Raw genomic sequence first — 130,057 nt, 5'->3', positions numbered from 1 at the left:
TCATATACAAATTAAAAAACTGATTTTTCATAACAATAAATGTAAAATTCTAACTAAAGTTCACTTTTTTAAACTTCAGCAATAATCTGCCAAGTGTATAAAAAATAGACCAAAATGAAGCCCTAGGCTACTCCAAAGCATCCAAGATTTATGACAGTTTAAGTTAGAAAATTCATTTTCAGGTCTATGCTCAAAAACTGAAAAAATGGATTATAACTACTGCATAAATATAATTCAGTACGATAAAATCCCCTAAAAATGCAAAATATTAAAATAAAAAGCAAACTAAAATATAGTAGGCCTAGGCTACATACATTTATTTGAAATAAAAAAAACTGTAATTTTTGACCGTCACGCGAGGAGCACCAAAAGTATTTGAAACATAAACCTACTAATGCAATTAAACTTTTGAGTCTCTATAGTTGCTGACAACAAACCCCATCTTCCCTATTACTCAATTTAGCCAATTCCCTTCTTACTGCTATCAGCGGACTCTTTTATTTCGATTCATCATTCTTTACTCCTTTGAGAGAGACAGAAAAGCTCAGAGGAGAGAAGTTCCATTGTTTATCCGCTGATCTCCATGTGCCTCTTTGTGAGAATGCTGTCTGTACAAATTAATCTATATGTCAGTACTTTTGAAACCACCAGATGGCGATATATAATTGATATCAGTGTACACCTACCTTGCCAATTTATCACTTTTGATAGATTAAATATCAAATATTAAAACTGTTTTCTGCACACATCTTTAAGCAGACACATCCTATACACAGATAAAATATTCCGTTGAAAGCAAAGCACTGTAGGCCTCTATAAAAGTGTAATGAATGCTGACATAACATATGGTGTCAGCCCCTTAGAGCCCAAACACCCCCACTCTTTTCCCTCTACACACTCAACCTCAAAACAGCAGCTCCTCAACATGATGGCATACATCCAGTTCTTCTGTTCTAGTCTTAGCCCAACCTTCATCAACAGAGCAGGTTGCCAAACACATCCCCGCTTTCCGTTCAGAGACACCTGACTTCTGAGATTGTACCTGGTTCAGTGACCACGACAGGGCGCATATCTGCATCCGTAATGTTTGGGGAAGGAGGTGTGGAGCTAATAGCACTAAAATATCCCAATTAAAAGAGGGAACAGGGGACTATGCGTTTTCGTTGGCTCGTACTCGCGGTGTCGGCAGCTGCCAGGGAAACGGAAGGTCTGGCGTCTCCACAATATGTTTTTCCGAGTGATCCGTTTTTAGAGATGAGAAGGGAGTCATTGAAAATGGCTGCATACCATATGCACGCAAAAAAAAGTTCACACTTACACTTTTTTTCATCATGCTCAGATATGTACCAGGTTAATTGGTGAGACGCAACCAACTTTATCGTAATTACATCTTTTGGATTTTTTATGCTGGTTCTTTGGGGGGGTTGTGGGTCGTGGTGGACACCTCGCGTGCTTTGTTCACTGAGATGAACTTCACAGAGTCAGCCAGAGAGTGTTAAACTGCTTTGACTGGAGATAGATAGAACTGGGGATGAAAGCAACGCTAGTAAACAATAGCTCTGTTCCAATGCCTAGTGAGTTAGCTATCTAGACAGTATTTTTAGGCCTGTTCTCCACATGAAGGCTGTTTGAAACAGTAGGCAGAATACTAATTATTACATCTAAGAGATTCTAGTCAGATTTAAGGCAGAATTGCATGTGTCCTTCATGGTTAATGCTGTCCCACAACACAGCAAAGAACATTTTTCTTATATTTTCAATATTTTCTTCATTTTTCTAAGTATTTTAATCATTTTCGGTAACACTATATGGTAACACTTTATTTTACAGTGTCCTTGTTACATATGTTACATGTACTTACCATAGTAATAACACTAAATTATGCATAATTACATGCAAGTAACCCTCAACTAAATCCTAATCCTACCCTAACCCTATAGTAAGTACATGTTGTTAATTAATATTACTCAGTACTTCAATTACACTGTAACAACGACACCTTAAAATAAAGTATAACCCACTATATTTTGCAGTGTCTTTGTTGCACACGTTACATTACATACTAAAGTAATTATAGGGGTGTAACAATATAGCATGTCATGATATATCGTAACACAAAAATGCAACAATATGCATCGTGGATAGTGACAATATGTATTGTGTATAGTTCACCCAAAATAAAAATTACTGCGTGAGAAAAAATTCTCGTTTTCAGAGTTTTAGTGTCAGTACTACATTAAACTGCTATATATAATGTTGAATATAATGTATAATAATGCAGTGGGGGAATATTTGTGGGTCCTGATAATGCCAGATGTCTTATGTTACCAGTAAAAAGTGGCCTACATTATTTAGTGAGATCAAGCATGTTTGTCTAAAATAATTCTGTATTTTCAGCTTCAGAATCATGAATATTTTTATTCTGGTGTCACCATTGTCCTGTGCATTGAGTTACCAGCACCAAGTCCAAGGCTAATCATTTACACCCACAATGTAATATCAAATTTAGCATTTTAATCAACTACATTTTTTGTTAACCTTTTATCATATGTCTTGGAGTATCGCAATAATAAGGCATCGCATCGTGAGTTCAGTATCGTGATATGTATCGAATTGTGACATGAGGGTATAGTTACACCCCAGTAATTACTAAAAAATTGTGCTTAATTACATGCAACTAACCTAAACCACACCCTAATCCTATAATCCTATAGTAAGTACATGTAGTATTACTCAGTACTTAAATGTATAACTACACTATAACAAGGACACCTTAAAATAAAGTGTACCCTCATTTTCTCATATTTTATTCATTACAACAAATCAAAAATGTCCATTTCAGTCAGTTTTTGTTTATGCTATGTATTTAATGTTCTTATATACGTTATGCGCCAGAGAAACAAGTGCGCAGCCATCTTTAGAATTCTGCGTTTGAACTTTCGTTTTTGGTGGTAGCTCTGTATATTTCTATGGCATCGCTGTCGAAGATTAGCCTAATTAGCTGGTGAAGTGGATTTACTTATTGTAGAGTTAGTGAAAGTTCATGAGCATTTGAAGTGGATGTCATAACAGATGTCAACAGACCGGGAAGATTTTAAAACAAGCAGTTCATTCATAAACCCGTAGGATCTTACCTTCATGCTGTTGAAATACAAACCGGAAGAGAGCGCGGGGCTGAAAAGGGGGCGGGGCTGAAAAGAGGCGGGGCTACATAAGATCTATAGAGGGCTGATGATGGATTTTTGTAGGTTTGCACACTCTCAGTGTAAGTCAAAATAAGGTACAAAAGTTGTCTCTGGGGCCGTACCCTTTCAAAAGGTACACCTTTGTGCCAAAAGAGTGCATAAGTACCTCAAAGGTACATATTGGTACCAAAAGTATACATATTAGTACCTACATGGTACATATTAAAACCTTTTTAAAGGGTACAGTCCCAATGACAGCATTTGTACCTTTTTTTCTGAGAGTGCATCATTTCTCGACAAAAACCCAATAAGACTTTCTATCTTTTTGATTGTCGCAGAAAATAAGCTCTTTGTCCAAAAAATCCATGATTCTTACATGTTTTGTTCCTCATGATCTTCACAAATCAACACAACTTTTATGTATTTTGAAGCCTAAATACAACAGTCAGATATTAAAAGGTAAATAGGCCATGAACAAACTAGGGCATACACCAGGATCACTAAGCTTCCAACAGCTTTCAATCTTTATTAAAACATTTCCCCTGAAAGTTTGAGTCAGAAATGTTTGCATGAGCTCAATTATAAACACTCTGCAAACTAAAACAAAGGAAATCATTATTTACTCACCTTCATGTCGTTCCAAATGTGTATGCCCTTCTGTTTTCTGCTGAACACAAAAGGAGATGCAGTTCTTCATGCAGATCTTTTCCACACAAAGGTCATAGTGGCTATGTCTGTCAAACACAAAAAAGGACAAAAAGGCACATAAAAAAATAGCACGTATAACTATATTCCAAGTCAGTATAAAACGATACAATAGTTTTGTGTGAGAAACACATTTAGGATCTGATTGTACGCAGCAAGAACCTCACTAGGGTTTGGAACAGAACTAATAGCTATTTGTCAAAAAAAAAAACAAGTGTATGTTAAACCAAATTTAACTAAGATCTGTGTATCAGTTTTTATGTTATGCAACGAGTATCTGTGAACTCATAAGCTTTCACAATCTGTGCATCTTCGACATGCTCCATACATGAGGAATGTGCATGTGTCTCTGTGTTTTTGGCCAGTTGCTGCGGTACGTGTCGGGCCGGTCTGTTGCAGTTTTGAGGCAGGAGAAGATGACGACCCCCTACAGAGAAGCCTAGCTGCTCGCTGCATTTCTGAGACATTTACAGTGATTTACAGCCTCCTGTCGCACACAGAAAGACAACTTGACAGATACACACACACACACAGTCAGACAGGCACGTAACATGCAGACAGACACACAGACAGACAGGACTGAAGACATCCACCTGCTCTGGAGAGAAGACAAACGTGCTTTTTGTTGGAATTCTTTCGGAATAGAACTTCAATATCAGCCATGTTAGAAAAGGATTTGTTGTTCTGTTTCATATAAGAAAACATTTTGTCCTTGTATAAAGATAACATTGCACTTTTAATCTAGCCATTTGTTTTTTAGCATTGAATAGTTACCTTAAAATGCTACACCAACACTTAAACTCTAAAAAATGATCTATATCCATCTCATTAAAATAGATTTGATCTAAAGATATTTGTTCATTGCTTGTGCAGCTTGCGTGATGTACTGTGTTAGTAGGGTGAACTTCTTAAACTGAGAAAACTCCTGAATTGTGGAAATAACATGGCATGTGAATTTTCATCAAGGGTTTCTAAAAAATATAATCCCTATTCATTATCGTCATATGCATTGAAAACAAAATCTTCAGTAAAGATTATAAAAATTTCTAACCCTCCCAAATCAAAAATTTCAAGTGACCGATAACATCTTAATTTTTCAATTGGCTCAAGTGAAAATCTGTAAATTTAATTTTAGAATTTACAGAATTTCACTTGGGCCAATTGAAAAATTTAAATGTTATCGGTCACTTGAAATTTTTGATTTGGGAGGGTTAGAATTTTTTTACAGTGTATAATAAATAATCAAATATAATATATAATACATTTCCAAGATTTAAATCAACCCAATCACTTGTAAGATGAACATTCCAACGTTTAATTTAAAATAAAAAGAAGTAGGCTACTTGTATCTTGTACTGGATGAATCCAAAAAGTTTGGGGTTATGAAAAGATTCTCCGGTTCAAAATGTTTACACAAAGCATTTTCCTCTGAAATGAGTAACACTTACACATAATGAGTAGAGGGGACGGGACAGCAAAATGGGCGTGGTTAAGGTGGAGTCATTATTGTTTGACAGGATTTTTATCTGCCAAAAAGATTTGTAAAGGATTTTCCATTGTTCAGAAAAGAAGCCAATTGGCTTCATAAAAGTACTGCATTTATATCGCTTCATTTTCATAATTATGGCTTTGATCTCCCTATTTTTATCTGGAAAGGGTGGCAAAAACGTAACCATCCATCCAAAAATGTAATCCATCACACTCGAAGAAAAGCCAGTAAAAAATATTGATTTTTCACAGGTGTTTTACCTGTTTTTTTGTGCGTGTTTTTAATTACACATTTTATTGTGTTGTGTTTTAGGGTTAAAGGAAATTTCTGTAAACTTTACAGATGAAAAGTTGTGCATAAAAAAATCACTGGTATCTTTCCCATTTTCAGATCTGAGCAAAACTCACTTGTGTTTTCATGCAAATTCACTGATGAAGACATTTCCTCCATAGAGGCAGAACACAGGCTACTGTAAATATCCTAATTGACTAAACAAACATTTGTCTCATCAAACAGCCTTAATGTAAATACATAATCCCACTTCCTCTAGATTCTAATGAGCCGCACTCATTTCAAATAGCAATTGTATTAAAACTTAAAATATCATTAAGCAAATGTAATGAATGCATTTTGTTTTGTTCGGCTTCTGAATGTATCATTTCACCATGAGCGTTTCAAAAACGTAATTAAAAATCATAATATTCAAGTGTTTTGTCAAATTAAAATTTAATTTCTCAAACTTCAAATGTCTCAATATATTGATGAATAAACATAAAATGTCTTATGTCTCTAAAATTCAAAGATTTTGATTTGTTTTGACATCTCAAAAGACAGGATATAATATACAAAATCCTTTTCCTTTGTCTTATTTTAATCTTCCATTCTCATTCCAACACTGTCAAACTTTTAAAAAGTGGACCAAAGTGCTTTTAAATAGCATGGAGCATGACTAATGAGAGAAACATGTTAAAATCATCGCAAAAAAAAGTCCTTGGAAGACAAATGAATTTTCAGCAGAATAATTAACTTAATTAACAAATTTGCATGCATATTCATCAAGCTATTGAAGTCTCTCCAGCCCGGCTTGATGAACGTTGCCGTAATAACCATCTCATTTACATTCTACCATCTACAGCTATTTAGAGATGAAAATGAAGAATAAAAGAAATGGCAGATTTCTGAATGCATGCGCACGCGGGATCGTCTGGTATATGGTTTTGCAGAACCGCAGCCCACGTTTGCGTTGAGATATCGCTGTAATGAGCTCCAGAGGAAGGCTGTGTGTGTGTGTGTGTGTGTGTGTGTGTGTGTCTCCTGCCCTCGGCCCCTTCCTCTCTCTCTCCTGGGCATTGTGTTGGCAGGCGTCCCTGACTCGCAGTTCTCTGGGGCTGGCAGACTGTGCTACCCGCTGTCTCTGCAGGGCAATCTTAACAGGCAGCAAGGTGTAACAGCACAGACTGCCACACAAGGCCCGAGGACACCATCACAACCCATCCCGTCCAAGCAGCCATCAGTACTTTAATTCTAGCTGCATATTTCTGCATTATCCAAGCATCTTATTTTTTCTTTCGCCACTTTTATTTACAGTATTGTAATAATGAATTTACATTGCATTTCGCAGACATTTTCTCCAAAGCGATTTACATTATATTCAAAGTACGCATTATCAGTTCACGCATTCTCTGGGAATCGAACCCATGACTTTCGCATAGTTAGCGCTGTGCTCTACTGTTTGAGCTACAGGAATGAATATTAAGGGTTGCACAGTTTCTGATTTCTCCTAGTCAGTTACTTGTGAAAACAATACCCGAGTTAATCGCATACTCATGGTTTATGTTACCATTTCTAATAAAATATTAAAATAATAGTTTGTGTCAACAAGTGTTTATTTATTGACAGCCCAATGTTTGCACATCTCTTACATGTATTGTAAAAACACAGGTTTCATTTTGTATTTAACAGGTTGTAAATTCACACACACATCCGACGAACAATAGGGTTAATTTAAGTTGATTGGAAAGTGTCAAAAAAGAGTTCCAATCAATCTGAATTCACCCTTATGTGAATACTTATATTAATAAAATTCATTTTAACAGTTAGCTAGGGTTTTTTATACAACATTAGCCTCCTTATATAACATTTCCCAGGTCTTCAACCGTAAAAACAATAACGGATCAGTACTCACATCACTTAGATCTTTACTCAACCAGTTCAAAATAGTTTATAATAGAATTAGACAAAATTCATGTAGTCTATTTGCTGGCATCGTCCTCCTGCCACATACTCTTTTTGATAAAGACCATAGACCAGGGTTCCTTAAATCCAGTCCTGGAGGGCCCTGAGCTCAAACCCTGATCAAACTCACACACCTGTGATTTTCTAGTGATACTGAAGATCTTGATTAGCTTGCTCAGGTGTGTTTGATTAAACTCTGCTGGGCAAGATTTGAGGAACCCTGCCAGACTGTAAAAAAAGATGGACGACGTGTCTCCACTTTCTTCCACTATAGAAAAATTAAGTCAAAATATCCCAGAAATAACAGCTGACATCTTGCACCGATTATGTCATTTGGAGGCCGAGTCTTACCGAGATGAGGTATCACTCTTCAGCAGACTCAATCGCTAGCACAGCTGTCAATCATGACGTTACGCCCCGTTTTTATAGCATCGAATAACTAACTAAAACCAAACTCATTGAGGAAAAAAAAAAACTAACACTTGAACATACATCAGAATGATAAGAACTACTGATCTTTGGGAAAAGATAATTGGCAGTTTAATTGGATTTCTAGGTTTCGTGTCCCATTCGATTACATGGAGAGGGTGGGGTTTATGACCTATTCTGCAGCCAGAATAAATGCTTTGACTTTACTTTTCAGGACACAGCACACTTGAGCTGTGTTCGAAATCACCCCCTATACACTCATTCACTATTCCCTACATTACTCCACCAATATATTTTAGAAAATGGATGGATGGATGATTCAGCTCATTTGGCGCACGACTCTCACAGTGCATTATGGGTATTCTCTAGCCGTTGAGCATACAATGGTTGTGCACTCATTATTGTGGTGCTTTGTTTGATTGAATGAGAGCACTCAATAATGTCCACTATGGTTTCGGACACCACTATAAATAGCTGTCCCCTCAAATAGTGCACTATTTAATAGGGGGTGATTTCGGACACAGCATTGGTCATCCGGTTTGCATTAAGAAAAACACGCACACTGACATGTGAAGTTACGGATATCGAGCTCAATGGCTTCGACAGGTTGAAGTAGTCGATTACTCGACTAGTCTATGCACGAGCTAATGAAGGCAAATAGGAAAAAATGAAGGGAAAATTGGGAACAGATTTTCAGCAACAGAAAATGTTGCAAGTCAGATTCAAAGTTAGTGTCAGAACACATACACTAACCACAAGGCCAAGGCTCCATTTGGAATACTTAATTAATAAAAGGAGAAAACAGTAACATTATATTCAAGCTATTTTTTTTTACAATTCATTCCCTAGGAATTAAACCCATGACCTTGGCATTGTTAGCACCATGCTTGATCTGCTTTTTGTCTGTGGAAACATAAAAAGAGTTAAAAATAGATGCACTGAAATATGTCTACACAAGTCATATTTAAGTTATATGTATTATTTTTTGCTTTTATTTTTTCGTGATTTTCAGAGCTGCATCTTGTTTGTGTATCCACAGAAGAAATAACAGCATATGGATACAATGCAACATGAGGGTGATACAATTATGACAGAATTTTCTTTTCTTTTTTGGAAACTATTCCTTTAAGTGTGCATGTGTTGAGCATCTTGACTTATGAATTTATGGCTGTTGACAGTTTTTATATAAAATTGCTGTAAAATGCTTCAAACAAATGTTATGATTGGAGAAAAATTAAGATGGGGAAGTTTTATTGGTTTATTTCATTATCTTTTTGTCATTTGAAATTTAAGAGAGTGTGTTTCTTTGCATATGGAACAATTAGGAAGTGACAGCAATTCACAGACATGTTTGAGAGGTTCATTAGAATCGTTCTGAAATAGAGAAATCACCCAAAGGCCTAACCTGATCACCAATCTTATGATGGTTTCAACTCAACGTAACATATGCTCAACATATTCTAGAGAGCTATGTTTCAAACAGCAGCATCTCCCAAAAGATTCATTCATCAGATTTATAGAGTAGCGGATTGAAAGCAGGGAGACGAGTCTGTATCGTGTTAATGCTGTCTGTGACATTTTTATTAAGTTTCACGGAAAGTGAGGAGATAGTTTGTAATTGTGAATAGTTTGCAGACTAGAGATTTTAAAATCCTCTATAGCTGGTTTGTGCAAAAACTCTCCATATACAACATTTTGAATGAACAGTTGCAAAGGGATTTTTGCTACAGACATCAGCTATTTGTTCAGCTTTTGTAAAAGATGAAAGGCTAAAACTTTGAATAGAGGTTTCTGCTTATGCTGTTTCTAAACATTGTTGTTTGAACAGTTTTGATGATAGATCTGTCTCGAGGGTGTCTCTCAAAGTTGATATTTATATCTGTGCTTTTGCATGTTTTGGGGGGATATTCAGACATAAGTTGTGCTTAAGGTGTTTTACCCTCATTATCATGTCTGTGACTTGTCAAAAAGGTTGACACCTGAAGGCAATGACGGAACGAACATTTCGGGCAAAATTGTCTCTCAGAACTTGACACCATGCTGATTCCTCCCTCCACTAGAGCCGCACAGCTCAGGAAGTGTTTGATGGTGATATAGATGGAGAAAGTTCTGAAGAAAGTCCCAGATTCACAGAGGGATTTGATTACCTCTATCCATTATCCACACAGTGAGTGATGGAGTCGCTAACCATCTGTCATCTGATTCATTTGCATCATCAACACCTGCCTGCCTGTTTATGGCTCGCCATCTTTTTTTATAATCCTCTCAGTATTTTTTTTTTACCACTTTGATGGAATCTGCAAATGTTTTGTTAAAATAGAAATGAAAGCACCCTTGCTTAAAGCCATGCTTCACTTCATTACGCTGAGGCGAAGCTGTTTTCATTTCACTGGCTCGAAATGGCACAATAAGGCAAAGAGAAATGTGCACTTGATTCATGATGCTTTGGCAGTGGAACTCACGGAAACGTGTTAAAATCACTCATGCTTAAAAAAACGTGATTCTATTGTAACGACGCTACATCATATTTTCAGTAAAAACTCTTGTTTAGCTGATCAAAGTGTCCTTTTGTATCAGTCATGCTGACTGAAGTACAGCTGTGAGCAACCAAAATGTTAAATATTTGTCATATAACATGAGAAAATGGAGCTAACAGAACTGACAAAAAATTCTGATATCTGTATCTGACATTCAAGCCTAAATTCAATCTGTTCATCAGATATAGCGATACTAAACCGCTCAATTCACATGGATTCCTTTTACGATCTCTTTATGAACTTTTTGGAGCGTAAAAGTGGACAAATACGTTATGATTTACTCAAAAAGCCTTTGACCATTCTAGAACTTTCATGAAATATTTACAAAATTCTATTGTATAAATGAAATCATGTGGGCTTTAATTTGATCAGAATAGAAGTGGGACTGCACAGTTGCCTTTGTTGAAAGAGAAAGGGAGAGATTTTCGCCTGAAATCTTCTTCACCATTAACTGCAGTGATAATTTATGGCACTGAATCTGGTGCCAAGAGACCATTTGGTCCTTGTGTCTGAGTCATTTTACAAAGACACACACAGTCACACATACAGTACACGCACAGACATGCATGCATTCTTTCTACAAAATCACTTATATGTTGTTATTTTTTACATTTAATAAAGAACATTTCAAGGATAAAGGATTTTTTTTATATCTCACAATGTTGTAAATGGGCAAAAATGCAGTTCAGTGCAAAAAAATCTGTATTAATCATCACATTTAATGCGATACAACAGTTGGTTTACGAACTAATAGTTTTAATAGCGTCTGTTTTCAGCCTTCAAGATCAACAGCTTCTTTGTTGTTGACACTGATCTAACATTGTCTTATCATTCTCTGTATAAAGTAACAAAATTTGGACAGATTCATAAGAGTTACACAAGTCTGTGAAATAAACATCAGCTGAAATGGAGGTGTTCAACCTGTAGGAACTTTAGGAACGACTAAAGCATACCGATCCATATAAAATGAGGTTCTTAATTGATTTTCATGCTAAAATGTGCGCTGAACATCCAGGCAAAGACATTTATCAGAAATAGTCATTAACTTTCCTTTAGTCTACATTTAACACAGAATACAAATGACTTTACTGTCCAACATTCGATTTTAATGGCTGCTAAATGTGCCTGTGATTAGCCAACATCTACTTCAGACAAACTTCATGTAATTTGTCCAAATGGGAATAGTTCATACATTTTTAATATTAGGTTTTGAAATTCACATTAATGACCTACTAGATTGATGAGCTCTAGGGCCTCTTGATGTCACGCTCTCTGCCAACTAGCTGAAAATCAGCTTTAAATGGAATTGATGGTCAGGTTGAACGTAAAAGAGAATCGTATAGGCTATACCTGAGAAGTCCCGGCACAAAGCGAGTGAGAAAAAGCCCAATCCAGACCTGCGAGTGTCTATTAGTTTAAGTTAAGCTTGTGGGTCAAATGTAAGGGCCGAATAATAACAGAGAGATCAAGTACCCCGGAAACCTCATACTGAAAACACATTTGCGCTCCGTGCCAGGATACGCACACTCCATTCCAAGTCTAGAAATAGGGGCGTTCATCTCAGCCAGGACGGGTGCCAAACTGACACCAATCTAATATGCAAATGAGTTGCTGGCTGATGATGTGGTTGCTTCTGTGGGGAGGATCACCTGCACCTCCTCTCACAGGACATGGTTTTCAAAGGGGTTTATCTCCTTAAACCCTCTAATTAAAATGAGAAATCCCTAAGCCACCAGAACTCATGCAAAAAAAGAAAGAAAGAAAGAAAGATTATTAGGAAAATTCTGTGTCCCACACCATCTGCGACCCAGGACTTGTGGAGTTTTTTTGGGAACGAGACGGAGAGAGCGAGCAGGAGTGGGACTAACGTATGACAACACCCTTTCTCCACTCGTTAGAGGGGCTTCACACAGATAAATCAACATCGCACCAGCTCTACATTGTTCATTCCTAATTACCATTATTATTAACAAGCAATTCATTCCAGAAACTGTCTCTGAGGCTCTCAGGTGTGAGTTACCGAGAGCTACCGAGTGAACCTTCATTAACAACTATAATCAAACAACCTCCCTCTGAAGCACGCCGGCAGAGATCTCGACATCTGTATTGCATGTTTAGCATGATCTCAGAAATGTGGGTCGCGTCCAAATTCCTGCACTTTAATGGTATGTATTCAATTATGTGGGTTTTATAAATACATTTACAGACATACCAAGAACATCTATACCTGGACAAATAGCCTATGTTATGCATTCCCATTCATCTTAACAGCATGCAGCCCTGGAAGTAGCCTACACAAATTGAAATCTACCATCTTTGCCTTCAATCATGACAAAGCTGATTGGGTGACGGCACCAAAAGAATATGCATGAGCTCTTTGTTAACTATTATAAGTCCAATGCATGTTTTAATATCGCTACAATAATTATTTAAAAGTTATTTATTTATATTATATTTGTATAAAAAAAATGATGTAGTCAGAATGAACAGATATTAAATGGCTGTCAAAAGAGGAAGATGTTTCTTGCAGCCAGATGGTGTGGTTAGAAAATTGACCACCAGGGGCTAAAGGGCCAAGTCCAATGACATAGACTGCATCCAAATAGGCCTATGCATTACTTTCCTTCATAGTAGGCGAAAACCGAATGTATTCATAAAACATGGCCACAAAGTAGCCTACTAATTCAAAGCATTTTTAAATACTTGTTTATTGCCTATGTTGTTCTTCATTAACCATGAAAACAATTTATTCGGGTTTCGTGTAAAGGCATAGGCTACAAGGCCTACATTTATTACATTTTTGTTCGAAAAAAAACGAGAGAAAAAAACCCCGTGTTTTTTAAAAAGTCAAAACAACAGCGGCATAAGACTCTGCTTACCTGTTCATTATACATATTTTTCGGACATCCAACTTTCTTTCGTTATCGGAGGAATATTTATGTCGCTAGTGACATTCCAACGCTATCTCACGACCAATTCGTACGAGTGAGTAAAATGTGACTGATTCGAATGAATTCGTTGCTTACTCGTTGCGCTGAATAGGGGAGCCGATGCACAACTCACGTAATTACAAAACAATGTTCCTCCGCCGCTCCGCGTGTAGTTAGGCTTCAACCGCTATGGCCAAAAGTTACACCATGTATCGATTTGAAAAGTAGGCCCACATTTACGAAAAGAAACCATTTGTTGGTCCTTATAGCACTTACATTTAAAAACAAATCCATTAAAAATATATGTTAAAATATAAAAAATATGGTAGGCCTATATAAAAATATGGTGCCCTAGTTCCCATGGCCTGGGATAGCAAAATGTCTAGAATTGCAGCATCAGGTAGGCCTATTTTTTGCCCAACATAAAACACCTTAACAAGAATTTAGACATCAGTTCATTTTGCATATACTATATAGCCTGGCAGGACACATTAATCGTGTGGGCCATTCAAACTAACTGACCGCATACAGCTTTACCATTCTGGACAGATTGTTTTTGGTCATCATATATGGTGATTCTTCTTCCAATGATAGCATTTGAACAGAAGTGTTGACATCAGAACACAGAATGAAGCATCACACGTGGACAAGGGCTATGATGAGTGATCGTGAACATGGTAATAGTAATTTACCTCCAACCATCCGCACACAAATACACGCCCACAAACTCTTATACTCCCACATACATCTGTACCATATGCCACACAATCAACACAAGGAATTTCTTTAAACTATTTAAATTATAGTGTGTGTGTGTGTGTGTGTGTGTGTGTGTGTGTGTGTGTGTGTGTGTGTGTTTGTATCTATGTATGTGTGTGTATGTGAGTGTGTGTGTCTGTGTGTCACCACACCCAGACTGTAGTAAGTCCCGTACAAAAACTCGTACTGTGACCTACCAGAGAAAGACTTGATCTGATCCGGGATGAAGTTCCTAGTGTTCAGCTGCAGACATCCGGCCACTAAGTTGGTGGGTTGCGAGAGCCCTTTACACAGGGTCTGAATGAAGGTCAAGAGGTCAGGCCTCTTCCCAGTGCTCAGGATCTCGGAAAACGCCCAGATGTAGTTCTTGGCCAGCCGCAGGGTTTATACAACATAGATACATAAATACATGCCTCTTAATTCAAAGTCGCCTTACTATAACTTTTTTTCATTATCATAATTGCATATTTTAATAGGCAATTGGTTGGGAAAAGTTGTTGATAGTGCAAATTATATAAAAAAATGTCATTTGTTAAACCTATATAGTGTTAAATACAGTAGGCTATCTGTTTCCATGCTTTGATGTTTCACAAATGGTTTTGTTTTATAATTTTAATATTGGAATTCCACTTTTTTCCACGTTTTTTTTTTTTTTACTTTAAATGGTATTTTAAACTTAATTCTTATGAAATCGGTTTCACAGATGTCATTTGGATAAATTACCGTGAATGTCCCACTTTGTTAAATGGAGAAAGAACTATCCAAAGTGTCAACTAATAACTGAAAAAAAAAATTGAAAGAAAAAGTTTTGATTAGGAATAAAACATATTTATTGAAGTCTAATAATAAAAGGACTGTTGGAATAAGACATAGGCCTACATGCGAGACACTGTCAGTGATCACACATTACATTTTGAACTAAAAATAAACCCCGATCTAAAAGAAAGCAAGCCTTGTGGTGAGAACTTTCCACCGGCCTTATAGAGGCACATCGAGAAGTGTTGCTGCTCATTTTTCAGCTGTTCGATCCTGACAGCTTTGTCTCTGGGGCAGCATATGTTCTGCCTCCCTGAAATATCGCCACTGTGGGCTTTTTCTGACACCTCGACATCCCCACAGCACATCAACAATCTCATCGCACACAATCGGGGAATGTGCAGGTTGAATTTTTGCACCTGTCAAAAGCATAATTGTTTTAAGATAACGTGATGGCTAATTAAATATTAACGCAGATTACTGTCTATTTCTCGTTGAAAGCGTGGAAAAGAATCAATTAGCCCACTACCAGAAAAAAGTCTTGTGAGATCTATCTAGGCCTACTAATAGGCTATAAAGCGAACTTAAATTGCATAGAAAGATTGATGACTGACTGTTATGCATTTGGCTCGGCATTTTATCCGAAAGCGGTTCACATTGCATTCACTTGCATTAGTCGGGAATCGAACTCACTACCCACTTTTGACTATGGGGTGAAATTATGACAATGCACATTCGCGGGGGAATCGCTGATTTCGGGATCCTGATCCGCAGTCTGTCGCTGTTTGGCCCGCGTCCAGCTCTCTGTTGAGAGATCCAACCCAGACAACCTTTACTCTCCTAAACCCAGTGCTGAATAACATCTCAAGAACATCTCATTTTACAGTTAACATTGACTAATGCTTCGCAAAGGCATAAACTAATGCACGAGAAGGATTGCGTGGTTTTGGCAGGTAGGCCTAATCATAAATTAAATTCCTTTGTCCTCTGCTTTTTACAGACATTTTATGACCTCCTAGGCCTATTTGTAGGCTACTTTAAATTTGTAGCACTCAAATAACACAATGGTCTACCTATATTATCTTTGTACATTTTTAAAGCGTTGTTTATTTTTGTTCTTTGTGGTTTATAATTGCTAAAACGAAATGCGGCATTGTATAATGTTGTCTTCGTTTTTTTCTTATATAGCCTAGTCCTTTTTTTCTTGCGACACAGCGAGGTTTAGATAGGCTATCTATTCGATTTTTAAAAATTTAGATATGCCTATGCATTTAATATTTTATTATTTGCATTTGATTTCAGATAGCCATACTATAGTCTATTTATTCAACAGTGTTTTCAACAGAGAACTATATTTAATTAAACTTTATTTTACTGTACAAAACAGCTTGACAGTGTACAAAGACCAGTTTCAGTTCATTCAGTCATTTTCACACGAATAATTCAAATAAAAAATCCCGTTTGGTGAGAAAAGTCCAAAATGCACGAATCCACCACGGTAGACGTCCATGACATTGCATGATGCGTGACAAATATATTAAGGCAGGTTTTCCTGTGACATGAGTTCACTAGAAAGCACACAGACATTTCCATTAGAGATTTTACATGCTTCAAATGCATTTGCTTACAGTGATTGTTCCGAGATTGTAGGCTACGCAATATCACCAATTTATCGACGACTCTGCATTACAGAAAAGACAGAATTGCCAAACAATCTGTTGCATAATTACATCGTGTATTGTGATTGATTTTCCTTTATCATCCTTCTGAAAATTATGCGTAGACAAATGCGATTTATTTGGAAATGATGCTCAAAAATCAATTGCCCACATTATAAAGTTAAATTACACAAATTGAAATCAGTGAAACAAACAAATTAATAACATACAATAATTATTTCGTTTTTCAGAATTACATCCATATATATTTTTAAATATATCGTCATCTTCAAAGTAAATTGATTCAATAATTGCCTCTTCCTGGTGATCTTAGCGTAGGCTATACATAATAATAATAGGCAATGGTTGATTCAATTTATTTATCGACATATTAACATGTTCCCTGTGTAAAACATCACGAAATTTTCTAAAGTAATAACGAAAGTTTTATTATAAATAAAATGCATGTTGTTAGTTTTTCATGTTACTTTTCATAAACGAATGAACACATGTATGCATTACAAAATGATGAGATATTTAGTCTTGTTAACACTATAATATTTTGAACTTCGTGTGAAAACTGTTTAGTCAAATTTATGTGTATAAATAAAGAGCCAAATCGAGAATTATATATTGCATAGCAGCACCCTTAGCAATTATTGCTCTCATATTTTACTGAATGTTCATCGCAAATATTTGAATGAACTTATAATTAAATGATGCCTTTCGGGGCAAGAGACCTTAGTAGGCTAACAGATTTTTAGATCTATTAATACTCATACAGGCCGTTAAATTAAAATGCACACAAACGTGACACTTGAATATCATCAGCGTAAATCACATTATTGTTAGAGGATTGTTTTCCCATCAGACCACACATTTTGTAGAACAGTTAAAAAACAACAATTCATTTAGGAACACTGTAAGCACATCTTTCATTTAATCAAAAATGATAAACAATAAAACATCCGATTGTCCCAAATCAGAGAAGGACTTTATAAATAATACATGTGCGATTGAAAGTCCAGCATTTTCGGTCCTTTTCACTTACATTGGACTTTCTGTCATTAATTATGAAAAGTGTTTAATTCGTCTTGCACGGGGTAAAACTGGCCGCGGAGATGAACGTCATAGGGGAAATGCAGATCTGACGCGCCTCTCGCGCTCTGGCTGATGGAGGAGCGCGGCGGGACCGCGCAATAGCGCGTGCCGTAGTGGCAGCTCTTGCCGTATTCGAACGGCTCTTCTTGCTTGAGGGAAAAGATCCCGTTAAAGTTAATAGGAGGGCTTATAGGACCGTCGAACTGAGGGCTTCCGCATTCCGGCGAGACGCTTTCGTAGAAAGTCTCATAGGAGCTGCAGTAGTTGAACGGCCTGAAGGGTTTGACAGGATCTACGGAGGCTCCAGAGGGTGTCACCACACCCGGACTGTGGTAGGTCCCGTACACAGACTCGTACTGTGACCTACCGGAGAAAGACGGCTCGCTGCTGATCTGATCCGGGATGAAGTTCCTGGCGTTCAGCTGCAGACATCCGGCCACTAAGTTGGTGGTGGGTTGCGAGAGCCCTTTGCACAAGGTCTGGACGAAGGTCAAGAGGTCAGGCCTCTTCCCAGTGCTCAGGATCTCGGAAAGCGCCCAGATGTAGTTCTTGGCCAGCCGCAGGGTTTCGATTTTCGACAGTTTCTGGGTTTTGGAGTAGCAGGGCACCACCTTGCGCAGGCTGTCCAGGGCGTTGTTCAGGCCGTGCATTCGGTTCCTCTCCCTAGTGTTGGCCTCCGCGCGCCTCAACTTGACCCGGTCCACCCTAGCTTTGGTCATTTTCTTTTTCCGAGGCCCTCTCCTCCGAGGCAGACCGTTCTCGTCCTGTCCGTCCTCCCTTTCGTCCTCGTCTTTCTCCGAATCCTCGTCCTCCATAGCGTGGGAGAGCGTCTCCTCCTTTTTAAACGGCTCTTGTTTATTGACCTTCATTTCACCCACGCAGTCCCGTGGAAAGTTTGCCCCGAATTGGGTGTCCATTATGACAGGATCCTCAAACGGAAGAGTCAGCATTGTGCTCTTACTGGGGATGATGAGAAGATAATAGATCTTCTGAGTCAATCAGCAGCGATTTAAAAACAACAGCCTAAACATTACCAGGTGCTCAATAAATACAATGGTGCACTAACATAATAAATAATTGACAGAATTCCATATGAGTGATCCTGATCCTCTAATCAAATCAATGTACATTGACATAAACACAGCTGCAACAAACAATGCAACAGGAATAAAATATATACACTTGTATTCATGTGTGAGATTCGTGCATTTACGGATACAAGTCATTAAAATCTGGTTAAAATGGAAGACCTAGTCGTACGGCACGGATGTCAATCCTTACCCTCGAACTGTCGTGCTTACCTGGAATATGATGGTGTTAGATGTCAGTTTTCATATTTCCTATTTTGAACTTTTTTTCCGCGTGGCGTTTTAGCAGGTGAACAGCTCGTGCGTTTTTCTCACCTCCCCACTGTTCTCCTTGTCTCGCGCTAAGAGAAATGACACTGATGCCAACTGCCAGAGCTGGTACCCATGCCATCTGCCGCTGACGTCACGTGGCACGGGTTGGTCACGTGACTGGCTCCCGGGGGACCTGTATTCCTCCCCTGATCATCTGGCGTGTGCCTCGAGCTGCGTACCACTGCAAAGCCACAAAGCAGCCTCAAACAAGGAGCGACCACCAGCATCCACCATTAGAATTTGATGCCATGGATAAATAGGAATGCTGCGATACGGTCAGGGAGTGAGATTTCTTAGTCTTTGCTGTTATAGATTTTCACGCAAACACACCTATAAGTGGTCTAAATCTAAATAGAGACAAAAATAGTTTGTGATTTATATCAGGTATATTCTGTAAACATGGAAAAGGAATGCTGGGGAATGACAGCAGGAACTGGATGATTGATGGCTCTTGTTTGCTTGGTCAGTCTCTTCAAGGGCGTTTGCTAAATTACTGATCCTACTGTCTGTCATCATCTTACAGGCCGTCCTGCAGTGACGTTCACTTGAATAAAGTGAAAACATCATGCTTTGACCAAGTAAATCAAATAATTAAGTCGAGATCAATTAAATTCACTGTCTGACAGTGAATAAATATAGCCAGTCAACAGGGATTCTGAGATTTTAAGAAGCTTTTTTCGTTCTTATTTCTTCTACATGTGAGCGTAAATCTTGTTTTTTTTTGTTTACACTCTCTCTCTTTCACACGCATACACACTCACACCATCCCTCCCACCTCCCTCACACACAAACACAGACATCCACATTCACACCACTCAGTATGCGAGTGAATTTAACGAAAACAGGTTTCACTCCATGAAGTTATACTGTGCATAAAGAAAATGTTGCTTATTTTAGGTAGCATTATTTCGTTATTATTATTCGGATTGTGACATTGTGATGCTTCCCTCAAATTATGCAGTGTACATGCACTACATGTAATATTTGTATTTAAATTAGTAAGTGCCATACAACAAATACAACCATAATTTATACATATGTTACATAATATTGCATTCACTATTGTGCATATGTCTCTTATGCATTCAATGCTCAAATACAGTAATATTTTGAAATATTATTACAATTTAAAATAAATTTTTTGAATATATTTTAAAATGTAATTTATTCCTGTGATCAAAGCTGAATTTTCAGCATCATTCCTCCAGTCTTCAGTGTCACATGATCCTTCAGAAGTCATTTTAAGATGAGGATTTGAATGTTGAGAACAGTTGTGCTGCTTAATATTTTTGTGGAAAATGAATTTTTTTCAGAATTCTTTGATGAATATAAAGTTCGAAAGAGCTGCATTTATTTGAAATGATAAATATTTTGTAACATTATAAATATATGCACACCATACATATAAATATACATTAAATATAAGTTTAATAATAATTTTCTATAGTTATTTTCGGTAATGAGAATGATTTTTTGCATCATATGATAACTGAAAGAAAAATATGCTTAACTGTCATGAAAATAATGCATAATCATTTCATAATGGATGAATAATAATTTCCATCCTTAAAAATATATTTTCTTATTTTTATGTTTTGATTCATCATGTGACCTAAACATGTTCTTGACAAGTTTATTGCCAGATTCAGCCATACACATTCACACACAGACTTTGGGTCTGGCCATCTCTGGCATCTGGCTGTTTCTTGCAGCATTTATTGTCCAGAGCTTTGGCTCCTCCCACATTAAGTCCTGACACTCATGCGTTCCATTATCAGTGAAAGCTCCTGCTGCTATTGAACCCGTGCCTGGCCTACTCGCGCTCTCCCTCGCTCATTCACATGCACACACACATTTATAATTCAAATCAGAAGCTCTTTAAAAGCCCCCCATGAGCATTTATCCCTCTCAGATGGACAACACAAAAAGCATAGCACCTCACGAATTCTGCTCCTGTGTAAGATTAATTGGCTCTTTAAACCCTTTAACCAGAATTTGACAGATTTCACTGGTCCTGTTAACAGCAAGCCACCTATCAGACACAATCCCTGATGCATTGTTAGTCATGAGGGATCTTGGTGAAATAGAGGCTGCTGTGTTTTTCGTTGGGACGGCCAGGTTGATCTGCACTTATCAGCATAACAAAAACATAATGAACACAGCATACAGATGCAGTTTGCTGACAGTGATGGCTCAGTCACGCATGATTGGCGGGTACCCTTGGATGTTGCTGTTTAGAAACACACACACACACACACTCACACAGTCCCTTCTGTCCCCCTCCAAAAATGCCTCAGCTGGTGACGAGCTTTCCGGTTCAACACACACACCAACATCTGATGAGTCAAACTTCCCCATTTCAGACTAATCACTTGACTGCACTAATTGCAAATGCAAATATGCAAATTCATATTAATTAATTACTCTGTTAATTAGTTCTCTGGTCTTTTTGGGCAATAAATCATTGTGCTGCAGAAAGAAAAGGGGACAGGCCCATCCCGCATAAAAAATTTAGCATGCACACTCTGAGAAGGACTGGGCGAAAGGACCTGTAACATTATAAAAGAGCAAAGAGCAAACAACAACAACACAAAGCAATGGCTGGGCCAGACACACACTCCCCTGACAGACCTGCTTTATACCCTGCAGACACAGTGGAGGACTGGAACATTCGGCTCACAAGAGCTGTCTGCCAGTGATTTCATTAACACATTATCAGCTTTTAAGGACAGTGTGATATCAGGAACAGGCAGCAAATGAAGGCATGGATGTTCACACGTCAAGTGGCATACACACACACACACACACACACACACACAGTATTAAGATCAGTAGCTCTGCTAAAGATGGTCTTTTGAGAGTTCTAAACGTCTGCTGATGGGCATACTCGAAGCTAATCTCCAGTACAAGGATTTGATATGAAAAGTATTACGACCATCAACAAAAAAAATATTTCTAATCTAAAATAATCCCTCTGTTTAAATTGAGTTTTTAAAGTAATTGAATAAGATAAAATAGTTTTCAAATAATCAAACAGAGTTGACACACAAAGATACCCGTGTGTATGACAGCCACAGTGTTTATGATTTGACAGGCATATGCATAATTCATAATAGATTTTAAAAATGAATAACATCAATTTTTTAGAGGAGAAGGACAGCTGCATGCAGAAGGAACTCTTGCTTAAAATTGCCTATTTTTGTGAATTATGCACAAATATTTCTATCAATTTCTAAAGAGCTAGATAGGCTACATGTTATAAAACTGCCTACACTAACTTACTTAAACAAATAATATCATATCGTAACATATAGCCTATTTCAAATGTTTAATAAATAAAATATAATATAGGCCTACATAAAAGTCCATATTCCAAACCGTGTTTTTGGCTTACCTTCCTTGTAGGCTGTTCATGATATTTTGAAGCTCTCGGGACGGAATTTGCGGGAAGTGAACACGTGTTTCCGTCATGTCCGTAAATAAAGAAAAGACGTTCCGGCTACTATAGCGCGTGTCAGATGCGGTGGAAGGTGTGCGGACATCGTATTTTGCAGGAGAAATCACCTGAAGCCATGTGTACACGCCTCAAACTGTGGCTGCATCCGAAATCACATACTTCCCTAGTAGGCGAAAAACAAAGAAGTTCTTCTTTGTGACAAAGAAGTAGGCCTATGTCCAAGTAGGCAAAAAGTACCCGGATACTTCTTCCGAGGAGATTCTGAAGTGTGCATACGATGGATATTTTACTATCCCATGAGGCCACGGGAGAGGATTTGTGAATGGCAGTGAAGCGACGTAACTGACGCTGGTAGGACACATGATAATGACAACTACACACATTCATAGGCCTAGGGGAGAGCGGGGCACAAAGTAACGCTTTTTGACTTTCTCAATTTGTGTAAATCCACTTATGGTTCAGAGTATTTATTTTTTCCCACATTAATTTCCCACATGTCTAGTACAATTATGTGTTTTTTTTTATTGATGCAGTATATACTTTTTTCTCGATATACCCCGAAAGAATGGAAGAAATGTGACAACATGCCCCATAGGTGGGGTACATTGTAACAAGACATATGACAGCTTAAAATGTTATCTGATCTAAAAAAAATATATACAAGATAAACTAAAATATTTTCTAAATAAAATACAATCAAAAAACTTTTTCATATAAAATAATGGCAATTTTTAATAATTAAATATAAACTCATTTTTGAGTTTTGACTACGAACACATGAAAACACAGCTATACAACATAGTTCAAAACAAATAAATAATTAGTAATTTCTGAACATTGACTCTCAGTCTTTATTCACCTTTTTCTCATGTTTTCTCAATAAAATTAATAAAACTATAGAATATAATAGCATATTTCTAATAGGGGCACATTGTAACGCAGTGTTACAACAAGCCCCCGCCTGCACAACTGGGATTTAAACCCTGCTAGTATCTTCTGCTAGTTAGCGAAGCATTAAAGAACTATCTCAACTGTTAAATAACATATTGGAGATTAAAATAATATCAGATTTGTCGAATTTTAAATAAACACAAAAAATAGAGATGAAAAATTAACTTCAGTAAGAAATTTACTTTCGCTATGGTTTAATAAATGTCTATGGATATCTTCCAAATTTTTTTTTATTTTGGCGCAATTTTTTCTCTATATAGTGTTGATATGGCAACTAGTAAATACACCAAGTTTCATCATCCTAGCATGTGTGGAAGTATTTAAAACAAGTGTGTTACAACTAGCCCCGTGCTCCCCTACTATATACGTAGCATACTTTTTTTAAGTGTTCGTGAAGTAATTACTTATTCAAAATAAGTAGCCTACCTATGCGATTTCAGCAGATTCTTCAGCGCAGAACAGCGGAGCCGAAGCACATCTAACGTTATTACCAAAAAATATTCCTCCGCGTAAGCAACTTGCAGTTTTATGTTTCCTTTGAAAATTACACAGTGCAGCTTAAAAAGATTTATCTCAAGATCTTGTACAGAATTTCTTTATCATCAAATATCCATTCTCCAAACCTCTGTAGGTTCACGGGTCTAATCTAATCTACTATCATTTATATTTATTGAAATAAATTCATATCAAAAATTTTCACAGAAGAACTTCACCGGGGCATCAATAGTTCTAAAGTTCTCTTTTCTCATTAGAATTGCTGTAACATGCAACGGCATACAAGCCAAAACAAAATATGCCTTTGATGTAAAATATGAACTTGTGCCATGCTTGAAAACAAAGACTTGATGATCTGCTCAGTGCCGCTGATCCACACTGTTAAGTGATTTTAATTTCACTCTTGTACCAAGCCAATGCTATAGTCCAGGGACTAGTGGGAGGGGATGGGGGAAGTGTGTGTGTGTCAGTGGTGAGGATGCATCGTGCCAGAAATGTTGATGTGACTGTGATTTATGTCGGAATCGTGCCAAGTGTGTCCATCAGGGTGAACCCTCTCCGAGCCTCACCCTGTCCACATCTCTGACTCAGTCTCAACACGATTGCTTAAATCGGATCTGGTAAGAAGGTAGATGTGGTATAAAGTGATTTGGCACGGGTGAAGTCTTTGGCATGGGTTAAATGGGTCGTACCCTCTCTTTTGGTCCTGTGGAGGCACACATTGGACCGCCGTTGTCCTTTACAGTCTCCTGCAGTCCCTTGCTGTTGTTGCCCAGTCCAGATTAGGTTCTTCTGGCACATCTCACGCTGGGCTTCTTCCCAAAACCGCCTGGCATCTTCTTGCGAAGCAACCCTGAATGTTGCGATGTAAGGGCCATATTTGGCTCCTCATGAGACCAGAATGTGTTTTTGTCCACATTTAAATGAAAGAAAAGATCAACTTTTGTGATCCGGTTGATGTAGAAAATAAAAATAGAATCTGGAAAGAGTGCGTGTTTTTATAAATGTCCATTTTTACTTAGAAATGAGCACCAAATATTTGCTCGGTGACAAACTGGACACAGCCTAGATGTTTACTGGACTTTCTGCATGCACTCTATAGTTATTGTTACTTGAACGTTGCTGGAATGTTATGGAAATGTTATGCATTAGCATGGCCCCAGCTGCTTTTTTGCATGTCATTTCATCATTTGCCATCAGTGGTCTCTTCAGGCTCGTCTGATCATCTGCCCCGATGCAATGAGAAGCACTATAACAAATATTGGTTTGAAAATCTGCCTGTTTTGTCTTCACTCTTACCCAGAGAGAAAGCATCTCAGAACTTCATCTTTCATCTGCTTCCTGAATTCGTACATGCTTTCATTAGTTTTTGAGTCTTTAGCAGCTAATAAGACTAACTGTATTAGAGATGTTAATGATCCATGGCATCAAGAGAAAGATGACAGAAACGGCTAAAAACGTTTCTTTTAGAACAGAGATTTCTTTTTTTACTCCGCAAATCAGAAACAGACTGCGCGCTCATTAAAACACGCATTGGTCTCTGCAAAAGACACACCAACACTTAGAAGTGTGATTCCACACAAACACACACAATTTGATTCAGATTTGTCCCATTTAGCGCAACCCGTATATTGTTCCTCTAGTGCTAAAACCCATCTGGCTCTGGTTGTTTTTATTATGATGTACCCAATTTAACCCCAGTTGGTACCAGTGCAAGAATCCTCATGCTGGAGCCATTTTGGACCGCGTACTGGACGGTTCACCCTCAGGAACGGACCTAAATGTCCTTGGTTTCAGCAGGCAGCTGTCCCCACTTAGACCCTAATTTAATCTCCACTCTCCGACCCTCTGAGGCTCCTGTGAATGTTCTGGAAAACAGACCCTGGCAACACGGACTCTCTCGCTCATTCAAACACACTCGCTCTCTGAAGGGATCCAGTGCTGATGTTTATTAGGAAGATATCTGGTATTTATGATATCACACACACACCTCTCTCTAATGTTATGATATGTATATCTTTCGTTTGTAATATCTACATTTTCCATAAACACTCATAAAACGACCCGGCCAGTGTTACGTAACAACGCCATTGTCATAGCTCTGCGTCTGTCGTTGCCTCCTCTGAAATGTTGTCCTGCTCTTGTTTTTAGGCTTTCTGAAGGCCCCATCTGGTCAGCCTGGTGGGGTTTGGATTAGTCATGGTCTGGACCCTGTGACCAACCGACAGCCTCTCGAGGGTCTGCGTAACCCACCCACAGACAGCCTGTAACAAACTCCGTCCAAAACCAGCCCAAGCACACAATGTCACATTCAGCCACCATCACCACCACCACCAATCACCATTCTGCAGAGATCAACACGTGACGGATGGAGTTCACACATAAAAGTTATTGTTAAGAATATGAAATTTTCATCCAACAATGTTGAATATTCCCTCTGAAGATTCAATACTCTACAAAAAAATGCATTCTGTAGGGTATTTCAATTAAGTCACTATCCGAAAGCTACTGTCGTTTTACATAACATCCCATCTTTAGACACCTTTTTAAAAGCAGCATAAATGTATCCTTCACTGACTATGATATCCCACAATCCTGTGTGCGGTCAAAAACAATTGATTATTAATCATGATATACATATTATTGATTATTAATAATATGTGTTTGGTTATTTCTAAAGCCCACTTGAATTTGTATTAAATCATTAGAAATTACATTGTCTTTTTGAAAGCATGTGTGAAACTTTCCTTGCTAAAACACTGTACAGTCTCTTTGAATATATATAAAATATTCTTTGTTCTAAAGCTTTCTTCTAACAATAACACTCCACATTCATGTCTTGATGTGGAAGCCAGAGTAATTGTAACAGATGTTGAATGATTAAATTAGCAGTTGCAGGCTGCTCAAATATTCATGTTGCGTTGCGAACGTGTACCATCACGAAGAAAACCCATCGAATACTACTTGATTATTCTAGGCTTTTGTTTTCTTCGCATACGGCACAAATCTCTTAAAGATATATTCTAGGTGAATATGTCTTGTTTTCTGCGAGGGCACTTGTGTGGGAGAAGGAGATGCGCCAATACAGCCATTTAAACCTCAGCATTTTATTCAGCTCTGAGATTCATGAAAGTTTAAGACACAGACTCTAAGTGATGTCATGGGAAGCCTCACACTATGAAGCGAAAGAGGGGAACTGCTCTTGTGCCCTGGAGCGGGACACTTCACACTCGCCTGCTCCAGATGTGCTCAGCGCCTGCTCCTGTCAGGATGTGTCAAATCCCACTCAGAATGTGCAAAGTCTGCATGGAAAGTCACTCAAGGACTTGAAATTCCTAAACATAAAGTAAGACAAATAAAAATAAGAGTATGAGACTTGATGTTTTTATGAGCAATATTAAGAACTTGTTTAACAGATCAGATACAGTGAACCCAGAAACTATTTAGACACCTAAGGCACATGCTAAAATTAAGGAATGTTATTGCATCAGATATAAAATATAAATACACACACACACTTTGTGTTTTCATGTTTTATAGGGACTTTCCATAGACATAATGATTTTTATACTGTACAAACTGTATATTCTATCCTTACACTAACTACCCCTAAACCAGGGTTTCTCAAACTCGGTCCTAGAGGACCACTGTCCTGCACAGTTTAGCTTCAACACTGATCAAACACACCTGAGCAAGCTAATCAATGTCTTCAGGATCACTAGAAACTCACAAACTGTGAAACTCACAAACTAAACTGTGCAGGACAGTGACCCTCCAGGACCGAGTTTGAGAAACCCTGCCCTAGACCCATCACAGAGAAAGAAAGAAAGAAAAAAAAAAAAAAAAAAAAAAAAATCAATATTATTTATAAGCTGTTTTCCTCATGGGGACCAAAAATGTCCCCACAAGGAAAAGGATTTCAAATACTGCCATCTTTGTGGGGACATTTTGTCCCCATAATGTAGGATTTAACAGGACACACACACACACACACACCAAAATAAAGACAGAAAGTCTTGTGACATTGTATGTGACACTTTAACCAACGTTATTGGACCACGTTCATATTTAATGTGATGAACTACACATGGTTACTCTGCTAGGACACCCGTGCAAACTTGAAGAGAACAGACTTCATACATCTGCTAAAAAGCACCAAAAAAGTCACTGAGCCTGTGTGGAGTGTTTGTTAGTAGATTTCTTCTTTTTTTTTTTTTTTTTACAAAATATGTTCTGATAACATTAAATAGGTGAAACAGTAAACAATACTTGTTTATGTGAAACTTTTAGACGTTATAATTTATATTATAACGTCTAAAAGTGATTGGGTTTCTTTGACAAAACATTCAAATAAACAGTGTTCTGCCACATCATAATGCAGCCCAATCTGTGCCAGTCACCTACCTAGTTGTTTATGAATAGTTTACTGGTCCATAGTGTGCACAGAATATTAATTCACACAGAGAAATGATCTAGTTTCCACCTTTTATCCTGGGGAAAAAAACTGCCGCACATTTTTATAGCTTAATTATGAGTGGTGGCATTCATTATTGAGAATGGAGGAATGGTTTTCCTATTTCTGACCTTTAGTGACATCTAGTGATTCATATACAGAACTGCAGTCAAGTCAAGTTGATATAACATTATATAGCCAACATTTAATAAAAGGGAAGTCTAAAGGGGACAGTTAAATAATAGGCTACACAACGCTAATAAATACATAGAAATACAATATACAATAACAATAATAATACATATCATAGGCTATAGTGAAATTCGCGCATTTTAAGTGTCTACATTTAAAAGTCTAAATTTGTACGCACACAACATAGACTACGAAGAACAATAAACAGAACGCACAATATATAGCCTAAATTTGCACTTTAAATTCTAGCCTAACCTTTAAAATTCATAAATAATCTCTCTTATAGCCTATGTGGATTGTTTGGTATGCAAACTCCTCCTCACACATTTACAGGTAAGAGGTTTCCTGTATTTATCAGTTCTGTGAAATTGCACAAACTTCCTATTAACGAACAGGTTAGGCAACAAATATCATGTTTCTGCATGCAGCAGCGCTCAAAAGCTGAAGCTCGATTCCTCTTTCAGTCTTCCATTTGTGAATATTCATCTGGATTAAAGCAGAGCTCGACGACCGCGCGTTCACACGTCGGCTTTGTGCTTCAGGTTGTTTTCCTTGCACTTTATTTGCATGCGCGTTCTGCTTTTTCCTCTTGATGTGGACCAAATAAGAACCGTGTTTCTGTTTTTAGCTCGGGTTGATATAGTGATAAGACACATTAAAGCAGGCGTGCTGTGGCAGCTGCTCAGTTTGGGTCTCCTCCGTTGAAGCGCAGGTGAGTGTGTGTGTGTGTGTGTGTGTGTGTACGTCTTTATATTTTGCTAACTTAATAGTCTTTGCTGATCATGATTGTTTAAAAATCGATATAAGTTCCAACATTTTCACACGTTTCGTGGTTTGTGCCTTATTTATTAGAATTTGTCTTACATTTTTGTTATGAACAATATGGATTGCGCTGTTTTCATTATACGTTATGTAAAAAGCAAGGTTGGTAGCAGTGGCGGATTTAGCAAATTGGGGGCCCAAGGCGAAGGTATATATGGGGCCCCCCATTCGATCTTTAAAATAGAACGAAAAAAATATTGTACCGACTGAATGGTAGGTAAAGCTAATCTACGGGGAAGTAAAGGTTGGAGAGGTGAAAAAAAACCTTCCCCTTTAAACCCTGCATACACTTATTTATACCAAAATGAAGATGGAAAGCAGAGAACACACAGACAGTAGCACTACACAAACTAATAGTTACGATGGAACCCAACAGAGAATAAGGTTTCAGATATCACCTGAAAAATCTTGCATCACAATAAGTTTTGTGATTGTCAAAACATTTTAGTAACTAAACAGAAACATGTTACAATGTTCACATGGTACAATTTCTGCTAAGCTAAATTTTTTTATTATTATTGCTTGACACAAATTTCACGATTTCAATTCAATTCTTGTGATTTGATTCAATATTGACTCATTTGGATAAATATTAGGTACACAAGATAGGCGTTAATTTCTCTCAAGAAAAAAAAACTCACATAATGCTGTAAACATACAGAGAGCCCTATCAGCTGGTAGTATTATTATTTAAGGTTAAAAATATCTCAAATTAAACATATCATTAAAGTTTTTATTGTAATAAAAATGCATTATAAGTAAAAATATATTAAATATGTATAGTACACATATTTAGCAAAATACTCTATATAGCTCTTTTTTTCTAGCCAACAAACCTGCTATAGCCTATATTATGGTCATTAATTGGCTTTCCTGAGGTAAATGTTATGTGACAATTGTTCTCCAGCTGTTTTATTGACCCCTTTCCGCTGTTGAAAAACACTGATTGATCAATATTATGTATAAGGAATTTCGCTAAGTTGAACTGTATCTTTCAACATTGTTCATTCGTTTTTATTTACTATTAGCTAGTTGAGATGATCGGGTCACGTCACATTTACAAGCGCCAAAACAGTATTTATAGTAACTTAAGTGAGTGAGAGGGGGTAAGAGGGACGAACTGGGGAGAAGTGCACTGCATTTGGATCTAAGCAAATCCACGTATATCCATGTGAGTGTGTTAACGTTATCCTCACCTAGAGCCACTTCACAGCTAGCAGCATGTTCATCGCTTTGGACATTGTTCTTCCTGTCTGTATCCCCAACAGTAGCCGTAAAAAAGTTTGTAATCTTTAGGCAGCGTTGCCAAATACTTATCAGTGTCTTTTCGCTTTTTTTTTTATTTGAGCCGCTTGGGAAACTTTTCATTTTCACGTTTAGACCTATGGTTTAGACTCATCTTGCTTCGTCTCTGTTTTTGTACTTCCCAGTCCTCCTGTCACACTGCGTGTTTATCTTTCGCGCCGCGCACAATTACGGGCTAGTCCATTTCATTGTGAAAGTAGGGGGTGTATGTGTAGGTACAGATGACCATTAACTGGAAATTTTAACAACTACTTCAACGTTTCAACGTATTTCTTAAGAATATTAATAAAATGTACCATGCTTTTGAAGCGTTCATGATGATAAGGGGCTTTTTCTTTTCTTTTTTTCTTTTCTTTTTTTGAGGTTGGTTGGGGGCCCCCCTACTACGACCGCTGGTAGGGGGCCCCAAGCAGCCGCCTACCTATGCCTCTATGTTAAGACCGCCACTGGTTGGTAGACATGTTTTGTGTGGGAAGAATTTGTTCAACGGTTTGTTTGACAGCATATTTATGACTATAATTATTGGGGTGCCCAGTCCTGTTCCTCGAGATCAACCTTCCATTAAATTTCATCTCCAGCCTATCAAACACACCTGAACCAGCTAAATGCGATCTTCAGGAACAGTATTGGGCATTATATCAATGTATTGAAAGGGAAAGTATTACATTTAAATATAATATACATATTAATATTAATATATACCTAAATAACCTGTCTATCAAGCTTTTTTTTAACCATCATTATACAAAGTTTGGGTAAAACAATTAAGTGTTTATTATGTCACCATTTAATATTAAATAAGACTCTTGTATTATTTAGATTTTACCCCTGGTTTTACATACAAGGCTTAAGCCTATCCTGGACTAAAATGTATGATTGAGCTGTTTTAACTGAAATAACTTTCACTGACATATCTTAAAATATATCAGTGCCATTGTTTTGTCTCAAGAATCAATATGCACACCAGTAATATTTAGTTTCTAAGGCATGTTTAGAAAAGCTACTTAAATGTCCTAATTGAACTAAGGCCTAATCCTGGATTAATTTAAACCCTGTCTGTGAAACCCGGCCTTAGTGTTTTAGTGCACATTTTGCAATGTTAATCCCGGCACGTAAGGCCCTACAACAAGGAAGCTTTAAATGACAGATACTGAATAACTGATCATTTATTCACCTCAAACAAAACTGAATCATAGTCACAAGTCTTCAAATATATGTGATGGTTTCAGGGATTCTCATTAGCTACATAAACCTGCAACCTTGTTAGATCAAATTACATCAAACTTGATATGTTTTGATTGCGCAATGGCCTTGTGGATTAGGAATGGTTTGCAGTGCACAGAAACGAACAGGTGTTTAGGAAAGTCCTATATATATAGGTAATTTAAATAATGTAGCATAATTGAATAATATGAATATAAATATGAAACCAAACACCTTTTTTCCCCTGACTCTCATCTTGGGAGTTAAATGTATTTGTTTCTTTTAGTGTTTGCCCATGAAGATGAGGTGTCTGCTCACTACCATGGCTGTTTTTTGAATGGAGTGGACCTCATGACCGCAGCGATGTCTACCAGTAAATCTGCAGCCAGAAGAGCTATTCTACAGACCTCGCGGGTTAGATGGAAGACGGATCAATGCGAGATCGTTCCGATTATCAATTCTGACACAAGTAAGTGCCAGAGATGTTTGCTTGTTAGATGTTAGTTTTTGTCAGTGTTGTTAAAATCGCATTTCCATGGATCACTCATGCATCTTCACAGAAAATGCAAAGCAGTGCAGTGAACACCCATGTAACCCTGGAGCTCTGTGATTCAGTGGATCATCCAGAACTCAGAGATACTTTTCTTTTTTTTTCTGTTTCTGGTGCAAGGTGAATGTTTCTCCTCTTTGTTTTGAACAGGGAAGTGTGATGAAGACAGTGTAGAGCGCTGGCTCACAACAATCTCAGAGTAAGAATCTCACAAGTGTTTATTTCTCCTTCATTGTGGCTTTATTTTGGGATAAATCCTCTCTCAAAGGGTTTCAGCTGTGCCATTGTGCGATCTGTTGATGTCATTTGAATTTCTTCCCACATTATATTCTTTAAAGCGTTTCCTCCTAGTGATGTGGTTACTAATACAGCTCGACTTCCTTGTTTAAGGGACGCTACGAGACCAGAGGTTGTCCTGGAGACGGAAGGTATGATTTTTGATACTCATTTGCAAGTATTGATAGTGTACGGGAGTTCCTTGTTTTTTTATTTATTTTTGACCTACCCTTTTGGTCTTTTTTCCCACGCACCTATCACCTGCAGGTGTGCGATGGTGATTGCCAATTGATTATTAATATTATAAAAATGTCATATCACTGAGTGATAATTCAAATAATAATTAATGTGTTGATTATGTTGAGAAAAGAATTGAGTAAATCCAGTTGGGTCTCACAAAAGTAACTGATTAAGTAGTGATCTGTAGTCTGATAGTTGCTGTCTATTCCAATTTAGTAGACTGTTTGATAAATGTGTCAAATGCTCAAAGTATAGAATGATCTTGTGAAAGCCCGTTTAACCCTGGAGCTCTAAATGTTCTGTTATGCTGGATATATCATTAATATACTGATATGATTCACAATGATTCAATTAGTCATTTATCTGTGATGGCTGACAGTGTGCTGGATTATACCATTATAATAGGTTTAGCAGGTGACTTATTTTTTCATTTTTGTAAGCTCTGTAAATACTTTATCGTAAAACACATTGCTTTGCTTTCAGTGAAGGCTATAAGGAGAAATGCAAGTGGAGAAGATGATCTGGCACTGGGAGTTGAAGGTAAGCATTCCCTGTTTTGTGTTGCTCGGATCGGTTAAACTAAATACGCGGCTGAAATGAGACATATACGCGATATGAATGAGTGACACTGTCTGGCGTCAAGGTTTGAGTTATTCTTCATAAAAATGTGGAGCATACAATGGCAGATGTGCGTCTGTTTCTTTGAATACATTGAACTATTCAGAAGGCCTGTGCTAACCCTGGATTTTAAACATGGCAAACCTTTCCATACTTTCAAACACAAACACTGGCAAAGAGTGAGACAATCCAGTGCCTGCTGTCTTCTGCTTCAGGAAACTTCATCTGCTACTGTATTGTTTCCAGTTACACAGAAAAGATAAGGAGTAGATAAAGCAGAGAAAGACGTGCTCTTTACTTTAACATGATTTACGCAAGTACGACATGTTCGTGGATCAACCTCCATATAGGTCTGTGAAGAAAACCGCCCTATCAGATCAACGAATCCTATCAGATGTTAGAGTTAGCTTTTGGGGGCCTAAAACATTTTCTTATCAAGTTCCCTTGATTTTCAAAGTTGGTTATGGTTATAGACACGCTGCAAATACGATTCTTAGATCAAGATAGTAATGCAGGAAAGATAACCCAAGATGTTGTGTTTTTGTTAACTTGCTATTCTGATACTATACTATACTTTCACAAATTCAAGTAATTCATCTTGGTGCAGCTTTCCTATATTTTTATTTTTAAGAGACGATAAATACATCAGGTGAGTTAGATGTATGCAGTTTTTAGTTTAAATAAGCCTACATGAAAATTGTATTTCGTAATTCAGTCCTAGTCACCCAGCATGCACTGGGGCATGAATAGTCACGGTTGCATTGTTTGACTGTTTGCTATTTTCATTTATGCAGTTTGTTAATTTTGTTACATTTAGCAACTTGATGTCGCGTGACAATCATGACTTGTTTGTTCCTGTACCTATAATGATCAGTTAGTTGATTTTTACCAAGTCTTGAGTTCTGCAGGCATTGAAACATTTTAAGAGTGTTCATGTGATGGGTATTCACATCTCAATAGTTTAAGACCACAGTCACTTTGCTCTTAATGACATGCACATAGAGAAAACAAGATACATACATGATAAAAAAATAAAAAAATGGATTATTTTGAACTTGAAAGTTAAAACAACTTAACTGTTACGTAATCTACATATTAATTATAATAATTGTTACATATTACATTACAGCAACTTGACATTAAGTTTAGTCAAGACATTTAGATTAAAGCTGCAGTCCGTAACTTTTTTGGGTTAAAGATTATCCAAAATAATTTTTTGAGCAAGTACATAACCAGCCAGTGTTCAAAACTATCTGCTGCAATTGCAGATTTCTAACAGAGATGGCAACAAAGAGGAAAAACTACGGACTGCAGCTTTAAGTAGATTAATTGCCTTTACTTTATAAGCGCTATACAAACACTGATGTTAATGCAAGTACATGTCCTACTATACACTAAGCCTTCCCATTCATGTTCCTCGTGTCTCTATAGGCACACACGAGGTGTTAGGAAAATTTGAAGAGGTTAACCTTGAGCTGACCTTTCACTTTAGACACCAGAGACGGTTACAGAAATCTCTTTTATGAAGTTAAGCTCTAGCATCTTCTGATGTTCTGTCATGTTCTAAGATTCTAGAGGTATTTTTCCCTAGAAATACTTTTCCAAAGATAAGATTAGAATCTTTGTCCACTCACATGGAAATGTATCTTTGGCTAAAATAGAACAAAATCTATTCAGACATTTACATTCTTGCTTGACTTCCTCATGCAGCAATTTAAGAATAAATGCAGAATACTATAAATAGTCAAATACAGTAGGATACAGTGACTGAAAATATAAGATACTGTACATTAGCATGCAATAAATTGCAATCCCAAATGCATTTGTTTGCTTGCTTGCCAGACATTCCTCATATCTGTTAACATTTCTGAATGTTCATATTCTCGTCGACCACCTATAGTTGTTTTCTTTCCACTCAGTGTGCTGTCTCTCTTCAGGGTTCTGTCTTTCTTCTTAGAGTTATGTTTTCTGTCCTGGGTTCTGTCTTCCTTTTCATAGTCACTTTGTAGGGAGTGTCTTGACTCTTGTCTGTTGTTGTTTGTCTCTCTTTTTTTTCTAAGAAAAGTTGGTTGCCTCCTATGAATTATATGAATTTCTTGTTCATGTTTAGTTGCGCTGTCAGACACTCCCTTTCTAGGGACTGAGGTGCTTTAGTTTCATAACACAGTTTCAATGAAAGGTACAGGACGGAATGGACTCTTTCTCTTCGGAATCAGCAGGGATTAAACAAAGATTCTGGTTTAGGAAAATAAGTTGGGCACTTTGGATCCGGGTCCTCTTTTAAGAAGACATTGGTGTGACCCTGACAACATGCTGAAGTCTTCTGTACAGTTGTTTATGAGAAGACAGGAACATCAAAACAACAATGAAGAATATTGACCTAATATAGTTACTGAACAGCGGTCTGGAGGGGTTTAATTGAAAACGCAGATGTTTTCCATCTTTAAATGAACTCTGTTTCTGTGTTTGATGCAGCATCTTTATATGGCAAACGCTCTCTCAAGAATGTTCAAGATATTTTGAGGTAAGAAGACATTTAATATTCACTGTGTTATTGAGCACTTTCCACTTGTAACTTGAATAACTTTGACTTGACAAAACTTGGATCTGAAAATCTTATACTATTTTGTTTAAATAAAAACTATCAAAACTAAATACAATTGTTTTCACACAATTCTATGGATATTCATTTTGGGATTTGCTAAAGATTATATTTAACAGTATTATTAAATTATTCATGTTTCAAACATTAACTTTAAGTGAGTGTTAGATAACAGCAAAGGTAATAAATCTAAACATAAAAATAGAATAAATGCACAATTTTAAATATCTATTATGGTACTGATATAATGTGTATTCCTAGTTATAAGTTTTGTCTTATTAATTTCAGAACATTTTTATTAAATTTAATAAAGAATTTAGAACTCTTTCTATTTTGTAACAGCACTGTCACCTATTCACTGTTCATTATATAGATATATACATTGTATATCAGTGTTACACCAATGTGTGGGAAATTGCCTGAAGTGGTACATTTGCTATATGAACATGTACTATGTACATGTGTTTATATATACTATAAATCAGACAAAGTACTTTTTTAAGTGTGTATATGTGCGTGATGTAGGCTTGTTCAGGCACCTGCCAGAAACCTAAGTCATATTTCCCATGCAAATGCTGATTTGTTGACATGCCACCACATGGGTTGCTGGGCTGGTTTGCATGAGGTGGAATGTCACTGATGGGGCAATGAGGCAGGAGAAAAACGATTCCAACCGGAAATGGGTGAGACGGAGAAAAGCATGAAGAAGGATTTGGATGTTTAGGAAGGGCTGGTCAGCAGTGTTTGGTTTCATTACTTGATGTTTGCTGATGTCATCCACTCACAGGTCATCTCTAGATTCACCTGGTCTGTCCAGGTGGAACAGTTTTGCATCGACTGTCTCGATACCATCCGATGTCAGGTCAGAATTTCTCAACCTCCTTCCCCACCTGTCATTCACTTTAAGACTTTGGTTTATTGATATTCATACTAATGTTGTTGTTGTTTTTTTTGTAGTGTAATGGACGTGTTGAACGTACTAAAAGATGACCCTGAAGAATTGTTGCTAGATTTGGGTTTTGGCACTGAGGAGCCCGACATCACTGGGAGAATCCCAGCCCGATTCCTCAATTACGAGTCCAGCGCTCGTGGCATTAGCTATCAGCTCTTTCTGGAAGCTCAACAGAACCGAATGGATGTTGAAAATCCGGATGTCAGGAGTAAGCAAGTTTCCTCAAGTTCACACAAAAATGGAATAATCAGTTATTTACTCAACCTCATATTGTTCCCAACCCGTTTGACTTTCTTTCTGCCGTGGAATTCTGAATAGGAATTTCCATGTCATTTCTGAATAATATCCAGGCCATTTGAAAATGAATGAAGATTGAGATTGAAAAAAGGGAGGGGGCGGGGGGAGCATCACAAAAGTAGCTACAGTATATGACTTGTTTTCGCTAGTCTTCTGAAGTCATTAGTTTTGTTTGAGAAACAAGCCTTAAAAGACTTGGAATATAGTGCACAAGCTAGACCACTTTTTAGATTATGCTTTTAAGGTGCTTTTTCATACTTTTTGAAGCTTCTAATTAATTGTAAAATCTTGGCCAAAATGTCAATTAAAATGTCTCTTTTTGTGTTCCATAGAAGAAATCTAGAAAGTCTTACATGGAGTGAATTAACCTTTTAAATATCCATTCTTCATATTCACACTCTCAAAAATAAAGGTCGAAGAAGAACCTTTAACATCCATGGAATCTTTTCAATGCACAAATGGTTCTTTTTTACTGTAAAAGGGTTTTTAGTATTATGAAATGTTCTACAAAGAAAACAAATGGTTATTTTAAGAACGGTTCACTGAAAGGTTCTTTGGGAAACCAAAATGGTTCTTCTTTGGCCTCACTGCAAAACGCCCCTTTGAAACCTTTATTTTTAAGAATTCATAGGTATTTAGGAGGTTGAAAGTGGTTTAAATATAATTTGTGAAACGGCAAAACTAAAAGTGACAGTCATTTCCTGTGAGGCTGCAATATGCTGAAAGTCTGATAAGGAGAGTTTTATGCAAGTCAAGAATCTTGAAGCTCTTTATCTCTCTTCCTTCCGGCGTTCAGATAGGTTCAGACAGCTCGAGGTTCTTCAACAGGTCACGACAACGTTCTCCTCTCTGGTTGCTGCTCAGGATGCAGACACATCTACAACTTCCCAGATGTCTGCAGAGGCCCGGGAGAGGAGAAAACGCATGGCCATGATTCTGCGTAGAGCCTCCAAAAAGAGCCTCAGACAAGCCCAAACGTCACAGAACCAGCACACCATCCCTACCGTGACCTCCTCAGCCCCATCCGGCCCAGAATCCACTGGCACACCAAAAGCAGATAAAAGGAACCCTTCAAAACGCACAAAGATGTCAGACAATAATCTCTTCCCTCTAAAAGAGGAGCAGAGTGTTCATTCGGATGCAGCTGAGCCGGTTCTGAACAGCCCGACAGCAAGAGGAACATCAGATCTTCAGAAACTCGACTTTGTCCCTTCAACTGAGGGAAGTCTGCAACGACCTATTGAATCTTTTGAGCTGGAAGAGGTATTAAGTCTGCAGTGATATCCTCTGTATGTACTTACACATTGCTCCTTTTCTAATGTTGATGGCTGTTTTCCAGATCCAGAGTTTTGATGAAGGAAGCATTCCTGGGAGCTGCAATGGCCCAGTGGATCCTGGAGGTGCATGTCTCTTTTTGTTTTAAAACCCTAAACCTGCATAGTAACATGCTCACAACCACTTAGAACACCTTAGCAACCACATAGCGACCCCCCTGAAATTGTAGTGGCGAGTTTTGTACAGGCTAACACCTGTACTACTTGCATACACAAACAAAGTTTCATTTGAGATGTTCCTTTTACTTCTTGAAAAGCGAACGTTTTTAAAGCCACTGTGGGTTCAAATAATTTACATGGAACCATTTCCATTTTTGATATTAGGCAAATGACTCATGAGATTGCTCAGTCATTTTCATGTGTGTAGTAGGTTACGTGCTGGACAGTTGATGTAATGTTCACCTCAGTTCTGTGGAAAAATTATCTTGTTTGTTTAGTCTGATCAAGAGGCTTTAGTGTCCTTCTGAACGCTTGTGATACGCGGCACATGCTAATGGCTCTTGGTTCCGTGTAGGTGAACGAATCGGGTCTTACGTGATGAGAACAAACAGCTGTCAGTCTGACAGCAGTGGCTTCCTAGAGGAGCCCTTCATACCTGCGCTGTCCCAGCAGAACAACCCTGGACCAGAGCTCATGAAGGTAAGACATGTTTCAGCTCGCTCTTTCTTTACATACTACTGAGGGTTCAAGCATCTGTATTAATGGTGGTGCCATCGAGTAGTTTTTATCTGCCATTGTGTTGCCCTCCACCAAGGACAGCAAGCCAATATGTTTATTTACTACTCCGTTCAAAGATTACATATGAACGTTACTGTATTTTTAGTCAAATAAATTCAGCCTTGGCAAGAGTATAAAAGACTACTTTTAAAACCATTTACTCCATTTAGTATTGCAAGTGGTGCATAAATTATTTGCAGAAGCTTTACCCAGTAAAGGTAGATGTAACCAATGTGTGGAAGTCATTTTTATTGGTCACATTGATCTATAAATGCAATATGATACTATTGTTTGAGGTACCTTGGTAAATTAATATGATAATCACTCCTAAGTACTTTACTTTTTTATAAGGGATGACATCCATACCAACCTACCAATATTGGCTGAAACCGTGCTGAGTTTTCTGACAACAGAGCGTTTATGAAACCTGTTTGGAAACAATATCTGTAGCTGTTGTATTCATTATTAGCAGGAATCACGAATTGGCCCTTTAAGGATATTTACCACATGCTTGGGTGTGTTCATGAATATTTGTTTGATTTCCTGTGATCTTTCTGCTTTTTTGCAGATGCTGAATGCAATATCACAAGATAGCACAGAAGGACAACAGAAGAGATCAGAAAAGCGAGAGGCGGAGGATCCCTCCACATATGAACAGAACTCTGAAATGCAGTCGAACCAAAAACACTCCCCTTCGACACACTCTGGAAAAACTGCAGACTCTGGAAATATATTTGACTCCGAGTCGGGAGAATTGAAGACAATAATGACTGAAAAAGAATACTCTTTGTCATCAGATATTGGTAAAGTTAGCAATAATGATGTTTACACTCTAGCATACTTTGTTCAAATGGATCCTGTTGGTTATCAGACTGAAATTCGTAACGGACCGCAAGGATCAGAAAGTCCAGGCCGAAGCGTTTATAGGGAAGGCATTTCCCTGTTTGAGGAACTGAAATCTGCTGAGACAAACTCACGCTTGTGTCCTACTGATCTGAGGACAGATGTTATGGAAAATGAGGTGGACAGCTTTACAAATCTCGAAGTGATGCAGGATTATCCGACCTCTACCCAGAGCAAAACCGTGACCTCTGATGATACTTCTGAACACAATTCCCCCACTGCGCTTAAACTTAGGAGAGAATCTTTCTCCAGGAGGTCCCGGTCTGACGTGGTCACGGATAATGACTCGGGAACAGCACAGACACCCACGCCGTTCACATCTGTGGACACATCTACTCCTCACTTGTGGAACTCTGTGGAATATTCTGGCGATCTTGGAGGTTTGCGCACGCGGTCGATATCTCTGGACACGGGACTGTCGTATGAGGAGGAGGATCACAAACTGCAGGGAGCATTGTGGGCAGGGACACAGCGATGTTTCCATTGCGGGTCTCAAATCAACTATGACACCAGCTGGGCAAAACCTCAACCTGAGCTGTCCTCCAGTCTGCCTGTAAGTAGAAGTTGTCTACAAATAATCATTATCCTACACTATGACAGACAGGTTTGAGGAAAATTCCCATTATGCTGTATATTGTACATTTTAAATAATTAGGAATGCTCAATATAGGTAACAAATTGATTATTGGTTAATATTACTTTTTAAAATTTTTATTATCATATCAATATTGGTAAGTATTGAATATTTAATTTTATAAAACGGATAGTTCCAGTCCTTGATTCTGACTGGTTGAGCCGCATTCGAAGCCGTTGTAAACAAACATACACCTGTGACCGCATAACATTAGTATTACTGCGCAACTGCCGTTTGTGATTCTTTGTTGCTGCATGTGTTGCTTAGCAACCACTTTGGAACTACATTGCTTGGCGGAGGAATAAATGTGTTTATGACGTTATATTTTTTGTTGCTGGTGTTTATTTTATGAATAAAATAAATATTAAAATTAATATTTTTATGGAGTAACCGTTTTATAAAAGCAGTAAGCCCCGCGAAGCCGTGTTTTACAGTGGATTTAGAACAGCTAAGGGGCGTTGTTAGATACGACGCGGAGTGTTATTATATTTATAATAACACTGTTAAATTGATTCTTTAGAAACAAGAATGTCCAGTTTTCATACTGTACATTAAAAGATGTGATGCCTAAATTTAATTGTAACATTTATAACTGTTTAATTTATTTACACTAAATTTTATGAATAGTTTACATTTTAATACCATTCATTTATTGATTATCAGCCTTAACGTACTGTAAATCATTATTGTCTTTTCGTTAACGGCTAGAATTATGTTCTTGGGTGTGTTCTTATGCATCAATGGTCTCATTCATGAAAATAATTCTTTGTTCATTAGAGATTGACTGATATTGTTTTTTTTTATAACCGATACTGATTCCAATTATGTGCATGTTTATGTGCCCGATAACCGATATGCTTTAATGAGTTTAACAAACAGGTAAGCTAAATGAAGCACAAAAATAATTCTAATAATTTAAACCATTTTAACATATAATGTTGCGTTCACAATACGTAGACAGTTTACAAATATAGTTCTGCGTAACCATTTTTGTAATATGTTGTTACACATAAATTTGTAGTGCTGTTTCATGAATGAGGCCCATTGTCTTTAAATGTGGTTTCACCAAGCTCATCCTGATTGATGTTGGAGGAGCTCCTCATTTATTTATTTATTTATTTCATTCTTTACCACTCTGAGTTTCCTCTGATTTTAAGAACAAATTAAGATTAAACATTTCTATTTTGGGAAAAACTCTTCTACCCCTTAAACATCTGAGATTAAAAGCTTTGTGCTCTGCTCATGTTTAATGAGGTTCATTTGAATTTGTATAGTTCATTTGCATGTGTAATGGAAAACAGTAGCGAACACTGACCACTTCAGAATCTTCACAGCATTTAAGTAGACACACACACAAAAACGTTTTGTGCACATCCTCGCTTACACTAATTTAAAAAATATATATTTTCCTTTCTCATTTTAAGTTAAATATTTTAAAGTTTTAGTAATTTTGTGTGTGTGTGTGTGTGTGTGTGTGTGTGTGTGTGTGTGTTTTTGTCCATATCATTTTTTATTAATTTATTTTTTTCTTGGTTTTAACTTTAATAACCCTGGTTGACCAGTTGGCTACCAGCTTATGGTACTAATGTCAACATGGTAGACCACCATGATCACATTTAACACTGGTGGATCGCTTTGGTTAAGATGTGCTGAACATGTTCTAACCCGCTTTCAGCAATAAACCAGCTGTTATGCTTCCTTTAAAGACCACATTTTTCCTGGTTATGGAATGTATCTCTCCCACCAACAATATCCTTCTCTTTCACTTTCCAGTACTCTCTGGATGAGCTTGAAGACATGGTGAAATGTTTGAGGAAGTTCCGAACAGTTCTGACAGACATTGAAACAAGACTAGAAGAGGAACAAGCATCCGTGCTCGGATCTCTGTCAGACTCCCACAGGTGAACTTTACTGTCATTATGGATATCTCACTGATTTTATAGTGTACTTTGCAGTGTTTAAAACTGAATTTGTGTTTTAGAGAGGAAGTGGAAGATGTTTTGAGACTACGAGCAGCTGTAAAACACGAAGCTGGGACGCTTGAAGAGCAGTTGTCCGATCTGGTGCATCACTATGATGGTAGCATCAAAATGGTATTTAATCTACTCATATACGCTAAATATATGGTTTATGGGAAATAAACTAGGGCTTGGGGCAAAAATGCCACAGAAATTGACAAAAATATTCCAAATATTTCAATATAGAGCAAAACTCTTTCACTTTGTTACCAACCAACATCCTTCAGCAGTGAAATGTATTGAATGGACAACAGAACAGCATTTGCTTTTATCCCTGTACTGTTATGCTTATAGAAGCTGAATCGGCTCATGGATGAACAGTCACAGCTGTGCACCCAACTGCGAATTACACCCTCTAATACACCCCGTTCAGAACCCACCTCGACCAGGAGTGTGGCTATTCAGTGCTGCCTGCTGCCCGTGACGTCCAGTCCACAGAGATGTGTCCATCATCACTGCACCTGTCATGGGAATCAGGGAGCAGCATGTCGAGATCCACGCCGGTTCCCTCGTCAAACCCAGTGGGAGGCCAATTGCAAACCAGACAGGCTGGACTTAGTAGCTTTTATTAAAAGTGTAAGAAATATCTTATACCCTCATCGGAATAATTGGATCTTACAATGGTTAAAATTCTAGTGTTGTTAACTGTGAACTTTTATCTTTCAGCTGAAAAATTCATTACAACATTCAATCAACAGTAACTCACTGGAATAAGAAGGTTTGCATTATTTTCAGTTCAGTTTCTGTTGACATTTTTCATGAGAAATTGTTAATGTCTATATCTGATCAAATTTACCTAAAAGACAAAATATTTGATGGGATCTGAAGCTAATTTGATTTTTTTTGTTTTAAATGCAGACAAAATACAAAATGGATAATTCTGATCTTTCCTTTGTTTTGTTGTAGTAATGCAGCCAATGCAGTGATGAAGACCTGAAGATCCTTATCAGTTTTTTGCAAATCACTTATAAAGTAAAGTGCTGACTCTTGAGTTCAGAACTAATAAAGAATCATGTATAAAATCATTATCGTGTGTCCAGATGAGTTTATATGTGTGTACGCACATCTGTTATGTAGCACAAGCCTCCTCCCAGTAGCCATACGCTCTCTTTCCCTCTCCTTCCTTATCTCTTGTCTGTAATAAACCACTTCACTTCATTGTGGTGCAGCACTGACCGTATAAGGAAACTGCTCCTGAAGAACCAGAGCTTCCTTTCTCCTCCAGTGGACGGTGATCTGATGGTTCCTGAGACGCTTTCCGAGAGTTATGGCCCGATCTCAGGAAACAGTGTCATTTGCTGCTGAAAATTTCAGTACTTTTAAAAATATTTATTAAGATAAAGTTTAAAAACGTTGGTGAAATCAAAATAAATCATATTTTCCAAATGGGGAATCATCATAAACAGTGGCAGAGTAAGACCATATAATTAAAGTGCATTAATATTTATAATAGTGGTCTACAGTATTGCTTTCTCAGTAGCCAGTTTATATAGTACTGGTACTTAACTATAGTTAAAAAAGTTAAACTTATAAGCTAGCTAGTAGCTAACCAATACCATTTCAAGGCCGTTACAGTACGGTTTGGCATTCACTGAATTAACAATTGACTAAATACTGTGGCGTAACAAATCACACATTAGTTATAACAGTCGTCTTATCAAAACGTAAAACTTACTTTTTGCTTACAAAATATTCACTGTTATGCCGTGCAACAGAGCTAACTTAAACTGGCTTGAACAGTTTGCTACTATACGAAACTTAGCATAGGCCTACCTGTTTGTAACATTATCAAAATCGCGTCGTTGTTCCTCAAATATGCCAGAAATGTAAAAGATTCCTTCAAAATCGTTGTATTACACAGTAAATTAGTCAAATAAAGTTTCAGAATTTAAACATTTCGTGAGAATGAGACATGTTTAACGGCTCTTTCATCGCTTAGGGATCATGTGTAAAGTGCCACACTGTATCCTTATTTAGTTAGACCAGGTTTTTACTTTTACATTCATATTCTTGGCAGACGCTCCCTTGACTTATGTGGCGTTGGCATATGAATGTCGTGTTTAAACTGGGAAGAGAAGTGCATTCAAAATCAACAAAACCACTTCACACACTCTCCATACACACTCCACACGGGAGGAGGAACACCATTCACATTTCACATCAGAGGACAATAGAAAGACATCAAAGCCTGTCAGCAAACAATATGTCCACATTGTTTTCCATTATTATTCATTTTCTCTTGTTCACGCTCTCCATTGTGCTCGTAATGAGAGTGTGGATGCGTCGCAAATTGCAGAAATGGTTTATTGTTATCTGAAATATTATTATTTATGAAGTAGAATGATTTGATCAAAAGCAAATCTTTTAGTGGGAATCACTGCATTGATAACACTCTGTCTAACACAATCCATCTTAACCAGCCTCACCTCCAACATGTTTAAATCACTGCAGAAAGTGTTGAAGTAGTTTCATTTACCTCGATGACGTGCGCTCGCGGAAGCTGAGATGACTGACACATGACAAGGGCCCCTGGCTGTCACCATGACAACAGGCTCTAATGGAGGCCCCTCCTCCTAAAGTACATAACCCCTGTCTCTGATCTGGCCTGCACTTGCTCCATCTCTCTGCTGCACCGAGGTAAGGCCCTCTCCCTTTCTTTTAATGGACTTCTTTAGTTTTTTTCTGAATCTACATACATTTAATTTTTTTTAGCAATACATTATATTATATTTAGTATAAGTAAAATGTTTACAATGTTTATTTAGTGTGTTTAGACTGTTCAGTATCAGAGGGTATTTTAAAGTATTGTATGTGTGTTTGTGTATGTATATATATGCAATACTTTTAAAATATACTTTATTCATATAATGTACATCCCATAGGTATATGGCTGCATGAAGCAAATACTACTTATTTTAATATACTTTAGATATTTTGATTGTTTTATACATATGAATGTGAATTGCATTTGAATAAATGCAATATTAATATTCATCAGTGCTCAAAATGCCTTAAATTAAATTCCATTTCTGTCAATGTTTTTTTTAATTGCTGATTGAGCCTGAAATGCAAATATTGCAGATTTATTTTTGTCATCATGTATAGTTGAAGAACGTACTTATTTTATTTGAAAAATGATTGTTAACATATAATGAGTGATGAATATGTTTCTTGTTAATTTAATGTGATGCATTTAAGTATCATGTTTTGCAATGACATAATTAACCATATTACAGTACATTCAGAACCCAAACACCAATAACATGATCATCATTTTGTGAAGCGAGAAGCTGCTTTTGTTGAATCAGTTTGCTACCATCCCCAGGTCCAGTAAATATGCTTTCCAGTAAATATGACAGAGCCTTTGTCATGTACATGAGTGTGTGTGTGTGTTGAACACGAGCTGTTATCTGATACCTGAACAGACTGCTGTGGGGAGCATGTCCACTGACTGTGTGAGGTCACTCTCAGACAAAGCCGAACACACACTCACCATGCACGAACATCTCTGTAAGTACCGCATTTGTGCATGTATATCTGCATGCACAATGTTTGTTTTTTTAAAGGAAAAGAAATACATAATGACATATGAAGGGTCAAAATCGAGGTCAACGGCATCCACCGGGAGTAACAAAGACGGTTACAGATGGCGACAGTCTGACTGATACATACAAACCAGTGTGAACCTGTTTCTGAAATGCTCTCCTGCAGATGCGAACGCTGAAATGGACAATCAGAAGCACGGCTCCGAGGAACATCAGCAGGACAAACTGGGACAGAAGAAACCCCGCAGGAAAGACACTCCCGTCCTCAACAGCCCTCCACTCATCCCAGGCAAGACTTCTCACCCTCACGCCCTCTCCATCCACCTCTCGCTGTCTCTTTGTCTCAGTTCCTTGCGTTTGTCTTTCGCAGGCGTGAGATTGATGAAGACAGAGGCTCGAATGATTCATCAGGAGGATGAGGAGAAGGAGATGAAGAAGTAGATGTGTGTTCAAAACATTCGGTTTTCACTGTTGTTTGTGTTGTTTTTGATCGTTGACTGAGCCTTCATTAAATGTAGGTTTTGCAGATATTTGCAGAGTTGTCATGTCGTCATTTCAGCGCTATGCTGTAGAAACACAACTCAGAGTGAAGGAAACAACACCCATTTAATTACAACATTGCAACATACATATTGGAATAGTGTGAATTTGGTCATCATTCATAGCAGAAACAATGTCTGTAGAACCAGCAGAACTAATACATGTATTCTGAAAGCGATGATCAATATAGTGTGTAACATGGTACATGTACAGGTGTGTTAGTATAAGATAATGTTGGTACAGCAGGTTACAGTACAGTAACTAGGTAAATCTCAAGAAACCTGTCAATAACATGTTCAGGTCATATTTCACCCCCAAATCAAAAAGGAAGTTTGAGGGCTTGGAAAGAAATTATATTTTGCAGGTTTTGTTCACTAATTCTCATTATGGTAATACAAAAAAGGAAAAGTATGCTAAAAGTTGCTGTTTTTTGCAGCTTTGACTTGCCATAAGTACTCAACCAGGGTTTAAAATAAATTATATATCTATATATATATATATATACATACAGCAAGTGCTGGGCAACGCATCCAAAATAAGTTTGTGTTTACATAATATATGTGTGTGTACTGTGTATAATTATTTTGTATATATAAATACACACATATGCATGTATATATTTAAGAAATATTTGCATATATATATATATAATTTATATGATATATAAATATTTTATATATAAATAACATTTTTCTTAAATATATATATACATGTGTGTGTATTTATATATACAAAATAATTATTCACAGTACACATTGTGACATTGCAATTTCCCCGAAGATTCTTATTACTGTAGTGTATCTAGATGTTTTTTAAACAGATGTTCTTGAAAAAAAAAAAAAATATATATATATATATATATTTCAAGAACATCTGTTTAAAAAAACATCTAGATACACTACAGTAATAAGAATCTTCGGAGAAACTGCAATGTCACAATGCAAACAATCATATTGTATTGTCTTTATGCAAAATATAAATATATATATATATATATTTTTTTTTTTTTTTTTGGGGTTGAACTGAAATAACATCACTTAACTACAACATCACTGCAGAACAGACCTATTCGTGTGTGTAAAGCAGCCTGAAGTGTGTGCAGTGCTATCGGTGGGGTCAGGGTCAGGGTCAGGGTCACCTCCCCCGTCTCAGAGAGATGCTCTGGAGATGTCTGGCCTTGCTACGAGGGTCTGCTGGTTTGCTGTCCTCTTTCTGCGGGCGGGAGGGCAAGTAGGACTTGGCACAGTAACTGGGTTTTTTACTGTATCTGACCAGGTGGTATTTGCGGCGGGTCGTAGCTGCAAAAAACAGAGAAGAATCTTAACGAGGAGGCTGAACTATTCGTTTCTGTACATTTAAAAACAAAGGTCAAATATACCAAAAATAAAGACTCAAACTCATCATCTGAGCCCTTTGAGTAAAGATTTATTGTCACAAAAGTGCAATTAAGGAGCATTGAAACAAGCATGATCACATGACCACACCTGCCTAATGATTTGATATTTTTCTTTTTGAAATAAAAAGTAATGAATGCATCAACAGACTGTAGAAAAAAAAATTAAGATAAAATACAATCTCATGACAAATTATACACTGGGAAGTAATAAAAAAGGTAAACGAAACAATTTGTGTGTATATAAAAATGTCGAAGAGAATGTTTGACTGCAGTGATGCAGTACACTAGATGGCCAACAGATGGCTGCACAGTACTATATGATTCATGTACTGCTGATCGGAATATTCTTTTATGAAAATGTTCTGTGTTTGAGTGACGGTGAAGTTACACTGTACGTGAGGATTTCAAACCAAAAAATAAATAAAAAATAGCTTAGTTTTGACACAAACAGAGGTTTCCTGACAAACACGTATGTACTCAACTAAGCTGAACACGTGACAGTTAGGCTACTACAAAGCCGACGTAAACACTCATTAAGGCAGAATCTCATTGTGCCATATTTACTCATCAACTTCAATATTCTATAAATGTACAGCAGTTCACCTAAATAATCTCACATTCTGAGCCTAAACAAGGTTAAAAAGGACTGATATGATATGTATCATATTCCATTTGTTAGTATCACAACTCTCACTACATGCCTGATTTCTGCATAAAGCAACATATCACCAACTCTAAATCAGGTCTAAAAGGATCCATTTGGTAACACTTTATTTCGATAGTCCACTTTAGACATTCTATAAGTGACTTTGCACTTTATTTTGATGAACAGACATTCTACTGACTATAATAAGTAACTTTGCAAGTACGTGTCAACTTATTAACCTGAACCCTAACCTAACAGTCTACTAATATTCTAATAAGTTAGCATGTACTTGCAAAGTTACTTATAGTTAGTAGAATTTCTAAAGTGTAACCAAACATTTTATTCTTAGAGTGAAGAACATTTTAAAATTCGAAAGAAAATGTTCCATGGATGTTAAAGGAAGGTTCCTCATGGAACCATCAATGACAATAAATAACTTTTGAAGGGGAGGGGCATAAAAACAAATGATATCATATATAATATTCATATTTTATAATGGCACAGTATCAACCAATCAAATGAGCTTAGCAGAGTTCAGCAGCACAGCTGTGAAGAGCAACATGCAGACTGAACTTGAGATTTTCCAGTAAAACAAGAATCTCTCAGATCTGAAGAGAACGTTGACACAGAAAAAATAAGGTCAAGATATGATTCATGACCCAAAACCAAGGACAACTAAACAGGAAGATGAACACGACACAAATGACAACAGAGAATAACTCACAAGGATCAGGAATTAATAACAGATTTAAGGCAATAACGCTTCTTTATCTTTCTTTCTAACCAATGACTAAGTATGCATTGAATGATGGCTTGCAGTGACCTCCAGTTAAATGACGTACAGACATTATAATCATCTTTGGTTGAGGCAACAGAGACATTTACACAGGATTTCACTGCCTATTTATAACAGCCTATATTAGGAGGCCTTTACTTGTTTTGTTTTTTTCCGTTTTACATCATTTTTGTTTTCTACATTTCTACATTAGTTTTTATGAAACTAATATACAGAAAGATTCACATGAACAGGCGCATTATACTGTGTGTGACACACTCTGAGAAGATGGCCGGCACAGACAGAGACATAAATACCTCGCTAGGACAGTGAACTAAAGACTAATATCAGCATGCAGCATCTAACACATCAAGATGCTCGTGCTCATACTTTATTCTATTTCTTCATTTACCAGATTAAAAAAAATCCCTTTTTATCTCTGTCAATTCTCAGAGATTTGAGTAAGCATGAATAGTACACCCTTCAACAATTCATCTATATTGTTCATACCAAATTTCCCTATAAACACTTCATAAATAATATAATATTTTATATACATCAAATACAAAAATAGAAGAGAATTCAAAATACAACCTAATGTCAAAATAAGTACATTTACTAAATTTTTAAGGACAATGGTTGCAGAGTGTTGGAAAAAAAAATTGGCCCAATAGATTTGGCTCATATAAGAAAATCAGATTTTTTTTTTTAATGCATACAGTGGGGTTTAAAATTCTACAGAATTTGTTCAATTTAATGCAAAATATATATATTTAAAAATGATAATGTACTAAATATTAACAATTAGAATTTTTTTCACAATATCCCAGCTGATATATATGTATGTTGTGCAAATCACATACGACAACATAATTTGAATATTCTATCAAAATTACGCCGTATTGTGACAGAACTGATTATTTGTGTACTCAATGAGTTGAAAAAAATCTTCTATAATCAAAGTGACATTGGTAAATGATAATGGATCGTTAAACTAACGATCCAAACCCCCAATCACAAGAAGCTCCTGAAAAGCATATGAACAGCTTCGTACAGTATCAACATCAAAACAGGACGACAGGAACATCAAATCCACAACTAACACAATCAATGATAAAAACAAGAGGTAAATGAACACTAGTTCTGTAGACATTCTTTGACCGCGTTGAAGGTGATGTGAGGGACTGAGGTTCTCCCTCCGTTCACTGTCTGTGCAGGTTTGCCAGATGTTGCGCCGTCGCCGGAGGAAGAACATCAGGATGGTTTCCACAGTCGTCTTCATGTGTGACAAGAGTTTCTAAAACCCACCGCACGTCTCTTTGCGTTAACAAAGTCTCAGTTCTCTGATGGCCTTGTTCATCTCTGAACCAAAAGCTGGCAAACATCCTTAAAGTCGGATGTGAATTAAAAAAACGAATACGAAGATTGTCCATCAGAGACAGAAAGATGTGATTTAAAGAAAGAAAACATCCTCAAAAGAAAAAGATGAATAATAAAAAAGAACCACCAGGTGACAGCATAGCACAGGGTTTGGAGTCCTGCAGAAATGGAGCTGCTAGTTTGCATCAGGTGCAGATTCTGCCGGTGAAGACGAGGAGATCCCACAGTTACTGTGCTCGTCTTCAGAGTCTGCAGAGGAGAGCAGATATTTGGCACATTTAGAGCTCTTGTTCCACAGCTCTGACTGATGTCTGACAGGGGAATGAGGCGATACGACAACTCTCATGCCATGAGCTCAGATGGAGGGAATTGAACTTATTTTGATGAATTTGATGAATGAACTGGTTTCTCCTTATCTACTGTTTGCTGCTGGATTCATTATGACTTTCGATTATGAATGTCGTTCCAAACCCACATGATTTTCTTTCTTTAGTGGAACACAAAAGGAGTTATTTTGTAGAATGTCTTGGCTGTTCTTTCATACAACAAAAAGTGGGACTAAAAGCACCAAAGAAAGCACGGAAACCTATTAATCATGTAAGACATGCAGCAAACAATGACTGAATGAATGGTACTTTATATCTTGGACGATGGATCTTGATTTGGTACAGTATGTTTGAAAGCACTCCTGAACAAGTACTTTTTGTCTTATTTTCCAGTTAAATGTATACATAAAGGTCCTTGAATCAAAATACGCCATCGTTCAAAATACTCTTTATAATTAATTTTTTATGATCCGGGTAGCTCCGCCCTCAGTGAAATCTCATTGGTCAAAACATCAGATATGTCCTCATTTGCAGTAATTTTGGTTTTAAGCGTGGACATATTTATACAAGTGGTTAGAACACAGTGTTCATTGTATAAATTAGGATTCAGCCACTATGTGATGCCATTAGCAGTTAAACTGTTAAACGCATTAAACTGTTCAAAAGTGACAGTAAAGAAATGTATGTATAAAAGATTTATATTTCAAATATACACTGTACTTTTGAACTTTCCATTCATCAGAGAATCCTGAAAAAATGGTATCACGTTTTCCACAAAAATATTAAGCAGCACAACTGTTTTCAACCTTGATAATAATAATAAGTGTTTCTTGAGCATCAAATCATCATATTAGAATGATTTCTGAAGGATCATGTGACACTGAAGACTGGAGTAATGATGCTGAAAATTCATCTTTGCATCACAGGAATAAATTATATTTTAAAATAAGCGAAAGAAAGTCATACAGGTTTGGAACAACACAAGCAGAGTAAATGGTTTCTTTTTTGAATTATTGTAAGAATGAGAAATGCAGAGGTGAAAGAAAATGCATGAAGGTGTCAAACCAACATAATGTGGGGTTATTTTGATGAGAGGAAATGAACCTGAAGTGACTCTCTCCTGCAGATAGCGGCTGAATCCCAATTGACATACTATCTGTTCTACCTCTCAAATCATAATAATGTTGAAAAAAGTATGCTAAAGGTGCCTGGATAACAAACTACTTACATTAGATTTTTAGAGGACTGTATTCATGGATGTTTTTTGGACTAGTGTGACTCCCAAGATGATAGTTTCTCTGATGCATTATGGGAGTGCAATTTTATGATGTTGTAGTCAGTGTAGTACACTGTGTCCTAACCATGTGCAACACAATAAAAACTCAATAAAAGCTCTTCCATAGTAATTTGAGCTTTTGTTCTAAACAAGAACAAGACGATCTGTGCGCCACTTAGTTTAGACTTCTGTCATAATGATCCGGGTAGCTCCGCCCTCAGTGAAATCTCATTGGTCAAAACATCAGATATGTCCTCATTTGCAGTAATTTTGGTTTTCAGCGTGGACATATTTGTACAAGTGGTTAGAACACAGTGTTCATTGTATAAATTAGGATTCAGCCACTATGTGATGCCATTAGCAGTTAAAGGAGATGATGGCGTTACCGTCTGATCTCTTGCTTTCACTGTCGTCACTGTCAGGTGAGTTCAGTTCCTCGTTTCCTGACATTCAGATAAGACACGAGTCACTAACCGAGTCCGCTTAGGGCATACAAACAGACAAACAAACAAACAAAAGAAAAGACGAGCGCCTTTCTAACATAAGCACCCATTTCGCCTGCTACACTAACTATTTAACAGCATTATTGCTCTCTGTTTTTTGTTTGAATTTGTCAAGTGTGCCCTTAGTTATTGTTTTTTTAGCTACAGTAAAAGATTAACATAAATACAAAATTCAGAATACTGTAGCACACAGTGCTTTCAAACCACAACACAAGCTGCATTACAGAGTAACATACTAGTAAGCAGTATACACTAGTTAGTACACTAGTTTGAGGACATTAAAGGCCCCGATATACTTCAAGCGAAATCGAAGAATGAACTGGTCTGACATAATTTTGAACAAAATCAGGCCAAAACAAAGTTCATATCGGGAGTTTGAAAAGTTATAGTAGAAAATGAAGGTGTGATTCTAATTAAAAGTAACACTGTCACTGTTTTTTTTAATGTTTAATACGGTAAAGCTGCTGTTTTAAAGCAATCTATTGTATAAAGTGCTATATAAGTAAATGTGACTTGACTTGACTGTCAAATTGTGCCGAATTGTAGAGCTTGTGCAAACAGATTCACATCATATGCTTTCTTAACTGCTGTTTTCTCACTACTGTTATTTTTGTTGTATTGTGTTGTGCTATTGAGACGAAAGCATGCATTACATATTCATCTAAACAGCACAGCGTTGGGATGTTCGCTAATAGTATACCGCTGGTCACGTATTTTGAACTTCTTTTGCCTGAGTATATCGGGCCCTAAACAGTAAACTACACATTACATGGCAATCTATACACCATACTGCATACTATAAATTGTATTGTATACACTACAGAGCACACTACACAACATTGACCACTCTGTATAAAACACATTATGAGAATAAGAATTAGAGTGCGCTACAAGTATACTAAAAACTATTAGAACAAAGCCACCTTATTTCCAACATGTAACAGTTTGGATGCGACAGTGCTTGGTTACAACACAAACAATGACAATGTTAAGCAAGGAAAAAAGTGGTAAAGCAAGTATAGTACAGGTTATGATAGTGATAGACTGATATATTGGCATTGAAATATTGTTTATCAGCATAGTACGATAACAGTTCCATTCTAAAATCTTTTTTTTTTATTAATTTTGAGGAAATGTTTTAAATTAATTAGGAAATATAAAATTAAATTATTAAAATTAAATAAATAAAAATTATTTACATATATAAATGTAAAAAAAACAACTAAATATTATATTTTTTAATATTCAACATAGTATTTTTAATTATTATTTAGTACTTTTTTTTTTTTACTTCTGCTATCATCCAGACAGTCTCTAGATATCGAAATTGGCTTTGGCCATTATCATAACCCATATCAGTCAACCATTAGTTTATGTCATGTATAATGTAAATCAAAGGTCAAAGGTCACTCTAAAGTATCAGTCAGTACAGGTGTTTTGGTTAGGACACAAAAAGCACCACATTTTGTTACAAAATATGAACATATTATTGCAAATAACAGTATATAATTGTAAAGAACGGTTGTAAACTTTGACACTCACCGTTGAGTGCTCGCAGACTGTTGTCCGTGTCACTGGGCTCTTTGGCATCAGACGCTGGTGTTTGAGCCCCATTCACCCCCCCTGGGTCTTTATTGCCCTCTTCCTCTCTGGGCTCCTTGTTATCAACTGCAGCTTTGCTTGAGTCTTCTCGATCTGTCTTTGCATCCTTCTCTTCTCTTGTGTCTTCCTTCAGTTTGTCTTGAGAATTCACACTCGAGTCTTCTGTTTTAGTATTAACATCTTTGCTGTCACTGCTGTGTGTGTCTGTGTCCGTTTTCTTTTCTTTCTCCTCAATCTCTTCCTGTTTAGCCTTCTCTTCTAGATCTAACACACACAAATGCAGTTCATTATTACTGAATATGGGCAATAGGATATGTCGTTGCACTATCAGGCTTCTGGTTTGGATACACTACTGTTCATATATGGTCAAATACTGAAATATGTTTTTTTTTTATGTTTTTGAAAAAAGTCTCTATTTGATCAGAAATACAGACTGTACTATTGTGACATTATTATAAATTACATTTCTATTTTAATATATTTTAAAATGTAATTAATTCTTTTGATGGCGAAGCTGAATCTTCAGTGTCACATGATCCTTCAGAAATCATTCTAATATGCTGATTTGAATATTTCTTATTATTATCAATGTTAAAAACAGTTTTCCTGCTTCATATTTTTGTGGATATCATGATACATTTTTTCAGGATTCTTTGACGAATAAAAACGTTAAAAGCATTTATTTGAAATATAAATCTTTTGTAACATTACAAATGTCTTTACTGTAACTTTGATCAATTTAATGTGTCCATGCAATTTCTGAAAAAAAAAAAAAACTTTTGAATGGCAGCGTACATAAATTACAAAAAGGAAAAAACAATACATTCAAAACGTTAAACTATATGATCCACTCCAGAGTATTCTTTGATTTGAGCCAAGAGTTCAGTCTGTAATGTACAGTATAGATCTTCTTTTGGTCAAACGCTATTCAAATTAACAGGTCAGAGTTTAACAATCTTTTGGAATATCCTTGCATTTCTCCTCTCCTACATTTGAATAAGTATGACTAGAAAAGAACAAAACAGGATGTATAATGTGACAGCAAGTTAATGCTACTGCCAGAAAACATTTTTTTTTAATGATAAAGTGTTCCTCTGAGATCTGCGGTCACGTCGTATGTCACTCCACAGTCATAATTTAATATTACAACATATTTTATGTACGAAACATGTGCCAAATGGGGACCAAGAGTCATGCTAGGAAGAATTATGCTTGTTTATTGGTTAAGCTTGAATCTTTTATTTATATTGAATTCATTTATATTTCTGAGACTAGATTTTTACAAGATGAGTAGTGCTTGATCTTGCATACTAAGGTATTGTGAATGATGTGTGGTTGCCCTTAGTCTCAATGATTTTCTGATCTCTAGATATGGCTTGGATCCATCATCAAACTAGCTGTAATTTGATGTATCATTTATGTATGTTCAGCATAAGATACAAGCCAAATGTTAATATTTAGTGTTAGGGGTTTGTTTAAATCCCCAACCCTTAGTCTGAGCGCCAGTAGCAAGCAGCACTAATAATTTACAGTGCAACATCTCGATTTATCTTGATATGAAAGTGTTTTCTTGATATGGGGTGTGTGGTTTCTACCTTTGGCGGCTTGTGCTTTCCATTTTTCCCGGTTTTTATGCACTTCCTCGTTCCAGGTGACTTTGAAGGTCTTAAATTCGACAGCGTTTATGGAGCAGTTATGGGAAGTGCCGCCCTCCGAACCAGTGCTTCTCACACTAGACCGTTTCCCATCCGACGGGATGTTATTCAGACTGCACAAACACACAAAGAAATGGTTTGTTTAGCTTATTTAGTAAATGTTTGTCTTTGGATTATATGAAAGTACATCACTTTTAAGTGTAATGTCATTAGTTGTCAAGCTGACGATACATTTCGACCAGTCGTTTTCATTTTGATTTAGATCAATTTGCTAATAACTCATTCAGATTGATTTGTGAACCTCTTTTACTCATTGACAAGAGCCGACTTAAAATATTATTTTCCACAAAGTTTCAATTTACACAAGAGCAAAATCTTGTTGATACAATATTTTTGATCAGAGCAGATCTACAAAAATATAATTTCACTGTAGAAATTGACTTTAAAATTAGAAAATCCGTGGCACGTTGTTGATTACCACAGAAAATTATTTCCAGTCGACTTTTCAGACTTTTAAACTGAAGTACAGTATGTAATTCCTGTGGCTGGTTTTTGCTCCATTAAAAACAGTCCATTTCTGTTTTTTGTTATGTGAAATTACTGGCTTTACATGGTCATGAAAGTACTTTGATATAGTTTTGGATAGACAAAGCTAATACGTGACTATCAAACCAATCTCAAGTTAGCATGTATACTAATTCTTGTGTGTATTTTTTATCTGTGTATTGTGTGCAATACCTCACCCTATAGACTTCTGTTGTAAGTTAATTACTGTACACATGACTTTTGCTTGTTTCTACAAACTGAAGGATGATTTTAAATCATTTTCATAAGCTTTCAAAAGTTTGGGGTTGGTAATATTTTATAATGTTTTTGAAAGGAGACTGAAATATGCTAACCAAGGCTGCATTTATTAGATCAAAAACACAGTAAAATCAGGAATAATGTGAAATATTTTTACAATTTAAAATAACTGTTTTATATTTGAAAATATTTATAAAATATAATTTATTCCTATGATGATAAAGCTGAATTTTCAGCATAATTCTAATATGATTTGCTGCTTAATATTTTTGTGGAAACCAAGATAATTTTTTCAAGATTCTTTGATGAATAGAAAGCTCAAAAGAATAATTTATTTGAAATTGTTATAAATGTAATGCTTCTTTGCAGAGAAAAAGTATTCATTTGCTAAAAAACAAATAAAAAATACAGACCCCAATCTTTTGAATGTCAGTTAAATATTGGAGCTTTAATAATTTAATAGTGCAGCGCTGTTGCCGGTCATTCAATTGCCCTCACCTGGAGCGCCTGAATACGGCCAGGCCAGAAGAGGGTGAGGCCTCTTCGATCAGCGGAGTCACTATTTTATCAATCATCTCTGTCAGCACAGTGAAGGTGGGCTCCACAATGAAATCAATGAAACCTGTTAGAAAAGTGAAACACAGCATTATAATACAGGGCATACCATAGCATATTAATTCACACACAAGCCTGATCACTCACCGATCTGAGACTGGGCCACCATGGTAGACTTGCGGTCACATAAAGGAGAGAAAGAAAGTCCAAGCTCTGCCTCCTTATCGCCCTGTAACATAAAGTAGAAGAGCACAAGGACCAATCAGCACAGGTTAGCATTTCTGATTATGAAAGCGGTTATTTAATAGATTTCTGGTAGCACTTTATTTTATTCCTGTTCCGCATGTACATACTATGTACTTATTATAGTTATTACAATAAGTGGGTAATAGTTCTGAGTTCTGAAGCTTACATATTGTTTACATAGTATATTGACTTTTATTTCAAAAGGACAAGAAATTAGACTTCTCATGGTATGACTCCTTTAGTACCTGACCAATCTAGATGAAATAAAGATTTTAGTTCATTGCAATTCAACTGGAATCCCTTGTGTTCAGCTCAGCTGCATTCTCATTATTCCTCTGAATCAGCCCATAACACTTCATTTGCAAATATCATAGATAATCCTGAGAAACGATAGCTGTAATTATCTTTGCTATGATTGTCTTTAAGCCAAATAATAAAGCTATGACCTCTAAAGAAAATAAGCTCTTAACAAATTACGTTCCACAGGATGTTTTGCAAATCACACCTTTCACGGTCATCACCAATTTCCTTGAGCAACGCTGAGCGATATTTCATCCTAACCCTGAAATTACAATTATAATTTCTGTGGGGTGATTTACCTGCAATGAACTGATCAGTTATTAGCCTAAACATCAATAAATCATAGATTCAATTTCACTCTTGTAGGAACACCAAGATGGGACCGGTGAGATATCAAATCAGACAATGGCAAGTTAATTGGTATGGCACGATAGGAGAGATAATCATGTCTGAAAAACACACTGTTAATATCAGAATTAGATCCGTTTTTTTATTTAGCAAAGGAAACTGAACTCTACTGCATTATATATTCAATCAAACAAGAAAGAAAACTCTGAATGACTTTCTAGATCTTCATAGAGATGCAAAAAAAGCTGATGGAATGGAGTGAAGCAGCCGAGATTCAAATGTTGAGGTTAGAATGTGGGAAATGGATGTTTAGAGGAGATTAATGGGATTTTTACAGTGGCCGTTACAGGCTTGGAATGCTAAATAAGATTAAGACTCAATCTGAGATTAGATCAGAGTGCTGATGACCACAGAATGGGAATATGGACGATGAAATGACAGAGCAAGAGAGAGAGAGAGAGAGAGAGAGAGAGAGAGAGAGAGAGAGAGAGAGAGAGAGAGAGAGAGAGAGAGAGAGAGAGAGAGAGAGAGAGAGAGAGAGAGAGAGAGAGAGAGAGAGAGAGAGAGAGAGAGAGAGAGAGAGAGAGAGAGAGAGAGAGAGAGAGAGAAAATGCTCACTGTATGATTGAAGAACTATAAAGATGTCTACGGGACACTGCTCTCAGCTTCAGACAGCACGCCCACAGGCCATTCACGATGCATATTGCACACAAAAATAGCAAGAGCTTACTCAAAAGCTCAATCTCCAGTCTGATTGTGAACACAATTTCCGGGAGTCGGGGTGCACAGGGTTTTTATAGGCCCACTGGGAAACAAAGCTGTGTTTACAAGGTATTGGTCTGCTGCAATGAAGAGCACTTTCTAGGAAGAACTAGGATGGATTTGCGGTAAATTAAATTCAGATCACTTTTGTTTGAGGCATTTACTTTGTAGCTTTTTGTATACATTATTCAGCATTTAGTCTTGTCAAATCAAAAAGAAAAGGAAGATTTTTTTTTTTGCATGTTCACAGTAGTTTTAAGATAATTACGGGCATTTTGTCCTCAAATTCTAATTACCTAAATGCAATAAATAAATAAATAAAATTCTCATCACACTGTTACAGTGATAAAATTATCCTGGACACATTTCTATTATTAAAATAAGCATGCATTATGAAGTAAAACAAATTACACCATATGTATAAATACTTAACATTTTAGTTAAATTAATCTTTAATATCTTAATTTTATATTTAATTGATTTAATATATATATATATATATATATATATATATATATATTAAATCAATTAAATATATATATATATGGTAGCAAAATTGGAGGAGTGGAATCAATTATTATTAATTCATTCATTCATTAAGTAATTATTTATTATTAATAAACTTAATAATTTAAGTTATTCATATTTGAATGACTATATAATTATTTAATTGTTAATTTGTTCAATTATTAATTAATATTGTATAAGCATATTATATATATTTTTTTTTTTTATTATTATTATTATTTAAAACATTTTGGGGGGTGGGGGGTGTTCAATATGACCCAGAATAAGTTTGATAAGACGTATATGCTTATATAATTACAATATAAGACGTTACACTGAAATCCCAAGATGTCGGGACACTGACCTGTCTGAAGAACTCCTCCAGCAGTGAGGTGGTCCAGCGGTGGTGCATGTTCCAGTTTTTGGCAGGGTGGCTGATGTCAGCGGTGTGCAGTAACAGGGATAAGGCCTTGGGTTTATCAATCCTGCAGAGGACAGAGATGTTCAGCCCCTCAGAGCTGTTATAAACACTCTGTCCAACCTCTCATTATGTGGATATGAATATCTGTAGATGCAGAAATGTTTTCGAATGAACAGTGTGTGATTATCTTCCTCCTCGTTACCCTGATGTGTGTGACCGCACTTACGCTTCTGGCTGCTGGAGGAAGTTCTTCATGGCTTTAATCTGCTGGAAGTGACAGGACATGTCGGTGGCCAGGACCATCTCGACCACCAGGGCCCTCAACTCTCTGAGAGAAAGAAAAGTTTGAAGTAATACTTTACATTCAGTAAAGAACTCTCGTCTTATCAAGAACCAGTTTTGATGTACATGGTTTTTGATTTGATTTAATATTTTGATTATATATGAATAAATATATTTTGATTTGATATACATTGTACACTCAAACATATTTGACCATAATCTGGCACAGGACAGATTATATATTTAATTTCAGTCATACAATAATTTTCACGTGCATTTACTGCATTTTATGCAATATAGGTTTTTCATGTAGGCATATTAGTTAGGTATTAGTTATTATAGGTTTTAAAAAGCAGGGGTTTTCAAACTGGGGTCTCCCAGAGGGTCCCATGAAAAAGAGGAAAATAGTGTTAAAAAAAAAACACCAAAAATGTTTTCATTCTGCTTTTAACATCCTGGTTAGAAATAATGAGATTAATAACTATTTTATTCTACTGACAGTCATAGTTTTATGTTTTTTTTCTTCCCTTATACATCTAAAAGTGCTCTACTAGCCAAAAATACACAAAAATCTGATTTTTTTTACACATTTTACATAGTCTATTATATTCATATATTTAAATATACATTTAAAGTATATTTTAATATAAAAAAAAACTCGTTTGAAAACTCCTGCAATAAAAGCACCTGAACTAGAAAATAAGTTCATGTGGAACTTAAAAATGTTCTCCTCAAGCAAGATTACTGATTTAGATTATTTGAGGTTTGCCAAACGTTTCTAACCTCCAGTCATCTTTCGACAAATTGTAGAGGATGTTCATTTCATCGTCTTCCTGCAGGAGGCGATATGCAGCGCTCACGTGGTGGTTTTCCTGTACGGCACGGTCATTGTATAGGATGGCTGCGTCGGATCTGTAAAACACAAGGTATGTTCAAGGCCACTGATGTATTGGGCCTGCTGAAGTGAATGATACTGGAGTTTACTTTCAATAATACCGGGTCTGTATGTGGAAGTTGTTGGTAGTGCCAGTGTGTTCGTAATCGTGCACAGCCGCGGCAAACAGCATAGCGAAGATCTCTAACTCAGTTAACCAATTCTGGAAGAAGGGAAATAACAAGAAAAATGCTGAAGAAACAAGAAAATTGAATCTGATTCACAAGCTTGATTCGATTACGATTCTTCTGGATACATTTCCGCTATAATGTCCATAACGTACAGGATAGTATTTGAGACTGATTCAAATCAGTAACTCGTCTTTATGAACTATTCATTAAAAGTCGTAAGAGTCGGAATCAGACTCCACTGCTTGCCCTGTATATTCTTGATTCACTAAAAAGGACTGGTTCAAAAGAGTCATAAGTTCAGGAATCAGACTACAATGGTCGCCCTATACATTTTTGATTCACTTAAAAGGACTGGCTCAAAAGAGTCATATGCTCAGGAATCAGACTACACTGGTCACCCAATACATTTTTGATTCACTAAAAAGGACTGGCTCAAAAGAGTCATATGCTCAGGAATCAGACTACACTGGTCACCCAATACATTTTTGATTCACTAAAAAGGACTGGCTCAAAAGAGTCATAAGTTCAGGAATCAGACTACAATGGTCACCCTATACATTTTTGATTCACTAAAAAGGACTGGCTCAAAAGAGTCATATGCTCAGGAATCAGACTACACTGGTCACCCAATACATTTTTGATTCACTAAAAAGGACTGGCTCAAAAGAGTCATATGCTCAGGAATCAGACTACACTGGTCACCCAATACATTTTTGATTCACTAAAAAGGACTGGCTCAAAAGAGTCATAAGTTCAGGAATCAGACTACAATGGTCACCCTATACATTTTTGATTCACTAAAAAGGACTGGCTCAAAAGAGTCATATGCTCAGGAATCAGACTACACTGGTCACCCAATACATTTTTGATTCACTAAAAAGGACTGGCTCAAAAGAGTCATAAGTTCAGGAATCAGACTACAATGGTCACCCTATACATTTTTGATTCACTAAAAAGGACTGGCTCAAAAGAGTCATAAGTTCAGGAATCAGACTGCACTGGTCACCCTATACATTTTTGATTCACTAAAAAGGACTGGCTCAAAAGAGTCATATGTTCAGGAATAAGACTACACTGGTAACACTATACATTTTTGATTCACTAAAAAGGACTGGCTCAAAAGAGTCATAAGTTCAGGAATCCGACTACACTGGTCACCCTATACATTTTTGATTCAGTAAAAAGGACTGGCTCAAAAGAGTCATAAGTTCAGGAATCCGACTACACTGGTCACCCTATACATTTTCGATTCACTAAAAAGGACTGGCTCAAAAGAGTCATAAGTTCAGGAATCAGACTACAATGGTCACCCTATACATTTTTGATTCACTAAAAAGGACTGGCTCAAAAGAATCATACGTTCAGGAATCCGACTACACTGGTCACCCTATACATTTTTGATTCACTAAAAAGGACTAGCTCAAAAGAGTCATAAGTTCAGGAATCAGACTACAATGGTCACCCTATACATTTTTGATTCAGTAAAAAGGACTGGCTCAAAAGAATCATACGTTCAGGAATCAGACTGCACTGGTCACCCTATACATTTTTGATTCACTAAATAGAACAGCTCAAAAGAGTCATTTGTTCATGAATGAAACTACACTGGCTGTGTTTGTTTTAAAGTGCAGACTTTGAAGACAACTCAATAGAAAGATGTTTTTGTGCCTAGCGACCACCCTAACAATCACACACCAAGGCAAAAACCACTCCAAACACCTTTTGTGTTCAACTTTCTTCAGAAAAATAAAAAAACCCACTTCGTTATCAGACAGTTTAAAGCCCCATTCCGTATTCTTCTATAAATAATAATATAATTCTGCTGAACTGAAGATAAGCATACAGGAAATTAAATTATATTAGTTCTTTATTCTTCTGCACATATATTCTTCTGTGCATAACATTATCTTGTATTAGAACTAAATCACCAAAGAGCCAGAATAACAAAAAGAAATCATCAGTGGTGTAAATGCTAGGGGGCAAATAATTTGTCAGAACGCCAGTGTGAAGTCCACACATCATGGAGAGGTTAATGAGCCCGCTGCGGGAGTGACAGGAGTGTGTTTTGAGGCGTCGAGGGAGATTAACTTCCTATCGATTGGTATATGAGCGCCATCATGAAGTGAGAACGGACCGTTCTGAGGGCCCCAACCTCAATAAATACCTCAAGTGCAGTGTCAGGCTTAATAAAACATACTTCAACAGCTCAGTTCAGTAGAAATAATAATAATAAACAACCGAGGGGACTCGATGTACATGATTATTTTACCCAAGTACACGTAAAGATACACAAATCCCGATGGCAGGACTGTTGATTAAATTCATACAGCATAGGAGACTGCAATTCTGGACTTACAACCATGCCGGTCTTGAGCAGAAGGTAATGCACTGTCTGGGTAACGTCGGCGGCGTGGATTAGGTTATGGTATGGGTTTCTGTGTTTGCTGTAGCCCACCTCCAAGGCCTCCACAAAAGACACCAGAGCAGAAACAGGGATCTGAGGAGATGCACAAAAAGGCCTTAAAATCAGCATGAAACAGAAGTTTTGAGTCTATTCCTCCCTATTCTCTCGTATTTCTAAGTGAAACTACTTCTCAAACAAGAAAAAATTTAGGGGCGAGACTTGTTTTTGTCAATCAGGAATTAATTGGATTGTTGGATGGTTGTGGTTTGCTATTGGTCGATCTCATGTGAGTGACAGGTTGCCCCGCCCTCACGCTAGTCATCAGAGAAGAGAAGAGATGTCGTTTCAAGAGGAAGGGGTATTTTGATTAAAGATTACGAGGGCACATGAATTAAAAAAATAATGATGTGCACGGATAAATTCATGCAAAAATTCATTAAAAAATTAGAATTGTCAATTTTGATTTCATGGTGACTTTAGAATAACAGATGATCCTCTGGATTTTTGGTTCCTTTGCTATGAAATGTCCTTATGATGGTTAAATTCAAACATGCTGTAAATGTGATTTCAAAAGAGATGGTAAATGATGGTAAATGTAAAAATACATTAATCTTTCACATTACCTTATTATTATATGCTTAATACTTAGATCATCAATACCATGATATTACAAAGGAAACCACTCTGAGATAAAGTTTTACGGTTTGAAATCTTGAACTTTTGGTCTTATAATGAAAACAAAAGAGAGAGCATCTTACCTTAAAGCGATTGATTAAATCATATCTGGTCAGAAGTTCATAAAAAATAAATTTCAGTGAATGATCTGAACTGGCATCATTCAGTGAGAAGACGTCAAACGACCACGTGTCCACATGCTAGACCAACAACAAAACAGACAGATCAGTCAGTGTATTAATATCTTTACCATTACTATCATATCAATACAATCAACTTTTTAAACATGAAATACACTATTGCTCAAAAACTCTTGAGGTCTAAGATTCATTAATGTTTTTAAAAGAAGTCTCTTATGCTCATAAGGCTGCATTTGGTTGATTAAAAAACAGTAATATTGTGAAATATTATTACAATTTAAAATAACATAGCGTGAGCATATTTTAAAATGTCATGTATTCCTCTGAAAGCTGAATTCGCAGCATCATTACTTCATGATCCTTCAGAAATCATTCTAATATGCCGATTTGGTGCTCAAGAAAAAGCATTTATTTGAAATAGAAATATTTTGTTACATTATAAATGTCACTTTTGATTAATTTAATTCGTCATTTCTGAATAAAAGTTTCATTCAAGAAAAAAAAAAAATCGTACAGACTCCAAACTTTTGAATGGTAGTATATATAATCGTGGATAACGAGGAAAGAAAAATCATAAATGAGATCTCTATGCATCTTCTGAGCTATGTAAAAGCAACTTCTGAGACTTCATTTTATGATGCCTATAAACGTGATAAGATGTTCACAGTCCCAGAGTCTTACAAATTGCTGCTTTTGCATAATGTAGCCTAGTAATACCAACCTCATCTCTTTTTTTTTTATAACGTATAAATTACTTTCACCTCCCTTATAAACAGGGTCTATGATGAATGATGTGTGATTCTATCATTCTATACTTCAATCCTGAGTCATGAAATGAACCAATAATAGTTCAGGAGATTTGGTCCACATTATGGCCGCCTGTGGTTTATCCATTAAACTGCGTTCTCGATTTTTCTCTCTCTCTCTCTCTCCCATCCACTCTGAGTTTGACCCTCTGTTATTTCTTCTCATCACTTTCAAAGAAAGTTATATGTAGGTTTGATTAGTTGGTTGCAATGAACATTTGCAAAATGCTACATTAAATATTCACATCCTAAGATTGGAATATTTGTCCTGCACTCTGTCTCAGTCACGGCTCAGAGCTTTCCATAGCTTCAGGCTATGTGCGGCGATATATATGCAGATCTACTGACTGCTGTTAGATTAAGAGAGAGAGAGGCCAAAATCCTGCTGCGAAGCTACCAGGACATCCAGTAAAAACCTGATGCCTCATTTATAAAACACTCGTATGCGTATTTGATTCTATTTTAAAAGCTATTTTAAAAAATGTTCTTATCCAACCTTTTTCTGATGACTTACAGTGATGTAAGTGAGTAATTCAAGATATTAAAAAAATATCATTTTTACAACATTCACTTAGCATTCAAAAGTATGGGATCAGTGAATTTTTTTTTTTTTTTATACCTGATGTTTCTTGAGCACTAAATTAGCATATCAATACCTACAATGATTCTACACATCTTTATAAATGAGGGCTGGACAAAGCAAGAGGTCTCGCAAGGATTAAAAACTCTTTATATAAAACGAAGCCTAATTAGTTTCAGCTTATTATCTTCATTTTCTATAAAGATTAGGTGGACAGAGCCAGCAGCTTTCTGCTATTGTTTGACAAGAACATCTGTATTAGTATTCTGTTAATTAGTCACTTAGCAGACACTTACAGTACTTGCAGATAAAGCAATCCGACTTGCTTAAGGGCATTAGACTTATAGGGGACTGCAGGAGATCTCTATTCCATTTCTAAAGTTTGAACCTCTGCCCTTTGTGAAACCAGCCTAGAGGCTTCACCACTAGGACACCACATTATTCAGTTCATTTGACTTTTATCCACACACCTCAGAAAAAGGTTCTGTGTCATGTTGCATGTGGAATTTAAATGGGTTTGAATGTTTACAAATGCTGGGTGATCTAAAAATCTAGATGTTTAGCCCTAGCTTTACATGCATCACAACAAAAATTGTATTATTTCATTTAAAGGTTGTACAGGGGTGGGTGTTGTGAGGTTTTGCGCTTGTGCACGGCTGCCTATGACGGCTGCACGCATAAACCTCACAATACCCTCCCCTGTCGCTGATTGGTTGGAACACTATTTGTTTTGGTTTTGAGTGGTTGGTGAAACCAACTGTTTTTGTGTGCAGATCTCAGAGCCTAGGCTGCCTACAGAGACGCGTTTTTTTGACGACCTGCTTATGGGGCGGGCAGCTAGCGGATCGTTAGGAAAGATTAGATGAATGTGATCATTTATGTTTGGGCCTGAAATCGCTGATACAACCTTTAAGAGCCCCTATTATTCTCTTTTGAATGTTACCTTTCATGCAGTGTGTAATATACTGTAAATCAAATATATCAAAGTGCATGACAAATAAAGTTACTGTATCCTAAAAGAAAGAATCGATTCTGAAATGCCAAAACGAGTCGTCAGCAAATCCCGTCTCACTTCCATAACAAATCTACGTAGCTTTGCAACAAATTTGCATAATGCCAGCCTATGGTCTTCATTTAGTGCTTAGTACTTTGACCCGTCCTCAAACACTGTAGTTTTAGCTGAGAAGCAACATGTTGTAGAAGCATGTCATGTTGTCAACATGTCGAGAAGGCACTGTTTTCTGCGCCATATTTCCATATTCCAAAGAATGAGGACTCGCACTGGATTTGATACATTGTTACTGTTCGTAGCACTATGTAGCAAGCGCCGAGGAAGCCTCCGGAGCTGAAATTCAGATATGCTAATGAGGGTTTCGTTTCCAACACACGCTGTAATCTGTAGACCAATCACAACAGACTGGGTTATCTGATCAATCAGAGAAGAGGAAGCTCTCAGAAAGGAGGAGTTTAGAGAGACTGAATACATTATTAAACCATTTCAGACACGGTGAAAAAAGAGGTGATCCTTCAATGAATATTATTAGAAAAAAAGTGTTTTTTGGACATTGGATGCATATAAACGTACTGTAGCAGACCCCCAAACAAAATTTGGAACGTTTAAAATAGAATAATAGGGGCACTTAATTTTTTCATTTCAAATGTATATTTTTTACCATTGACAATACAATTCTGCATACTGTACTGTTCACAGCATAGTGTAATACTACAAACTGCAGGGGTATTTGCTATTCTGAACACAGCCTTAGAAGACAGCAGGAATTTTTGAATCACAATAGGCGACAGAACAAAATAATATTTTTAAAAGATTGTAGACTTATTACTGAAACGACTGTTCTGCCACAAATTGTGATATATGTGAGAAGCTGATAGGAGAACAGATGCAGCAGATAACAGCTCTGAAATGGCATTCTTGATTGAATAACAGCAGTTTGCTGGATTTACTGTATATACTGGACTATAATTTCATGTGGAGAAAAGTAGTAAAGTGGAATATTTTGAATTTGCTCTTGCATTTTGCCTAATACACTAGCATTCAAAAGTTTGGGGTTGGTAAGATGTTATAAATGTTTTTGAAAGAAGTCTCTCTTATGCTCACCAAGGCTACATTTACTTAAATACAGTAATATTGTAAAATAACTCCTTTCTATTTTAATACATTTTAAAATATAATTTATTCCTGTGATGCAAAGCTGAATTTTCAGCATCATTACTCCAGTCTTCAGTGTCACATGATCCTTCAGAAATCATTCTAATATGCTGATTTGCTGCTCATTTCTTACTGTTATCAATGTTGAAATTCGCTTCGTGATGTTTTTGTGGAAACAGTGATCTTTTTTTCAATCAAGATTCTTTGATGAAGAGAAGGTTCAAAGATACATTTATTTGAAGTAGAAACATTTTGTAACATTATAAAAGACTTTATTGTAACTTTTGATGAATTCAATGCGTCCTTGATGAATAGAAGTACACATTTTTTTACAAAAACATCTTACTGACTATCCACAATAATGTATGATATTTATTTTTCCACAGTAATTTAAATGTTTCGTGATTTTTTGTGTCAAAAGGAAATGAAATCCGTGTTGTCCACATATACAGCATCCTATTAGACAACTATCTGAATATAACAAAAAACTGTCTAAACTCTCTCTGTCCTGTCCAAACCGCGTGTGTGTGTGCGCCAGGTAACCCAGCTGGCCGAGGGACAGATCAATTGTTCACTTCGGTTGATTAAACAGGGCTGTTTGCCTGGACACAAACCTTTGCCTTGTTGTTTCTCTCGTAGGCTATTGTGCATTCAAAACGTGTCGCATTCACATGTTTCGCATTCATGCTGTGACCAGGTTATGCGTGTGTTTGTGCATATGTGCATTTGAGGGCACAACCTCGAATCTGATTCGGCCGCTTCATTACCTTCAAGGCCGTGATCACGCTGGGCGGATAGCTCAGCCCCACCATGTTGGAGGTCCGTCGGTACATCCTGTCAGAAAGAGATAACACACTTCTGTCAATGTGTGAGAGCCTCTGGGAAGTGAAAAAACGGAGGAAAATCCCTTGTTTCACTCCAGATGACCTTTAACATTAATATTTTAGGAGCATGTCGTGCTGGAAATATAACACAAGATAGGAAATGCACAGCAGGGTCACAGGTCAGTCCAGATCAATCGATCCAGCCAGTCAGTCCCTGTTTAAAATGTATCAGCTCTGGATCAGTTCTTTGAAAGTATATGGGGTTTAAATTGGTTTACTTTATACTGGTAGCCTTGGAAAACCTCATACAAACCTTTCTACAAATATCCCAGCTTGCACCGCGTGCACAATGCTACGAAATCGCGGCTTCTCCTCCGACCGTCTTAACATCAGCCCCATCTGACGTGTGAAAGTTGATGCCAACCAATCACGCACTTCTGAGGGAACCGAGTCGGACTGGATGTCACTGAGCTCATCTTCTGTATCCACCAACCGCCTGCAGAAACACACACACACACACACACACAAACATAAGACACGATTGCTGTCTGAAGACACTTGGGTAAGTCATGTCACTTCCGATCACGTCAGATGAAATTTCAGCCAAAACGCCTGTGAGCAAAAGTGATGGATAAAAATATACAATTCCACTTCAAAGACAAAGAAATACAAACTAACATATCTGATCACCTAAACGCAACTTACATATGGAAGCCCATTTCTGCCATGTTAAAAAAATCATGATTTGGAAAATGATAGCTATGATATAAAAAGTAATAATTATAAGATAAAATGCATATTATTACATTGACTCATAATTATGACACAAAGCCAAAATTATGAGATGAAGTCATAATTGTAATATAAAAAGTAATATTGAAATAGTTAATAGTTATAGTAATAATTTAAAATTTCTCATAATTATGAGTCATGTAATAATTTAGTTTTTGTCATAATTTCACTTTTTTATCTCATAAATATGACTCAGTATTTCATAATTTTGACCTCAATGGTCAGGGTTATGTCATGTTTGATCTGTGTTTAAGATTTACTATGATTTGTTTTTTGAGTCAGTGAGTTGATCATTAGAACCCATCAGTCAGACTCACGACTGAATCATTTAAACTGGTTTTGTGAACAGAATCCATTTGTTCCATGAAAAGAAAAAAAAGAAAGATACTTTTATGGTGTTTTACATCCTTTTTGAAGTCTGAAAGCCCCATTCATTGCAATTGCATAGAAAGCAACAATCAACAACAACAAAAACATGTACATTCTGCAAAATGGTCCTAAATCTAGAATTTTCTCTTTAATTTGAAACATGGCACATTTCCTTCTCAGATGGTGGCCAGATTTTCAATTTCTTTCTAAACAACTGAAACAAAACACATTAAATACTGGAACCCTCATTGCAGCGAGAAGACAGCATTACATAACTGCAATCCCTTTTCTATCTTTATGTTAAAGCAGCATAGGGGTTTAAGAGAAGCTTTAGGGATTAAACTATCTAACACACTCTAGGAACGAGATACACCTCTGACTCCTGACATCTGACCCCAAATGTGATGATTTAACATGTGATGATATTCACAATGTGTGTGTCAGAGTTGCGCATACCTCGTCTCTTCAATATAGACAGACTCCAAAACGGATGCAGCATATTCTAGGTTTTTCTTCAGGTCCACAACAGAAGCTTCACCTCTCTCCAACTGTTTCACCAAACATCTCAGCCTGAAATGGAAAAAAAGACCAAATTTGATTAGGAAAAATGTTATATTTGGATTTTATGGGCCTCTTGTCTTTACATAATAAAACAAATTAAATAAAATGTAGATTCAAACCAAGTCTTGATGTAGATCGGATTAATATTTTCAGTGTGCTCAATGGGTTTAATGGTGTCATCAGTTTTTTGCAGTTTGAGGTAAGTTCAGTAAGAGTCTTTAAAAGTCAGTTTAAGCCCAAACTGTGAACATATCTATCGAATGCGTTTTAGACAAAAAAGAACAGATTCATCCATCATCTTTATTGCTAAAGATGATAAAATAGCTCTTTATTGCTGACAGTCTCATAAGCTAAAAGTGTTCAGCTGTTATCTAAACAAACTGAAAAGTATATTATAATAAAGATATACTGTGAAACACCTGCTTTGTCTTAGTTTAAAGTCCCCTTGCTAAATGAAAGTTATTTAGGCAAACATATTTGAAACTTTTTAAGCAGCATTTTTTCTCTGGATTCCCACTGGTCAAAAAATGAGCAGCATGAAGTGCGCTGGCTGTAATTCAGTCACATGCGTCACTGTTTTGTTTGTGAGCCACATAAAGCATCTCTGAAGTGATCTCCAGTCATGTGGACAAAGGGCCGCATCAAAAGGCCAACAGTGATGTCCCAGGTGTGAGCAGCAGAGAGACATTTTTCTGTATGGGTCTGGGTGTTTGCATGAATGGAGAACACAGGAAACAATTTGACCCAATTTCCATCCCAAATGACTGGACCACGCGAGCCAGAGCAGCGTGCGGTGATGAAGCAGGGTGAAATCATGCAGTTAATCCACTGTGCACTTAAATTCATAGTTCTGTTTAATCATGTGCTTTTCTAGCGCAGCAGCGGGATTCTGCTATCGGAATCTGCTGATTAACTTTTGACAGGGTACTGCTCATATTTTTGGACATGGTACCATGAAAATTCCATTGTATTCCTCAGAGTTCCATGTAAATAGTATGTGATATCAATATGCAAAGTTTTCAGTACTATAGTATATATATATATATATATATATATATATATATATATATATATATATATATATATATATATATATATATATATATATATATAAAAACAAGGTACTATGACAATCTGATTGTATACGATAATACACTGAAATTCATTTCCTATTGTATTTACAAAATACAAACATCTAAATGTCCCGACTAAACATTGTAAAACCAAAAAGCCAACATTGTAGTACAATGGTAACATGGTAATTACATGGTAATAACATGGTAGTACCATGCAACGTCCAAAAATCATGTTAAAAACAAGTTTAAAAAAAAAGTGTTTATTCCATACTGGTAGTAACGAATACTGACTCAACCAGTTGATATCTGAAAAATTAAAAGCACTTAATTTATTTCTCTACTTTTTTATTTTAATATTGATTAGTACTTTGAAGGAGTGTTTATTAAAGTGAGAAAAAAAGAAGGTTTTGCTAACAAATTATCATTAAAAAAATTGATAAAAAATAACAGTTCTGTGACAGTCCTGATACTGATAATAAAAATGGAATAATAATTTTTTTTACAAATATTTACATCGGTCAGTTTAAGTTATGTCCATTTCTACCAAAAAATGGCAACTTGTGACTTTCCTCTCAATGGTCTCCTGTCTTCTCTCTTCAAGTGGTTGGCAGCTGTGTTATTTGTATGAAGTGCTCTTGTTCAACTGAAAAGCGTGACGTCGGAAACAGGGTCGAGGACACGATGTTTGAACAATGTTATCAAAACAGACGAGGCAGAGCAGAAACACATTCCCCTGGTTCCCCAAGGAATCCCCTGCTTCAGACAAACACGGAATCGATGCACCAATTCAATGCCATCCCATTAGAGGATTAGTACTTCCTAGAATCTGTCTGGAGCAGAAATGATAAGAGCAAAAATTCTTTAAGCGCGCACGTCCGCTCGACCACGACTGCACAATGTATGACCTTTCTAATACAGAGAAAGAGCCAGATTAGATGATTATGATTAAACCATTAGACTACGGGATCAGATTTAGGAAGCATGTTTCAAGGACTGCATCAGAATTATGGGCTAAAGGAATTGAGGAACGTAAATGTGTTTTAGCCCTGATTTCTGAGCTCTGCAATGTCTGTGAACGGGATACGCTAAAGCTGAAACGCATCAACATGTTGCAATTTCCTCGAGCTGAATACTACAGGGAAATTGACTTTTAATGTCCATCTAACACAGAGGTGTCAACAGGGAACTGCTTTTATTGATTGTGTGTTTTTGTTCTTAAAACAGCGTTTTGAGGCATAATTTGAGATTACTATAATAGTATGGCGGCTAACATCAATTGTACTAATACACAACTAAACCTGCATGCAGCATATTTTGATTGTATTATATTTAAATGTAAATGTAATATATGCAAATGTCCGTACTTAAAACAGTTATGCTTGTTGTTTGTCTATACAAAGTATTTTCTAAAAAACGGAGAACAGGAGCTCTATCTCATGAGATTTGAGGCCATTTCATTTAAATTCAAATTTTACAATCTATTTTGGAGTAATGAACATTGTGGGCCCAAAACTGTGCAAATATATGAATAAAGATTTCTAGCAAGGCAAGCTTGAAAACGTGGGTCGTTGTTTTCCAAAATGTGGCAGAGAAAAAAGTGACTTTGAACGTGGCATGGTTGTTGGTGCCAGATGGGCTGGTCTGATTAGAAACTCCTGATCTATTGGGATTTTCACACACAACCATCTCAAACTAGTTGTGACAATAAGTTCACTATACTCAAATGGCCTGAGGAATGTTTCCAGCACCTTGTTGAATCTATGCCACAAAGATTTATGACAGTTCTGAAAGCAAAAGTGGGTCCAACCCGGTACTAGCAAGGTGTACCTAATAAAGTGGCCGGTGAGTGTATATTAAGTACATTGTTATGTACAACAGAACTGTGCGCATGCAATGCGTTGGCCAAGCATTCGTGAATGCATTTGCATATTTGCATTTGCACAGAGTATGTGTGTTTGGCCGAAGGCGAAATCTGTATGCAAATATAATTCAATTCAATACTCATTCACTGTCATATTTTGTCTGACAGACTAACAAATTCTGTTGTACGAACAGACCAGCAGTGATATCACACACTAGGCTTCCTGTTCATTAGCGGCTTTTAATGAGCATGTGTGCCGATGACTCATCATGAATGTTTGACTTCTGATAAACTCCAGCCTAAGGGGTTAAAAGACTGCAATCTCTTAAAGAAAGACTTCTATGCACAACTCTATAGTTTTATTACAAAAACGTATGAGCTTCCCATAGACAGCAATTTCCAGCATTCAAAAAAGGTAGGCAACATTAATGATTTTGCCTCCTAAGATAACTTTTTGTGTTTGTGTGTGTCTCTCTCTCTCTCTCTGAGTGTAAATTAGTAAATAATAAATAAATATACTTTTAATGTATTATTTAGACACATATATATTCAAATATACAATATAAATAATATATTAAAATCTGATAAAAGCATACAGTATGTATAAAAATATAAATAGTTTAGTGTATATTTGTTAAATAGTTTAAGTTTATCGTTTTTTCTTCTTGTATATTTACAGACTTGGATGGGAATAACCTTGTCTTGTAAGTGCTGAAGTCTGTACAAAGGCTCCAGATGTCAAGGGTGTCACAACCAGATTGTTCAATGGAGTATCTGATACAGCATGAACAGGGAAACGCTATTAAAATGCAGACCTCTGGAGAGACGTGACGAAGTGTGGACTTCCTTGTCTGCCTTTTTTCACCTCTATGACACGGCAAGGTCACTTTTAATCCTTCCTTTAATCTTGTCTCCCACCTTTTCCTTTCTCTTTTAATGCATTACACACACACACACACACACACACACACACACACAAATGAATTAACTCACATTGCCCGCTTTGCCAAAAACCAACACATCCCCTCATCCTTCCCTCCCCCACGCTGAGAGATCTCCATCTTTCTCTCCACAAAAGGTCAGTGGACGGTCTGTTTTAAGGTCAGTCATTGAAGATATGAGCCATTATCCCACTTCACTGACTTCTAGAAAATACACAAAAGCTGCTGAATGTCTGAGGACACAAGATTTAATCAAGTCCATGTCCATGTCTTGCTTGAGTTTTATGTATCATTGAACTGGCAGACGTTTCCTTCTTGAAATAGACACTCATATCTAAGCAATTACGAATTCCTTACTTTGATTCACAATTAATTAAAAAAGAGTTTGATGTTATCATGTTGCAAACAGCAATACTGAACAAAGTAAGCCTAATTTAACATTGAAAAAATTATATTGGAGGAAAAATGAAAAAAATGTAAATAGAGAAGATTTGATAAAATGAAGGATGAAATTTAAATAGAATAAAACATATTTACTAGTATTTAATTATTTAATATATATATATATATATATATATATATATATATATATATATATATATATATATATATACACACACACACACACACAAATTGTTGTGCTTTGTTGTCATATGAAAAAATAAATAAAAAAATCTAAACCAACATTTCTCCAAAATCTCTGAGAATTTAAGTATCAGCTACAATGCTGTGCATTCGTTTTTTTTTGTTTTTTTTGAGAGTGTGACTGTAAAGTTGTCTTGCACAGAACAGCATGGCTGCATGATGTTATGTTGTTGATGTAGAGTAATGGGGTTATATGGTAATGCATGTTGATGTGAGTTTTTTTCACAGGGGACTGAATGAACGTGTTAGTGCTGAGTGGACTGTTTACTGTGACCTTGACGGAGCTGGTGAGCTCAAACTCTATGATGCTGAAAATCACGTGACTCTCTCGAGTTCCGGCACCGCTGAGGTTGCTGTGGTGATTTGCGATGCGTCAGTCAACTGGCACATGTAGCATTGAAACATATGTGGCTTCCACAGGGGGGCCCAAATGCCTTCCTTCCGCATAGTGGGGGACTGGACCACAAGGATATGCTGGTAATCAGGTAATAAACAATCAGTGCCTAAATCTAGAACCGGATGTGGTTTTAGAAAGGAAGACGGGTCAGCACCCCAATTTCCCATTAGTTCTTTAATTCCGACTCACAACTAGTGGCCCACAGGGACAAATACTCAACTGTGCCAAAGGCACCAGAAACCGCTAGGATTGAGAACATTGACATAATATTCTCCAGTGACTCCACCTTAACCTCCAAAGATCAAACCGAGAAAATAAACAACTCATAAGCCTTTAAATCTTTTAAACCTGTTTGGTCTCAAATTTCAACAGCTAACACAATGTATTTATTTCCGGCTACTTTGAGGGGAAGAAAGGGGAATAGGATTAGGAAATGTTAAACGCCAGATTCAAATTTGTGCTTCTTGCATAATCTCAAAGTGTATTAAAAAAAGATATATATTAAAGTCATATTTTAACCAAAAATCAAAAGAAAAACACAAAAAAATGGAAACCATAAAGAAAAAAATGACAGTAATTTGAGTTAAAAAAAAAATTATGAGCTAAGCACCCCTCAAATTCACATTTCTGTAAAAAACAAAACAAATTAATTAGTGTAATTTTTTTAAATAAGACAATGAATTAAAAGTATTGTTAAAATTAAAATCAGCAAATTCAATACAACCATGATAATACTTTAACTTAAACTTACTTTATAACTGAAACAATATATGATAATTTTCTGCAGTTTGGTGAAGAAAATTACATTTCTCTGAGAAAATCAAAATAATTGAGATAGTTCACCCAAAAATGAAAATTTTGTCATCATTTACTCACCCTCAAGTTGTTTCAAACCTATATGAGTTTCTTTGTTCTATTAAACACAAATCAAGATATTTTAAAGAATGTTGGTAATCAAACAGTTAACGGTATATTGACGCCCATAGTAGAAAAAAAAAAAGCTCAAGTCAATGGCTGCTGTCAACTGTTTGGTTCCCAACATTCTTTAAAATATCTTATTTTGTGTTTAATAGAGCAAAGAAACTCATACAGGTTTGAAACAACTTGAGGATGAGTATGATGACAACATTTTAACTATCCCGTTAATGGTCCCAAAAAAAGGCTTAGTTTCAGAAACATGCCCATGCACTTCTCTAATCTCAGTAGTGATAAATCTTTGCTCACCAGACCAGAGATGGATCTGAACTTGTCAGCAACAGGTTCAGTGTGTTAAGCCTTTCCAAAACCAAAGCATAGTGGCGGATGAAGCAAGAAAAACGATGTTGGGCTGATCTTCTCAAGCTCATCGGGTTTAAACCTGTCTGTGAAGCACAACACTGTAAAAGCTTTATAAACCCTTTAATCAGGTTGGGAGAGAGCAGGACTAAGTGTGCTATAATCCCCTTTAACGGTTCTCTAATTGGATTCTGGCAGAATTACTTATGTGCACATACAGGATTGAAATGATGTCAGTGACTCCAATAGCTACCGCAAACTGAACTTTGAGAGATGTGTAAACCAGTGACCAAAAAACTGAATGGATGTAATCTTGCATGTCTATTTTAAAAGACGAAGAGTTTCCATCATTTTGAAAAATTTAAAAATAATGTTTTAAAGTCACACAAATTAATGTGTGCATGTGCAAACCAGGATATTTAATGATGCAATTTTTACTCATTAGCACTAGGGTTTTGCAAGCCGGTCTGGATCGGTCCAAATGGTGGTTTCCGCCAGAACGGGTGAAGGTCTCTGCGTGTTACTGTCTTTCCATGTGGCAAAGTAATTTAATTCCATTTAAGCTTTTATCTGACTCCATTTTGTATCTAACTCCATTTTATCACAACCTCGAATTTAAGTTAGATTGCCAATTGGTTATTGGTCAGTTATATAATAGTTTAGCAATACATTTGATTGTTCTATTTAACTCTTTACTTATACTTTACCCGTTCATATTAGGAAGCTATGTCGCTCCACACGCCTTGCACAACGTGGGTCTCACGATCACAATCTCACCAGCTTTGGTCAGTAAACAGAGGAAATTGCTATATACCTGAGATCGGTCGGATTCACGCTTACACAATCAAAGATACTTTGGTATAGCCCCTGTGACTGCATACACTTGAAATTAAAGTAACGTTTACTTCAGTAGAGGTATGGCCACTACTACAAATATAAGTCAACCAACTTTACTTGTCTTATAATAGCTTTGGATTGGCCATGCGTGGTTTCCCACGTGCACTTATCTAAAGTAACATTAAATTAAAACAGAGGTAAGACACACCCAGATTTAGGTTGGTGAAGCAGCACTTTTGCTGCCCTAAACGGAAATTCACTTCTTGTCTTTGCAAAACACATACACTTGAATTAGTGCTAAATATTAGTCGTCACTAATCTGACGCAAAACTTGCGGTAACATACGAATCTGTTTAATCTACTTGGGAAAATAATTTCAGAGTCAGTCGGAATCAAATCAAATGTCACAATTTATTATGTCAGGTAAATGTATCATGCCAATTTCATAATCAGTTCAAAGATAATAAATACAAAACATCAAATGCTCTGGAATAAAGAGAGAAGATGCGAACATGACATTATAAAATACATGATGCGGAGTGCCTGCATACACTCCACATCACGGGCTAATTTGAGTTACAAATCGCCCCGAGCCTCTTGTTGCAATTCATTATATACCAAGACCAAGACTGAAACTTCTTTCACATGGAAAAATTTGCTAACAATGGGAATTTGCATTCAGAGTTTACACCTTTTGAGAGCTGGGGGCCATTTGCCTTAAAAACTTCATTACCTTTTGTGTAGCTTCTTTGGGAATGAGACCTTTGTACCAGTTGCACAGAGACATTTCAAATGATACCAAACATGCATAATTACTTATTGTACACATTTAACATTGCATTGTTTTTAGTGAGTTTTAGGTGATGAGGGGAAGAGGGGGAGATGATGAGACATGAGACTGTGTGATGCATCTCGGATATTGCTGTTACATATGCAAGAGAGAGTTCAAATGTTAATTCTCAGGAGAGCCTTTTGGTTTCTCGCGGGGTAGCCCAGACTTACTGGCACCCGCCTTACAGTTTCCTAATGTGTACAGTCACAGTCACAGGACATCTGTTGCAAAAGCAGGAGGGTTAGACCAACCTTCACAAGACTAAAACACAGCCACATCCAGCCAGCCAGATAATAAACTAATTAATGGAGCCAGAAACGAGATTAGACAAAGAAAAACAGCAAAGAGAGAACAATGAAGTACTTTAGAAGAAAAGAAACAACAGACTCTAAAAAGACTGACCTTAAACATGTCTACAATTCAAATCATGCCATTATATGCCTAGTTTATCCAATTTAAATATGCTATTTTAAAGGTTCACATCAACATGATCACTTTATTTAGCGTTCATGTACACATCACGTTCGGATTCATCAGTCGGAATGAATTTAAACATGTCCATGTAAACGCAGCTAATGTTTGAGGGCGAATTGAGCAAGACTGGAATTACTGAAGATGACTCCTCGTTTCAGGCAGTTCAGAATCGGTTCTATCTTTTGGAAAACAATTTGCAGACCTTTTGCATTCACAAACAGCTATATTACACACTACACTTTAAATAATTTGTGACTTCTTCTGTGTCCTTTTGATAATCTCTCATCGTACTGTCTGAGTGATTACTAAACTCTGGACATGATGTCATAAGTTTTAGTGTAGAACAGGCCTGAAAATTACTGATGCTAAAGAGCAACACACACATAAGCAAGATTTGCACTCTCACGCCCTGGAATATTAGTATGAGCATGTGCTGGAGTGTATGATTGCTGCACTTTTACATGGAGTTTTTTTTTTTCCATGTAATCATAAATCTGAGATTAACTTGGAAAATGAAAGTAACCACTGATTTCAATTGTGTCTACATAACTTTAAAGGGAACTTTCTTCCAAAATATTTCATTCTGTCATCATGTACTCAACCTCATGTTTTTACAAAACTGTATGATTTTCTTGATTGCTTGCATTGTCGAATTTTAATTTTATCATCCAACTGCTATACATGCAGTGTTCGAATTGAGGGGGGGCTGGGGGGGTCCGGGACCCCCCATAAGCATCAAGGGACCCCCCATAAGGCCCAAAAAAATTACCTCGGGGGGTCCCCTGGTTTTTCATTAAAACTAAAATAACAGAAACATAATTTATTAGGTAATATAGCCTATATATTTTTTTAATCAAAGTATTGCGCTGCCGCTCCCATTAGAAAGTAATTCAAATTAGATTTGCGTCTGAAAAGACGCTCAAGTGCGCCACACGCTGTTTTCTGAAGGAATTTACTGACTGTTGAATTTATAAACAGATACATTTTATTTATCGTGCCATTTATATGGCAATTTTTTTGTAACACTAAAAGTTAAGTAAATGAAATTATAGTGTTATATGAAATAAATAAATGAAAATATGTATATTATTACGTTTTTTTGGGGGGCGGGGGCAGGGGCGGGGGGGACCCCCCAAGAGCTTTGACACAATTCGAACACTGTATACATGCCTATACGGCATGACAATATTAAGATCAACATCATGATTTTCTGTTAAGCTGCTTTGAAACAATGTGTATTGTGACTTTCTTCTTTGGAACAAAGATATTTTTTAAAAAGTATCAGTGTTTTTGTCCTTTCAATATATGTCAATTTAGGTCCAATGTTGTTTGGATCCCATCATTCTTATATCTAAATTTGTGTTAACCCCCCCCCCCCCCCCAAAAAAAAACGACATTGGGGTGAGAAAATGATAACCGAATTTAAATTTTTGGATTATCTATCCTTTTAATTCATTGGTTCAGGGGTTAGTTTGAATTGCTAACCCACAGTATGAGCAGTAATAATAGTTATGCTAGCCTTAGCAAACACCACTAATTACTGTAAACATTATTAATGGTCCTTTTTGTGGCCAGGTCTATAATGAATTGGTTTGTAACTCTAAACTGCATATGGACAACTAGCAGTCACAGTCAGGCACAAACCTCCTGAGATAAATGTCTGGTTTACGGTGCCTCTCCAGTCACATACACACACACACACGTTAATGGTTAGTACAATAATTAAAGAATTACGTTTGTCAGATTCACTCCATCTGTCAGAAACCATTTTCACACTGTTTTAATAAAACTTATTGCCCTGTGTCTATTCTTCTGAAGCACTAAAACAGCTTTGTGCATTAAATGGGTGATATGAATGCATAAAGTGAGTAATAAAAAGACTTGAATGCTTTTGGTGTGCAAGCTGTTTATCAGTTTGGAAATGCAAGTGGGATGTCAGCTTTACACATTCAATATAAATAAAAAAAACCCTGCAAATGTGTGCAAAGAATTATGGGCACACTCTTAAATATAAAGAATAACATTTTTATTAATCTAAAGAATATAACCTTTTTCCACAATAAAGAACCTTTTGTGCAATGGAACAATTCCATAGATGTTAAAGGTTCTTTATGGAAGCATTCATGCCAATAAAGAACTTTTATTTGTAAAAGTGTGAAAAATGATCAACAGAGCAGGAGAATTTGAGAGAAAATGAGATAAGAACCAATGAAATACCTCTAACTGTGAACTTGCTGACATGGATTTCGCCTCGATTAAACCAGAAAACATAGAGAGGGAGATTATGGTTTGTACTGTACATGCGTGACTCTCCGAGAGGATCAGAGAGGGAAAGACCAGTGGCATTCAGCACCATTACACGCCATCTTAAAACTGTGACACATCATAATCAAATAAAGTATTACAATTTTGGGAAATTATTTATTCAATTACAACAACAGCTTCAAATATTTCAGTGAAGTTACTTATGAATATTTCAGTCAAGTTTAGTTTCCCCTTGGGCAAAGATAGATTTCAAATCTTATACTTCCAACATTGCATGCGCCAGTAATGAACAGCAGGGCTGGAAATAATAGACTGAATAAAAACAAAAGACTTATTTGAGTCAGTCCTTCTATTGAATCATTTAAAACTATAAACCCATACTTTATACAGACCCATTCAGAGCTTTTAAATGGGAGTTTATAACAGAGAGTATGATATTATAAAAAAAATTAACAATCCCGTTACAATTTTACACAAGAGATGCAATTTAAAGTTTAAACTTTTAGTTCAGTTGTGCCGGTTTAATTCTGTAATAGCATATTATATATCTTTTAATTGTTTTTGATAATAATAGCATTTTAATATTTTTTGTAATGTATCAAGTTAGAAGCTTTTCTGCATGATTTACAACATTAGCTAAGAGAATTTCTTTAATATATAAGCAAAATGAGCATTGTACTTGAAATACAGTATATCTAAATGAAACAGAATGAAACTGAAATCGAACCAAACTAATGATAATAATAATTGAATCAAATCAAATCATACTGAATCGAATCAAGGGTTTGTGAATTAGAATCAAATCAAATCTGGAATCAGAATCAAATTAATATCAAATCAAGTCAAGTCAAGTCAAAATCAAAAGCAGATAAAACACAACCAAACCAAACCAAACCAAACCCTACTGAATCGAATCAAGGGCTTATGAACCAGAATCAAATAGAATCTGTAAATGTATCCAAATCAAACTATGGATGAGTACTTATTAGCATGTTTCATGAAGAATGAAAGCTGTACTTTGAAAATTATTTGACTTGGGCTTTATTAAATTTAAGCAAGTGATGAAATCTGCGAACAGCTGTGATGAAAAACAGTGGGATGGAAAGAGATTTTTGAGCTGGCACTCACAAAAAAGGAGCGACTTGGGCTGATTTGAAGTGACCATCTGTGGCATAATGAAAATCATGTTTGCAACTTCGAGTCTCGTCACGAAACAGCATTTATCCACGCTGCCACGGGCGTACACAATGCGCTGGCAGCTTTGAAATAAAGTGCAGCTTGTTTACAGAGCGAATGCTAAGCACCAAACCGGGACACAATATCTCACAAATGTTACTGCGGTATGAAGGTCAGTCAAAGCTTCAGGTTACAGGTCATATGAGTTTAATTGCCTTCCTAAACTAAACAGAGAGAGGGCAGATAGAAAAAAAAGATAGATGGGGAAAGGGAAAGAAATTCATTAAATATTCAACTCCTATTTTGTTCAGTAACACTTCAGTGGAGACGTTAGATTGATAATTGGTAAAGATTCAACCGACACTCAACTGTCACTCAACCCTAACAATCCCATTTATCCTGAAACCCCCCTCGCATTTCCCTCTCCGGTGATGAAATGAAGGTCACTGATACACAAAAGTACACAATCACTCACGTTTGCGAGCGCACGTACACACTTCGTCACACGTTCTTTGAATAATGCCGTATGGAAATTTGATACACAATAGTGATTGTTTAAATGATTTGATTAATTGCACATTCCACATGCTATAACTATTCAGGTTCACTAAGACAGCTTTGAAATACGACCTGGGCTTGACTGTCCTGTGTGTTATATATAGCCGTGTGTTACGTGGTACAGGACAAATAGGGTTCCATAATACTGGATCTATAACCTTGCTGTATGACCTGGTCGCCCACACCCAATCCCCACAAACCAAGCAAAAATTAGCCTTACTGATGGATATCACAGTAAATGATTCTGTTTACATACTAAACCACATATTCAATATACTTGGATATACATTGATATGCACTGAACTTCTTTGCTTTCATTCAGGATTAATGACTGACAAAATACAGCTTTAATGATTTTTCCACATCTGAGAGCAAACCAGGGCATCAGATGATTACAGCACAGAAATCACACGCAAATAATGTTTCTTTGCAGTAAATGAGAAAGAATCAGCCCAAACTTCAATGCTAGTGATTTAGCTAAGTAATTTTTTTTTAAACTAATCAATAATTTTATCCAGCAAGGATGCATAAAATTGATAATAGTGATAGTAAAGACATTTATAAATTACCCAAATATTCTATTTAAAAAAATGCTGTCCTTTTAAACAGAGTTCTTTAAAAAGAGAATCATGCAAAAAAAAAAAATGTATCAGTTTCCACAAAAAAATATAAAGAAGCAGACATTTTCAACATCACAATAATAAGAAATGTTTCTAAATCTTGGAATCATTCTGAAGGATCATGTGACACTGAGGACTGGATTAATAATGCTGAAAAAATGATTCAGCCAATGATAACTTTATTTCAGTCTTTCCTCATTCACATAGATTCAGGGACTTAGCTATTATCAAAATCACTGCCAAGTGTGCTGACATGCCTTAAAGGGACTATGGCTACATGTCTAGATTCAGACAGATCATGAGGCAGCTCAGAGTTCATGAAAAAGTCCTGGCACTGCTGGAAAGCGATGAGCTATTGGCAGAAGTTTCCGAGAATCTGTCCAGTCTGGGAGGAAGAGCCCTGTTCCTCTGTAACTGTGGAGACAGATGCAGCGGTGGCTTATGGGTGGCGTAGCCAATGATGCTAACAGTGGGTGAAAAGTTTAATGGCCATAACAACACACCATTTACTGCCCGTCATCACTAATTAAGACCAGAGAGGCTGGTGTGGAATTGGCCAGGATGGGGAAACTCTAAATACAGCTGCTGTTGAGCAGCTGGGCAGACAGAAACGGTTTGACTCTGTTGTGTCTGTTCTGTCCAGGTCACTAATTGTCTCAGTGGCTGGTGCTCTGGTGCGATGGCAAGCAGAGGTTGAGGGCAAAGTGTTGACACAGCGTTTGCCAGGTCCATCTGGAGTCTTTCAGAAAGGTCCAGACCTCCTGAACTGCTCTCTGGGGGACAGAATCAATGCCCAGTCTGATCTGATTCATTCATATGACAGGAAACGACATAATACATAATACAATTCCAGAAGTACACAACTGAACCTTTGTTAAGCTCCGCCCCATTTGGTTAATGTACTCAGACAAGCTTTAGATTTGGTCAGTAACATTTTAAAGAGTTGCTTTAAAATGTAAACAGTTGCTACGATAGGATTGGTCAGTGACATATTAAGGTGGGCTTAGCGAAGGCTCAATTAGAGGCAGCATATAGATCCTGACTTAACTCCTCCCTTGCTATAGAAACTGATAAATGTCTGAGTTTAAGGTCAAGAGCTTTGTATTGCTGCAATTATGATTTTGATAGGTCATTATGCCACAGATTGGAAATTTTCCACGCTGTAAACTCAGTTTCACAGTATGCCACTTTGCCAGCTATTCCCATGTAGCCAGACATCTTACTTTATTTCACACTGAGGCCATCAGGGCTCCGTAGTAGAACTATGAAAATTAAAACGATTCTCAGCACTGAACGCAGATTCACTGATAGCACCTTAATAACAGAATAGATGGCTGTCTATTTCTCCGTCACCTCATTTCTCGCATCAGCCCGATGGCAGCACTCAGATTTGATTTAAAACACTCATATTGTCTGATTTCCAAGAGCCAAAGTGAAGTCAAACCTGGCACTGATCATCTGAAACATTTCCAAGGCTGGCAGAACACACCGAATGGTTTAAATTATGCTGAAATGAGTTTCTGTAAAACCATAAACCCTTCCATCCCTTCTGTTTCTAAGACAAAGTGGCAGCCACGAACGAGTTCATCCTAACAGACTTAGTCAATATAATATAGAAGGTTCCCAATGCAAAGCGGAGAGCCTGGTAAAGTGGCGATAAACTAGAAACACAGGTACAGAAGCATTCTGTTAACCTTCACTAGCTACTACAAACTATTTAGTCAGCAAGATGATATTTCACTTTGCAGATTAAGTGGCACGGAAAACACAAAAACATGGGATAAAAATTGTCGGCTGACTGAAGGAGGAGATTTATTCACTAATGGTACATGACATTTCACCAGAGATTTAGCAGGTATCAAAGCATCTGCATTCTGGATAAACATCCCTGTGTATCGCCTGATTATTGACATCACATTCCTCAGGGGAATGAATGACAGGGAGTGATGCATAATTATTTTAATTCGATTTTTGTACAAAATGTTCCATGGTGTAACTCTGCAAAAAATCCTAATCTGAAAATATTTTAATCTATTTTCAGTTCAAATATCTATAAAAAACAATCTTGAAGCAACACTGCAGAAAATTGTTTTAAAAATCCATTGCAGTAAAACAAAATGCATTTATCTACATTGAAATCGTTGGATTTCTAGATACATTTAGTGGAGAATAAAGAACAAATCCTTCAATGCGAGTCTATGGGATTTTACTACCATTTTTTTGTCTGCCTAACAAAAAGTCTAATAACTTTAAAAATTAATATCACACCAATTCTCAATAAGCCACATGATTTAAGATAATTTCAGGTATAATGTTTATGGTTTTATATCCCTACATATTGACACTTTCCAAGTATGCTCTTCTAAGGCACATGAAGGATTACATATAAGATAGAAAAGATTATACTTCATAACTGAATGTGTATTCATAGTCGGAAGCAGCAAAGCCTAACAAATCCACCGTGTTTTGTGTCTCATCAACCGGCAGAGAATACCACTTTAAAGCAAATCTCTCCCAACATCAGAGTTAAACACCCCGGATCTCCTAATAGCTGAGTGGCATTTCCAACTAAAGGTCTCTGCCAAAAGACAAATAATAAAGATGCCGTTTTCCTCTGTGACAGATAGACAGATACTCTGGAGGCCTGCAAAAACATTAGTAAAATGGGTCTAAACTAGCTCAATTCTGAACAGAGTTTGAGGAGTCCCTGAACTCTTAATTCCTCAAGAGGAAACATTGCATTGTTTCTTCATTCTGTTTAGTGACACAAAAAATGACTCACTTCACCTTTAAATGAACTAAATATGAACTAAAAGTAATTCCGGAAAGATTATAGATTAAAGCTGATAGCAAATAACCGTTTCGAACATCAGCCTCATTCTGCTCCCACGACCCAGGCCCTCGTGGAGCCCCGTTGTGCACGACAGGTCATCTGTGGCCAAAGTCATCACAGCTGTGCTGATTTTATGCAGCTGAAGAGCTGTGTGAGCTTGGGCCGAAGCCAGATCGGTCTGCTCCAGGAGAAAAGAGTGTTTATCCCCTCAACAGTATTTTTGCAGTTGGAGTTGCAGTCGTTTAATCAGTATGCCCTACAGATATCTGCATGGGAATGTAGAGCGAGGTCAGGTCACTGTACATCCCTCATGCAAAAAACAACGACCAGGAGCAGTGTACTAAAGAGTGCAAATGTTGCAGGGAGGCTTCTGGGTTTTAGCTTGCCTGAGGTGCAAACTGCTGATTTTCTTTGTGCCATTACTTCGAACACATCTATAAATCTTTTTGATAAACACAGCTCAAGTCCCAAGGTCACGACTTTCTTTCACAGTTCTACGGCCTCCATCCAGGCAAGCTATTTTTCTGCAAGTCATCCAAACTAGCCGAAGCAGAAACTTAAACTCAAAGGACCGGCATAACTAAATTATGATAGGTTCTGTAGCACTTTACCTAATGAACTTTACAATACAAAAAAAACATCTTCTTAAAGGCCCACTGAAGTGCCTTGAAATGCACAGCATTATTCAATAGGTTGACGTATTTTCCATTGAAACAGGAAGACAGGGCGGGGCATATCGAACAGCTCCTCCCCTTTTTTCAAACAGCCAATAGCGTTTAGTTTATATCACAGCTTGGTTGAGCTTGGTAAAGCCACAGTCTCCTCCTAATCTCCTCCATATCACTTTAAAATATAGCATTCAGTGCAGAATTCAAATGAGTCCGGTAGATTTTGAGGTCTGCGCCGACTCGCACATTTGATTCGCTCTGCGCTATCGTGTCTCTGGACCGGAGCAGACTGTGAGCGCTGCGCCGGTTCACATGACACTAACGTGAAACCAGACTTCATTCACCCCAATGGCAAGCATATTTACAATGTCTGAATCTTTCCCCATCCCCTATATAGTGCACTATGTGCCATCCACAATGTAGAAAATAGTAAATGTGAACAAGTAAACCGATTTTAGCTGCAATTTGGGGGCGGGACGCTTAGATTCTAGAGAGCATTTTATTGGACAAAAAATCTGATGAAAAGCTTAAGTGCAGAGTGATGTCGTCAAAATCATTGATCTATTTTGGTGGAAGTGAGAGACTGTATGTTTTGAATGCGTATATCTTCTAAATGCAAATTTTGTCGTTGTTTTGGAGTACACTATAGGTTATAGATAACAGTAAGGCTGACATAAAAAACTTCAATTTTGATTTCATGGGGATTTCACTTTAACACAGTGTCTTTTTACACTGGGTGCAATTAGCTCATCTTGTTGGCAAATAATATTTTAACTAACTCCGCCCACTGTCTAATTGAGCCAGACAATATTACAAAAGAAACCAAGCTGGTAGCTGGCAGAGTGGCTTGGAGAGTAAGGACAGTGGATTTCATGGAAAGGTTTTTATTTTAAATCAAGACACCACAGGTGAACAGGGTAAAAACGAATATATCACCATACTTAACCAGTTGATTAATCACAGAATACATAAAAAAAAACTGTTTTGTATTACACATTTTCTGGAATGTCATGTGCAAATGAGGCATTATCAAATAAAATCTGCACTAATTAGCATACATTTCCAGAACAGAAATCTGAACATTGGATAAAGCCAGTTTCAACATTTTTATTAGTGTTGGAGGTTTTTACAGAAGGTATTTTTGGCAACAGACCAAAATATTAAATAAAATAACATTTTCACTATTATAAATCAGTGGTAAAGGTTTATAAACACACCCATAAATCCATTGTGGTATGCATGGAAATCAACACGTTAGTCAGCAACTGTATCTCATTTTTTTGTGCGGGAACAGCAGGGAAAGAGGGGTCGTCGTTGGTCCGGAAGGGATTGCTCCCTGCTATGGGAGATAAACCCAGACTCATTTCTGCTCTCCATCTCACTGCCGGCAAATTGAAGGACAGATCAGAGCAAAGCGTACCCACAATCAGCACTTCACTCTTCAACAGAACGGCACATTTAATCCCCGCAAACCCCTTTGGGCGCGGGACTCTTCAGGAGTATGGAATTATATACTCAGGAAAGCTTGCTCATGGCCTATGTGGAAACCACATGAAGAAAGATGGCAAATGACAAAAGCATCCATTTTGTCTCCCTGTTTTGTATTCAATTGAGAAAACACACCAGTGACGGCGGCTCCCGTGGGAGGGCTTTGGTGTTGTAAGGTGAAATCGCTTGTTAAATATGTCAGTTTTTGACTGGAGTAATTATCTTGTTAATTATCAGGTGTGGGGGCTGCGATTCAATGACTGTGAAGCGATCAATTAACAAGCTGAAATCAGTCAGTGGAGGCATGACGAGACAAGACCTCAGGAGCCGAATGCATTTAGCTAGTGCAAGAAACTCACAACTGCCAAAACACAGCACTGGATCGCTGACTGACTTAATCTTCTGAGATGTTATTGTGTAAAAAGTCCAAACGCTCCAATGCGAAAGAGAATTTTCGTCTGTCAGTGGTTTCTAAATATTTATCTCCGGTTCATTCCAACTTGGCATTGTTAATCGGCTTCACATGTAGTCTATCAGAGCGACACGACAAAAGAGCTGAATGCGGACAGACTGTTGGGTTCAAACCACATCAAAGCTAGTTTCCATGCCACAAAAAAAGAGCAAAAAAAGAACGTCATGATAACGTGTAAACAAACCCCATCTGCACAATGCTCGGGTGGGTTTGAATGCCCTAGTGTTTATCACGCCATGTGTGAGAAACAGATTGAAGTGCCGTCGGGCTGCAGGAGCCTGTAATGGCTGTGCTGTCTCTGACTGGGAAGCCAGTCCTAATTAGATCATCATAAAAGGCCACACTGATGGCCGTTATACTCTCACAGTGGCTCTGATATCAGTTTGGGTCAAGATGCAAACAGTGGACAAAACGCTGGTGGCAGTGGCAGTACAAACCAGCCAAGAGATTCCTTTAGCCAAATACTCACTATATTGCTGACTTTGGCCATATAAAAAACTCTATGAAATAAAATGATCTCTACGAAGATTAAAAATCTCTTTTACAAGAGTGCCCTGGCCAGGACGGGCGGCTAATTAAGGAACACAAAATAAAGTTAACAAAAAAAAACATAAAAATCACAATTCACATAAAATACAATAAATACATAAAAACAGTGCCAGGTAAATAAATAAATAAACAATTAAATACAAACATTTGCATATTCATGTATATGTGTGTGTATATATATATATATATATATATATATATATATATATATATATATATATACATATATGTATATGTATATGTATACGTGTGTGTGTGCGCGTGCATGCATCACAGTTGAAAATGTTGGGGTTGGTACGATTTTTAACGTTTCTTATGCTCTTATGCTGCACAAAGGACACATTAATTGGATCAAAATACAACAAAATCAGTAATATTGTGAAACATTATTGCTGATAAATATTCTTTTATTATTTATAATAAATATTATTACAATTAATATAGTTAATAAACGTGTATTATTATAAATAGTATTATCATGATTTAAATTAACTGTTTTCTATTTAAATATATTTTAAAATGTCATTTATTCCTGCATGGCAAAGCTGAATTTTCAGCATCATTACTCCACTCTTCAGTGTCACATGATCCTTCAGAAATCATTCTTATATGAGGATTTGGTGCTCAAGAAACATTTCTGAATTCTGATTGTAATCTAAGTTGAAAACAGTTGTGCTGCCATAAGATTTTATCTTCTAAAACCTACCGGCCCCATCAAAAGCACTGTGCACTGACCAAACACTTAACATCTCTTCAACTACATCTGAGAAGTTCAACACAGCAATCGTGAGCTAAACCTCACCGGCCACCTATAAATCTAAAGAACATCCTCCTACTAAAAAAGATGCTGCATGTTCACTTCAGACAGAATCTTTTTCAGAGAAATGACTAATGCTAAGAGGTTTATAAGGGAATGACCAGCCAAGTGTCTTTTCCAGGCATATAATACATTAAAACAGTGTGAAATAGAACTAATAATAGCCAAATGAATGAGTAATATCATCAGATTGTCTTTTTATAAGAATATCTTTAGTTGTTTATTTTAGAAATGTTTAAGTGGCTCAAATTTGCATGCCGAACTAGCTCACAGTCCTTTAGTCACGAAGCCTGACTCATTTAGTTCTGAGCCTAAACCACAATGTTAGTGTGTTACAGATCGGCCAACACAACAAAAACCACAAACCCAGTGCAGTGTGACCCAATTGAATTTGACCTAGAATTTAGTTTCTCTTGAAGCTATAAAATACATTACACATACTCGCATATGGCAACACACTTCAGTCAGATCTTTTGCCATCAAAACAATTTCCAACTGGCATACAATGTCAATAATGTTGCCTGAACCCTGTACTAGGGGCTGATTTGATGTATTGTCAATTAACATACTTTTCATAAAAATGTTTAAAAAAACATAAGTATATGTTACATTATTTTCTATTTTACATCAATATATGCATGAGTCGTGTCAACTACTTTTATTGTGCTTTTAGGTCCCTTTTGGAGCTTAGTGGTGTGACCAGCCATTCATTTTTGTTATATGAAAAAGAGTAGCTTAGACTTCCACATTTTGTGTTCTTCAGAAAAGAAATGAAAAACATGAGGATGAATAAATGATGGCAAAAATATACATTTATGGGAAATCTATTCCCGTGTGGGAGAGAGATGCATTTGAACATGCAAGAATCCCTCGTGACTTAACAGAGATCATCAGGAGACATAAATCCTGTGAAGGAATGGAGTGATGGTGATAATTACATCAGATTAAACAGCTGCCACGAACAGCCCCACCAGTGCTGTATTTCGCCTGAGAAAATGTCACTCTTCCTTGTATACACACACACACGGGAAAAAAATTACGACAATGCTGATTCAAGCTGATTCTTATCAAATATTCTCACTCAACCTTATGGGCACAAAACTGTTTTGCATAGCCAATATAATGTCTAGTCCACGCCGGAGCTTATTATGGCCAACAGTTGCCAACTTATCTAGGACAAGATTGTTTGAAGGACATATAAAGCGACCAAACAGTGGTTTAATAATAATTAAATAAAAAATAAAAATAACTATTTAAAGAAATAATATTACTCATACAATACATTAATTAAGCAAAAATATTTCTATAATAATATATTAAAAATGATAAATACCAACATTTGTATATAAAAAAATCAGAAAACCATCAGAAAATGTAACATTTTCTTTGATCTGAATTTTTGTCCATCTAAAAAAGTAAGTGCTGATTATTTTACAGGCATTCTGCTCATGATCATTAAGTTGCTAAGTGTGGTTGTGCTGTTTAAGTCTGAAACTGCGCACAAAATAAGTTCATAAACTGGGTTTGGTGAAACAAAAATCATTATCAAGAGAGATAAAATGTGATCTGATGTCTGAACGGCTTGTGACCTTTCACCTTTAAGGACTCATAAAGCATATATCCCTCAAGCCCTATTCAAGCACACACAGACACACACATGTACTTCCTTCCAGCCCTGCACACACACACAATTATTGACATCTCCATCACTGCCCTTCCAAACCATCAAAGCCTGACAAACACAGACATTCTCATGCACACACATACACACACACACACACACACACACACACACACACACACACACACACACACACACACACACACACACACACACACACACACACACACACACACACACACACACACACACACACACACACACACAGTGAGAAGGGCAGTACAGGCATCTGCTGCTGGCTGTTTATGTCTGTGTGTGTGTGTGTGTGTGTGTGTGTGTGTGTGTGTGTGTGTGTGTGTGTGTGTGTGTGTGGGGGGGTGTGTGTGTGTGTGTGTAAGAGAGAGAGAGAGAGAGAGAACACACTGTCTAGATCAAAGTCATTACTGACTGGTTAGGGCTCATTTTGTTTAGTCTCTGGTTGATGTCAAAGGACGTGTGTAGATTTGCATTGTGTTTGAGTGTTTTCCTCACATACACATTGAAATATAAACACACCTACACTGATATATACGAGAGTTATATCCGTACACACAGAAAGTACTATGGTATCGTAAAGGTATCAAATGGTAATGCCATGGTACTCTGATGAGTACTATGAAATACTATGAAAATGCTTTGGTATGGTACCATAGTATTATTATCTAATACCTTCACTGTACCATCATTGTTCTGCCACAGTAATTTTTTGTTCTCATATGCTAATGCACAACTGCACTCCATTCACTTGTGGTAATGAAAGAAAACTGCTGTTTATTTCTTACTGACAACCAGTAATTAAACACAATGCCAAAACCCTGTTCTGCTGTTGGTCTCTGTTTTTAGCACAAAACACATCAGAAAACTGTGACCATACTTGCGTACAACAGATGTGGATCTGCTGACCTGAAACAGAATCATACACACCTGGTTTCTGATTACAGCCAATTTCAAGCAGAAAAAAATCCCATCAGTTTATAGTTTGTAAACAGTTTTATTCGCTCGTTTTCCCAGCTCATGATTCACGTTGAGATGATGAGATCTGTCGTTTTCACACCAGTCAGAGTGGATATCTTACCTCTGTGACGTCTTCTTATATTTTCGCCTGAAACAAACAAAAAAAAAATTGACATTTCAGTTCGGGTAAAAGCAAATTCAATTCAGTACATAAAGCCTTCGGGCTAGTTGTCACACCAGGATATTTCTCAGCAACTATAAGGTTTTGGGTCAAAAGTCCAAATACACATGTATTTTCCCTGAAAACAGGATATATTTTTTTTTGTGAATTTAATCCATCAAATTAAAATGACAGTACTTGTTCACCACTATGGCAACAATGTAATAAACACAATAAAACCACACTTCATAAATATCAGGTCAAGTTTTCATTTGTTATTTTATATGTTGTCTTTTTTTAGAATTGTTTAATTCCAATATTTTTTGGCCAAAACAATAGTTTAATATTCTTGTGTTACTTTGCTGTTATTTCATTAATTGTTTTGGGTTTCATAATTGTTTCACTATTTAATTTGTGCTGAAGATCCATTAAACAACATATTTTAAATAGGTTGTAGATGGCTTTTTTACATTGCATAGCATTTCATATTTCAAAGACATTAGACTATATCATCTCAAATCAGTGTCAATAAACAATTCCCATGTCCAACTTAATGAAAAACAATCAGTAAACTAACTTTTTCCAGGGTAATAATGTGTGAAAGTTCCCTAGCTTATTTTAATGCATGTGTCTATATAACATTTTTATTTTAATAATAATCCCACCTTGACATATTCACTGCAGTAATAAGTTTGACCACTAGTTTGTCTCCCATGTTTAATTTCACATACTAGTAATCAGAGTTAACAATCCATTAAATGTATATATATATAAATTCTACAACGGTCATGAGTTCAGATAAAAAAAAAAAAAGTATTCTACGTTAACATCAATGCATTTAAATGCTTGTTTCATTAAGGCGCTTGTAAGTCGCTTTGGATAAAAGCGTCTGCTAAATGACTAAATGTAAATGTAAATGTAAGGCATCCATGACGTTTCTGTAAAAAATTAAAACAATGACCCTTCTATGACGGACATCTGAACATTTGGTCATCTAAATCCAGTTACTTCATGAATGCTCGCTCTGTCTTGCACGTAGAGAGGAAATGCCACTTCTTTTAAAGCAGCTTTTGGTAAAATATCTCAACTGCAGCTGCTCTCAAGTCATATGAAGACAGGCGGTCTGATTGGTCAACCTAGATACTGATGACATCACCTTCAGTTCAATTGCTGCTATTCATGTGATCGGTGAAGAGATGAGTGTTATGAATGGATTTGAATGTGCAGCGACTTTTAACCTTTACCCTCAGCTTCCTGTCTTTCATCTTACATTCTTCATTCATCATCATCGAAACCTCTCTCTTTGCTCTTACCGCGAAGAGCACCAGCCTTTATTACAGCCTTAAACTTTTATAGGTGTGTGTGTGTCTAATGGTGTCGATATGGGTCTCATTTCCCTTGGAGCCGCCAAGGGCACAATTAAATTCTTAATACGCACAATAAAACGGGGTTAAAAGGGAAATAAAGCTGGAAACAGAACGACTTTGCTTTCCTTCGGTTCAATTCCACCCCGAGCAAAGCCCAGATCTTGACCAGTGTCGTTATTACAGTGTTGATGGCCTTTGTTTCAGGACAAATAACAGCTGTCTGGTTTCCCCATCTGGGTTCAGAGACCCCGGGCTGACAGCAACCATCACGGTGAACGCAGTTGTCATAAATCTAAAACGAATCCTGGAAGATATTTTGCTGTTTATAACCGGGATTAGCATTCAGCGGCTTAATGTGGAATGACACAGTGAGGGATTAGATCAATCCCTTCGACGGCAAACAATAAAATCCCCCTGTGATAACATACACGGTCATTAAGCTTCAAATAAATTCAGAATAAGCTATTTTTTTTTACTGGCAATAAATGAGACAGCGATGTGAAGTAAGTTGCACATGCAAATATTTCATGCTGTGCTTTCATGGCACTTAGTCGTGAGACTCTTGTGAGCACGCATGCATCTTTTGCTGCAACATTAGCACCTGAACTTCACCTCCGGATCACATGACATCAATGAAATAAAACATGCAAAACTAAAAATGCAACTTTGAGATGTTTCTGTATAGTCCATTTTGGTGTATTTATTTACATGATCTAGATCCAGTGGGAAATTCAAACATTACATTTCCCTTCTGTAATTCCTCCACAAATATGTGAGCTTTGCAAATATTTAGTTTTAATATGCTAGATCCATTTGAAGTCTAGTTTTCAAACAAATGCACTCGAAATGTTGAAACACTTTTAATGGAAGATGAGGCTGGTTTTGTGTCTGGGAACCGAGCCACAGATGAAGAGGATGTTTGTGTTGAACGTGACCCGTTAACCCTGACCTTTTCACAAATATGCCGGCATCACATTAGAACGCCATCTACTGCAAATCACACATTGAAAACATCAAAAGTACCATAAAAAGTTAATAAAATAAGTTTAACTCACAATACTTTTAAATAATAAATCATTTTATTATTCATAATAATTTGTTCTGTATAATTAATTTACTTAATGCACAAAATAATATTTTTTATTGTTAATCTTAGTTTTGATTAAATTATTTATTAGCACCTTTTAAGAATTATATTCTTTTACTCTTTGTAATGTATCATTCTTATTTATTATGACTGTTAACCTCACATTGAAAAACATATTTATATTAAAATTTAAATGATTTTAATTAATGTATTTGCATACTTCATATTACAATAAAATATTACCATTATTATTTTTTAACAATAAATTATTTTATTCTTCATATTCTTTTACTCTTTGCAATGTATATTCTTATTTTATTTAATTAATGTCCTCACAATGACGTCACAATAAACACATTTTATTATTACAATATTATTTATGCACTTTTATATTTAATATTCCTATAAAATATTCCTATTATTATTGTGCTCTTTTTTTAATGTGTTTTAGTCAAATTAAGATGCATAAACATGTTGCTCACTCATGCAGAGAAATAAAAGTATGAAACTCTACTCACAGTCCTCGCAGTCTGAGCCAGATCTTCTCAATCTGATCTGCCTGTAGGTACTTCAGAGAGTTGTTCTCGAAATCCTCAATCTCTTTGGTGGGGGATTCCATGTCAAAAAAGTCGACCAGGCAAAACGACATGAACGAGTTTGTATCTGGACAGCACGGACGCAGAGCCAGTTTGTAGAGGCAGCAGCAGCAGACGCCGAGTGTGTCACAGAGACAGCTGTAGCACGTCCCTCATCCTCTCTCTCTCTCTCTCTCTCTCTCTCTCTCTCTCTCTCTCTCTCTCTCTCTCTCTCTCTCTCTCTGTGTGGTTGTGGGCTTGTGTCACCAGTTCTGGTCAGGTGTACAGAGAGGAGCGCGTATGGCAGCACTGCAGGGGGCCGCTCTCTCCCTCTCATGAATATAAGGCAGTGGAGAGGAAGAGGAGGAGGAGGAGGAAGAAGGGAGGGGATTAAACAACTGCTGTTGATCTCTGTATCAGAGTCTCAACTCTATGCAGCCACACACACACACGAAGAATAAAACCAAAGCAATGGACTGCTGCACAGTCTGGGATGAATGGAGAGACATAAAGGACAGGAGGGAGAGAAAAAAAGAGAAAAAAGAAAGAAGTTGAAAGAGGCGGACTTGGAGGAGAGGTTGTCTCTAGCGTATAAATGATGTGTTTGAGACTGAGAGAGAGAGGCTCAGACTTACATAGTATGTAAACAGGAGGGAAAAGGTAGTATTAATAATGCCTTAATGAAAATATTTTATTCTCAATAAACAATACTTAAATATTTTTATACCATGGTCTGTCTGAACACTCAAATCTGATTATCTGGAAGGTGTGCAGGAAAACCGTGCAATAAACTCAGAGCTTTATTTTTAAAGTGCCCCATTATGCTTTTTTGAATATTACCTTTCATGCAATATGTAATATAGCTGTCTGTGAACGAAGATGTAAAGTGGAAAGTGCACGATAAATAAAAGTTATTGTCTCCCAAAAGAAAGAATCGACTCAGGCCCTGTCCACACAACTGCGTTTTCGCTTAGAAACGGAGAATTAAAACGAATATGATCTCCGTCCACACCAGCGTTTTAGCTGCGTTTTAGAATTGATCTCCGTCCACATTAAAACGACTGAAAACGCGGATCACGTGACCATTCACCAACACTGGGCATGCGCGTGCCGGTGTAAACACAACTTCATTGATACAATTATCCCACCATGCGCTGGTTCTTCCCGGGTTAACCCAAAACCGACGCTCCATGTACGGTCGATACCGCCGCTGCACACGGGAATTGTCACAGATCGCTCGAATAATAGCTTGCCTCCGGCGCATGTAGGCAGTTATAGCATTGTAAAATGCAGAATTTACTTGGACAACAGCTGCTAGCAAAGATATACGCCATGACTGATGACACCCAATCATAGAGCCGAGCGTGAGCCTCTACTACGTCATCGTTTCTAAAGTCCTCCGTTTTGACCCGTCCACACTAAAACGCCCTCCGGAGATTCAAAACGAAAAACGGGTCGGCAACGTTTCTAAACTTCTCCGTTTTGGGTCTCCATTTTTGCCGTTTTAGTGTGGACGGGAGGTGCAAACGAAGCAAAAGGTCTCCATTTTGTGTGGACGGGGCCTCAGAACCACCTAAACGAGTCATCAGGAATTCCAGTCTCACTTCAGTGATCCTGCATACGCAATGCGTAACTCATTTGCATAATGCCCGCCCATGGTCTTCATTGGCTGCCAGCGAACAACGTCTACTCTGACCCGCCCTCAAACACTTTAGCTGGTTTGTGTTGTGTACATGTCGAGAAGACGCTGTTTTCTGCTCATTAATGCAGATTGTTAGTTGTTCTTACTACTTCTACATCTCATAATGTTCCTCAAACTGAGTAGTGTATCACTGAAATACGTCCTGCTCAAGCCGTCCTTGCGATGGAGGTTTGGGTTGAATGACTAGTTCTTTAATGTTTCATCATCGGACTCGTGCTCGGATTGGTATGGTAAAATTGACGCAATCGTTACTGTACAATCACTGAGCTTTAGGAAGCCTCCGGAGCTGAAATTCAGTTATGGTAATGGGACGTTTCGTTTCCGACACACACAGTAAACGTTAGACCAATCACAACAGACTCTGGCCAATCAGAGCAGAGTAGGCGCTCGGAAAGGTGGGGTTTAGAGAGAATGAATGAATCCTTGGACGAGTCGGGCACGATTATAGGGGCACGAGAGAGATGCTGAACAGACGCAGGAAAATTCACGCATGCTTCTCTCTCGCTCTCTCTCTCTCTCTCTCTCTCTCTCTCTCTCCAATGAATTCAAATAAATGCTATAATTCATTCACTCAAAATATAATGTAATCTTACGCATTCCTACCATTTGAATGCTCATCCCCGTGGATTATCCCTTACATATACCTTAAATAAGTGTTGAATTAAAACACACTTTTAACACTATTCATTTTCAGTGGTTATATTGTGTAATCATGTGTTGTAACTTGTAATGCATTACATGTAAAATCAACATTTACACTATTTTCTTACATAAAACATGTTCCTGCTCTTACTGCAAGTAATATAATGGCAAACATTTTCCAAAAACATTTGTGTCCGTCTCTCAAACACTTTCCGTTTTAGCTCTGATATCAACAAGCCTAATTTTACAAGCATTCCTATTCAACCACCTGGATAATAAAGACCACTTTTTATCATCCAATCAGTTTCCGATGGATAAAGTCAAGTCTCGCCTCTTCACTTCACAATGTTTCACATTAAGAGAAATAAAATAGGCTGCAAAATGCAATTTCATGCTGACTTTAAAGGTACAACCAAGAATACAAGAAAACAAAAGTTATAAAGTCAATTATAATTAAGTATAACTAGGTAAAAATATGCACTTTTTATAGTGTATTCATGGCAATGTGAAATTGCAAGCCATTTCATTTCAATATTGTCATGTATTTTGGAGTAGACTCAGCCCTTCAGATGGTTTTGTGAATGAAAAACCCCAAAACAGTGAAACTATAGCACATTCTGTATAAAAATATCTTTCAACCATAAGGTAACAATGAGAAATATAAAAATCCAGCTGTATTAAACAAAGAGAGGCAGTGCTGGCTCATAAATGTCACTGTGGGTAAAACAGCAGATGGTTAGCATAGAGATTGTATCTCAGACTAAATACCAGCTATGGCTTGACGTGAAAATACAAATGATACCATCATAACAACAACTGAAAACACAATGGACTGACACAGCAGAGGGAGGACGCCACAACCCACTCAGTTAAATCAAGACAGCATTAATATCCGACTGAGCTTTAGACTAAAGCACCATTAGATCGAATCGTTTTGATGGTGGTTAACCACACTCCATTAGCATCTGACACTCAACAGAACATCTGCTCTGTTTGGATTCTTCTTTGATGCATATGTGGATCATTAATTATTATGGTGATTTAATAAAAAAGTCTAGAAGGAAATTATTCTTTGTCGTTTGAGCTGTGGGCAGTTTGAAGTGCACTTTATTGACCAGAATGACTCGAATCAATGAGGATAAGACTGAACAAGACTTGAAAGTCTGAAGTGAAGGACGTCAGGTGAGAAATAGTAGGTGTTGAGAGATATGTGAGAGGGGAAAGGTGTAGGTGGAAGAGATGTTGAGAACTGTGACCAAGACGATGACCATTGAATTCAGCATGGGATTCTGTGGAAATACTGTTTTTGGTGATCACAGGGAATCAGCAGAAATAAGATCAGTACAGAGTAGTGCATAATTCCATTAACACATTGAGGGCCCTATTTTAACGATTTAAGTGCATGGTCTAAAGTTCACTTTGGGCGTGTCCGAATCCACTTTTGCTAGTTTAACGACATGAAAAATGGTCGGCGCCTGGCCTAGTCTTTAAGGGTTGTCCCTATTCTCTTAATGAGTAATGGGTGTGATTTGGGATTTACGTGCATTAAACCAGTCTCATCTCCCATTCCCTTTAAATGCCAGTTGCGCTCACGCCATGGCAGATTCGCTATTTACATGACGGAATTTGATAGTGGAAAGACCGAAACCGTCTCTGAAGCACAAACGGATCTGCTTGTGTGCGAGGTTAAAGTGCACAAGCAGACCATAAATGGGTGCAAATGCATTTGCTATTTAAACAACGTGGTGCAGGACGTGAAAATGATAACTGCGTCGGGCTGCAACTAGCAAAAAATACTTGCGTCGTGCTTGGCGCTGCATTGCGCCGGGTGTAAGATAGGGCCCTGAGTCTTGAGCCAAATACTCCTATACGACACATTACACTGGAAAAATATTAATAGTTTTTACTGTCATGCAGATAAACATATGATTTTTGTTATGATAAATGGTGTTCCCAACCCATTTTACTCCCGTAAATGTGTTTAGAGGTGGTACAAATTATGATATTTTGATGTCACAAAAAGCCCACAGATGATTACCACTAAAAATAATTCTGACTCATCCTTCAAAATATACATTACCGCACTTCTTAACGGAAGCATGCATTTTAAACCTGAGGGTTTGAAAACGTAAGACTGCACAAAAATAAATAAAGTCATCCAAATCCTTGTCAGCTAGGATTACTTTTCTAAGTGGATGAATGTCTGGTTATGCGTTATCAACATAACTGTAAAAGCTCAGTACAGTAAAAACTGTGTATGGGGAGTTATAACATCCCTTCTATGACATCAATCTTAACATGTTACATTGCATTTTCTAGTTATCTTTTCAAAACAATGTGAGAGTATAGTAGTTTCATTTTTAATACTATGTTGTAGTCGACGGAATGCCCAAATTTAACCTAGAATATTAAGAAACACTTTTTGTCTATGTGCACATTAATTAAATAGACGTGTGCCATATTTAATCTCTGACAGAAGCACAACTGGTTTACATTTAAAGAAACTAATTTTCCTACAACTCATAATTACAGTAATTATCTAAACAGATGCTGTGTGTTAAGACTTGACTTGCTATTTGTAAAGCATGTCAAGAGGGAACTTGAATACAGGTTAAATGTGACACGTCTGTACAATCCTCTTAGTTCTTTAGTTTGCATTAACGATGATGCTGACAAAGGAGATTCAACAGAGTAATAATAACAGGTGAGTCTACAATAATAGTAATCATAGATAGATAGATAGATAGATAGATAGATAGATAGATAGATAGATAGATAGATAGATAGATAGATAGATAGATAGATAGATAGATAGATAGATAGATAGATAGATAGATAGATAGATAGATAGATAGATAGATAGATAGATAGATAGATAGATAGATAGATAGATAGATAGATAGATAGATAGATAGATAGATAGATAGATAGATAGATAGATAGATAGATAGATAGATAGATAGATAGATAGATAGATAGATAGATAGAAAGATAGATAGATAGATAGATAGATAGATAGATAGATAGATAGATAGATAGATAGATAGATAGATAGATAGATAGATAGATAGATAGATAGATAGATAGATAGATAGATAGATAGATAGATAGATAGATAGATAGATAGATATAGATAGAACTAGCTATACTACAAGATTCTTTCACAAACATCAGTGCACATTCATTAAAAATAAAAGTCAAGTCAAAATACTTTACACATTCTAAGCCCATGAAAATGAGGAAAAGAACCAGATAATGGCAGATGTAAGCATTAAAAATGAAATCACACTTGTAAAACTTGGTCTCAATGTTCTAGACGGAGCAATGAACCAAGCTGTAATGCTGAATTATATTAAAACTGTTCATCATAAAAGCTTAAACTCACCATGTTCTTTCCTGTGTGGATATCTGGCTCAGGAAAAACTCTCTCAGCACTTTTTATGAGAAAGTTTAACTCAAAAATGAATGTTCTGCTATTAATAAAAAAATATATTGTCCATCCAAAATGATCAGATAATAACGACTTAAATGTTCATCTGTTCCTCAAAAAAAAATGCTGTATAACTTTGGAAACAACAAGTGTAAGTCACATGTGCTACTTTCAAGGTTTTTGATGTTTGACAGCTCCTCGTCACTATGAACTGTAGTCGAGCTTCAAAAACTCACAAATAATTGCATACAGTTTTAGAACAACATGAGGGTGTGTAAATATTAACAGAATGTTACTTTTTGAGTGAACTATCCCTTTAAGGTTTAGGAGAGAAACTACTGTACACTTCCCTAAAGTATGTGCTGTTAAGGGTGTTTTAACAGTTGGATGTTGTGAGATGGAGTTTGCGCTTTTTTAAATCAGTGTTGGGCAAAACACGCACAAAGCATGACTGCACAGAATTATTCAAATCTGACCTTCCCAAAACAAATATGCAGGTAGAAAGCAAACAGCAACAGAACCAGACATGAATATTTAACAGACAACGAAAATGAAAACCTCTGAGGGGAGATAAACAGAATGCAGTGTGTTCTTCAACGAGCTGGAGTGGGCGAACTACAGGAAAGACATCATCGGAGAGATAAGTCTGACCTGTAACCAAACAATCAATGGCATTTATTGCTCAACATGTTAAGAATTCTGTAACTGAAATTTTATCGGTTTCATCATTCCATTCACTCAATTCATTAAGCAAGAACATAATGGTATAAATAAGAATGAAGGGAAAGGGAGGGAGAGAGAAAAAGAAATGAATATATCTGCATTATTAATTAACATTGCTGGCATATCTAATCATGCATTCATTGGTCTGCCTGTGTAGATTGATGACCTACCGGAATATTCCCAGTTCATTAAAAAATAATTGAAATGGTTCTGTGACTAAAACCAAGTAGCGAATTTTTGTACTGTATACACCTTGGAATATTCATGATATATATTGCATATTAATTGCAAAAATAAACATGAATGAATATAAAAATATACACTTTATAATATATATACATATATAATAAAAATATAAAAGAATGTATACATTATAAATACATTATATAAAGTGTACATTTTATGCAAGTAATAGCAAATATGCATCATTTATTTTTGAATGAAATGTTCTTGTAAAAATTATATACATACATATTATATATACGCATTCACACACACATATACATATATATATATATATATATATATATATATATATATATATATATATATATATATATATATATATATATATATATAGTACTGTCAATTGATTACAAAATAAAAAAGTTTATTGCACAAAGTCTATTAAATAGATATTTCACCTTAATCTTATCCATTAATAATAGCCATTCAACATTACAGTATTGAAAGCCATTATTTTTAAATTTGGCTTTGAAAAATATAACAACTTTTAATTTAAGTAAACTTAAAACAATCTATAAATTGTATTTGTGTTACCGGCAAAGTGTGTAATCCGGCATTCTATAGATGGATGCCTAGGTAATGTATAGAATTAGGTAATGTATTTTTGCCAAAAACCATCAGGCATTCTATACATTGCCTAGGCATTCTATACAATACCGGGATTTCACACTTTGCCGGTAACATATGCATAAACTATAAATTAAATATAGATTAACTCTTATTTTATCCTACAAAAGTTAATCAGTGAAGAGCAGTGAGTGATTTCTCTTTGTCTTTTTACATCAATGAGACAGACTGCTGCAGGTTTATTAGGCTACTGTCACTTTAAAACCTGAGAAGCGACTTTCTGTGCGCAGACAGCCGTTTCACATACAGCGCGCCAGTACCGAATTGAGTTCTCTTTTATTTCTTATTGCGCTTGATAGTGTGTTCATATAGCCTACTGTAACGCTAGCCAAAAGATGCCAGAAAAAAACGGATGCTGCGGTAATTTTGAGACGTAATTTTTAGAGTTGACGGAAAATGACCCAAAATAAAAACCCAAATCAGGCAATGAAAACCTGCAGTCATTACGTTCTTAAACTTCTGTGTCATTACCTATACACCAATAGCAACTTGACTAGTGATATCAACTACCTTAAATTCAAGGGCACCACAAAGCCAAAGCACACAACTACAAAGCTCGACCGGACAAGCTAATTAACATCCAGCCAGTGCATGAATTATTGAGTTTTTAATCCCGTCAGCTCACAGTAGGGTCTCCACCGGGCAGGTCAGGTGACTTATTGTGGGGGGTTGCGGGGGAGACACTCATATTGAGTAACAAGCCCCCTAAACATGACAGCCTCTGCTCTTTGAGATTTGTAGGTCAGAGAAAACAAATACTCTCCAGGGCCTCCTTTGTGGAAGAATGACAGGATAAACAAAGCTTTGAAAAGAAAGGTTGGAGATATCTTTTTCAGGTGATTAATAACCCTACATGCACTGCCCATTAATACGCTGAATTTTAATTGATAAGCAATCTGCAAATAGCTGCATTTTAATAGAAACAAATATTTACACGTTAACCTGAAATAGGAAATAAAAGACAGAAAAATCTAACTTTTTGTTCTTTAGACAAAATATAAAAAAAGTTTGATATGTGTGTTTTGTTGAGTATTATATTTGATACATCAGGCTTTTATGTTTCATTTAGCATGATATAGGAGAATATGGAGCTTGTACTCGAGGAGGGAAAAAAGGCCTCAATTTTATTCAGAGGCCAAAAACTAAGCAAAACTTTTGACATATGTTTACCCCATATATAATTCTGATAGCTTGTAATGTAAATCAATGAGTTCAGAGAAAGAACAGAATAACAGACAACTTACATAAAATGCATTTAATGCACATGTATCAGTTGTCATTTATCGCCCAATAATGTCTTAGTAAGATGATATTTAAATGCTTAGTTTCATGATCTTAATTTGATTTTGATTTTATGAAGCTCTGTAGATTTTACTGTGGAAAACATGCCATGCAATACAATGATGACTGAAAGATGTACAAATAAACATTCCTCAAAAGCCTGATGTATCATATTTGATACTCACATTTTGAAATACGGATGATCAAAAAATATGGATAATTAAAGAAACCTAGGCTGCTTCAGTCCATTAACTATTCATCTTGAAATATTACCAACAATATAAAAGTTATTCTTATATTTACTTCTTATATTTAAGATTTCACAGCAAAAACACTTGTAATTTTACAATTATACTAAAAGGCCATTTACTTCCTAAAAAGTATATACTATCAATCAGATGACAGAAGCCATGTAGTAAATTGCAGATCATGTTGAAATGATCATGCCTTACAAATTTGTGTATTAAATATGATATAGTAGGCTTTATAGGGTTAAAGGGATAATTCACCCAAAAAAGAACATTTTAAATTAAATGTGGTAAGACATTTTTGCATTAACTTTACCTTTAATGCTACATTTAAATGATTTATATTTGAGCTTTAACTCCAATCACAGCTGGACTAAAGTGTTGCCCGACTGGCACCTGTCCAGCTCAAGTCTGAATGCTGTTTGCCAGCAGCCCTGTTTCCCTGCATTCCTGTAAGATCTCCCTCAATCTCGCTTTCATTCACTCAGTTCATTCTACTCAACGGAGCTGCACTCAACTGGAAAATTAGGTTTCTCCACTAAAATGAGCTCTGCCTGCTACAGACCTATCAGAGAGACGGCTGAAAGCTTGGCTAAAAGAGCAACGATAATCGAAAGAAAACTTGAGGCGCGCAGGCCGTTTGAACCAGATGAGAATGGGACGTCCACCTATGTACGCTCCCCCGAGCCCCGGCTAAAGATCGGAGGCGTACAGAGGTCAAATCATCCATAAATCAAGAGAACCATCGGAGGCAGCTGATGTAAGGAGAAACAGACACTCTCCTGAAAAAAAAAATCCTGCTGTGTCGCACCTCAGACGTAATGAGTTCATTCAGAGGAGATGAACCTCAGCCTGCTGTGTTACACATGAATTTGCTCCAGAGGAAAGAGGGAGAAAGAGAAAGAGAAAGAGAGAGAGGGAAAGAATGGAGCGAGAAATGAATCCTCTCCTAACAGCATCATTAGAAAAAAAAAATGCATCGGTGCATGACTGCAGTCTGTTTTCCATGCAGGAGAAAATAGACAGATAGTTTAGAAAGAGTTGCAATAAACCATAATTTTGATAAGCAATTAATCTGTCAATCAGACATGCATTGAAGGAAGAACCTGGGCTCTTTTGACTTTAGCCAGCATTCATCTAGCAACTACTGAGACCGCCCTAGCCACCTGAGCAACCACACAGCACCCATTCACAAAATCGTAGACAAAGGAAATGAATTTCACAAGGATTTTCTAAGGAATTGTCAAAAACAAGCATCTGAAAATGAAGAACATTCAGAATAAAAAAAAAAAAAAATCAGAGCTCAAGAGATCTGAGCTTTCATATGACATATAAATGTCATTACTCCAAAAAGAACTAGAATCAAGAACCAATTTATAGCCATGGAGAAATTTCCAGGGTGTTCAACATTTCTCGACAGGTCGTGTAAAGGTGAATGTGTCTGTCATAGAGTAAAAGTCACCTCTTAGTAAATTAGAATAATAAATGCGGCTGACACTCCAATCTGTGAGGGTCACGCTGAATCAGTTCAACTCTTTAGTCATGCAATTTTCAGATAAGACTAATGGAAGAACAGCCCTGCCAATCTTAATGTCTTATCCTGGGGGGGGGGGGGGGGTTGATATAAGATCAGAATGGTCTTGTCCAATCACTCACTCAAAAGGTGCTCCATTGGTGCACATGCTCTCCTTGCCCTTTTAATTAAGTTCACACACTTCCTCATCAACAGCACCATAAAGGCCACGATATAGTCACGGCAAAGTTCTTTTTCATTCTTTGTTTACGGGTAAAAAGAAGTTTGAAATAGCATTTTAGCTGTTTGAAATGACAAATGATTTACATTTACTAATTTCTATTTCTTCAGAGGACTTTGTATATAATGCGTGAGGATGTGCTTAATATGCTTTAAGACAAACCATGTGCAAATTCATAAGTCAACCAATCATCGTCAACGAGTGGATCCCTGAGCTGGTGTGAGTGAGTGGAGGCGGGGCTAATTTGCATTTTCATAGAACTGCGTATACTAAATGAGGCAAGGGTGTAGAGTTACATTCAAGCTATTTTAAGGCATGAAGAATTTTTTTCAAGGAAAAAAATGTTTAAACGTCATTTTGGTGATCAAAGATGAGTTTTATGGGATAAAATTATTGACTACAAGGGGATTTTAAGACTACTTATTTCTTTGCACCAGTTCTTTTAAAACTTTAAAGGAACCGTATGTAAGAAATGTATTTCAATTAATCATAAAATGGCCCTGATATGTCACTAGACATTAAGAAATCATGTTCATTTCAAATACTTATATCACTGACAACAGTAGTCTGGCCAGGATATTGTCATTTAAAAGTGAAGTTGCAGCCCTCAACTGATGTTGATGTTGTCATGTTGTGTTTTGGCCTGATGCCCCACCCTCCACCTATCTACCAATCACGAAGTCAGTAGTGTTTCGGCATCCGGGTTGCCAGCTCTGCTCTAGTTGAAAGCTCCTTGTAGCAGCCTATGTTCCTGCAGGATCCTGAAGCCTATCTGGCAACCTCGAGTCAGGGGGGAGGGGGAGGGGATACACCGCTGGACAGTAATTTTAAAATGACTGCAGTACCAGTTTTGGCCACAATCTTACATACGGTTCCTTTAAATATGTGTGCTTGAATCAGGCTGATACGATTCTCGAAAAGACAAGATTATCAGTGAATTCGTTTTTGTGACAATTGTGGCCACTATGAACAGATATCATGTTTGGGTGAGCAATCTTTTTAATTGTTCATTTTGGTCATTCTCTATGTTCATCCATTGTATGCATCTCTCTGGTGAAGGGTTAAATCCGCTCTATGGGACATCTGATGACAAGGAGGTGGGCTTTGGCTTAGCACATTGTGCTATCCCATCATGCCATGTTCAGACTGGTTACTTCTCAGCTGGAAGGGGAGACTTTCCCACCTGCAACCCATCACCCTACCTGCCAAATATGCCTTCCCAAGCACCCCAAGTACACAATAACACACTAATAGGACATTAAGGATTCACTGGAGCACAGTTTTACAGTGGATATTTATAGCAGCCGATGCCTGGTGCTGACGTCAGGACTAATGCCATACGGTTCTCCCCTGCCTTCCTCTCACAGGGTGATTAATGAGGAGCTGCTCGCTACAGAACACCACAGTCCACTGGAGACTCCCTGTTTAACACAGCCGGTCGCACCAGCAGACAGCTGAGTCCACATATCACTCAGTTTCATCATTTATTTTCCTGTCATTCACTTTCAGAAGGCCACAATGACAGGATTTATGCGTCTGACGTCCATGTGAAATCCGTTCGGGATACACTAGGATTGGAATGGATTAGGATGGTTTACTGAATTGCTGCGAAATTAAAATTTACTGCATTGGGAAAAAAAGGATAAAATTGTACATCATCCTTACGAATATATGTAAAAAAATCTATATTTGTGATTCAGATTTACAAATAATAATAAAAAAAAAGTATGGTCAAGAATAATACAATTCTAAAAATTGTACTCCTATTCTGGTAAAGGAGGTGAATTGGACTGATTGATTGATTGATCGATTCACTCAGGCGTTAGTGAGGTGTGTGATTCCCTCCAAACCTTATGGCGGTCTTCTCCATGGCATCGGGACTGTCGACAGAGGGCAGGTCATCAGCTAGAATCTCCTCTGGACTCCGCGGGTCAATCAGGATACCCCGCTTGTCCTTGTCCTTGATCCCGATGCCTGCTGTGATGGCGTTCCACAAAGCATTCTGTGACTTGGAACCTAATGCAACAATCAGAGATCAAAAGCTCAGAGGGGTGTAGACGACAGAATGCAAGACCGGGGCAGAGTGAAAAGTAGACAGAGAGATAGAAAGATAGAGGAAGAAAAACAATTTCTTGTCATTTTTCTGTTCTGCCAACATGTAGTCGAGAGGTAAAGGTTTGGAAGGTTACTTTGAGTAGACAGTCCCTGCTGGTAGATGCTGTAACTGCACCATTAAGAGGGCAAAACATATATTTATTCATTGATTGCAGGGTTGTGCACCAGAATTTAATTGAGAATTAAATAGGCTCTATGCACGATCGCTTCCGCGTTTTGTCTCAGCCCGCCCAGTTACATCCGGTCATTCCGGTGCTGCGTCAGAAGCCGTTTTTGCATTAGGTGGAGATAATGGCAAATTACACTCTCTGTTTACAAGAACTTCCAGCGGTTAACGTGAATGATGTAAACAATATTGTGAGGCAGTTAACTGTCACAAATATGAGTAAGAAAGAGAAGTTCTTTAAATTAAAAATTTCGAGCTATATCGACAAATTTGAGGGTGAGTATTCTCTCATATCACGCGAAATCCGACTAGCGAATCAGTTTCTAAAATCGTTGTCTCCGTTTCTGAGAAAATGAATTTTATTAAAGTGAATTGTCCTATAGAATGCGCTATGCGGAAGTAAAGACGCCGGCTGAGATCCTACCGGAAATATGTCAGCAGCGTTCGTGCATAGAGCCTATTTAACTGTAAAAATGTCTTATTTAACTTCTGAATTTTAATTGAGATAGTGAACAGGAGGCAGAACTGAAATTCGAATTTGAATGTAATAAAATAGAAGTAAAAAGTTCATATTATTGTCATTTTTAACAAGAAAGGTAAAGTTTGTCAAGACGGATGAACGGATATATGGACAGATGGATGGACGGATGGACGAATGGACGGATGGATGGATGGATGGATGGATTTGTAGATTGATGGATGGGTTTATGGATGGATGGTTGGGTTTGTAAGTGAATGGATGGATGAATGGGTTTGTAGATGGATGGATGGATGGATGGATGGGTTTATGGGTGGATGGATAGACACTTAATATTATTATATATTATAATATTATTATTAGACACAAACAGACAGTTAGACAGACAGACAGGTAGACAATCGAAATATTTGAAATAGATATACAGACAGACACATAATATGCTCAGGTGATTAGGTCAAATAAATATTTCCGAAACTGAGTGTCCATGAACAAACATGGCAGGATGCAGTACGCATACTTTCAGTGCCTAGCCTTCAGATGGCACACAGACAACATGAATCTGATCACAGACCCTTGGGATTGTGAAGACTGTGAACTTTACTGTGTCACACTCATACCTGTTTCCTCGCTGTGCAGGAAACAATTTTAAAGTTAAAGTGAAGCCAACAGCAATGTGTCTGATTGCACATACTCACGTGCGAAGCGTGCCAGAGGTCTTGAGCTGCTCTCTCCTGCTTCATTCGCAACTGTGGAGAGAGAGAACAAAACACAGACAGATGAGTGATGTAGACCTTTCTTCAACAATCATGATGACTCATCAGAAATCGCTTTTCCTTGCCACAAATTTCAAGTTTTTCAGAAACAATCGTAAAGTACAGAAATTGATTTTCAGGTGAAACAGAAAAGTAATGTTGTTGTTTACTTAGGCTATGTTGTTTACCTGATGCATATTACAGCATACCTATAAATGAAGCATACATCATTTCGCTCACAGTGTTATTTGCCAATCATTCATGAATATGCTAAAGATATGGTAATCTGATCATGATATAGTAGTAGATGTTTTAATTTACTCAATATAAAAGTGGGATATTTTATGAATTTGGCATTTGCCCCGTAGTGAGTCAACGGAGGGAAAAGAGAAAAATCATAAATGAGATTTCTCCTAAACATAGTAACTTAAATGTTGTAGTCTGCTGCTTCTCAACAGTTTCTCCTGAGACATAATGCAGTAAAATATAGACACAACGTTTCTCATTAACGCACAAATTAGCTACTGTAGCTATGCCAACCACATTCAATTCATCCCTGTATAACAAGAGTGTCACTGTCACTCTTATTTTAGAATAAACATCTGGAAACAGTTGATACTTACATGAAACATGACTGTCCTCTGGACAGAACAGCAGAGAGAGAAAAAGTTTTATGATGTTTTTAGGCAAGAAATAGTGATTTATAGTCAGGAGGAATCCAAGGTCACAGATAAATGTGTGTGACATTGAAAATACCACAGTCCTCCTACATTTTCAATAAATGCAGACATAAATCCTGCTTTGGTTTAAATGCTATCGGCTGCTGAGGGGATATTAGACATGTGGTTTTTATGTGTTTACTTTAAGAATTTCTGCTGGGAAAAAGTTCCCTGTTAAAATCTGTCGAGGCTTCCATGATTCTGAGCAATAAAACTGCCTCAGGATGGATGAGTAAAAGAAACCACATGAGGTCAAAGACAACACGCAGCTGTGTTGTTTACACAGAGGAATCGCTGCTGTAAAAACTGAACGGACAGCTCCTCTCGCCGGCCACCTAACCACACTGCACTGAACGACTTACATCATTAACAGTTGACCGCTGGAAACACCGTTTCCTGAAACCACAAGAGGTTTTTAAAAACTAATATCTCATCAAAAGGTTACAGGCATCCAGACTGAATCTGCGGAATAGTGGCGTCTGATTCATAACGTTAGCGAATCGTTTGTTTTTAATGATTCATTGAAACCGATTCGCGAAGCTTTTGTAAATCACTCCGATTCAGAACAAGATTCAAAAACAAGGCGTTAAATACACATTAAAAATACAAATAAAATAAACATAGACTGTAAAAGAAGTTGCTGCATTACATTTTTTAAGTAACTTCACCTTAAATTACATTAAACTGACTTTAAAAATGATTTGAATCTTGTATAACTTATTAAAAAAGATGAAAATTGCTTTACTTATTTTGATAAGTTAAAGCAATGTAAAAACAACATGTTGTCATAACTTATTGATCATATCATGTTTTACGGTGACATGCATAAAAACGGATCTTAATTTAGTTTCAACTTTTCTGTTGGTAGAATATAGGCTATAGTTCAATCCCTTTACAAATGTATTTGAAATACATGAAATGTAAGATTACTTAGCCTGTATCAACTTAACTCCCAATAAAATTAGGCTATATAAAATAGAATAAATGTTATTTGAAATAGAATCCATTCCAATGAATAGCCTACCCTACATTATAAGTGTGAAATAATTGCTTCTTACTTCAAGTTATTTTTTTGCCAATGCAATATTTCTCATTTTCATTTAGTTTACATTTTCAGATAAAATGTACAATATTTACAAAAATGTTTAAACAGTATTAGTTTTTGTCAACGATAGCAGCCTTGGGGGATTTCTAAAAAGTTAATCAAAAATAGAAATTTAAGCAAAAATGAAAGACAGAAAAATCATGAAACACTGAGAACAGGTGAATAAAGGGCTGAAAGCATGAGAAAGGCAGAGAGAGGGAGGTTGTTAAGTGGGGACAGCCGGTCCGCGGGGGGCAAAGAGGTAATGAGAGGGAAATCAGAGAGAAGCCTTTAGCACAGTGAGTTTGTCAGTGTCCAACGAGTCAGTACTCAGGAGAAGAGGAAGGACTCTTCATTAGAGATAATGACTCCCCCTGGGCAGCGCACACGACTCCTCTAATGTGCTGACGACAGAAAGGCCTCCAGCGAGGGGCGCACGCCATCACCCACACCTCCCCTGACAGGTAACCAAAGACCCCTTTTTCTATTTAATGCCTTGGATCTCCATATCTACAAGTCTTCACATGTATGTATAAATGTATATAGTTCTTATTATTATTATATTATTGTATTGTTCTTTAATTTTTATTGTTAATATAAATTAAAACATTTATATATTATATGCAATTGTAAATAATAATTATTCTATTATTAATTGTATATATATATATATATATATATATATATATATATATATATATATATATATAATTGTATATTAATAATAATTATTATTAACATCATTAACATACAGATTTGGGGGCTCCTTAAGGGCTCCACACCTGACCCAGGTGCCTTATTGACTCCTCCACTGCAGGTGTTTTAATGAGGCCCCATTGGCCATCCTGCCCAAGCACACACACACACACACACGCAGCTCTATGGGGACGGGATGGGTTGGGGTTGTTTGTCAGGCAGAGGCAAGAATCACTAGGTCGTGACATCACATCCTGCCTCCGCCGGTGACCATGGAGACGGTAATCGCAAAGGCAGCATGGGAGACCCACTGGAGAAAACTCTTATCATTGGCCCAGTGCATTTTAAAAGCGTGACTGTTTGTGTGGGCTTTGCTTTAATGATAAACACAGGTTCCCGTGAGAATTCATCCAATCAAAAACAGAAGTCACAAAAGGACTCCAAATGATCACTTCTTTTCTTTTTTTACCTTCGATTTGTGCACCGCTGTGGTTTCTCCATTTCTTCATCTCCTAATTGTGGTCTGTTATATAAGCCCATGACCTTTTAACAGTATAATTACCACCATCCAATGTTCTGTCACCGCAACTGTCATGTCACATTGCTGTTCAAGCTCTCTTTGTTCTGTGCCTAAACCAGCTAACCCTGTCAGAAAAATCAACGTCCTGATATCGTAACCCACACCATCTGACAGGGCACCAATTCAGTCTTTTTGAACAACACAAAGCATTGTGAATCATTTTGTGCCAAAAAAAAGTTTCTTATGTAATCTAATTGTACTCAGGCGACTCAGAAACACCCAGAGACTGATTGTAAGACACTTTGTTGCTTTCTTGTTACTATGACAGAACAGAAGACAGGGAATTTGCATGCAAACTCAAACTGTCTTCAACCAATTTACCAAACCTTTGTGCATGTGTTAAGATGGCGTTTTCTTGAGACATCTCTGAAGCCTTTTCTGAAACCTTCACATATGAAAAACACCACTGTAACTATATACCCTCATGTCTGAGAGACACCATGACCCCTTTTAATAGATCAAACCATACTAAATACTGACATATTGGGTTGATACCTAATGTTACTTTAACTTGTTAACACGCTTCAAATGTTCTTCATTTAAAAATGTTTGGGGTTTAAGAGACCCCCAAAAATAAAACACGATTAAATGCCACGAATTTCTCATGCTAAGGTTTTGATTGGTCTATTTGTATTTTTTATTGCATTTTCCACAATGTGTTTTTGCTCAAGCTGACCAAAAACAGACACAACATTACTATACTGGATATTAGTCATTGTTCTGAAAATGCGCAACTTTTTGGTAAAAAAAAAAGCTTTAATATTATATTTCTACGCGGATTTGGATAAATTTTAAATGATGATGATTCTTGTTTATAATTAATAATAATATTTGTTAAGAATTTAATATTTTTACTATTTTTATAAATTATTATTAAGAATTTATAACAATAATAAGGATGATTACTGTTATTATGAATTAATAATAATAATCATTACTATTCTTAATTTTATATTTCTGTTTATTATTATTAAGAAATAGATTATTATTCATAATAATAATATAACAATAATTATAGTAATTATTATTTTATTGATTGATTGATTTTTATTATTCATATACAGCATTGAGATCTCTGGGACCATTAAACATAAACAATGTAAAGTTAACCCTCATGTTCTGTTGAGATTGACGTGGACCTAAAAAATTAGTTCTCTCAAACTAAACGGGCTAATTTATGGTTTTAAAATGCCAAAGGCACTTTAGCAGCTCCATGCTCGCTCACACAGAAAAAAAAATCAGTGCTGGCCATCGAAACACACACACACATCCACCCACACACACATATCTGATCAACTGTTCTTACCAATAGTGAAGCTGTAGCCATCAATGCTGAAAGTGGCACTCCGGCATTTTTTAAATCCTTGTTTTTTGGAGCTCAGCTCTGACATCTTCTCCAGTTTACTCTGTCCGTCTGCGAGAGGAGAGAAACTCTGGAAACAGACTCCTCAGGTGGGAAAGCGTACTCTGAGCAGGGAACGTCAAAGATCAGAGAGGATCATTAGAAAAGGAAGTCACAGGGTTGGCATCTCCTGCAGGGACCGCATCCCATCTGTAAAAATCCCTATTGCGCTCATCATTCAGGCCTGTTTCTCTGTTGCGTGCCTTTCTTACACTGTAAAGAGAATAAACACACAGATGGGAGATGTTTCTCTCTCTCTCTCTCTCTCTCTCTCTCTCTCTCTCTCTCTCTCTCTCTCTCTCTCTCTCTCTCTCTCTCTCGCTCTCCCCTGCCGCTCACACTGTGACCCTTCCCACTGCTAAACTGTGCTTGATTATAGGCTCTCTCTCTCATTCACTGTTAAACTCACTTGCCCATTTACTTGAGCGCTAAGCATATATGCATTCACTGATCTGAGTCAGTGATACGTGCTGATGTTTATTCATGTGCCTTCTTCAAACCTATGTGGTTACTGTACGTGTGGGTGTGGGCGTGTGTGTGTACAGGTGAATGTGTGTCATGTGCTTTTGCAAAAGGGCGACCTTTTTATGATGTTCAAACAAAACACTTTGTCAGAATTGCTGGCTGGATGAGATTAAAAGAAGGTTATAGAAGGCCGTGGTGTCAAAAACAAAGCAAGTCTCAGAATCCATACAGGACCCATTCTGAATTACTTGATTTTCGTTTATGAAAAATATGTCATCATTTATTCCAAACCTGGATGACTTTTTTCTTCTGTGGAACACAGATGAAAATATTAGGAAAAATGTCAGAATAACAGTTTTTTTTCCGGATCTAAGACAATTCTTGAAAGCTCAGTTTCACCAGTCATTGTGTTTTGCCACTAGGGGCGCTATAGACCTTATGCGCCAGAGAAACGAGGGCGCCGCCATCTTTAGAATATTGTCTTTGAACTTCCGTTTTTGCGGTCGCTCTGTATATTTCAATGGCATTTCTGTCCAGGAGTAATTAGCTTTTGAAGAGGATTTACTTAATGTAAGTTAACGAAAGTTATCATGAGGACTGTAATGTTTAAAGCAGATGACTAAACAAATGTCAGTAGACCGGGAAGATTTTAAAACGAGCCGTTCATTAATAAACGCAAAATCGCTCTGAAAATACAGACCGGAAGTCAAAAGACAACAAGCGTAGAGCTGGAAAGGGGTAAGCAGGAAGTAAAGCCACGAAATCAACGCTCCGCCCTCACTCTCGCAGAATGCACTCTCCCAGAGTGCACTTTTTAAAAAATTGATTGCAGTACGACAAGAGGCTTGTTAAAATAAAGTAAATACAATCTCCTCAGGACCAAATGTCCGTTGGTGCTTCAGTGACTACTTCGCTCAGAGAACCTGTCAATCACAGCTGTCAATCATGGCGTTACACCACCGTTTTTATAGCATCACGTGACTAACTAAAAACCAACTTATTTTTGAAACAGACACTTGAACTTACACCAGCGTGATAAAAACGACAGCAAATGAAAGAAAACACCTTTGGAAAAAAGATATTTGAAGTGTAATTTAATTATTTAGTTGGTCTCACGTCCCCGTTGAATAACACGGGGAGGCGGGGTTTATGACCTATACTAGGACCAGCCACCGGGGGGTGATCGAGATGTTTTGGCTTCACTTTTCAGGGCTTGTGCGGCACGCATTTTTTCTACATGTCCCCTTAAGGAACATGGTGGTGGAAAAAAAACGTCTGCATCCGAAAAACTTAGGCAATGCCTCTTCAGGCAGCGTTTGTGCACTAAGGTACCTCACGAAACTGATTTCAGGCAGACTGAGGCAGCGTAACAGTTTAATGATCTACAGCAAAATAGAGTGAGCTTTGGTGAGAACTAAACAAACATTTAATTACTACAGTAGCAGTTTATCACTAGAAATCACATCAGAAGCGGAAAACGTTGGTCAAAAACTTACATTTACACAAAAACTGACCAGCAACTGCAACTTTCAGACGCCATCTTTCTTTTTCTAGCTCAACTGCTGTCATCAAATGGAACGCACAGGATTGTGGGATATCAAAGGCAGCAAAGGATAAATCTACGCAGCCTTCAAAAATCGATCAGATGAAGCTAACATTGGATTGGGACGTGCCTTGATGCCTTGGAATGCGTCCTTCGGATGCAGCCAATATGAGATGGGAGGCAAAATAATAGGCCAATGCTTTTGCATTCTTTCGCAAATGTTTTGCATTCCTCCAAGAAACTTTGTGTTCACTCGACGCACGCAAAAACTTTTGAGCGCTTTGCGAGTGAACGCAAAGTTTCTCGGCGGAACGCAAAAACTTTGCATTCTCCGTAGTTTTCTCTTTCTGGCCAACTACTATCTTAGTGGAGCAACAAGCCAGTTTGTAAAACTGTCAACATATTTACAGCTACCTGAATCATAACACATTTGGTTTAATGGCACAGACATTTGAATGTGACTATCGCCCCCTAGAGTACGGATGTCTGTTTCCTCCACAGTCACAGTACAGGAAGTATTCAACAGGACGGCGCATTTAGTTGCATACCAAGAATACCAAGCATACCAAGCATACCATACGGTGCATACCAAGAATTAGTGTTAGTGTACTTGAAATGTTTCTGTTCCACTTACTGCTGATAACACTAGATATCTAGCATTGTACGAAAAGCACACATTTCTTACTATATCTTTCCAAACATCTCTTTTAAACAGGACTTTAAGCTCATTTGAGTGATGCACCTATTCACTGGTGTTATGTTACAACCCTGTGGCACTTCAATTCACTCACTGATTAGACTTTGTGATCTGAAAACCGCACGTACACAAACTCAAGCATCAGCCATGCTCTCTGTTTCTCTCTTTAAAGTCTTGAATTACATCTTCAAGGTACATTTGCTTTCATAAATGCATCTAATATCTGGAGATATATTTGCCCTGTAGCTTTTGGTGCTGTAGATCTGATTGTACAATATTAAAACTGGTAAATTAGTTATTAGCCCCTGCATAGACAAATTGAACAAGCAAAAAAAAAATATATATATATATTATAATAATAGATTCTAAAAGACATCCCATATGAATTTACTGCATAACAGTTTTATAAAAATAATAACAATTTTGGCAGAAACTGTGGTTTCCATGGTATTATTTTTTTTTTTTTTTATTCAATAATAAAAATAAAATAAAAATGTTTCCATCCCCAGCATGTTACCCAACACAACAGGTGAAATAAAAACATAACAAATACATTTCTGTCGTGGTATATGAGAGTAGACCATTCACCTGAAGGCTACGACCCAATTTCGGTGTCACTTAGCAACCGCAAAAATATGTGTCCTTTATATTTGAGTCTTATTGCTGTGATCTGTTTTCACTAGGATTCTGTACGGTGTCAGCAGGTCTGGGATCTAAATCAGATGAGTATGTTTAAGTGAAAATGATTGTTGTCTGGATATATGTTGTCGTAAAGGAGAGGGGAAGGGGTTGTGCCATGTGTCTTGTGTTCATATACAGCGGTTGTCTCATGGTGATAATTAAACTGTCATATTAGTTCAAGCCAATAGAGTTCTGACCCATTCATGCTGTATTAAAACATATAGCACCTGTTAAATTGCTGTGTGGATGTATGCGTGACACTCCCACATGACTGCGATGTGATCTCACACACACAAGCTGAGTGGACCATTCCCATCCAGCTGTGTTTTTCAGCACCTGTGTTCCAGATCCCCCCTCACCCACCTGCAGAGAAAACAGAGACCAAAGTACAGAGTGATTATACCCAGAAACACCTGCTGTAAAACTGCTGAGATTCAAATCTGAGAGTGATGATTCTGCATGTAGCTCTCTCTCTCTCTCTTTCTCACTACGCTCTTCACCTGATGAGTGTTTACACCCCTGCACTATTTATAGATTCACACACATGTGTGAAAATTGATCCACTCCTTTATTTTAAATTGTCACATAAGAGATAGTTGAAAGCAGTTATTTGGTGGTCATTAAAGGGTTAGTTTATCCAAAACTATTAAACTTTAGTCACCCTGCTAGATTCCCAGCAGAACACAAACAAAAAGTTTGGCAGAATGTTAATGCTACTCTTTTCTATAAATTAAGTTACAAAAATCACACACAAAAAAAAAAACTCCACAGAAGTGGCCCACGCAAAATTTTCATTTTTTAATATATAGTATGGAATATAAATCAGTTTTCACTGGAAATCTTCCTTTCCACTGTATTCTTACATCTTACTCATATCACAGCAATAGCAAACGTCAATGATCCAACGATCCAACCAATTTCCACTGGACAAAAGCCAAAAAGCCCTGCAAAAGTCCAAAAAGACAAAAGTTCCGCCCATGTTCTCTTACGAGAGGTCTCTCGTACTGCGTAAGTAGCTTACTATTGAGTAACTTACGCATATTGAGCTACTTACGCAGTACTCGTTCCCTCTTCTAGAGAGAACCGAGGTTACGTTAGTAACCGAGTACGTTTTCTAGTTCGATAAGCCATTTCACTTGGATATACACTGTAAAAAATGTATTTAATGATTTACACATTTTCACATTACATATTATAATCACAAAATTGTTTCTTTTGTCAAATCAACTAATTTCAACTAATTTTCAACTAACTAATTTCTAATAATCAACTAATTTATGCGGTTCAGATAACATAAAATTTTGAGTTTCTATTGATTAAACCAAATCAAATCTTCATTGTATTAACTCAATTTTTTTTTTTTTTTTTTTTATTTAAAGGGATAGTTCGGCCAAAAATGATATTAAACCCATGATTTACTCACCCTCAAGCCGATCGTGATGCATATGTCAATCATTTTTCAGACGAACACATTTTCAGTTATTTTAGAAAATGTCTTGGATCTTTCAGTGGTTATAATGTCAAGTTATGGGGTCCATTCCTTCAAGTCCCAAAAATGTGCATGGATCCTTCACAAAAGTAATCCATCCGGCTCCAGGGGGATAAACGAAGGCCTTCTGAGAGTAATCCGTGCGGTTTTGTCGTAAAAATATACATATTTGAAACTTTATAAATGAAAATAACTGGCTTCCGGCAATGGTCGACGCGCGTTCACGGGAGATGGATGCCGGCGTATGACGTAGGATGTATATTTTTTACGACAAAACCGCACGGATTACCCTCAGAAGGCCTTCGTTTATTCATTTTAAATGTGCAGCCATATCATGGAAAAATGGAATTGAATTGAAAGGGGAAGAGATTTCTCAGAATATAGTTTCTTATAAAAATTTTATATTGCGTTAAAATATGCCTTGTCAATTTAATTTTATGTTATAGCTCAACCGTTACAGTCCCCATTCACGGTCATTGTATAGAGAACATCAGCATGAACATTAGTCAAAATTCAATCTGTTCATCATATAAAACGATCATTCATATGGATCATATGGATCATATTCATATGGATTAGTTTTACGATCTCTTTATGAACTTTTTGAAGCATCAAAGTGATAGTTGCGTAGCTGTCAATGGAAGGACAGAAAACTCTCAGATTTCATCAAAAATATCTTCATTTGTGTTCTAAAGATGAACAAATGTCTTACGGGTTTGGAACGACATGAGGGTGAGTAATTTCATTTTTGGGTGAACTATCCCTTTAAGATATCTACAGAAGAAAGAAAAAGCATACTGTTAGGAACAACATTTGGATTATTAAATGAAGAAGACGTTTTTAGCTTTTAAGGTTATATATGGTGATCTCAAAATTTGATTGAAATATTCAAGGCAAAAAATCACACGGCTATATAGAAAGCAATGGTGTTTTTCTACAGAAGTGCTGCATATTTCGTCCAAGGCCAGTCATGAATTTACTCAAACAATGCAACAAGTGAAATAAAAACCCAGGGTCAGCCCAGACTGGCACTCTGACAGCATGCCAGAGAGAAAGATATAAAACTCAAGGACGTTGAGAGCAGAATGAAGCAGGTTAACTTCTCCATCTCTGACTCTGAGTGGGAGTAGCGAGATAAAAGCTGGTTTATCTGATTCTGAAAAGACCATAGTCCACAAAACCCCACCCAGGACTCTCAGCTCACAGGTTTCCATGGCAACCACACACAGCTCACAGGTTAAAAAAGTGCCTTTTGTGGTTTCACAACATGCGTGAAACATTTAGCAGATTTACGTCTCTTCGAACCCCAGTCGGAGCTTGTGTGGCCGGTTAAACTGTTTATAAAGCAATGAGGGCTGTGGTTATTAGCCAGGTATAAATGTTTTTAAAATAAAAATACTAAATATATATTTAATATATAATTCAAATAATTCAAATAAATAACTTAATTAAAATGCTAAAAAAATGTGTAACGTTTTACATGTTTTACAACAAGTTATTTATTATTATTTTAGTCATCGCCTTAGACATCACCGTTCTGTATTTTAACTTATTTTTTAACAGTAAACTTCCAAGGGGACTTGAAAAATTATTTAAAATATATTAAAGTTTTTTATTGAATTATATATTTAATATATAATTAGAATAATTATAAATGCAAAAAAACATGGTTTAACATATTTTAGCATAAGTTATTTATTATTTTTTTAATAATTACCTTAAATATTTTATCTTGTCCCATCAACAATTTTTGTTTTTATTGTAGAATGTACGCATTTCTCTTTAACTTCAGGAATCAAGAAATTGTTTGCATTTAATTGTTTTTATTTATTGACAGTAGTTTTCCCTAGTTTCTGTTCTAGAAAAACAAAAATATATTTTTCATGCAACAGAAGTACACAACAGAAATATTTTAGTGAGGGTTTCAAATATTTTCTGGGACAATGTTGGGCCTTGAAGTCAATAGGATTGAATGTATACTGCTCTAGAGTAGCAGGGATCTCAATAATGGCTCACATTGTGATTTGAGTCTGCAATTAAAAGTCTGATCTCAATATGAAACGCTTCCAAATTATCTGATACTGTATATAACCATAATGTCATAACTCTATATTCTTATTGTGCTATGTCAACAACTGTCTCATTTTTGTCAATTTGTATTTCTCTGAATCAGTTGTTGGAGAAACATCTGATAAAGCTGCTAGTTAAAGTCCCCGTGAACCGGAAGTTGCAAACGACTTTTCTCCAGTGTTGTGACATATTTCCAAGTGAAACGGAATATTGAACAGAGGGCAGGGTTTTACTCTAGCGCTCCTCCACTCCATCTCTCGCTCATAGCAGACTAACGGTTTGAGGGGAGTGGTTAAGCGTTTTCAACCCAAGCCGTCAAACCTACGTCATCAGAAAAAGACGCCATTCCAGACCGGAAGTAACTTCTCAGATTTTGATTAAAGATTACCATGGTAAATTATTATTATTTTTTTATATTAACTTGCACGGATTAATTGTTCACCACAAGACTAGTAATATGCGCTAACAAAGTAAATAGGGTCAATTTTGATTTCACGGGGACTTTAAAGGGGACCTATTATGCAAAATAAAAGTTTTACGTGGTAAATGTGTGTCGGCAGTGTGTACACAATCACCCTATAATGATAAAAAAAAAATCTGCCTTTTGCAGATTCTAGCAAAGTGGCGTCACGTTGCACAGGCCCCGCCCACGACTGCTGACGGACTCTGTTATTAGCATAGACCCTGTTCTGAGTGAGCTGTACACAGTCCGCCATGTTTATCTCCATGTTTTATGTATTCTTATTAAATCTAAAGTTATTCAGTCAAGAACAGTGAGTGATTTTCTGTTTTTCTTTTGTTGTTTGATTCATATTAACAGCATGTATAGCAGTAGGTACTGTATGCTGCTTTTCGCTTTAATACACAGATATAAAATTTATTTACTTGCTGTTTATGTTCGAAGACAAAACCGACATGTGTTTTTGACATAACCTTGTGTGTATTTGACAGTTTAAGCACAATAACATGCGAAAGAGAACTTAGTTTAATACTCACAGGAATCTTTGGATGTGTGCGCTCAGAAAACCATATCAAAAGTTTACTGATATGGCTTTAAAACTCAGGCAGATAATAAACTTTCATGATGATGAACAACTGCAATGTCACGTGAGCGTGACCTCGATAGAGATGATAATCCAAACCAAACTGATGTTTTGTTAGTTCCTGACAGAGTATCCGAGAGAGGAGCTTTACAGGCTCCGCCCTCTTCTGGAAAGCGGGTGGAGCAGCAGCTCATTTGCATTTAAAGATACAGTACATACAAGGAAACAACATGTTTTTCTTACCACTCAAAAATTACCATAACAACATGGTATAATAAATTATCTGTTGTTTTTTGAGCTGAAACTTCACAGACACATTCTGGGGACACCCTGAGACTTATATTACATTTTGTAAAAAGGGGCATAATAGGTCCCCTTTAAAGGAAGCAAGTGAGAAGTCCACAGAGTCTCTGGTGCAAACTCTGAGCAACACAATCTCCTCTGGGAGGTTCCAATTTAGACTTCTGAAGACCTTACAATTATCACTGTTGAAGTACTGGCGTATCACAGCTGTCTGAACTTTGAACGGCTAAATCACCTGTAAGTGCAATACAAAAGTCACGTGTAAAACAATCCGCTGTTTTCATTTAAGATCACAAAAAGGAGCCTGAGGAGTTTTCCATCGTACTCATGAATGTTTGAGGAGCTCCCAGGCCTTATTCTGAGCTGGAGAGAGAGAATAAGATGCTTTACGCTCCATCGGTTTAGCTCCGATTACTCGCTCATCCCAGTGAGAGCAGCAAACACTTGTAAGAAACACTATCGCTCCAACAACAGGCTTGATAAACCAATACACCTCTGTTACAGCTTCTGACACACTCGGCTGCGCTTGTGGCATCAGATGTCTTGTTCGAGAGTTTGTATGATTGAGCTGCTAAAAGCCTCGTGTTAGGTTCAGGCAGACTATCTATCTGGTTTAATGAGAAGAGTGCATCCGTGGGTCTATCCTGCCCACCTCAGCACTCTCAGACACCTCCACATCTCAAATGATGCAGATTTTAATGCTTCATTTAAATATCTTTCTCACTTGCGCATACAATTAACGCTGCCTTAATGTCATGTTGGAATAATCATATTTGATGAACCCACCTGAACGCCCCCGCAATGCTGAAACTACCAATGGGATGTTTACAGACTTTCAGAGTTGGGGATGTTTAAGACAATTAATGGCTTTTAATATAGAAATTAACTAAGTTTTTACAAAATACACATCTCTGCACCAATAAAACAGGCAAAACTTTGCTTTACTGCCAAATTAAATGCAATATATTTTGTATATTTTATAGCAATATATTTTTTATTATATTACGTAGATGTTCAGCATTTCACAGTAAATGTTTTACCTGTTGCTAATTCTTTTTTGTGCACTCTTAAAAGCATAAATAATAACATCTGCACTGGCATTAACATCAGCAGCATCATCCAACCAAGTCTGTAATTGAACTGTAATTGAGAAGCCTCAGCCCCCCAGAAAGACCCAAGGCCAAGGGGGTCTGCTCGCAACAGCAAGAGACTGGCACCTCCTGGTGGACCTAGGGAGACAACTGAGGTTCCCAGACACCATTGCAGTCACATCACTCCGATCGGACATGGTCTTGATGGCAGGTGGTATTACTTGAACTAATTGTCCCCTGGGGAGATCGAATGGAGGAAGCCCAGGAATTGAAGAGGGCCAAGTACGCTGATCTGGTAATGTTGAAGAGTGTTGGAGGAACGGGTGGAAGGTCTGCTGTGAGCCTGTTGAAGTGGGCTGCAGGGGCTTCATAGGCCAGTCTCTACACCGGGTCCTGGGACTCTTAAGGATTTGCGGACTGCATAGACAAAGAGCCATCAAGAACATCCTGGAAGCTGCTGAGAAGGCTGCACGGTGGCTCTGGTTGGAGGGGGTCTTACGTCATGGCGACTGGGTCGCCCGGGTGAGGGTGTCCAATGTAAGACCCGAAACACCCTATGACCCCGGGAGCATCACTGACAATGTGTCCAGGTTGCACCACAAGGTGTATTCAAGTAATAATAACATCTAGCCGTCTCTCCAGCCGTCTTTAGTCTGAACCTCAAAAATGTAACTTTTAACAGTCATCTGTTGTTGATGATACAGAGGAATTTGAAAGGGAACACATGCAAAGATGGTGGAGCTTGACTTAAGAGAAAATGTGAAATGACTTTTCTACCCTGGAAATGAATGACTCTGAAGGCAATGTCACAGTTCATCGGCTGCATCCGAAATCACATACTTCCCTACTATATACTGTAGTAGGCAAAAAACAGTAGGCTATGTGACAAAATAAGTATGTCCGAATTCACAGTACTTCTTTAGGCAAAAAGTACCTGATGACCTACTACTTCCGACGAGATTCTGAAGTGTGGATATGGACACTTCACTATCCCATGAGGCCATGTTTAAGTATTCTGCCCAACTCTGGTCACACTGTATCTGTGGCTACATTAATATTACTGGCTTATAAAAGGATGGAGAAAATGCTTTAGTTCCCACATGTTTAGTTGTTTACTCACACAAAATTTTGGCGCACATTCATGTGTCACCTGGTATGCCAAATTAGGCAGATGGTAACACAGACCAGTCATGTGACAAGCCCACATCCTCAAAAACCAGCAAGATTTGCTTCCAGTGTTTAATTTTAACGACATTTTTGTTTACTTTTTGGAGAAGAGGAAGAGTTGCGTTTGTAGAGTGTGTTTGTCGCCATGCCGCCGAGACGCTGTTATTTTCATCCCGGAGTCCAATCACCTTTGTTTGGCCTTCCCTGAGCGCATGCATCTCCACGTTATGGTAAGAGGCGTGACCTTTCCGGGCAACGTGCGCTAAGCTGCTGTCGAATCACAACACAGGAACCGCTGGCACAAACAGAACTCGTTACGTATTTCTGAAGGAGAGACTTCATAGAACAAGGAAGTCATCAGCCCGTTCTTAGGACAGTGAAAACAGCGGTATACAGTAAATTGTGTGAAAAATACTGTGTTTTTTTACACGCGAAACATGAACACATATTATATTGCACACTGTAAACACAATCAAAGCTTCAAAAACACACGAAAAACGGGACCTTTAGGTTTGTGTGACTCATTATATAGATATACCGAAAGTATTGTTTCTATAAGTAGCTGAACTGATAGAACATCGTCAGTGTATACCTTGGGCCCTATTTTAACGATCTAAGCGCATGGTCTAAAGCGCAGGGCGCAAGTTCACTTTGGGCGTGACCGAATCCACTTTTGCTAGTTTAACGATGGGAAAAATGGTCGGCGCGCCATGCGCATGGTCTAAAACCGTTGTCCCCCAATGCGCCTGAGCACACCTCGTTTTCAGACCAGCACGCCCATGGGCGCACAAATGATCGCAAATGCATTTGCTATTTAAAAAAACGTGGCGCAGGACGTGAAAATGATAACTGCGTCGGGCTGAAACTAGCAAAAACCACTTGCATCGTGCTTGCCGCTGCATTGCGCCGGGTGTAAGATAGGGCCCCTTGAATGCATGTTTGTTTTCAACTAATCTTAAAGCTATTAATGGGTAACATTTGCCAAGCAATAAAAAACATTTTCAGTTTCTGGAATAAATAAGACAGTAGCGCAGAAAACAGATGTGATTCGAAATGATGTAAACCTCTAATTTAGTGAAATGAAAGCATGCATCTTCTTTTCTCTGTAAAGTGCGTTCTGAAGCAGACAGCTATCTTTTGTGTTATTATATCTGACACCAGAACTTAGTTATAATGCTTCTCTGATTACTTTGCCCCTCTTGAACACAGCAATTAATTCTGGTCTCATAGCTGAGAGTTAAACAAGAAAACGAGTGTTTCATCAAGGACTATGATAATTAAAGCCTCATCCCTAGCAATTAGCCCTTGTCTCACGCAGAGGAAGAAGTTGCTCAGAAACGCTCATCATTATTAAGGCCACCGCATGTCAAACACGAATAAAGCTTCATTGAGCTCTTCTGTGACTCGTCAGCCAATCTGAAATGTCTAGAATGTGTCTTTGTAGGCCTACTTTAATATTAACAATGTTATATTTGCTATGTATATAGCTTGCAGAAAGTTTTATTTTTGTCAGAATACAATTAAGTCGATGTACAAACTTTTGCTCACAAAATGGTCTAGTTACGGTGCCGTGCAAAACCCCAAGAGCTAGCCGTTTCTGATGGATCTGTTCAAACTGTAATACATTTGTGCAGTATTTTAATTTTATGGGTAAACTAAATCTGTTTCCCAATGGAGAAAATGAATGGGATTTTTACTTTTGGAACACAACTGTGCTCTTTAACAAATGTTTGATTTAACATTTCATAGCTTTATTTATATAATGTGGTATGTCATTTAAAAGACGTTCATCAGCTTTTATTAATGATTAAGGCTAAATGCACCATATACAGCGATTTTCTATCATTTCTAATGAAGTATGCTGTTCCAAATTCAGACAATGTCTGCTCAAGGCTCCTTTAACCTTTGACCTTCCTTCCTTCCCACTAATTTGACTTATGACTTTGGTTAGAAGCTGTTGACCTTGATGGCCTTTTCATTTGGTTGGTGGCTAGCAGCAGTTAAGCTGGTTTTGAAAACAGCATTCATACATGCCACTGACCACAGGCTTTAGCAGTGAAGTCTCTTTTCTCTGCCCCAAAACCTTGACCTCTTAATTGTAATGTCACATTACAGATTCATAGACTTTACTTCATGCATACAGTGAGTGCATATAGCCACAAAAGGCACAGAACACAGAACATGTACGGTGCCTGAGGTTATTAAACCCATCTGGGCACAAACTCTCTCAAAGTTCACTCTGAGCCAGTTATAATCACAATATATCTGCAATGAGCATAGAATAAAGTAAAACAGACAGATGAATTTATCAGTCCTTTGGTGACCAGAATGATAAACACTCTTTACAGTGTTTAACTTGCTTTAACATTAAAAACTAGATGTTTTATAAGATATAAATGTAATTATCGGTCTTTCAGCCCCACAAAAATATATTTATTTGTGAGGCATGGTTATTGTCACAAAATAAACCCTGACTTTTTTTTTCTTCCGAAAATGTGTTTTGTACACAAAATACATGCAATTAAGTAATAATCCATTCAGATCAGCTGACTGTTCATTATAATGCTTCTTATATGGCTACCAAATAATAATAAAAAATGGACATATTATTCATATTATGTTATATTAAAATTGTTATATTATGTGAGAAGAAAGTAACCACAGAGCGGTACAAAATACATGAAACTAGCTCTATAGAAAATCAGTTGCTCAGGGCAACAGACAGTTTAGCTGTCATTATATAAAATATTTGTCAACAGAATGTTGAGTCAGCTTATAAAAAAGTATTGCAGTTGCAATTCTCAGCCACTTTTTTTCTGTTCTGCAAAAAGTAACTTAAAAGTTGACATATAGTGTCCAAAAGTGATGTCCCTAGGGGGCATATTTGTTTTAATGACCATACAAGTTTGATTAAACCATCAAAATATGAGAAAAATATTTTATATTTTTTGATTATTTTTAATACGAGGGAAGAGCAAAACATTAAACTTGGTTAAGGCATTTATCTGACAAAATTATTTGCAAAAAAGGGAAAACTACAGCTACTGTACAGGTTTTATGAAAAGAAAAAAACCTAAAAGCTCAACAAGCATACATTGACTACAACATATTCAGTTATTATTTTTATTTTTTTAGTTCTCTGTTGTTTTTGCATGAGCACAATTTCTTTGTATGACAGCCAAAAATGATATCCGCACAAATTTGCATGTTTCATTGCATTATCACAAATAAACCAATTGACTCCAAGCAAAGCTACGCAATATGCTTACAAAATCTTGAACAAAAACATTTGAATAAAGGGTGAAGATGTCAATTTTCCTGTAGGTTGGACATCATTTTTGGCCTCTGTATCCGTATAAAGTTATAAGAACACGTTAAAATCTTAATTCAGATAGAATTATGAGAATCTGCGCTGCCATGATGAGCTTGTTTTGTAGATTCATTATCGCATTTGTTGGTTTGTGAAAAGCAATATTCTCTGTTTTGACAGACGTCTCTAGAGACCATCCCAATGCTCCCTCTCCTTCGTGTATCTCTCTTGATTCCCCTAAATCCCTGCTGGTGACACAGATTGCCCTTCACAGTGTTTCTGGAGGAGATAATGAAATCTGTAATGGAACAGCAGGGCCGTCTGAGATGTGTGTCCCTGCAGCTGCTATAGACCTGGAATTACTGAATCTGAACAACACCAGTCAGACTACCATACTGGAGTTTGTTCAACACAGTTTAAAAGGCTGAATTGTCCATGTCATGTTCCAGTTTTACGGTAAGAGACACACATGGATACATTTTCAATTTAAGGAAAAATCTTGAGTTTC

General features: G+C 36.9%; 4 protein-coding genes across 14 annotated transcripts; 2 read left to right on the top strand and 2 right to left on the bottom strand.

Annotated features, from left to right (window-relative positions):
- Positions 1–17,596: 17,596 nt before the first annotated feature.
- Positions 17,597–22,913, bottom strand: neurod6a (neuronal differentiation 6a). 5 transcript variants are annotated; one of them, XM_081352291.1, is made up of 3 exons: positions 22,579–22,913; positions 19,188–19,365; positions 17,597–18,744 (listed from the first exon to the last, which is right to left on the bottom strand). In XM_081352291.1, exon 3 carries the CDS (start codon positions 18,732–18,734, stop codon positions 17,751–17,753), a length of 984 nt encoding a protein of 327 aa, XP_081208417.1. In that variant the 5' UTR covers positions 18,735–18,744; positions 19,188–19,365; positions 22,579–22,913; the 3' UTR covers positions 17,597–17,750. The 5 variants fall into 5 exon arrangements, with proteins under 5 accessions (XP_081208417.1, XP_081208416.1, XP_081208418.1 ...); XM_081352290.1 differs by having other exon boundaries at positions 19,086–19,365; positions 22,579–22,880; XM_081352292.1 differs by having other exon boundaries at positions 19,188–19,385; positions 22,579–22,778.
- Positions 22,914–29,197: 6,284 nt separating this feature from the next.
- Positions 29,198–44,229, top strand: itprid1 (ITPR interacting domain containing 1). The gene is made up of 18 exons (XM_081352018.1): positions 29,198–29,274; positions 29,361–29,444; positions 32,349–32,531; positions 32,763–32,811; positions 33,003–33,040; positions 33,612–33,668; positions 36,222–36,270; positions 37,136–37,210; positions 37,306–37,508; positions 38,394–38,860; positions 38,937–38,997; positions 39,446–39,570; positions 40,217–41,104; positions 42,959–43,086; positions 43,167–43,278; positions 43,498–43,779; positions 43,870–43,921; positions 44,110–44,229. Exons 3-17 carry the CDS (start codon positions 32,414–32,416, stop codon positions 43,915–43,917), a joined length of 2,700 nt encoding a protein of 899 aa, XP_081208144.1. The 5' UTR covers positions 29,198–29,274; positions 29,361–29,444; positions 32,349–32,413; the 3' UTR covers positions 43,918–43,921; positions 44,110–44,229.
- A 1,260-nt stretch (positions 44,230–45,489) lies between these two features.
- On the bottom strand, positions 45,490–115,717 carry pde1ca (phosphodiesterase 1C, calmodulin-dependent a). 7 transcript variants are annotated; one of them, XM_081353377.1, is made up of 19 exons: positions 115,595–115,717; positions 111,153–111,203; positions 109,546–109,711; positions 71,351–71,464; positions 70,047–70,229; positions 69,677–69,743; positions 65,300–65,416; positions 64,494–64,634; positions 62,069–62,169; positions 61,856–61,984; positions 61,017–61,118; positions 60,734–60,854; positions 58,354–58,435; positions 58,150–58,273; positions 56,788–56,960; positions 55,133–55,456; positions 53,474–53,530; positions 48,354–48,586; positions 46,273–47,314 (listed from the first exon to the last, which is right to left on the bottom strand). In XM_081353377.1, exons 1-18 carry the CDS (start codon positions 115,677–115,679, stop codon positions 48,423–48,425), a joined length of 2,301 nt encoding a protein of 766 aa, XP_081209503.1. In that variant the 5' UTR covers positions 115,680–115,717; the 3' UTR covers positions 46,273–47,314; positions 48,354–48,422. The 7 variants fall into 7 exon arrangements, with proteins under 7 accessions (XP_081209509.1, XP_081209503.1, XP_081209504.1 ...); XM_081353379.1 differs by lacking the exons at positions 46,273–47,314; positions 48,354–48,586 and adding an exon at positions 50,788–51,734; XM_081353383.1 differs by lacking the exons at positions 53,474–53,530; positions 109,546–109,711; positions 111,153–111,203; positions 115,595–115,717 and adding exons at positions 93,975–94,001; positions 96,986–97,185 and having other exon boundaries at positions 45,490–47,314.
- On the top strand, positions 46,644–47,189 carry ppp1r17 (protein phosphatase 1 regulatory subunit 17; the record flags this gene model as incomplete). The annotated part of the gene is made up of 3 exons (XM_081352784.1): positions 46,644–46,713; positions 46,915–47,037; positions 47,119–47,189. The coding sequence occupies 3 exons, from the start codon at positions 46,644–46,646 to the stop codon at positions 47,187–47,189; spliced, it is 264 nt and encodes an 87-aa protein (XP_081208910.1).
- Positions 115,718–130,057: the final 14,340 nt, after the last annotated feature.

This window comes from Scardinius erythrophthalmus (genome assembly GCF_964197995.2).
Source record: "Scardinius erythrophthalmus genome assembly, chromosome: 22".
Taxonomy (NCBI): domain Eukaryota; kingdom Metazoa; phylum Chordata; class Actinopteri; order Cypriniformes; family Leuciscidae; genus Scardinius; species Scardinius erythrophthalmus.
This window is presented reverse-complemented; position numbering and strand designations above follow the sequence as displayed.

Excerpts from the sequence above, each read along its gene's own strand:
- neurod6a (XM_081352289.1), bottom strand. The coding sequence starts at position 22,655 with ATGACGGAAACACGTGTTCACTTCCCGCAAATTCCGTCCCGAGAGCTT. Across the intron at positions 18,745-22,578 it reads ATGAACAGCCTACAAGGAAG|TAAGAGCACAATGCTGACTC; the intron begins GTAAGCCAAAAA and ends CATCATCCCCAG.
- itprid1 (XM_081352018.1), top strand. The coding sequence starts at position 32,414 with ATGACCGCAGCGATGTCTACCAGTAAATCTGCAGCCAGAAGAGCTATT. Across the intron at positions 33,669-36,221 it reads TCTGGCACTGGGAGTTGAAG|CATCTTTATATGGCAAACGC; the intron begins GTAAGCATTCCC and ends TGTTTGATGCAG. Across the intron at positions 43,780-43,869 it reads TAGTAGCTTTTATTAAAAGT|CTGAAAAATTCATTACAACA; the intron begins GTAAGAAATATC and ends TTTATCTTTCAG.
- pde1ca (XM_081353377.1), bottom strand. The coding sequence starts at position 115,679 with ATGTCAGAGCTGAGCTCCAAAAAACAAGGATTTAAAAAATGCCGGAGT. Across the intron at positions 61,985-62,068 it reads AACTTCCACATACAGACCCG|ATCCGACGCAGCCATCCTAT; the intron begins GTATTATTGAAA and ends TGTGTTTTACAG. Across the intron at positions 53,531-55,132 it reads CAGTCTGCGAGCACTCAACG|GAAACGAGGAACTGAACTCA; the intron begins GTGAGTGTCAAA and ends TCTGAATGTCAG.